The sequence below is a fragment of the Lepidochelys kempii genome, chromosome 9 (genome assembly GCF_965140265.1).
Source record: "Lepidochelys kempii isolate rLepKem1 chromosome 9, rLepKem1.hap2, whole genome shotgun sequence".
Lineage (NCBI taxonomy): Eukaryota > Metazoa > Chordata > Testudines > Cheloniidae > Lepidochelys > Lepidochelys kempii.
This window is the reverse complement of record NC_133264.1, coordinates 61,181,024-61,303,800: the sequence shown is the minus strand read 5'-3', so window position 1 is coordinate 61,303,800 and position 122,777 is coordinate 61,181,024. Positions and strand designations below refer to the sequence as shown.

Genomic DNA, 122,777 nt, shown 5'->3' with positions numbered 1-122,777 from the left:
GGTACTGAAGAAAAGAGACAAATCAGTACCCCATTCAGCAAGATCAATGGTACCAAGGCCATCTAGAAACACAGACTCTGGAAGAGACTGAAGGGAAGCATTCCTCATCTAGAAAGGGGGGATAGTAGACACTGGAACATGTGCTAGGTCTGTTGAGGCTGACCCCTGAAGTTCCTATGCAAGACATCAAACTCAAAACCCAATTCCAGTACTGACTATGGCAGAGGAGTATGTAGCTGCTAGAGAACTAATCAACCTTTCAGTACCAGTGTTTCTGGGCACTGGGGTGTGCCTCCCTGCTAGAACCTCTGCTCACCCATATCAGTTGACTTACTTGAGGGTGCACCGAGATCATCAGCTCTGCAGACAGCATTCTCCGATAACAAGGACCAGGACTGAGCAGCTGGAATTTACTGAGACAGCTCCTCCACCACAAGAGACAGACCAGTCATTGCCTCAGCATTGTGATGTGTCGTCTTCATCGCCAGATGAGGTTATGGAAATGGTGAGTGATTCACCACCACTGGAAGATTGCCCAGCTCACCAAGTACTGTTTAAAAGGGTGGCCTTGTTGTTAGACATTCACTCGGAAGAGGTCTGCAAGAAATCCCACAAACTAGTGGATGTATTAGCTTTGATGGGGCTCTCCAGAGCAGCACTCCCGATTAACGGAGCAATTCTGGCTCTGAAAGACCCCTTCTTCCCTCCGTCCTATGGCAAAATGGGCAGAGAGGAGATACTATGTCCCTTCTAAGGATTTCAAACACCTCTACTCTCATCCTCCCACAGGTTCTTTAGTGGTGGCGGCAGCTAATGAATTGGAGAGATGGGTATTGACAATCAACGTCAAAGGGGAAGGAGTTGAAGAGATTGGACCTGCTTGATGGTAAACTTTATTTAATGTGGGGCTGCAACTTAGAATTGCCAACCAGCAAGCTCTTCTACATCACTGTGATTTCACTCTGTGGGAGAACATCATGAAGTTTAAAGACAAGCTACTGGACGACCCCAGGCAGGAGTTCAGTGTGATGGTGGAGGAAGGCAAGCTGGTGGCCAGGACAGTTTGGATGCGATGGACTCAGCAGCTCGATCTATGGCATCTACCATACCTGTGAGTAGATGTTCATGGCTGCAGTCTTCCGGTTTCCCTCCTGAAGTACAGCAGACCATCCAATAACATCTGCCCTTTGAAGGTGAAGGACTACATAGCATAAAGGATTCCAGGGTAACTCTGAAATTTCTCGGAATCTGTACATGGGTGACAGAGGAAGCAGATCTGGCCCCAGCAATCTCATAGATATCAGTGCTTTATACCTTGGCCCCAAGACCTGCCAAGAAAAAGTGTTCAGGAATTACATGAGGCGATGACCTCCCCTCTCCTTGGCTACAGCAAGTTCCTCTCGACCACCGGCCCAGTTTGACAGTTTGTTTAGGGCAACAGACCAATCTGTTCCTACCCATATAGCTTTACCAACCATCTATTCTATTTCCTCCATACTTGGACTCCCATCAGATAGGAGTATAGCGGGTCCTAAGCATGGTGGATCTGAAATACTCCTTTCCTTTCTATCCCCCGTTCCCACCCTGTCCCTTGTGAGGGAGCACACTCCCGAGACCATTCTTCAGCAGGAGTCCAATCTCTCCTTCTAGCAGGGGCCATAGAGCAAGTTCCTCTGTTCCTCACAGGGGAGGGTTTTATTCCCACTATTTCCTTATTCCCAAAGCAAAAGACTGTCTTAGGCCTATCTTAGATCTAAGAGAGTTTAACAAGCATCTGAAGAGAATAAAGTTCTGCATGGTTACCCTAGCTTCCATCCTTCCTTCCTTGGAACACGGGGACTGGTATGCTGCCCTTGACTTAAGACATTTATTTGCATATAGTGATCTGTCCAGGCACCAGGAGTTTCTCAAGTTCCTAGTGAATAGAGCCCACTACCAATTCACACTGCTGCCATCCAGCCCCTCAGCAGCCTCTCATGTTTTCACAGAGAGCACGGTGGCAGTATCTGCGTACCTTTGGGATCTTGGGGAATCACGTATTCTCCTACCTGGACGACTGGTTCATGAGAGCCCAGTCTGAGTCTCAAGTAATTTGCAGCATGACCATCATCCAGTCCACCTGCAATTGCTCAGTCTGGACAAATACATTCTATTTTTTGCACAGGTTCCAGAATCGATCAGAGGTTCTACGAAAGCCAAAGCGTTTCTACCTCAGTCAAGGTTCCAAGCGCTCCATAGCCTGGGCATGGAACTGAAAGCACAGTCCATTACCACAGCGCACAGTCCTCAGACTCCTGGGGCAGCTGACAGCATGTACCTATGTAGTACAGCTTCCCAGACTACGCCTCAGGAGGCTTCAGGAATGGCTAGCATTGGTGTATGGTCCCAATCGACCTTATCTAGGCAGACATCATCCAGAGGTAACTCTGTCCCCTCTGGACTTGGACAGGTTGTATAGGAGTTCCCTTCCTTTCCTTGTAACCATGGGAACTCTGCAAACTCAAGGTTTGTGGTCTTCACAGGGTCTGAGGACTCATATAAACATCAGGAAGCTACATGCAATCCGTCTAGCGTGCTTGGCTTTCTGTCCACATATTGTGAGAGAGAAGCTGCTAGTATTAACAGACAACACAGCAACTATGTTCTACGTAAACGGACAAGGAGGGGCACGTTCATCGCAACTGTGCCAGGAGAGTTCTGCATCACCGCTCCCTTCACCTCAAAGCTGCTTACACCTCCCAGGAGAGCAGAACACATTGGCAGATCACCTGAGCAGGTCCTTCTCCACTCAGCTGGAATAGTCACTATGTCCAGATGTGGCCAGCCACTTCTAGCTGCGGGGGGACTCCCCAAATGGAGCTGTTTGCAACAAAGGAAAAAAGGAAATGCCATCAATTCTGCTGTCAGGGGGCGGCAGGGGTCACAGCCTGGGTCGTGGGCAGAAACTTTCCTACTACCATGGAAGAACTCCCTGCTGTATGCCTTCCCTCTGTTACCATCACTGTCCAGTCTTGTTCAAGACCAAACAGGACCATAATTATCTCATACTATTAGCACCAGGGTGGCCTTGGTAACCCTCCTAGTGTTGTTAGTGAGAGCTCCTCTGCCTCTCCTGTTGGCTCCAAATGTGATTCTCAGAACGATGGCCATCTGCTCCATCCCACCCTGCAAGCCCTTCACTTGACAGTGTGGATGCTTCATAGCTAACCCAATTGGAAAGGGATTGCTCGAAAGCTGTTAAGAAATGCTTCTGAGTAGCAGAAAGCTTTCAGCTAGGCATACTTACCTGGCCAAAGGGAAACATTTTTCTATCTGGTCTCTCCAGTGCAAGCTTCCATCACCCACATTTTGGGCTGTCTGTTGCACCTAAAACATCAAGGTCTGACTGTTCTATTAAAGTACAGTTAGCAGCTATTTCAGCTTTCCACCCTTCAGTAGGTAATAGACTGCTTTTTTCCAACCCCATAGCTATCAGATTTCTAAAAGGGTTAGACACGTTATACCTACAGGTGCAAGAACCTGTTCCCCCATGGGATCTCCACCTGGTGCTAGCAACATTAACGGGACCATCCTTGGAAACTCTCGCGTTTTGCTCCCTACTCCATTTCTCTGTGAAAGTACCATTTCTGGTTGCAATAACCTTAGCAAGGAGAGTGAGTGAGTTAAGACCCTTTCCTCAGAGCCTCTTTATACAGTTCTCCATAAGGATAAAGTTTACCTCTGCCCTCACCCAAAATTCCTGACAACAGTGGTTTCCTTTCCCACAATAACTGGGCAGCTTATTTGCAAACTTTCTTCCCGAAGCGCAACACCCCCCACCCTCCCCCAACACACACACACACACACACACACACACACACACACACACACACACACACACACACACACACAGATGAGGAGAAACTTTATTTGTTGGATGTGAGAAGAGCTTTAGCCTTCTACTTGGATTGCACCAGGTCCTTTAGTTCTCACCAGAGTTATTTGTTGCAGTTGTGAACAGAATGAAAGGCCAGCTGGTTTCCACTCGGAGGATTTCCTCCTGGATTTCTTCTTGCATTTGTCTGTGTTACTAATTAATGTTGCACCATCTGCTAAAGTGTTGGGTCACATGACTAGATTGGAAGCAGTTTTGGCAGGTTTCCTGGTGCACGTACCTATATGAGACCTTGGCAAAGCGGTGACTTGGTCATCAGTGTATCTCTTTGCTGCTCATTATGCCATTTCCCATCAGTCCAGCAATACCACCAGTTTCAGACAGCATTTCAGAGAGCAACAATTGCTGTTCAGGTAGACTCCAAGCCTGCCTCCATGTGTAGCTGCTCGTGTGTCACCTACAGTTTAATGGACATATGCAATTACTCAGACTAAAAATGGTTACCTTCCTTTCCATACTTCTTGTTGTCTGAGATGTGTTGCACGTGTCCATTCCACGACCCACCCTCCTTCCCCTCTCTATTGAATCTATCCTGTAAGGAACAGAGGGGCACTGGGGTGGCTCTGTCCCCTTATATCTGCACCAAGCCACCCTGACAGCTACCGCTGAGGGGAAAAGTTCTCTAATTCTGCATGAGGCACGTGTACACTTACAGTGGATTGGACATGGGTATCACATCTCAAAGAACAACAATCACAGAAAAGTAGGTAACAATTTTTTTCTTTGTTCCTGGATATATACATCTACATTTAGCCATATTAAAATGCATATTGTTTGTTTACCCAGATTACCAAGCGACCTATCCTCTTCATCATTTACAACTCCCCCACTCTTTGTGTTGTCTGCAAACTTCATCAGTTGTGATTTTGTGTTTTCTTCCAGGTCGTTGACACAAATGTTAAATAGCGTAGGACTAAGAACTGTCCCCTGTAAGACTGCACTAGAAACATGCCTACACAATGATGATTCCCCATTCACAATTACATTTTGAGACCTATCAGTTAGTCGGCTTTTAATCCATTTAATATATGCCTTGTTAACTTTATATTCTAATTTTTTAATCAAAATGTTGTGGTACCAAGTCAAATGCCTTACAGAAGTCCAAGTAAATGACATCAACCCTATTACCTTTTATCAACCAAATTTGTAATCTCATTAAATATATATATATATATATATATATATATATATATATATATATATATATATATAATATATAGGTTGACAGAATCTATTTTCAATAAACCCATGATGATGGGCAGTAATTATATTGCCCTACAATTCTTTATTAATCAAGCCCCATATCAGCCATGCCGTTATCTTGCCAGCTATTGATGTCAGACAAGACAAGACTATAATTACCCAGGTCATCCTGTTTACCCTTTTACTTAAAAATTCCCCACTTTATCGCTCTGAGGTTTGACACGTTCTTGGCCCAACATCAGGCCGAGTATTCTTGAAATCACTCTGCAGTGGGGAGCCTCGCTGTGCACAGCTGCAACACTCAGACTTTAGGAACCCCTCTATATTTACAGTAGTTTAATACATTTAGCAAAGTACCAAACTCTAACCCTGCAAGGTAAGTGGAGATAATACAGAATGTCCATCTGCACATCCACAGACTCACCCTTCCCGTCCAGAACACCCTGAAATGTTAGCCATTATCTTCCTCATCGCCATCACCTTCCTCATCATCAGTGGCCATCATCCTGGCACCTCCCATCTCTCTCTCACCCCTCACATAGGATGGGCTACAACTTGTATAATATATTATATGCTTATGCCACTCTATGTAATGCATATTCAGTAGGGGTTTCTCCCCTCTTCCTTGTTTGTGTTTCCTCACCTTTCTAATGTTGGGGTACCCCTCTCCTATAGGTTAGTATATTAATGATCTCATTATCATATATATCAGTTTGTTGCCATGGCAGTCTTGTGGTCAGACATCTGCAGATGTTCCCATCCTAAAACATCTAAAAGCTGGTGTTAGCTCATGTTCCTGTGGTTGGCTGGTGGTGTTATGGACAAATTTCCCCCTTACATACTCTGTTCCCAGTTCCCCAAAACTTAGGGGTGACCGTTAGGCCATTTACCTGTACCAAACTTCATAGGCCTCAAGCTTTATGCTAACTGTTGAAGTCAGTGTCTTACAGAGTACAGGCCTGTAAGTTCAAAATAAAATAAATACCTCAGCTAGCTCTGTGGGCTACTGTTTGCAACTCCAGTTTGCCTGTAAGGGAGCCTGGGGTTGAACAGAAGCTGCTACCCTAAGTGAAAAGCCACATTCTTCTTTGAGTAGTGTCCCTATGGGTGCTCCACTTTAGGTGTCTGTGTGCCCCTGCACCTCTAATCAGAGATTTTTGGTAGCAGTGTCCCCTTGAGCCCCCGCATGTGCTCTCCCTCCTTCATGGACTGCCTGGAGGCTATTTAGCACTGGGGGGGACGGGACCCCTCTCTTTCTTCTTAACCGCCCTTGGCCTCTGACAGAAGGAGCAGTTGTCCCTTCCTTATCTGTTTCAGAGTAACAGCCGTGTTCGTCTGTATTCGCAAAAAGAAAAGGAGTACTTGTGGCACCTTAGAGACTAACAAATTTATCTGAGCATAAGCTTTCGTGAGCTACAGCTCACTTCATTGGATGCATACTGTGGAAAGTGTAGAAAGCATGAAACAATACGTCCTCCCTCCCCACTCTCCTGCTGGTGATATATGCCATCATGTGCCAGCAATGCCCCTCTGCCATGTACATTGGTCAAACTGGACAGTCTCTACGTAAAAGAATAAATGGACACAAATCAGATGTCAAGAATTATAACATTCATAAACCAGTCGGAGAACACTTCAATCTCTCTGGTCACGCTATTACAGACATGAAAGTTGCTATATTACAACAAAAAAAACTTCAAATCCAGACTCCAACGAGAAACTGTTGAATTGGAATTCATTTGCAAATTGATACAATTAACTTAGGCTTGAATAGAGACTAGGAGTGGCTAAGTCATTATGCAAGGTAACCTATTTCCCCTTGTTTTTCCTCCTCCCCCTCCCCCCTCCAGATGTTCTTGTTAAACCCTGGATTTGTGCTGGAAATGGCCCACCTTGATTATCATACATATTGTAAGGAGAGTGGTCACTTTAGATAAGCTATTACCAGCAGGAGAGTGGGGTGGAAGGAGGTATTTTTTTATGCTTTGTGTGTATAAAAAGATCTTCTACACTTTCCACACTATGCATCTGATGAAGTGAGCTGTAGCTCACAAAAGCTTATGCTCAAATAAATTTGTTTAGTCTCTAAAGTGCTACAAGTACTCCTTTTCTTTTAGCATAAGTAGTGTTTGTTTTGTTACCTTTGTTCTCCCTAAAAGTACTCAGGCTAGTGTTTTATTTTTTTATTTTATTCCTTTGGTTTAAAAAGAAAAGAGAAAAAGGGAAAGAACTTCACTTTCCTTCCCTGTCTGGGGGCATTTCCTCCCCACCAAGACATCTAGTAGACTCATAATTATTTTCTTTTTCAGTTTAAAAAAAAAAAAAAAAAAAAGTAAAGAGGATGTTGTTCTACATATTCCTCCCTGCTAGAGGATGACACCCCCTGCCCAGGGGCTTGCTTGGCGCTCTCTGCTCCAAGCGGTGCCTCTCCTGCCAGGAGTCAGTTCCTGTAATGGCCAGACACTCACTGTGCCTGGGAGACCCTCACAGAGGTGCTTTACCTGCCACAGCTAAAACGGCTTGGCAGCCTCGCAGGAGCTGGGAGCTGAAGTTAAAACTCCTCCCTATGGAGAAAACACTTCAGTCTGCAGGGGATCATCGGGATCATCCCCGCAGCCTTCACTTCAAAAGGGGTCAAGTGGTGAAGATGAGGAGAGAGTGAGAGAGGGAAAAAAAAGCCACCAGCAGACTCCCCCTGGAAAGGCTCCTCCGAGCAACTGGCCGGCCAGAGGGGTGTTCCCCAGTGCGGCCATCTCAGCTCCGATCCCTGCAAGTAGCTGGCCAGCCAGTGGGACTCCTCAGAGCGGCCACCTGGGTAGGACAAAAGGAGCAGAGGAACCTCCTGCTGTGAGCTCAGCTGCCCGCACAGTTGGGCAGGGAAGCTCTGGAAGCTGAAACCTGAGAAGGGGCTTCCTGCTGTGAGCTCTGCCCTGCTCTGAGCTCTGCCCTCGGCACCGACAAGGGGCTTCTGTGAGCTCTGTGCTGCTCTGAGCTCTACTCTGGGCAACAACTGCACCGAGGAGAGGGCACAGTTACTGTACCATCTCTAAAAGAGCGGCACAGAGAAGCCCTGCTGTCAGCTCTGCTTCAGCACCCAGACACCAGAGGCTTCCACCCTCATGCTCTGAGGCAATGGTACCATCCCCTAAGGAGAGGGGACAATTACCATACCATCTCTAAAAGAAAAGGAGTACTTGTGGCACCTTAGAGACTAACCAATTTATTTGAGCATGAGCTTTCGTGAGCTACAGCTCACTTCATTGGATGCATACCGTGGAAACTGCAGCAGACTTTATATACACACAGAGAATATGAAACAATACCTCCTCCCACCCCACTGTCCTGCTGGTAATAGTTTATCTAAAGTGATCATCAGGTTGGGCCATTTCCAGCTGGAGGTATTGTTTCATATTCTCTGTGTGTATATAAAATCTGCTGCAGTTTCCACGGTATGCATCCGATGAAGTGAGCTGTAGCTCACGAAAGCTCATGCTCAAATAAATTGGTTAGTCTCTAAGGTGCCACAAGTACTCCTTTTCTTTTTGCGAATACAGACTAACACGGCTGTTACTCTGAAACCCATCTCTAAAAGAGCGGCACAGAGAAACCCTTTGGTACCCGGTGCAACAAAACTCCTATCTAGGAAGTGTTCTGCACCTTCCCAACCATTGATGCCGACTACAGACACTCTTTTGGGGTTCTGGATGAGCCCATGGTAACACAGGTGCTCTGACACTTTGGAGACCTGTGGCCTCAGTATCCAGGGAGAGACAATTACCATACCATCTCTAAAAAAAGTGGCACCAACAAATGTTTTGTACTGGGCAAAACTCTCATTTAGGGAGTGCTCTGCGCAACTATCGGTACTGACAACGTACCACGGACACTCCTGTGTGGTACCAAATGAACCCATGGTACTGCATGAGCTCTGGTACCCTGGAGACCTGATGATAGGGGAAGAACCACAATCCCCATTACTTGGTACCAGGACCCCTGTATCGAGCACATTCTGGCACCCAGAATCGCTCTTAGCACTGGGCTGTATGCTGCCAATACCCCAGTCAGCGGCACCCTTACCCACTGACGAATCTGACACAGGCCAGGAGGAGATCATTCCCTGGCCCCTCAAGGTGGCCCACCACCACACTACAAGGCTCATCCCCCAATTCCATCACGCCAACCGCCCGTGCCTGCCTTCCTGCCTCTCCCTCCCAAGGCCCTATTGTAACTCTTCAGGTATAAACACACACATGGCACAACTGTCTCCAGTGTCTCTCCGAGAGAGTCCACCAGATGGTTTGCTACAGCCTGGCACCTGAGCCAGGGCAGGAGAAAGCTTTTTCAGAACAGGAAAGAAGGGGGAAAAGAAAAAAAGAAAAAAAACACCTGAAGAGGAAGCTACCTCTTCAAAAACACTTCTCCTCATCGCTCCCAGATGAGACTGTGCTGCCCCACCCCTCATCACTAGGTGAAGATTTAAGAACTTTCTTCAAAGTAGCAGCCGTGTTAGTCTGTATTATCAAAAAGAAAAGGAGGACTTGTGGCACCTTAGAGACTAACCAATTTATTTGAGCATAAGCTTTCGTGAGCTACAGCTCACTTCATCGGATGCATACTGTGGAAAATACAGATGTTTACATACACACAAACCATGAAAAAATGGGTGTTTACCACTACAAAAGGTTTTCTCTCCCCCTACCCCACTCTCCTGCTGGTAATAGCTTATCTAAAGTGATCACTCTCCTTACAATGTATATGATAATCAAGGTGGGCCATTTCCAGCACAAATCCAGGGTTTAACAAGAACATCTGAGGAAGGGGGGTGGGGGGGTAGGAAAAAACAAGGGGAAATAGGTTACCTTGCAAGGGGCCACAGCAATGGTTCCCTCAACCCACCCAGCAATATTGTTAACCTATCCAACTGTACTCTTAGCCCAGCAGAAGCTGCTGTCCTATCTGGGGGCCTCTCCTTCTGCCCCTCCACCCCCACGAACATGATACAATTCTGTGGTGACCTAGAATCCTATTTTCGACATCTCCGACTCAAGGAATATTTCCAACATACCTCTGAACAACATACTAATCCACAGAGACCTTCCTACCAACACTACAAAAAGAAGGATTCTAGGTGGACTCCTCCTGAAGGTCGAGACAGCAGACTGGACTTTTACATAGAGTGCTTCCGCCAATGTGCACGGGCTGAAATTGTGGAAAAGCAGCATCACTTGCCCCACAACCTCAGCCGTGCAGAACACAATACCATCCACAGCCTCAGAAACAACTCTGACATCATAATCAAAAAGGCTGACAAAGGAGGTGCTATTGTCATCATGAATAGGTCGGAATATGAACAAGAGCTCGGCAGCTCTCCAACCCCACTTTCTACAAGCCATTACCCTCTGATCCCACTGAGAATTACCAAAAGAAACGACAGCATTTGCTCAAGAAACTCCCTGAAAAAGCACAAGATCAAATCCGCACAAACACACCCCTGGAAGCCCGACCTGGGATATTCAATCTACTACCCAAGATCCATAAACCTGGAAATCCTGGGCGCCCCATCATCTCAGGCATTGGCACCCTGACAGCAGGATTGTCTGGCTATGTAGACTCCCTCCTCAGGCCCTATGCTACCAGCACTCCCAGCTACCTTCGAGACACCACTGACTTCCTGAGGAAACTACAATCCATCGGTGACCTTCCTGATAACACCATCCTGGCCACTATGGATGTAGAAGCCCTCTACACCAACATTCCACACAAAGATGGACTACAAGCCATCAAGAACACTATCCCCGATAATGTCACGGCTAACCTGGTGGCTGAACTTTGTGACTTTGTCCTTACCCATAAATATTTTACATTTGGAGACAATGTATACCTTCAAATCAGCGGCACTACTCTGGGTACTCGCATGGCCCCACAGTATGCCAACATTTTTATGGCTGACTTAGAACAACGCTTCCTCAGCTCTTGTCCCCTAACGCCCCTACTCTACTTGCGCTATATTGATGACATCTTCATCATCTGGACCCATGGAAAAGAAGCCTTTGAGGAATTCCACCGTGATTTTAACAATTTCCATCCCACCATCAACCTCAGCCTGGTCCAGTCCACACAAGAGATCCACTTCCTGGACACTACAGTGCTAATAAACGATGGTCACATAAACACCACCCTATACCGGAAACCTACTGACCGCTATTCCTACCTACGTGCCTCCAGCTTTCACCCTGACCACACCATATGACCCATTGTCTACAGCCAAGCTCTGCGATACAACCGTATTTGCTCGAACCCTTCAGACAGAGACAAACACCTACAAGATCTCTATCAAGCATTCTTACAACTACAATACCCACCTGCGGAAGTGAAGAAACAGATTGATAGAGCCAGAAGAGTTCCCAGAAGTCACCTACTACAGGACAGACCTAACAAAGAAAATAACAGAACGCCATGAGCCGTCATCTTCAGCCCCCAACTAAAACCCCTCCAACGCATTATTAAGGATCTACAACCTATCCTGAAGGATGACCCAACACTCTCACAAATCTTGGGAGACAGGCCAGTCCTTGCCTACAGACAGCCCCCCAACCTGAAGCGAATACTCACCAGCAACCACATACCACGCAACAGAACCACTAACCCAGGAACCTATCCTTGCAACAAAGCCCGTTGCCAACTGTGCCCACATATCTATTCAGGAGACACCATCACAGGGCCTAATAACATCAGCCACACTATCAGAGGCTCATTCACCTGCACATCTACCAATGTGATGTATGCCATCATGTGCCAGCAGTGCCCCTCTGCCATGTACATTGATCAAACTGGACAGTCTCTACATAAAAGAATAAATGGACACAAATCAGATGTCAAGAATTATAACATTCATAAACCAGTCGGAGAACACTTCAGTCTCTCTGGTCACGCGATTACAGACATGAAAGTTGCAATATTACAACAGAAAAACTTCAAAACCAGACTCCAGCGAGAGACTGTTGAATTGGAATTCATTTGCAAATTGATACAATTAACTTAGGCTTGAATAGAGACTGGTAGTGGCTAAGTCATTATTCAAGGTAACCTATTTTCCCCTTGTTTTTTCCTCCCCCCCCCTCCCCCAAGACATTCTTGTTAAACCCTGGATTTGTGCTGGAAATGGCCCACTTGATTATCATACACATTGTAAGGAGAGTGATCACTTTAGATAAGCTATTAACAACAGGAGAGTGGGTTTGTGTGTGTGAAAAAGGGGGGCGGGGAGAACACCTGGATTTGTGCTGGAAATGGCCCACCTTGATTATCATACACATTGTAAGGGAGTGATCACTTTAGATAAGCTATTACCAGCAGGAGAGTGGGGTAGGGGGAGAGAAAACCGTTTGTAGTGGTAAAACACCCATTTTTTCATGGTTTGTATGAATATAAACATCTTCTGTATTTTCCACAGTATGCATCCGATGAAGTGAGCTGTAGCTCACGAAAGCTTATGCTCAAATAAATTGGTTAGTCTCTAAGGTGCCACAAGTACTCCTTTTCTTTTTAAGAACTTTCTAGATCTTACCAAGAGGGTGGCAGACAAACTGCAGATTCCCTTGCAGGAGGTGGCAGATACACATCACAATTTGGTGGAAATTCTGCACACTACCTTCTCATCTAGAACTGCCCTCCCAATTAATGAGCTGATTCTACCAAAGTCATCTGGCAGAGCCAGCCTCCATCACACCAACCAAGTGTAAAGAAAAACAACCCTACATCGCTACTCAAAGAGGCAGACTTTGTTTTCAGCATCCACAACCCAACTCCATCATAGTGGATGTGGTTAATGCATGAAGCAAGCAACATGATGCCTAGTCAGCTCCATATGATCAGGCTTCACAAGATAGCGTATTCATCGACAACAATACTGTTTAGAGTCATAAATGACCAAACTGTCATGGCCAAAACAATTTTGTTAATCTTGGAAAACCCAGGATGTTTCTGAAACATTACTGGAAACACAAAAAGAACAGATTCAGACCATTCTTAGAGAAGGTCAGTTAATAACCAGACTGGTCGTAGAAACACCACTGGATGTAGCTGTTACAGCTGCCCACCCAGTCTCCATGACAGTGGTACTGAGGTGGATTTTTTTTTTTTGTTCACTACACTTCTCTAGATTGCCCAAAGAGCTACAGACTTCCAATTTGAAGGGCCAAACTCTTTGCAGAGAAGACAGATTTTCCTCCACATTCTGAAGGATTCTTGGACCACACTACACTCCTTAGGAATCTACACTGTGGAACAGAAGAGAAGATATACCTCTCAGCCACACCACAGATCACAATCTTCGCAATACTCACGATCTCTGTGCTGTTATGAGCCACAGTGTAAGAGGCCCAGGACTCAAAAGTGAGAACAGTCTGCACCCCAGTCCATGACCTCTTAAACTGCCTCTTATAAGCACTTTGAGCTGATCAGGAGCCTGAACAATGATACCTTACAGCATTGGCTGCCATCTATACACCTGTCACGCCACTCAGAAGTCACCTTACCTTATTTCTCAGCAGTTAGGACCAGCTCTAAAGCAAAGACATTGATTTCTAGCCCTGAACCTACAGGGTGCCTACTTCCATATCTCAATACAACTATCATACAGGAGATTTCCTACTGCTTACCTTTGGGCAGGATCATTATAGGTATAGACTGCTCCACACAGGGTATTCTCCAAGGTTCACTTCATTGTAGTGGCATACTAACCCCTGTACAGTGACTGGACTTTATCAGCACCAACCTGATGCAGTACAAGCGAGAGCGCTCCTCTCACTACCCACATTCACCACCCTGGGACACGTCTCCCTAATATGCTGGGGAGCTCACCTACACAACAAGGTTCAGGACAAATGGCCTTCCACAGAAATGACCTTCCATATCATTCTTTTGGGGCTAAGGGCTGTCAGGAGTGCCTGTGCACAAACTCTCTGCCTTTCATCAAAAACAACACACAAAGGTTATGATGGACTTAATGTGACCTGTATGTTTTGTATAAACTACCAAGGAGCTGCCCAATCTCCCTCCCTCTGCAAGACAGCATTCAAACTTTGGAATTGATGCACCCATCACAATGTGCTCATCTTAGCTGTTTGCCTACAAGGGATACAGAACAGGATATCCAACAGTCTCAGTTGGAATTTTCTCATGACAATGAGTGTATACTGAATTCAGAGGTGCTTCAGGATATAGCCACCCTTTGGGGAACCCGGCCTATGGATCTCTTCGCTACTTATCGGAACAAGAAAGGTCCTTGTTACTGCTCCAGGGCCGGCTTGGGGAAACATTTACTGGCAGTTGCCCTCCACTTCCCAGTGGACAGGGCCCACTTGTATGTCTTTTCCCAGTTTCCTACCCTATCCAAGATTCTGTTGAAAATTCAACAAAACAAAGCGAGAGTTATTGTGATTTCCCCTCTTGACAATGACAAGTCTGGCTCCCTTACCTGACGCAGATGGCAATATGCCCTCCTGTTCCTCTGACATCAGCCTATTCCTCACCATCTCTCTCAGAACAATGAGCTGACCCTTCACCCTAACTCATGGGTCCTCCGCCTTCAGGCTTGGATCTTTCTTTGTTCCAAGGCTTAGAAGCAGAATGCTCTGACAAGCTGAAACACATGTTGCAACACAACCCCAGGTTGACCACTCCACATACCGATCTGCAAAATGGAAACGACTCCAAGTTTGTACCATTCCACATGGACAGACCCAACCTCATCTTTCCTCCCTCTGATTTTGCGCTACATTTTACACACTCGCTTAGCTCCCTTAAGGTACATCTCTTGGTGAAAATGGCTTCCCACTCAGAGCTTGCTCATCCACTAATGCGTAGACTCTTTAAGGGCATTAGGACTCTTTTCCCGCATGTGACACTACCCTGGGACTTTAACCTAGTTCTCAGGGCTTGGACTAGCCCTCCCTCTGAGTCCAGGGCAACTTGTTCTCTCTTACACCTGTCCATGACAACAGCATTTCTAATTGCCATCACCTCAGCTAGGCACATAGGAGAAATAGCGGCCCTGCTGGCACACCCATCATTCATGGCCTTTGTCTTTAAATAAAAAAAAAAAAAAAAACCTATAAGGCCATATCCCAAGTTTCTCCCTACTTTTTCTGCAGTTTCTATATGTTTCCAACAGATGTTTCCAGTTTCCAACAGATCTATCTCACTGTTTTTTCCCAAAACCACATTGTGATAACTGGAAGACAATTGTGCATTGTGACAAAGCGGGACTATTCTTAATATTTCCTCTGAATATTGTGGAGGTGCCTCAGTTTCCCCTATGCAGTTCTTAAGTATCTAGGGGGTGGGATATGGGTGTATGATTGTTGCAGAGCCCTAGAGGGCAGGTGTGTACAGGGGTCTAGACACAGAGAATGGCTGACACCCTGTTTCCTGGCAACTGATGGCCTGGCCCTTCCCCCCTGCAAGGTGAGAGCTAAAGGGTTGGAGAACAAAGGAATCCGGTGTCCTCCTGGCCCGGGAAAAGGACAAAGCCTAGAGGAGGAGGGGCTGGAGAGAGTTTCAGTTTGGGGCTGGTGGGGGACGAGGAGTAGAGTGCAGCCGTGGTTGTCTGGCTCATTGCCCCCCAAAATGGACCCCGCTGAGAGGTCCTATTCTCTGCACCTACAAGCTCTGTGTTAGACCATGTTCCTGTCGTCTAATAAACCTTCTGTTTTACTAGCCGGCTGAGAGTCACGTCTGACTGCAGAGTTGAGGTGCAGGACCCTCTGGCTTCCCCAGGAGCCCGTCTGGGCGGACTTGCTGTGGGAAGCGCACGGAGGGGCAGAGGATGCTGAATGCTCCAAGGTCAGACCCAGGAGGGTGGAAGCCATGTGAGCTGTGTGTCCTGCAGATAGTCTGCTCACACAAAGGAGACTTCCCCAGAGTCCTGCCTGGCTTCGTAGGGAGCAGTTCCAGAGCATTGCCCAGGGACTCCGTGACATGCATATGCTAGATATTAGAAGGACATGAGCATTCTACTTGGACAGGACTAAGGACTTCAGGAAATCCCCTAAACTCTTCCTTTTGTCCACAGAAAGATCCAAAAGCTCTGTGATATCTCCTCAAAGACTATCCAAATGGGTCTCTAGTTGCATTAACCACTTAGCAAGGGTGCAACTTGCTCCCGTCCATACGCACTCCATGAGATCAGTTCCTACCTCAGTCACATTCCATAGGGGTATCCCAACTCCCCAAGCTATAGAGCAGTGGTTGGGGTCTCTGTTCATACTTTCGCAGAACATTATGCGATCACTGAAGATTTGGCCACTGACACCATCTTCGACTCCACAGTATTCTCTGTAGTAAAAGACTCCGCTCCGAAGTCCTAGCCTCGAGTGGTGGGTACTGCTCTGGCGTCACCTAAAGTGGAGCACCCCTAGGGACACTACTCAAAGAAGAAGAGGAAGTTACTCACCTTGTGCAGTAACGATGGTTCTTTAAGATGTGTCCCCCTATGGGTGCTCTACAATCCGCCTTCCTCCCCTCTACTTTGAAGTTCTCTATAGGGCTCTGTGGTAGAGAAGGAAGCGAAGGGAGTTCGCCCATGCAGTGCTAAATAGCCTCGAGGGAGGGAGAGCACATGCGTGGGCTCAAGGGGACACTGCTACCAAAAACTTCCACTTAGAGGTGCAGGGGTACACAGACACCTAAAGTGGAGCACCCAGAGGGACACACATTTCGAAGAACCAGCGTTACTGCACAAGGTGAATAACTTCCTCTTACCAGGTTTTAACTGCTGTTTTAACCCCAGTGTTTGCAAGGTAGACACAGTTGGAGTGCTGGCTGCATGCTGCACAGCCCAGCAAGGAGGGGCTTTGCAGCCACAGGCTTGTCCAGTAGAGCTGCTCTGTGTGACTCAGCTGCTCTGTATGGGGTGTACCATCCCTAGTCAGAGCAAGAGGAGTGAGAGGTCCTAGAGTGATGCAGGAGTGCGGAGCTCAGCCATGCCTGCAGCAGCTTTGATGCATCTAAGGGGACTTCATTAGTCGAGTTCAGGACAGCACCATAGGGGGTGTTTAGTCAGGAAGCCACTTAGCCATATGGCCCTGGAGCTGGGGTCTGCTTCCAAAGCTGGTAGAGCCCAAGCTGCAGAAGAGCAAAGATGATGTTGGGTAAGCTTCCCCCTAGGGGGGGCAGAGCAAGCACTTACCACCCGCAAATTATTCTCAAGGGGCCCTGAACGCATAGGTGCTGGAGACAAGGGAGGAGGGGCCCTGCCCTCCCACTTTTGAAAACCTGCACTTCACACCCTGATTCCTTAACACGCCTGGGAGGGGGAGTGTACTGTGACCAGGTGCCAGGACCTGCTCTGTGACAGGCCATGTACCATGGCGGTGGTTGTTCCTCAGCACCAGGTACCAGCCGGGGAAGCTGGATAGACCCATCAACTGAGGGCCTTGGCTGGCCAGCAGGGAGCTTAAGGGGAGTGCCTAGGGTGGTGCGAGGGCCCCCAAAATGCCCATCTCCCCCCACTAATAGGACCCACAATGCTCCCTGCTCCACAGCCCAGGAAGCAGTGCAAGCGTAATGAGCCTGCATGCCCGGGAGCTGTGTGCTAGCAGCTCAGGGGAATGAACCAGCCTGGCCTGTGGCTGGAGCAGGGCCTCAGGCTGGGTTTCCCTGGGGCAGTGCTGTGACAAGAAGCGCCGTGTTTCCCCTCTAGGTGGGACACTTTGCTCTGAGTCGGCTCCCCATTGAGAGCCCCCCAGCTGCAGGTTCTGTCGCTGCAGCCCCAGCTCTCTAGCACATCAGCCAGCAGCACAAGAGGAAGCGAGGCCTTAGCCATAGGGGCAAAGCATTCTCTCCTGACGGAAGCTGGCTCTGGAGCCAACCTCCAGAGGGAAGCGGGTGACTCCAGTCTCGGCACCTTGGGGAATACCAAGGTCTCCATCTTCGATAGAGCCTTGGCAGCACTAACCAGAGGTTTCACCCCTCACCCAACACAGGCTGACCCCACCCACTCCAGCTCCAGCTTCCAGTAAGCCCACACAGGCCTTCCCTGTTGTCGCTCTATATTCCAGGAAGGTGCTCAGATCCTGTGGCCGGTGAGGCAGATCCTAAGGTAGATGGGCTTCTGCAGGGACCAGAGGGAGCAGCAGCAGCGGAAACTCTGAAAACAGCACTGGCTCGGCACAGTATTAGGCTCCCATAACCCAGCTCACCTGGGCAGTCCCCTCTTCCAGCCAGCCCACACCAGTAAACCCACTTCCCCTCATTGCAGCAGCTCCATGGGCTTGGACAGCCATGCACAGGGGCTGAGGGCTAAGTAGGAATGTGGACCTGTAAGGAGGGGGTGGAAGGGACAGGTGGGAGCCACACTCCAGAGTGTGGTTTGTTGGACCCTGACACTTCTTTCTGTGGTATGGCCAAGGTCGCATCCCCTCTGCCATGCACCCAAGGCCTGGCCCAGTGCAAACAGCATGGACAGAGCCTGCTGCCTTTCTGCCCTGGCTGGGACTGTCCCCTCTGTGGCCCCACAGAAAGCATCTCTCTGAGATGCCTGCACAGAATCTGTCAGCCACTCACGCCAGTGCCTGCTCCCCATGGGAGCCCAGACTGGATTTGCTCCAGCTCCCTTCTCCCATTAATGCTCTTGGTGACATTCATGCCCTTCTTACGGAGGTTACCTTCTCTGGCCCCCTTGCTGCCCTGGTCTGTTTCTGCTCCCCCCTCGCAATCGCCCCTGCTCCCAGAACACCCTTCCTTTTTCCTCCTTCCCCTATAGCCCCTCGCTCAACTCTCAAATCACCTCTGAGCCCCTGCCTCCCTCAAGGTGCTCTGGCTGCCTGTGTTGCTCACATGCTGCTACCCTTCGCAATAGCCTTTGCTGGACAGTGTGGGTGGGTGCAGGAGGGGGGAAGAGAGGCAAGTGGCTTAATGGCCCTGGCTCCCAGCAGCAAAGAGAGCAGGAGTGGGGCGGGCAGGAGTGGGGCTGACAGGATCCAGTGCTACTGCACTGAACAGAAAAATACTTGATGTGGGCTCTCCTGTGCTGGCAGTCAGGTATGAATGGGCATTCTGCCCCTGCAGCTGGCCAGGCGCTGCTACGGATACATCTCAGAGAGTTGGCAGCTGGGCACTAGGTTGCTTCAGATCCAGCATCCAAACAACCCCTGGAGATCAAGCTGGGCAGTAGCTGTAGAGTTCTCACTGGTAGAGTCCCACAGGGCTCTCTCATCTGCCCCAGCCACATTAGCATCTCCCTGCAACCTCAGTGGGGCCCATGAGATGTCATGGCCCCTACTACAGCAGCATAGACGCCTCCCAGAACTAGTCAGAGTCATCCTGGGATAGGTGGAGATATTAGTGATGGGAAGAGAGGATCTGCCCTCTAATCACACCCTAGGGGCACACCTGGGCACATTCCTGCTTCAAGAGGACAGGGTCCCTGCAGCATGTGCAGGGCGTAGCTCAGAGTTCTGGCCCCTGGCTCTGACTTGTTTCATGTGCTCACCGTACAGTGGCTGGAGCTCTGCTTTAGCCCTGGGTTTTGTGCTGCTGTGTGCAGAGATTCTCTGTGGTGAAGGGGCCTGGTGCATTGTGCACATTCTGCCCTCTCACTCACTGTGCATGCTGAGTCCCCCACCCCTCTGTTTTGCACACTCAGTCCCCCTCACTCAGTTTGCAGCTTAAGGGCACTAGATCTTAGGCATGATGACAGCTGCAGCTGGGTGACTAGAGCTTCTTCCCCATCGCACTCTCCTTCCCTCACTGTGGATCACAGTCATCCGGCTCACCTGGTATTTGCATGTCTGCAGCGCTTGCCATTGGCGAGGGGAGCCGGAGGCGGGCCCCGGGGACACGCCCGGCTCGCTGACTCACTTGCACAAGCCCAAGTTGTACTTCTCCTTTTTGAATGTCACCACTTCCCCATCCTGCTCAAACAGGATTACTCAGGGAAGCCCTCGCTTCCTGCACAGCTTCTGGGGCTCCAGGGACCGTGCACGGGAGCATGGCCGCGCGCCCTCAGGTACATGGCTGGGAGACAGAGCTAGGGGGGGCGGGATTTGCTCTGCTGAGACCTTGCTGGTTGTGAAGCGTGCTTTGGGGGCAGGTGCTGAGGTGGGGATGGGTTGGGAGTATGGGTAGCCAGCAGGGCTTTCTTGGGGCATTTGGCCATGTATAGCAAAGGTGGCTGGGATCCTTTGCTCATGTGCCCTGCCTGGGGCAGAGCCTTCTATTAACCAGGAAGTGACACAACCCGCCCTGCAGCCTCTGGCACTCAGAACATTAGCATGTGGGTCCTCGCCCATCTCCAGCCCTGAGAAAATCCACCTCGGAGCAGGCCACCTCCCCCCAGGACAGCCACACACCTGGGTTCATTGTCCTAGTCTCACTCCCTACACCCAGGGGTATGGGCATGCTCGCTCCTCACCCCCCAGGCACCTGCCAGCCTTGCTCCCCCACCCCTACGCTCACCTGCACTCCCCACCACGCATGCTGCAGCCTCACTCACTGGCCTGTATGTTCACAGGGACACGCCTTGGCTGGAGCACCCAGCCTGCCCCTCCTGTGGGTTAATGTTTGATAATACGTTGAGTCAGTCACTGTAATCAGCACCCCAGATGGGAGGGCCGTTCACCTTGGACTTCGGGGTTGGGGAGTGCCTTCCCCGTGCAGTGAGCCATCTCTGGAGCGGGGCAGAGGATGAACGAGTCTGGCCTCAGCCTGCCTCAGCCTCTCCTTGTGCAGTTTTATGGGAGCCGAGTGCCGTGTTGCTGCCCCTCTGAGCTCAGGAGGGGCTGTGTGCACTCCGTTGTTTGGACCCAGCAGGGCTTGGGCTGGGGCTGCCTGGGCAGGGCCCTGCTGTTGCTGTCTAAGGGAGTGGCTTGTTTGCAGCTGTTCTTGGCATTGCTAGGGTCACTTGTTTGTTCAAGGGGTTGCTGAGCACCTTCCCAGCGAACAGGGTCAGAGCCTTCACTGACCAAGGCACAGCAGCCCAGCTCACTAGCAGCTGTTCCGGTCCAGGGCACTGGACGCAACTGATTTCAGAGCTGAGTCTGGGGCTGCACCAGGCCTAGCTTTGAGCCCAGCCTGGAGCTCGTGAGCAGCTGGGAGGGTAGAAGCCGTCACTCAAGGGCAGAGTGGCTGTGGCTCCCAAGCCTTCTTAGTCTGGACGGGAGTACCAACAGCAGTTCTGCTGCACACCAGCCTTTTCCTCCATCTGTTAGCAAGAGGGGCTCCCTGCAGCCAGCCCCTGGAAAGGCCTGGACATAACAAAGGCAGGTACCTCCTAGTAATGGCCTCCAGGCAGTATCAGCATCCTGTAGCCAGCCCCCTACAGCAGCTAGCATAGAGTGGTCAGTTTGGATGAGCTATTACCAGCAGGAGAGTGAGTTTGTGTGTGTGGTTTTTGGGAGGGGGGTGAGGGGGTGAGAGAACCTGGATTTGTGCAGGAAATGGCCCAACTTTATTATCATGCACATTGTGTAAAGAGTTGTCACTTTGGATGGGCTATCACCAGCAGGAGAGTGAATTTGTGTGGGGGGGGTGGAGGGTGAGAAAACCTGGATTTGTGCTGGAAATGGCCCACCTGATGATCACTTTAGATAAGCTATTACCAGCTGGACAGTGGGGTGGGAGGAGGTATTTTTTCATTTTCTCTGTGTATATATAAAGTCTGCTGCAGTTTCCACAGCATGCATCCGATGAAGTGAGCTGTAGCTCACGAAAGCTCATGCTCAAATAAATTGGTTAGTCTCTAAGGTGCCACAAGTACTCCTTTTCTTTTTGCGAATACAGACTAACACGGCTGTTACTCTGAAAAAAATCACACATTGCTGTGGTTTGAGCAGTAAGCTACCCACCACTCCCGCATCTCCCCAGCCCTCCCTGTTATTTCAGCAGCACTTCCCAGTGCTTGGTCCAGCCTCTCTCGTAGGCCTTGTTCTTCCAATCTCCTCCCTGCTCCCCTAGTGCTGACCTTCTGCTCGCCTGGACTGGGGCAGGGCAAGAGCCTTTGCTGCAGCTCCTGTCATGCAGAGCATCCTTCCTCCCCCTGCTGGCCTCACCCACTCTCTATCCCTGCCCGCAACTTTGTCAGCACAGCCTGCCTCCCTCCTTCCACCTCACAGCTTCATAGAATCATAGAATATCAGGGTTGGAAGGGACCCCAGAAGGTCATCTAGTCCAACCCCCTGCTCGAAGCAGGACCAATTCCCAGTTAAATCATCCCAGCCAGGGCTTTGTCAAGCCTGACCTTAAAAACCTCTAAGGAAGGAGATTCTACCACCTCCCTAGGTAACGCATTCCAGTGTTTCACCACCCTCTTAGTGAAAAAGTTTTTCCTAATATCCAATCTAAACCTCCCCCACTGCAACTTGAGACCATTACTCCTCGTTCTGTCATCTGCTACCATTGAGAACAGTCTAGAGCCATCCTCTTTGGAACCCCCTTTCAGGTAGTTGAAAGCAGCTATCAAATCCCCCCTCATTCTTTTCTTCTGCAGGCTAAACAATCCCAGCTCCCTCAGCCTCTCCTCATAACTCATGTGTTCCAGTCCCCTAATCATTTTTGTTGCCCTTCGCTGGACTCTCTCCAATTTATCCACATCCTTCTTGAAGTGTGGGGCCCAAAACTGGACACAGTACTCCAGATGAGGCCTCACCAATGTCGAATAGAGGGGGACGATCACGTCCCTCGATCTGCTCGCTATGCCCCTACTTATACATCCCAAAATGCCATTGGCCTTCTTGGCAACAAGGGCACACTGCTGACTCATATCCAGCTTCTCGTCCACTGTCACCCCTAGGTCCTTTTCCGCAGAACTGCTGCCTAGCCATTCGGTCCCTAGTCTGTAGCTGTGCATTGGGTTCTTCCATCCTAAGTGCAGGACCCTGCACTTATCCTTATTGAACCTCATCAGATTTCTTTTGGCCCAATCCTCCAATTTGTCTAGGTCCTTCTGTATCCTATCCCTGCCCTCCAGCGTATCTACCACTCCTCCCAGTTTAGTATCATCCGCAAATTTGCTGAGAGTGCAATCCACACCATCCTCCAGATCATTTATGAAGATATTGAACAAAACCGGCCCCAGGACCGACCCTTGGGGCACTCCACTTGATACCGGCTGCCAACTAGACATGGAGCCATTGATCACTACCCGTTGAGCCCGACAATCTAGCCAGCTTTCTACCCACCTTATAGTGCATTCATCCAGCCCATACTTCCTCCTGCTAGCTTTGGGCCTGAGGCTGTTTCTGTGGGACACTTCCCCCACTGGGGTGTTCCCAAAGGCCAGGGACTGCGGGCATGAAAGGCTGGCTGCACCAAGGGGTTCCTGACAGCAGCCTACTGCTGCCAGCACTGATAGCAGCCCTAGCATAGATGGCTCCCCTCCACCGCCGTTAACGCTGTGTCCTGTGCAGCCTCCCATCCCCCCACCACGATTAACACTCTGCCCCGTTCAGCTCCCCACTCCCATGGCATTATATAGTGGCATTATGGTATTTTCTGTCTTATTATCTATCTCTTTCCTAATGATTCCCAACATTCTGTTTGCTTTTTTGAGTGCCGCTGTACAGTGGGCGGATGTTTTCAGAGAACTACTCACAATGACTCCAGGATCTCTTTCTTGAGTGGTAACAGCTAATTGAGACCCCATCATTTTAGATGTATAGTTGGGATTGTGTTTTCCAATGGGCATTACTTTGCATTTATCAACATTGAATTTCACCTGCCATTTGGTTGCCCAGTCACCCGGCTCTGTGAGATCCTTTTGTAGCTCTTCACAGTCTGCTTTAGACTGAACTATCCCAGTGCTGTCCTGCTGGGGGCGGCTGATTCCCAGCACCTGCCTGTTGGGCTCATTTCTAAACAGGGCTGGCTGTTCCCCAGCCCGCTCCTTCACTCTCACTCTGTGACCCTCTCTCCAGGGGCAGGCGCTGTCTGTGCGGTCTCCACATTCCCCGCAGAGCACAATGGGAACACCCTCCCAGCCAGGCCCAGCATGCTCTTCACGCTCCTCATCCTTGGGCGCAGTCTCAGCCACCAATGTCTGCTAACACACAGCAAATGCATGAGGTATCCCCATCACAGTCGCAGGGTCACCACTATCATGCTTCCTCCACTCCCCTAACGCTGGCTGTGGAGGGCAGAACACAGGGCCAGTCCCTGCCCACTCCTCGCCATCCGTCCAGGAGCTGGGCTCCGAACTCCTGGCTCTAGGATGGAGACATCGGCTTGGCTCTGCTGTTTGGAATCACTCCTTTTCCTGGGTGGTTGAGTCCAGCCCATGTGAGGCGGTGCTGAATGCGTGATCAATTCCTCCTTCGTTAGCACTGTCTGTCTGACATCCCACAGCTGTGACATGAGGCTCAAAAGGTCCTGCAGCAGCAAATTCCCAGCTAAACACTGCTCCAAGCCCCGATGCAGCAGCTAAGGGGAGGAGTGGGAGGAGCCCTCGCTTGTTCTGCTCCGCAAAGTAGCTGAGTGCTCATTGCCCTGGGTCTCAGAGCAGCCCCTGAAGGTATAGCAGTATGTTGTGTCCACAGTACCATATCGAGTGCACAGCTACTCCAAATCCTCCGCCAAACGTAGCCACCAGCATCAGTGTCTTGGCTGAGCTTGCTCACTTTGCCTGCATGGGGCAGGGTCTTTCTCACAGCCCAGCTCCGCGGTTTGCTGTGGCCCTTGGCACAGACCACAATATGCCGTTGCTCCCCTCTGTGCACGGAGCTTTGCGGCTGGTATGGCCTAAGCTGTCCATGAGCCACCCACATCAGCTGCCAGTCTAGGCACTCAGCTCTTATGGCAGGGGCCCAGTTCCCAGGTTCACTCCAGCAGCACAAAGCAGCTGGAACACCTGCAGGTCCAGCCCACTCAGGACTTCTCCTGTGTTGTACATGAGGTGGCTGCACCTGTCCACACACACTCACCCACCATCACTATAACTTGGCCTCAAGAGGAGCCAGTCTCTGCTGTTAGGTTGGCCTGCAGCTCCCTGGAGATCTGAGAGTCTGTTACTCTGAGAGCATCTCCATTCTAGGCTGTCTCAGAAGCCACTCTGTTGTGGGAACACAGTATCCCTTAGAATGAGGCTCCCAGGCCTAGCAGCCTTTCCATGGAGAGGGGTCCCAGCTCCTAGCCATGCACCTCTGCCCAAACCCAGCCCTCCTTCCTAGGGGGTCAGAGGTTGTCTTGGGAACAAGCACCGCCCTTAACAATAGCACCACCCTTTTATCTAACCCAGGCCAAGCCAGGAGTAGAGCCAGGCCAGGATCTCTAGAAAGGTTACACAGACTCTCTCGCCCCCTAGCTAGACACACATGGACTCTCTGCCCCTCCCCGCACCAATGCAAACGCCTCCCGTCCTGGGTCAGTCCAAGCTGGGTGCTTCTGGGTGGGCTGAGCTCAGGATGGTGGATCGGTTACCTGCCCTCAGCTCCAGGATGAGAGTTTATGAAAGTCCCCATTTGCCAGCCACTCCCTCCCTGCCCTTGCTCAGGGCGCCAGCCTCTTTCCCTCCTGTTCCTGTGTCTCCTCTTTCAACCCTTCCCCATCCCGCCCAGTCTGCTCCTCAGCGCCACCCCCAACAGGTCAGAGTTAATTCTGCGGGGTTGACTGGCACTGCCCTCACTGCCAATCAGGTTTGTGCAAAGTAGCAGGGAGGGGGGAAAGAGGGAGGGCAAGGAGCTCCACACAGCGCTGATGTTAAATGCCACCAGGAGGCGCTCTCTCACTCAAATGCACTGGGCAGCTGGAGCAGTGACAGGTCAGAAGCAATGGAAGGCAATGCCTCCTGCACGTCCCTGAAGTGAGCTGGGAATCTCCATGTGCAGCCCCATAGCCAGTCCTTCTTCCAGCTCCTTGGCTGCCCAAGCCACCTTTGGGCTGTCTGTGTTCTTGGGCAGCCAGGGCTTGCTCAGCCTCCGAGCAGCTCTACTTTGTGCTCAGTCTGGCCTGCAGTCCCTGGGGGTAGAAGGGGGGCAGTGTGGAGACCAGCTGCCAGTCACACGCTCACTGAGGAATCCCTTATGCCTGGGCTCTCCTGAGTGGGAGGACGAGACCTGCTACCTTTAAGGCTCTGCTACCTGTTACGGTGCCAGAGCAGGCAGGAGCTTTAGAATAGCGGGATATCAGTCTCACTGAATAGTCTCTTGTGAAACCCACCCCTTGTAATTCTTCTGGAACCCTAACTGAAATTCTGTTAATCAGTGGTGTCTAGGCCCTCTGCCCCCTGGATGTTCTCTGGGGTGTGTAAGAGAGTCACAGAGCACATGCCCAGACTGCTTGCATGCAGTGCATTTACTAACACCTTGACATGCCCCTGCCCCATACAGCCATGCACCAGCCTTCAGACACTCTCACACCTGCCACCGCGGCAGCCGCATGTACCCCTCCATCTGTCTGCTGTGAAACTTGCTGCCTCTGGGGGTACAGCCAGGAAGGCGAAGCCCCCAAGGTGAAGCCTGAGAGCAATAGAAATAGCTGAGCTAATGGTTTTCAGCAACAGCAGTGCACACAGCTCTGTGTTTAAGGGGAAATGCCTCCCTCTGTGGGGCTCACAGCCCAGATGTCGCAGCATTGTGCTAGGCCAGAAAGTCCCAAGGCAGAAGAGCTCAGCACCCGTGGGCAGCCAAGCTGAGCTCTTGTGAAAGTCTGGCTCCAAGTGACCATAAAGAGAAATGAAACTGACCGTGCTCCTCTTCTGCCACAAAATGCAAACCCGAAACCAGCCCCATTGGCGGGGAAGAACATGTAGCTGCCTGCCCTTCTGTAAATAGCATAGCTAGAACTGTGCTTAGAGCAAGGTCCTTCTGACAGCACTCCCCTGTCCCTTAGAGCCGGTCCTCCTCTACCCTTATGCTGTCATTCACATCTGGGCTAAGATAACCACATTTTCCAGATCAAAAACAGGGACACTTTTGTGGCAACCTTAAGAATCCCCACAACCTTCACCTCAGCATCTTTCCTGCCAAAGGTGAGCTGCTCTGCAGGGCCCCGGCATTGGGTAATATAAACACATAGCATGGGCAGGAACATGCAATGGTTTTCTTAAAGTCCCAGCTCCTGGGTTCAGGTGAAACTAAGAATCTCAGCTTGCATTAGAAAGTCAGTTTCTAGTCCTGGTGGTTGCAGAGAAAAGCTGGAAACTGGGACCCAAGAGTAGCCTGAAGGCTCACATACCAGAAGGCAAAGAGAAATACCCAACATTTGTTATTTTAAAGACAGGTTCATGAGTTTTTGGGGCCTGATTCTTGATGTTTGATCACTTGGGATTGGCGACACAGCACAGAGTACACAGGATATATTAACCTCTACCCCCAACTTCTCCTTGAAGAGAACCACACATGGCAGATGCCAGTCATGGGATGCAATGCATTCTTGGCTGGTGCTCAGAGGTATGGAGTGTCTGTACTGAATAGAACAGAGCAGAGCCCCTCAGTTCCCAAGGTTTGTCTACGCTAGCCTTTTCTACCTCTGGTTAAGCAATTGCCAGTTAAGTTGAGGCAGGTAAAGACTAGTTAAAGTTGTTAAAGACTAGTGTGGGCACTCTGCTGATGTCTGTGTGTTTCCCCAGGGCTCAGTCCTGGGACTGGAGACTTGATTCTTCCTTCTGAAATCTAAGAAATCAAGTGCAAAGAATTGTGTTAAGGCAATATATATATATATATATATATATATATATATATATATATATATATATATATACTTGAAGCTTTAAAAAGAGCCAGTTTTCCATTGCTGGAAGCAAAATTGAGTGTGAGAGGAAAAACATTTTCTATTAACTTTTTTATTCAATTTTTTAAAAATATATTATATATAAAAACAAACATAAACTATACATAAACGTCTCATAATATATTAACCATTCACTAACTAACCTTAACTATATTTGAAACAGTTAATTATATCAATTATTTGTATTGCACACGCACAAAATTTGTTTATAAAAATCCAGCTAATAAAGAAAAATGATTACATTAAGATAAAAAATAGAAGCAACATTCAGAGGCGGGAGATAGAGCTGAGGAAGTGGGCAGGGAGAAAGGTGAAGCAGGAGGGGTGGCAAGCATTTAATAGGGTCATTCAGATACTTCCAGGAAAGCATCCCATGTCTCTGAGAAATTTTCTTGGATATTTCTCTGACGGTATATGATGATTTCCATGGTGGCCCAGTTTAGGCCTATGATCGAGTCCTCAAGTTGGTTGCTTTTTGGATTTATATTTTTGTTGTACAAGTCCTATAGCAATTTTTAGCCAGAGTTTTTCAGATTTATTCAGTTTCCCATTAACATCCATCAGATTTAAAATGACAAGTTTAGCTTATAAAGCAATTTTATTTGATAGGAAAAAATTAACTGCAATTAATTTCTGCCCAAAACATATGGATGCAGGCGCATTCCCAGAACATATGGGTTACGTTAGCACCTGCTGAACCAGTGCCAATATTTGGTGGCTCAGAGGCACCTGTTTTGAACAGTCAGAGATGGATGCAATGCAGCCTCCATATGATTTTCCGCTGGATTAATCTTAAACAGAGATCCAAGAAATAGGTCAGAGCATTGACTAAAATTTGTTTCCATTGATTAGGAAAGAACAATTGGCCTCGTTTCTCCTCCCATTTCTTTTTTAGGGAATCTGTGTTTAATTCAGTTTTGCTGGCCAAGTGTATACATAGTGTTACCATAGGACTTGGCAATATGGACAATATTTGGAGAAATGAAAGCAGTTCAGGTGACTTAGGGGTAGCTTAGGGATGGGGGCCAAACAAATGGGAGATTGCATGGATGTATTGCCATTCCATTTTAGTCTCTAGATTGAACTTTCCATTAATATTGTCGAAGGGAGGGAGGTATCATTTTCTATAAATTGGCTGATGGTCAAAATCCCTTTCCTAATCCAAATTGGCCGAATGATGGGGTTGCCTTTTAGACAGAGTTCTGAGTTACCTCCGATAGAGGCCTTGGTGTGTAGAAGGGGGTGATCTTTAACTTCAGCAGACATTGTACGCCAGGTGTTTCTGGCTGCTGTAATCTGGTTGGTATTAGTTGCTCTTTAGGGAATCGGTCATAATCCTAGTGCAGTGCACTGGAAAGGGGTTAAGGTGTGATCAATTCTACTTCCAGCTGAAGCCAGTCGGGGGCTCCGCAGCATGAGGGAATGAGGTGCTGCGCTGCTTGGATAAGAATTATTGCCTGACGGTGAAGTGTAACATTGGGAAATCTGAACCCACCTGTACTGACAGGGAGCTATAATCTGTGTAAGGAAATTCTGGGCTTGTTGCCAGCACCCACAAAGAAGGGCATGGACCTGGTGTTCATTTTGGTAAATTAAAAGGGAGGAATATGGCTAGGGAGGGAGGTCAGAATCTCAATGATCCTGAGCAGGTTCAGGATGTTGGTTTGTCCCCAAAGGGGGAGAGGCAGTGCCTGCCACCTGCTGAAATCATTTGCTAACTGCATGATTAATGGGGCTAGATTAACCTGGAGTATGTTTTTAATTTCCTTAGGGAACAGATGCCAAGCTGCTGTTGCCACCTAAATGTCCCTATAGGAGACCCATTTCCAACTAAATCCAATGAGATCTTCATTGTTTTCAATTTATCTCAAGTGATCTGGTAGCCAGAGAATTTGCCAAAGTTATCTATCGTTTTTAGGATATTTGGAATAGATTGATCCAGATGTCGTCTGCATATAGAAGGATTTTTGTCTCCTGAGACCCTGATTTGATCCCTTGGCATTCCCTAATTAGTACTGCAAGTGATTCTAATGCTAAATTGAAAAGGAGGGGAAGAGGGGGAATCCATATCTGGTTCCCTGAAACAGATCAAAGGGCAGGGGGTGCTATTTGTTTGGGTACAAGAGTTGGGTTTATCCAGGAAAATAAAGAATTTCCCCAACCCAAATTTATCCAGGGTAAGCAACAGGTATTGCCACTTCACCCTGTCAAAGGCTTTCTGTCCATGGAGTGAAATGATTGGGTGGGAATTTCTAGAATGCCAGTGGAAAGCCATTAGGGTGACCAGACAGCAAATGTGAAAAATCGGGAGAGGGGCTGGGGGGTATAGGAGCCTATATAAGAAAAAGACCCAAAAATCAGGACTGTCCCTATAAAATCAGGACATCTGGTCACCCTAAATGCCATACGTTAATCAATTGACGTTTGTTACCTAAACCAGGCCTTTTAAAAATAAACCCCACTTGATTGGGGTGAACCACATCATTCATTACTTGTTCAAGTCTCTTGGCCAATATTTGTGAAAGCATTTTTGTATGGATACTGATTAGAGAGATGGATCTGTAGCTATTACACTTTCCCACATCCTTACTCGGTTTAAGTAGTGCTAATTAGGGCTTCCCGCACAGAAGGCAGCACCATATCTTTCTTTTTAGGCATCTTTGTCCATATATAATAGCTTAGGAGCCAGCATTTCTTTGAGACTTTGATAGAATTCTGTCAGTAGGCCACAAGGGCTGAGGGTCTTGCTCAGACTCATTTCCTCCATGGCCTTAATTATTTCCTCTGATTGCAAGGGAGAGTCTAGTCTGGCCTACTCCTCTTCTGAGGTTTGTGGGAGAATAACAGTTTTAACACAAGTATTCAGTTCTTCTGGGTCAGGTGGTGAATCATTATAGTAAATGGTAGAATTTCAAAAACTGATCACTGAGCTTTTTTTGATTAGTCGTAATCTGCCCTGGTGCTGATTTTGAGTCATACTATTCATGATCTTTGACCTCTCACTTGTAATCTGTATGTGAGAAAGCTCCCTGCTCTCGCCCCGGACTCCCACTAGGTTTGTGTGTGTCTAACAAGAGCAAAATCAGCCCGAAGTCGACCAATTGCCTTGCTGCCGAAGCTGAATTGTTTAAGATTCCCTTGGGTGGGGCAGTTTGCACATTCTAAATCCAGAGCTTGATTTGTTTGGTTAGCCTGGCTAGCCCTCTTCCTATCAGCTGAGTAGGCAGTGGTCCTGCCCCTAATAAAAGCTGTTAGTGGGTGTGACAATCCAAGCTAACGAGTGGGTGTGTCACCCCTGCCCTCTAACCTGGAGTGCCATTTACCATGCCTTGCTGTTGCAACCTCCAGCCTGGACTCCTCACAAACAGTATCCAGCAGTAAGTCACTCCCAGCCATGTCTCTGTGTGTGCGGCAGCCAGACAGCCACACCTTGGCTCTTATCAGCCAGGGTTATGCTGCAGGGTGACTCCAACACATCCCCAGTCCCAGATCTTCTCCCCATAAATGTATGTCCTGTACTGCCCAGTCCTCTCCTGGACAGTACAAATATGATAAGTCCATTATTCCTTTAAGGGAATAATATGCACACAACTTGTTACCCAAATGGAGTTACCCAGACACTTCAGCTTGAACACACTGGATTAGACAAAACAGTAAAACAAATTTATTAACGACAAAGAGAGAGATTTCAAGTGAGTACAAGTGATGAGACGTAAAAGCCAGAAATAAATCTATGATATGCCTATAAATCCACAGTACGCCCACATCTTGACTACTGTGTACAGTTGTGATCACCCCATCTCATAAACGATATATTGGAATTGGAAAAGGTTCAGAAAAAGGCAACAAAAATTATTAGGGGTCTGGAACGGCTTCCTTATGAGGAGAGATTAATAAAACTGGGACTTTTCAGCTTGGAAAAGAGACGACTAAGCGGGGATATGATTGAGGTCTATAAAATCATGACTGGTCTGGAGAAAGTAAATAAGGTCTGGAGAAAGTAAATAAGGAAGTGTTATTTACTCCTTCTCATAACACAAGAACTAGGGGTCACCAAATGAAATTAATAGGCAGCAGGTTTAAAACAAATAAAAGGAAGTATTTCTTCACACAACGCACAGTCAACCTGTGGAACTCTTTGCCAGAGGATGTTGTGAAAGCCAAGACTATAACAGGGTTCAAAAAAGAACTAGATAAATTCATGGAGAATAGGTCCATCAACGGCTATTAGCCAGGATGGGCAGGGATGGTGGAGGGATAAGCTGGGAATGAGCAACAGGGGATGGATCACTTGATGATTACCTGTTCTGTTCATTGCCTCTCGGACACCTGGCATTGGCCACTGTCGGAAGACAGGATACTGGGCTAGATGGACCTTTGGTCTGACCCAGTATGGCTGTCTTATGTACTTAAATGGTTACAAGAAAAATAAAGATAAAACACTTACTGGTGCCTAACTTAACAAACTACATGAGATTCAAAGCAAAGGTTTCTCACCACTTGCTTTCAGCAGTCTTACTGACCAAACTCTGTAGGTCAGGACCCTTCCCCCAGAGTCCAACAGCTGCTTCCTCTGTCTCTTCAGGTGCAGTGAATGCAATAGGTGGGGAGAGAAAGAGGGGTGCCTTGGGGTGTTTGTCCCTCCTTTCTATAGTTTCAGTCCCCCTCTTGAAAAAACATTTCCAGATGAGATCCAGGAGACAAAGTATCTATGTGGAAGGATGTTCCCTGCTGTTTCTCCTTCACCTGTTTGAGCTGCCTTTGTCTTCCCTTCTTGCTCGATGACTCTGCTTACTGCATAAATACAAATTAAGGCAAGCACACCTTCCTTTCTTTAGGGCAGACCTGTTTACCAACTTGTGTTTGGGCAGGGCTGTGGGGTTTGGAACGTGTGTTAATAACATCATGCAGGGGAATCTTATAACTTCGCCCACAATGTTGCCATACACGTTTTACCACGACAATACATCCAGCAAATTATGAGTTTTCAAATGATACCTTATAAAGCATACTTTGTACTAAGATTATTACAGTAGTGTGGAGAATGTGAATACAGGGATGTGTTCCATCACACACAAATGTTTATCTTTCAAAAGAAAGGAGTTCAGTCTCCATCTTTTACAAGGCCAATTTGTCTTGGGAGGGGAAAAATTTAGTATCACTGGTGCATGATCAGAGATTGTGATAGACTTGATTTCATTATTAAGTACTGAGTCCACCAGATTCATAGAAATCAGGAAGAAATCTATTAATGAATATGTAGAATGTAGGAAGGAAAACCAGTAAAAGCCTTTGTTGCAGGGTTCAGCAATTGTTATACATTTTTAAACCCTAATTCTTGCATAATGTATCTTGTATTTTTCTACAATGGGATTGTGTATGCTAGAGTCGGCCTCACTTGTCTAAAAAATGGTCCAACATCTCATTAAAGCTCCTGCTGTGATGAGTGATTCTAGAGGGATATTAATTAATTTGGCAAAAACTTGTTTAAAAAAATTTGGATCCTCTTTATTGGGTCCTTCTATATTAATCAGAGTATACACAGAGTCAGAGATCTTAGCTCTCATCAGCAAAAATCTGCCGCCTTCTTCTTTATTTACATGTAGAATTTGTACAGTGAGTCTTTTGTGAAACAATATTGCCACACCTTTGGCTGCAGAGGAGAAACTGTTACACACTGCTACCCACATCCACCCACTCCTAAATTTCTCTGCCTCCAAGTCATTAAAGTGAGTTTCTTGGAGGATGATAATATCTGCTTTCAGTGTCTTTAGGTGGGTGATAATTCTTTTTCTTTTTATTAGGTGATTCACCCCTTAGTTGGTCCAGGAAACACAATTTATAATATTAGCCATAAGGAGTGTTTAGGCCAAATATTTCTTTCTCAGGTGCCTGAATTGTGTCCTTGCTTGGGCCATTGTTAGCTCCATGTCTAGGCATGGTGCATCTGGGTTCCCTCTCTCCATTCCAGGGACATGAGGGAGAGGGGGAAAGGGTGAGGTAGGGAAGACCAGGAAAGGTAAAAGATTAGGTATGATGTGGGAAACAGATAGGAAAAAAAAACAAAGTGGTCAAAACTGACCAAGGATCACTTTAAAATACATGATTCATATAAAAATGTAAATAGGACCTAAGTCCAAGAGGTTTACCAAGGTTGGCCTTGTCACTCAAATGTGAGGAAAAAAATTAGACAAAACAATGTGAATTATAATTAGGAATTGTATAAAACAATTTTTTAGATGCCCAAAAAATCACAATTCTGCAATCCATATAAAGCCTCTTCCATTCAAAAAAGTGAGAAGAAAATAAGAAAGAAAGTGAAAGCAACAATAACAAAATACAAATAAAATACAACAATTGTATTTTAATTTGGAAAAATGAGGACTCTGATAGCAATGAGTACAAATCAGTAGTTAGGAAATGCAGACAATTGACAAAGAAAGCCAAAGGAATCAGTGAAAAATCTACAACCAGTGGGTTGAAGGACAATAAGAAAGAATCCATCAGGAACAAAAGAATCCTAAGAAATGCTATAGAGCTGTTACTGGACAAGGCCATTACAATTGTCACTAATGGTGCAGAAAAGGCAGAAGAGTTCAATAAATAGTTCTGTCTATAGAAAGAAGCAAGATGATGTACACCTTACAGTGACAATGAAATACTTTCCATTCCAATTGCAACTAGGCAGGATGTTAAACAGCAATTACTGAACTTAAAACAGTTTTAAATCTGCAGGATCCAACTGACGCTCAAGAGTTTTAAAAGAATTGGCAAAGGAGCATCTGGGACATCGATAGTGATATTTAATAATTCTTGGAATATTGGTAAGTGCCAGTGGACTGGAAAAAAGTTAATGTCATGCCTGTATGTAAACAGGGTAAATGGGATGACCTGGGTAACTACAGATGAGTTAGCCTGACATTGATCCTGATCCATAAGTATCTAAATATGGAGGAGATCTCTAAGTGCAGAGGACTCTTTAATGTAGCAGACAAAGGCAGAATAAGATCCAGTGGCGGGAAACTGAAGGTAGTCAGATTCAGACTAGAATGGGGCATAGCAAATGTTTAACAATAAGGGTAATCAACCACTGGATGTGGTAGATCTTCCATCACTTGAAGTCTTGTCATCAAGCCTGAGTGTCTCTTTCTGAAAGCTCTGCTCTAGTTCAACCCAAAGTGAGGGGCTGGTTGCAGGAATCCCTGGGTGTACTTAGAATCATAGAAGGTTAGGGTTGGAAGGGACCTCAGGAGGTCATCTAGTCCAATCCCCGGCTTGAAGCAGGACCAATCCCCAATTTTTGCCCCAGATCCCTAAATGGCCCCCTCAAGGATTGAACTCACAACCCTGGGTTTAGCAGGCCAATGCTCAAACCACTGAACTATCCCTCCCCCCTACTACTTCTCTAGCCTGTGATAGACAAGTCCAACTAGATGATCGTAATGGGCCCTTCTGGCCTTAAAATCTCTAGGTGAATTCCTGACCTTTTGGAAGTCCATGGGGGGTTTCCATTGACTTCAATGAGGCCAGGATCTCACACTATGAGATTTAAGGCTGTACAACTGGGTGCTCAGAAATCAGGAAATAGCAAAGTTAAGGTTGAACACACAACCTTACTCTGTGTACGCAGTATAGTACAGTCTGTAATTACAGGGGCACAGATTATTTTAGATGCATGCTTTTCCATTGCCTTAGATGCACATCTCATTTGTCTCAGGTATGGACGGCAGCAAAGTTAATTTGGGACTGGGCAATGTATGATCTGAGATGGGAGGTTTATCCCGGGCTGGGGAGGGGCTTTGACCCCCCCCCCCCCAGGCTGGAAGAGCTGTCCCCAATGCAGGGAGGATTCTTGGGGTGAGAAGGTGCCCCATGCAGAGGTATCACTGCTGTGTTAGCAGCAGCAAACATCCAGGACTCAGTGGATGGAAGAGCCACGTTTCTATGAGAAACAGCCATGTGTTGCCCCCCCGCTGCCCGCCCATCTACCGCTGATAATCTGTAAAGTTACCACAGCCCTGTGCATGCTGCATGTTCTGGGAGTGAGATCTGCTGGGAGTTCTCCTAGCTGAGAGACAGTCTGGCCCCCCCAAATGGAGATTTCATGTGCACAGGCCCTCCTCTCCCACACAAGAAGTGGAGCTCGCATGGCGTATGCTGTGCAGGAGGAAAGGGCTGTGGCTGAGCTTCTTTCTGAGCCTCTTCCTGCCGGGTTTGCACAGCCCTGTCTGAAGGCTCCCTGACAGGAACACAGCGTAAGGAGTTTGCTGTCGCATTTGTGGTCAGCCGGGCAGACGTCCCGCAGCTGAGGCGTAGCTGAGTGCTGTGAGCTGGAGGCCTGGCACAGAATTTCACACATGGTCATGCCCTCCGCAGCCAGAAGCAATGGTTTGGCTTGGTGCCTGGATGCCTTGGGACTGCACTCAAACAGCTGCACAGCCCCTGGGACCCCCTCTGCAGCAGCGATGTAAAGTCCTGTCAGGCACTTTGCATCCTGCCCCCCAAGGACGAGTTCAGTCCCACGGGTGGTCAGGGCAAACCCCCAGAATCACAGAAATTAGAGCTGGAAAAGCCCTTGTCTAGGGAGACATCCAGCACATTCTCCAGTGGCCATGGCAGCATTGCTCTTCACGATACATTTTCTGGTATCTCTTGTGCTCTTTTAAACCCAGCCATGGAGCTTCCAGCCCTTCCCTCCATTAATGCATGTTCCTGACATGAGAAATGGGCTGAGGCACTGATCTTCTGCATATCACAATGGTACATGTGGGGTTGTCTTGAAGGAGCTGCAGAGGACAATAGTCAGAGCATAAGCTTCACAGGATGGGAGAATAGCCCCCTGCACCAGCCTAGGTCCCTGAAGCAGGCCCCTGAATGGCTTACCTCAAGGTGAAAGGCTCTTACCCCATCTCTGAGCTGCCCCTGAGCCAGACTGAATTGAACTGGCCCTGTGGAGGTGAAAGGCCCAGCCCTCATCTCTTGTAGCACCCACTCCGCACAAAATATGTTTTAAATGCTTGATCCTAAACAAATGCAACTTGTTACCATCCACCTGGGAGAAAAGTAACCCGAGACCCAGCTATTCAGCAGGGCAGAAAAGGGGGGAACAGGGGTGGCAGGAGAGATGGACACAAATCCATGGTGTGAGTGTGGGCACCCAGGTAGATCACTGTGGTTCTAGGCTGCATGCTGAACACAGAGACCGCCTACCGTGGAGCAGGGTGGCCAGAGTCCCAGCTGGGGTGTCACTGCTCCTCTCAGAACCAGAACCGATCCAGGCAAATTAGTGGGAGTGCAAGGGTGACAAACTCCTAGTTTCGCTGATCTGTGCAGAGAGACTAACCGAATTCAGCCTGGCTATCCAAAGGCATCAATGCGGAGAAGGAAGCAATACAAGGCAGTAGTGTTTCTAATGGACCCATCACTGCAGTAAGTAGGTGCCAGAGTTAGGAGCAAGGAGTTGAAATCAAGAAAATGAACATGCCGCTGAATCTCAGGAGAGGCTTCCTGCTTGGGAGAGTGGGATGGAGGCCACACTGTTTTGGCTTTTTAAAACTGGAAACTATTCAGAGAGAAATACTGTCAGTTAGGCAGGACAATCTATTTCCCTCAGAAAAAAATGCAACGCAACCCAAAGAGTCTATCTAGGAAACCATTAGCTTGTTGAAGTTAAAGTTCCTATATCAACCTTAACTCTGCCCCTCATCCCAACCATCAAAGAGCTAGGTATTCTGATGACATGATGCTCATTCACACAAAAGAATTGTCATTCCTGTGGTGTGGCTTAGCCACATCTTTGTTACAGCAGTGTCCCAAAGCAGTGCTCACTGAGAATTTTTTCAGTTTGATTCTCTGATGGAAAAGACTCTTTGGAACACTTTGGCTAAAGACATGGCGGGGAACAGCTGCAATTCCCTCTCCTGGTCTCACGCCACTGTTCTGCCACCAAGGCTAGATTCACAAAAGGATTTAGGGGCCTAATTGCTATGTTAGGTACCTAAGTCCAAAATTTAGATCCTCACAACCCCTTCTCAGCTGCTGATTTGCTCTAAAGGTGTGTAAATTCCCATGGCACCTACATTTCTGCTGGTGGCATGCACAAAGCTACCTAAATTCTGCTGCCACTGAGCTGCCCAGTGTCTAAGCCCTGGTGGGATCCTCAAACTAGAGGTTTCTCCGCCTAGTTTGCTTGCAAGGCCCCAGCCAGTAGCATGCATAGAGGCTTCCTTGGAGCACACCCACAGAATCAGCCCCTGCACCAAGCCCCTCTGGTGGCCATGTTGGGATGTGAGAGACCCACATTCAAATTCCCAGTCTGCCTGAGTCAGAGTGGGGACAGGAACTTAGGTCACCTATCTCCCAGGTGAGCCCCCTGCCAATGGGGCATTCGGGGGCAGGTCTCTCCCTGTTGAAGCTGTTCCATGGGGTATAGGACAGAGCAAGTGTCACTCCTGTGTTTCTAACCCCACCCATGAGCTCTGATTAGCACAGCTCCCAAGGAGTGGGTCATGCAGAACTGCTGCCCCCTACTGGCGGCTTTCTAAAGAACATCAGGAAATGGCACTGAGCGGGCTGAGGAATGGCCCTGCTCTAGAAATGAGCTGCAGCCAAGTGCTGCACATGGGTTACGTGAGGTTTGGAAGAGGTGACAGTTTTCACATGGATGGAACCAGTGTCTCCAGAAGTGCTGAGCGAGGCCCCTGCAGGTTCAGTGCAGTTTGTACCCAGCCATTCTGGGTACAGCTGTTCCCAGAAAGAGATGCTGCCATTTTTTAAGCTCTAGAACTCAAAACCCAGTGAATGGCTGCTTTCCCAAGGGACCCCAGTAGCTGCAGGCCCTGAAGGGCCCCAGGAGACCCGGCGAGAGCGGGCTTAGCATGGAAGTGTGGTAGAACCTGACCTGTGCAGTCCCTGCTCCCTGCTCTGGGCCCAGAGAGCTTTGACTTCTATTAAATGGAGCCAAATGCTAAGCTTGGGCCCTACCAGCACTGCTGAGGCCTGGCTGGCTGGCCCTGCCGCTGTCTCTTGAGTCTGCTTGTTGGGTGCCCTGGCAATTTGTGCTGCACGGGGCAGTGCCAGGTTGCCCTAAACACTCCTACAGGACAGACTTGGGGACTGCACTTACATTTCCAAAAGGAGAGGAGCCCTGCAATGCCAACTTCCACTGCACAGTGTCAGCTCTCCTCCCAGGCTCCTCTCAGCCATAGTGGTGGAGCTGTGGGGCACAGATCTCGCAAGGAAAAGTGAGCAGGAAAATCAGAAATTTATTAAAAATAGAGAAGAGTACCAATGGGCAGTGGCATGTGCAGGGGGCTCAGGGCGTGTGCAGGAGGCTCAAAGTGCATGCACTACGAGGGCTGAGCAGGGGGCTCGGGGCACATGCACCATGAGGGCTGAGCAGGGGGCTCGGGTCGCGTGCACCACGAGGGCTCTGCAAGGAGCAGTAGTGGTGTTTTTGTGTAATGCTGATGTATAATGTGCAACAGGTGTGTGTGCAAGAGACTCCTAAGAGAAGCATGCGGGCGCCATAGGGGGTGAGTGCTCCAGACAGCTGGGCCTGGGGCTCTTTAAGCTTTGTGACTTTCCCAAGGGGACAAAGCTCAGCATGTCACAGCTGAAGGCCTCTGGAAGGAGTATGCTGTGAGTGCTGGCTTACCTGCTTTCACAGGTGTGCTTGGTGTCATGTATCAGATGTTTCAGAGTAACAGCCGTGTTAGTCTGTATTCGCAAAAAGAAAAGGAGGACTTGTGGCACCTGAGAGACTAACCAATTTATTTGAGCATAAGCTTTCGTGAGCTACACTTCCAATGAAGTGAGCTGTAGCTCACGAAAGCTTATGCTCAAATAAATTGGTTAGTCTCTCAGGTGCCACAAGTCCTCCTTTTCTTTTTGTATCAGATGTTGACTGATTACAGACATTCCACCCCAGAGAGAGAAATAAAGACGTGTTCTCTTTAAGAAACTTGAATGGACTGTTTACTCTGGCTGTTCTCTGCTCAGATAACGTGTATGACAGACAGCACCACAATTAAGCATTCCATTCCATCTCTCCCTTTAAGTTCTACATCCCCACCAAAATTTACACTCTCTCGCTGGCTTTGAAGTTCAGGAGGTATCAGTCTAAGTGTCTCTGAATTGTACGGGTTTTCTAATGACAAGACCTGAACGAATAACAACTTGGTCCCTTGTCTGTCCATTAGTTGTAATGACTGGCTCTGGTCGATTTGGAATCTTTGAGTCTTCTTTTTCTTGTTCTGTACCCGCCATCGGTAGCTTTCGCTCTGTTGATGGTTCTTTCTGAGGAACAAACTGTAGATGTCAATGGTTTCTGTTGAACTCTTCGCTGTTGGTCTCAATCACACATAATTTGAGTGATTAGTTTTCTTTATAACAGCTGTACTTGTCCATCCTTTTTCTCCTTCTAGTTTGACATGAACATGGTCACCAGGTTCTAGACTTGGCAGGTCTCTGAGTGACGTGTTGTAAAAGTGTTCAGAAACTCTTGTGCCCTTTTAGCTGATGTGGCTACTCTCTTCATGTCTGGGCACTTTGCAGATAGGTCTTTTTCCGAAGTCAGAGCAGTAGTTCTGAGTTGTCTCCTCATTAGGAGTTGTGCTGGACTATATCCAGTAGCTGGTATCAGAAGAGCAAGGAATGGATCATCCTGCAGTAGGATTTTCTTGGCTGTCTGTACAGCTCTCTCAGCCTCTCCATTCACTTGTGGGTAATGTGGGCTGCTAGTAATACAATCAAAATGACATTTCATTTGGAATGACAAATTCTGCTGCAGTGAATTGTACTCCACTGACTGTCACTAGTTGTTCTGGAATACTGAAGTGAGTAAAAGTGCACTTCAGTTTTTTGATACCATTGCAACATGTTTTGTATTTCATGTACATTATTTCTATCTGGAAAAATAGTCACTCTATTGTTCAGGATTGTCTCCTAAAGTTATTTGTACTGGATCTAATTTCAATATCATCTACTATTGAAGCACTCCGTTGAGTTCTTCATCCTGGTTGTCATGCTGTGGCTGAGAAGGTTGCTGGTCTTTGATCCTTTGATCACATGCACTCTGAATATAAAGCTTTTATCTTGTAAGTTGTTTCTGTGGTGAACTGGCCTGTGCAGTTCAGAATATCTCCAGGGCTAGTCAGAGCTGTGTCAGGTGACTTCAGCTTTGGGAGGGGTTGAAGGTGATTGGAAGTCCCTTCTGAGATGACTGTGACGTGCACTCCTGAGTCAATTTTAAAGTCAATAGTCTTGCCATGAATATTTAGTTTCACTCTCCAGGTAGACTGTGTGTCATCACACATGATAGAGCCCAGGAACAATATCTCCTTGATTGGCTGTAATATGAATCAACTCCCTGACTGCCTTAGTATGGGGAACACTGCAAAATGTCCATATTTTATGCATTTATGACATTTTGCACCTTTGGCTGGACATACATCTCTTGGGCTATGAATTTTCCCACACTTTGTATATTTAGTCTGAAAGGCTTTGTAGTTAGCCTGGAATTTCTCTCTCCTTGCCTCAGGGCTTTTATGATGATGACTTCTAGCACTCATGCTGCTCGTGTTTGCTGCTTCTAAGCTAGTTTCTAGTTTGTCTAGTTTGTTAAGTTTGTTTTGCTGCCACAATTTCATAGTTTGCTTTGCTATTTGAATAGCTGTGTGTAGGGTTATGTCTGGTTTTCATTATAGCTGCTGTGACCGACTATAATCTGTAAGGCCAATAACCAATCTATCTTTAATATTTTCATATTTTACAGGCCCCAAATAAGTTTTCAGCCAATGCATGTGAAGCTCTGATAAAAGATTCAACAGATTCCCCAGTTGTGGAATTCTGTGGTGAAAACGTGCCCTTTTATAACCCACATTTCTCTGAGGTGCAAGGTGTGCATCAAACATAGCCAGAACACTTTCCCAGTCATCTTTGTGACTGTCTTCGGTAAAGGTAAATGCTCTGCCATCTCTCCCATAACATACATTGCAGAAAAAAGGAGTACTTGTGGCACCTTAGAGACTAACAAAGTATACCTGGATGTCTCCAGTGTTCTTGTGGAGTTTGGTTGCAATGTGAAATCTTGCAAAATGCTGCTTCCAGTCTGTCCACTGTGAAGGTCTGTCAAAGGTGAAGTTCCCTGAAGTTGAAGTTCTCTGGCATGTTGGTGAGAGCGACCCTGCAACCTTTCTTGCTGCTTTTCTTCTGTTTCTGTTCTCTGGCACTGGCTAGACTGCCTTTACCTTTGTTGCATGTCATGTATCAGATAGTGACTGGTTACAGAGTTTCCACCCCAGAGGGATACTTGAAGATGTACCCTCTTTAAGAAACTTTAATGCACTGCCAGCTAGGGCGGTTCTGTGCTCAGATAAGGTATACGATACACTCTCAGGTGTCCAAGTAGTCTGGGGGACACTGATTTTATTTGGCTAATCAGGACTTCTGCTAATCAAGAGAGCAGGAGCCACGCAGCCATAGGGTGGCCTTTCCTGCAGTCCTGGCTAGGAGTCTCTGCTCTACCCTGCTCATTCACTCCTGTGACAGCAGGACTGCAGAGGACTCCCTCCGTGCAGGGCCAGTGGCACCCGATCCCTGCCAGTACAAGGTGAAAGGGGGAGGTTGTGCTTCTGGTGGGGCAGAGGAAAGACCCCCGGCCAGGACTCTGCTCTGCCCACCAGAACTGCAGCCTTCCCTGCACCTTGTGCTTGCAGTGATCGGGTGTCACCCATCCTGCAGCAGCTCAGGAAATCCCTTCAGCTCTGCTGTCACACAGCTGTGCTCACTCACTCCCATAACAGTGGGGCTGCAGAGGGCTCCTTGTGTTGCTGGAGGAGCCATTCAGCAGCAGGGTGGCCTCCCCCCGGCTGGGGGCTTGTCTTTCTCCTCCTCCTTGCAGTCCTGACTGGGGTCTCTGCTCTGTTACCTGAACCTCTGCATTAGCCAAATCCCTTCCTTGCTCCCTCCCACTCCCCATGAAATGCATGCTGCAGAGGGCATGTATAGTGTGTCTCCCTTCCTTGCCCCCCCATGAGATCCACACTTCAGATAGGGTTGCCAACTTTCTAATTGCACAAAACTGAACACCCTTGCCCTGTCCCCTGCCCTGCCCCTTCCCCAAGGCCCTGCCCCTTCTGAGGCCCTGCCACCACTAAACTCCAGCCCCCCTCCCTTCATCGCTCACTCTCTCCCACCCTTACTCACTTTCACTGGGCTGGGGCAGGGGATTGGAGTGCAGGAGGGGGTGAGGGCTCCAGCTGGGGCTGCGGGCTCTGGGGTGGGGCCAGAAATGAGGGGTTCAGGGTGCAGGAGCGGGTGAGGGCTCTGGGCTGGGGCTGGGTATGAAGGGTTGGGGGTGCAGGAGTGGGCTCTGGGCTGGGACAGGGGGTTGGAGTGCAGGAGGGGGTGTGGGGTGCAGGGTCCAGGAGGGACTTTGGGTGGAGGAGGGGGCTCAAGGATGGGGTAGGGGGTTGGGCTGCAGGGAGCGGTGCAGGGTGTGGGCTCTGGAAGGGAGTTAGGGTGTGGGAGGGGGTTCTGACCTGGGGCAGGGGGTTGGGGTGCGGACGGCGCTTACCTCAGGCAGCTCCCAGTTGGTGGTGCAGTGGGGCTAAGGCAGGATCCCTGCCTGCCCTGGCTCCGCACTGCTCCCAGAAGTGGCCAGCATGTCTTGCCCCTAAGTGGAGGAGCGGCTTCCCATTGGTGTGGGGCAGCACGTAGAGCTTCCCTATTTGCCCCTGCGCCTAGGGGCTGGACATGACAGCCATTTCTGGGAGCCGCACAGAGCCAGGGCATGCAGGGTGCCTGCTTCAGCCCCACTGCACCGTCAACCAGACTTTTAGCAGCTTGGTCAGCAGTGTTGACCGGAGCCGCTAGGGTCTCTTTTCGACCGGGCGTTCCAATTGAAAACCAGACACCTGGCAACCTTAGCTGCAGAGGGTACGCTTTGCATGTCTCCCTTCCTTGCACCTCCCCCTAGAGTTGCCAACTTTCTAATCACACAAAACCAAACACTCCTGCCCCGCCCCTGCCCCAAGGCCCTGACCTTGACCCGCCCCTTCTCTGAGTCCCTGCGCCCTATCACTCCATCCCCCTCCCTCCATCACTCACTCTCCCCCACCCTCGCTCACTTTCACCAGGCTGGGGCAGGGGGTTGGGGTGCGGGAGGGGGGTGAGGGCTCTGGCTAGGGGTGAAGGCTCTGAGGTGGGGCTGGGGATGAGGGAATTGGTGTGCAGGAGGGGGCTGGAGCAGGGGTTGGGGTGCGGGAGAGGATTCGGTGTGTGGGGTCCAAGTGGCACTTACTGCGTCTCCCGTGAAGCAGTCACCAGGTCCCTGCAGCCCCTAGAAGCATGGGTGGCCAGGGAGCCTCCATGCACTGCCCCTGCCCCAAGGCCTGAGTCCACAGCTCCCATTGGCTGGGAACCGGGACCAATGGGAGCTGCGACAGTGGTCAAGGAGGCTCCGTGCGCTGCCCTCGCACCTGCAGGCGCCGCCCCTGCAGCTCCCATTGGCCGACCATGTGTCTAGGGGCTACAGGGAACTAACTGGCAGCCGCCTCCGGGAGCCACGTGGAGCTAGGGCAGGCTTAGCCCCGGCCCCCTGCTGTGCTGCCAACTGGACTTTTAATGACCCAGTCAGCGGTGCCCACTAGAGCCACCAGGGTCCCTTTTTGACCGGGCATTCCAGTTGAAAACCGGACACCTGGCAACCCTCCCCTCGCCATGCTGCAAAGGGTGCGTATCGCTGTCTCGCATGTTGCCGGACAGAAGGGATTCCAGATAATGCAAAGGTCCTAATAAGAGGGGTTCAGATACACGGCACTGTACCATATCATGCACGGCGCTACCTAGTGGCTAACCATTCTAACAGTTCAACTTTCCATTCCACGCGAAGCTCAGTGCCCGGCCCTCAGATGCAGTGGCTGCTTTGTAGCTGGCATGGTTGTGCTGATGTGTGAAGCCTCAGCACTTGGCAGAGTTGCACAAAACTGCTTTTTTCTTCTCTATGGAGTCTGGACGTGTTTTGCCATTTGTCCTGCTGTGTTGCGTTTGTCAGGGATTCGTCCCAGAGCTGCAGCAGGGGGTAGGGTCTGCCCCCAGTCGCCTCCCTTTGCATGAGATGGTTGCTAGATCAGCTGTCCCCTCCAGCTTTGAGCTGTCTCGGCAGGAGGCTGCAGGGTGACATGTTTGCTGGATTTTGGTTTCAGTTTCCTATTGAATCTATTTTGAGGCTGACGTTTCTATTTGTGCCTGGGAGCAGAGAGTGCAAACATGCAAATGCAGAACACAAAGCACTGTGCTCAGCCACTGCAGTCTGGGCAGCCTTTCCTAGCACGACCCCCACTTGCTCACTGCAGGCCTGCCGGCAATGCAACAGCACACAACCTCAACTGCATGGAACTAGGGTGACCAGACAGCAAGTGTGAAAAATTGGGACGGGGGTGGAGGGCAATAGGAACTTATATAAGAAAAAGACCCAAAAATCGTACTGTCCCTATAAAATCAGGACATCTGGTCACCCTACATGGAACAGACATGGGAATAGCTGCACTTAGGAACAAGGCTCCCTGCTCTCATTGCCAAGAGATACTAATACCTTGCTCTGACAGCCCTTTTCAACTGCAGATCTCAAAACGATTTAGAAAGCAGGTCAGCATCCTTATCCCCATTTTACAGATGGGGAAACTGAGGCACAGAGGGGTGCAGGAACATGCCCAAGATCACCTAGCAGGCCAGTGGTAGAGCTGGGACTAGAACTCAGCTGTCCCGTGTACTCGTTCAGTGCCCTATCCACTAGGCCACACTGCCTCCCTTGTGTTATAGCATGGCACCAGCTGGGCTGTTACTAAGGCTGAGCATGGCTTCCTGTTTAAAGGTGGGCTCTACGTGCTCTAAAATCCACATGCTGATTTGGATTGGCTTGAAATTTGTTATGCCTCATGGTGGGGGCAGATTAAGATCCACCTTTGGGTTTATTTGAACAAGAGGTTCCTGTGTTATATTCCCCCCCAAAACCAGCATTTTACAAAATCATCTTGTTCTTCTACCATTTTTTGCGCACCCCCGGGGCTCAAAAAAGGGCTTGGCTCTTCCCCAAATTGAGCTCGGTCACAAGGATTTCTCTCTGCTTGGACATGACACCCACTGCCCGCTTGGGGAAGTGATAGAGAAAGGCAGTCAGTGTAAAGTTTGTACCCTGCATTGCCGAACTACTGCACCTACAAGTGAAAAGCACTTGTGCAGTGAGACGGGCTCTGCTGGAACCAGAACATTGGCAGGTGGTGTGTTGCCACAGTACTGGGTACCTCATGGCGACATGCTGTGGGCATTGAACTGAGCCCTGGCCTTGGCAGCTCTCAGGGAACGTGTGTGGGGCACCTTGCTCTATGCCTACACTCTGCAGGGAGCCTGTGGGGAGCCTGGCCCCGAGATGAAAATGTCTGGTTTAAGAATGCAGAATGCACTGCAATTCCTCTGCTGACTCTGCTTTAACTTCAGCAGAGTGACAAGGAAATTAGCATTGATTAATAGAGGGAAGACGAACGACTCTAGTAAGCAGTTAGGGTAAAGAAATCATGTTTCCTGAATATTGGGATTGGTTTGTGATGCACTGCCCCCTGCATGAGCTGCTCAGAACACGTTCCAATTCTTATCACCCTGTTTGGTGCAGAGCTGGGGAATATCGGGGGTCAGAGCAGTGAGGAGAATGTGGGAGGTTGGGAAAGAGGCCTGGAGACTGCGGGGAGGGGGAGGCCTGGGGAGTGCAGGGGCGGGGAGCATGCGGGGCTGTGGGGCCTGGGCAGTGCGGGGTCAGGGAGTGTGTCGGGGAGGTGGAGGCCTGGGGATGGTGGGGCGGGGGAGGCCTGGGAATTGCAGCGTGGGGGGAGGGAGGCCTGGGGAGGGGTGCCAACCCTCCAGACTTGGCCTGGAGTCTCCCGGAATCGGCCTCCATCTCCTGGTGACTACAGAAAGCAATCCAGGAGATTTTAGTAGGATATTTTAAGAAAATGACATTACATCATGTTCGGGGGAAAAATCTCCTGGAATAGCTTCAGTCAGAGTTGGCAATCCTAGGCGTGGGAATTGCAGGGTTGGGGAGCATGTGGGGCCTCAGGAGTGTGGGGGTACGGGGTGGGGGAGGCCTGGAGAATATAGGGGCAGGGAGCAAGCAGGGGAGTGGGGCCTGGGGACTGTGGCGTGGGGAGCCCTTGGGGGGCCGATGAGCTGCTCCCTCTGGCTGGCTCCCGCACAGTAGAGCAGTAACATCTCTTTCTCTCTCTGGCAGGCCCTGGCCTGTGGAGACATTGCTCAGCATGCAGCGGTAGCCGAGGGGATCCCTCATCCAGATCCCTGGGCTGGGCCAGTTGTGCGGAGCAGCCTTTCCCTGCCATCCCTATGAAGCTGCGGACAGCTGCAGTCCTGTCACACCGGCTCCCGCAGGGCAAAGGCACCACAGCTCCCTCCATCTCTCCTGCCAGTGCCTGTCTCTGATGCTGGGCCATGTCACTAGCTGCCCACCCCACTGATCTGGGATTTGAATTTGCCAGCAGCAGCTTGGAGGAGATACACCAGGTAGGGTCTAGGGACAGATGCACGCACTCCACTCCCATTCCTACCCTGTCTGCAGTGGGGACCAGCCTCACCGGTGTGTCTGTCTGGGGGCAGGAGGATACTATGAAATGTGCAGGGGGGGCAGTCCTAAATCCCTGCCAGGGGAGGTCGTGTGATCAAACCATAACCCCGCTGGTGCTGTTAGCAGGGGAAGGGCTGCAAATGGGGGCAAGGGTTCCCCCTTGAGAGTCCAGTGGGAATCAGCCAGCTGAGTTTGACTCTGAGCTTGATGCTTTGGTGCTCTGGGGCTGAGCCCTATGGCAGGATCTTGCCTTAGTACCAGGGGGCAGTGTTTGGCAGGGAATGGGCATTTGCACAATGACTTGTCCCCGCTGGAGTTCTAAGCATCCCAGAGCCCTTTCTGTTGGCTCAGGGGAGCATTTATTTTTCTCCCGACGAGCCTTGTGTGCAGGAGTGAGAAAATCTAAGACAGAAGAATGGCTCCAACTAAATACAGGGAGGCTTGAGGAAAGAATTAAAGAAGAGTTCAGTGTGAACAAGCTAGCAGTAAAAGAACTGTTCTACAGCAAGACTATGCAGCATGACAAAAACGAGGAAGTTGATAGATCAGCCAGAAGAGACAGGACACTGGATGGCTACCAAAGCGAGAGAAGATGAGGAATTGTATAAGAGAGGGGATTCCTAATACCCGAACAACTGTTCTCACAGTTCTCAAACTGTTGTCGTGTTGTGAAGCCCGAGATGATATGATTTTAACCACAGAGGAAGGACCGAGTGTTTCATGTCCAGGCTGTGCTCAGTCAGCCAGAACCACTAACACACATTGCGAGTTGTGAGGAAACAGTGGACTTACCCATCTCATTAGGAGTAATTGCTTTTGAGAAAACAAGTAAGACCATAAGTCAGCTGAAGAGAGTTAAAACCCCAAGCTGTGGTAAGATGCACAGTGAAATGTTAAGTGCTGGAAAGGAAGTCATGGTGAATTACGTGTGCAGGCTGTGTAGCATGGGCTGGGGAAAGGAGACCTGCCCTAAAGACTGGAGAAGAGGTGTCACCTGTAAAAATCCCTAAAACGGGGACCCAGCCTTTTTGTGTTACGTGGAGTGGGATGACACGTCTCCCTGTACCTGGGAAAGTGTTTTGCACACTCATTTTGAATAGGATGAAAATTGCCGTTTACAAAGTACCCAGGAATGAACAGGCTGGATTTTGATCCGAAAGGTTGTGTTCAGATCAGGTTTTCACCGCCAGGGAAGCTTAGAATACCAGCAGAAGAAGGTTTTTACTTCATTGATTTCACAAATCATTCGACAGTTTCCATAGAAAAGCCCTCTGGAAGATCCCAAGACACTATGGAATTCCAGCAAAAATTGCAAATGGATAAAAGCTTTGTATGACGAGTCTGCATGGTGGAGACAAGGAACAGTTTAAAATTGTTATTGATGTAAGGCAAGGCTGTGTACTTTCCCCACTTCTCTTCTGCATTGTCTTAGACTTTGTAATGAGATGAGTGACGGAGAGATGGGAGATAAACTGTGGGTCCTAGAGTTTGCAGATGACGTAGTCATATGGATACCAACGTGGATGGAATGCAAAGAGTCTTTATGAGCATAAATGTAAAAGCTGCCAATCAGTATTCGTGTCAGTATGCAGGAGACCAAGATTATGGGGATAGCAGAGAATGCTGTCAATATTGACACATGTATGACTGATGGAGAAGAGTATGAAAGAGTTGATGACTTTGGTTAACTTTTAAGTACAATGTCTGCTAATGGCCAGCCCATTAAAGGAGTGAAGGCAAGAACTGGCAAAGCCAGAGAATCATTTTCTCATTTTTTAAACATCTGGAAGAGTAGGAAGACACATTTACACAGTGATGGCAATGCTATTAGGGAGACAAGATGTGAGAGGTCATATCCTTTATTGGACCAACTTCTGTTGGTGAGAGAGCCAAGCTTGTCTCTCTGATATACTGACACAGCTAGGCAGGTGTAAGCCATACGGGCTAAGCAGGCAATCGGGTGTCGCCCTGTTACAGCAAAGACCCAGCTATGGTATATGGAGAGGAGACTGGGGAAGCAGGCCAGGCACTCCTGGGGGCTGACAGCTGCTGCAGGGCTGAAGCCAAGGGGCTGGGAGGTGCAGACCGACTCAGACTGAGCTAGGAGTAGCAGGAGGGAGCAGTGCACTCTCCATCAGTGGTTGGCTGCAACTCAGCAGCCCCTGTTCCAGGAGGCTTCTTTAGGAGACACAGTGCTGCCCTCCAGTGGCATGTACCTGCATCTCCCTTGCTCTGGCCACTTTCTGCTCTCATCTGTGGTGTAGCCAGCCAGCCTGCGAGGCCCTTACTCTGCATTCAGAGCAGCGCTACTGGGTGCCAGAGCGGGCCCTGTGCCTGCATCTCTGCAAAGGGTCAGGACTGCTCTCGCAGTGACCCGACAGCAGCGAGTCATGCAGCAGCCAATCCAACCACTGGCACTCTGGAATTTGTCCCCCTTGGGGCATTGCTAGGAGTGTGTGGGGCGCCTTACTGTGGGGTGGGGCAGCCACAATGGCTACACTGGCCAGCCATGCACGCAGAGGTGGGGGTGGGGGGTTCTGTGCAGCCAGGCAGCAGAGCCGCTGAGGGATGGGAGCTGTGCAGGGGCTTGGGATTCCTTGTCCCTCCTTCCAACCTAGAGAATGACTGTCTGTTGCATGGGGTGCAATGCATTTCAGGGAGAGAGCCTGCCCCTGGAGAGGTGTGTTTGGAATGTATGGGTGTCTACCTCAAAGCAAAACCCTGGAACCCCCATATTCACCACCGTCATGTAACTGTGATCTGTTTTGTACAAAGCATGCCATATAAAATATCCTAGGAAAGGTCATGCTCTGCTGAAACTCGTTGTTCTGTCCAAATATCTGTCATTAGTGTGTATGAAGCTATGAGATTTTGCTGTACGGTTGTTACTGAAATATGTTGTAAGTTTGCTAGTGACATACAAAGGACCCCTTTCCAGGAGGGTGCTCAACTACCATTAATCAGCAGGGGAGTGTAATCAAGGGATTTACAGTTCAAAGAGGGCTGCCTAAACACCACACAATGGGACTGCTCAACTCTATATCTCAGTTGCACAAGACCACACCCTGGGGAATTGCCCAGCCCAGTGACTCAGCAAAGCCCACCAGGACATGTCTGCGCAAGTGTCTTCTAGGCACACGGACTGAGGATATAAAATAGGGAACAGCAGCAGCATGCCTTGACCTTTCTCCTCCCCTACCTACGCTGGAAGCAACAGGAACGCTGAGAAGACAAAATCTTTAACTGAGGGGACTGGTCTAGGCTTAAGGGAGGCCTGTGTATTAAGAACTGTAACATCCAGTGGGATGAGAAAATTGCTTGATCCAAATACTGCCTAGTGTAATAAGGTTTAAGATTTAGATTGTGCACTTATCTTTTATTTTCATTGGTAACTATCTCTGACCCCTTATGCCTACCACTTATAATCACTTAAAATCTATCTTTCTGTAGTTAATAAATCTGGTTTATAGAATCATAGACTCATAGAATCATAGAATATCAGGGTTGGAAGGGACCTCAGGAGGTCATCTAGTCCAACTCCCTGCTCAAAGCAGGACCAATCCCCAACTAAATCATCCCAGCCAGGGCTTTGTCAAGCCTGACCTTAAAAACTTCTAAGGAAGGAGATTCCACCACCTCCCTAGGTAACGCATTCCAGTGTTTCACCACCCTCTTAGTGAAAAAGTTTTTCCTAATATCCAACCTAAACCTCCCCCACTTCAACTTGAGACCATTACTCCTTGTTCTGTCATCTGCTACCACTGAGAACAGTCTAGATTCATCCTCTTTGGAACCCCCTTTCAGGTAGTTGAAAGCAGCTATCAGATCCCCCCTCATTCTTCTCTTCCGCAGACTAAACAATCACAGTTCCCTCAACCTCTCCTCATAAGTCATGTGTTCCAGTCCCCTAATCATTTTTGTTGTCCTCCGCTGGACGCTTTCTAATTTTTTCACATCCTTGTAGTGTGGGGCCCAAAACTGGACACAGTACTCCAGATGAGGCCTCACCAATGTCGAATAGAGTGGAACGATCACATCCCTCGATCTGCTGGCAATGCCCCTACTTATACATCCCAAAATGCCATTGGCCTTCTTGGCAACAGGGGCACACTGTTGGCTCATATCCAGCTTCTCATCCACTGTAACCCCTAGGTCCTTTTCTGCAGAACTGCTGCCTAGCCATTTGGTCCCTAGTCTATAGCGGTGCATGGGATTCTTCCGTCCTAAGTGCAGGACTCTGCACTTGTCCTTGTTGAACCTCATCAGATTTCTTTTGGCCCAATCCTCTAATTTGTCTAGGTCCCTCTGTATCCTATCCCTACCCTCCAACGTATCTACCTCTCCTCCCAGTTTAGTGTCATCTGCAAAGTTTCTGAGGGTGCAATCCACACCATCCTCCACATCATTTATGAAGATATTGAACAAAACCGGCCCAAGGACCGACCCTTGGGGCACTCCACTTGATACTGGCTGCCAACTAGACATGGAGCCATTGATCACTACCCGTTGAGCCTGACAATCTAGCCAACTTTCTGTCCACCTTATAGTCCATTCATCCTTCCCATACTTCTTTAACTTGCTGGCAAGAATACTGTGGGAGACCGTGTCAAAAGTTTTGCTAAAGTCAAGGAACAACACGTCCACTGGTTTCCCCTCATCCACAGAGCCAGTTATGTCGTCATAGAAGGCAATTAGATTAGTCAGGCATGACTTGCCCTTGGTGAATCCATGCTGACTGTTCCTGATCACTTTCCTGTCCTCTAAGTGCTTCAGAATTGATTCCTTGAGGACCTGCTCCATGATTTTTCCAGGGACTGAGGTTAGGCTGACTGGCTTGTAGTTCCCAGGATCCTCCTCCTTCCCTTTTTTAAAGATGGGCACTACATTAGCCTTTTTCCAGTCGTCCGGGACGTCCCCCGATCGCCGAGTTTTCAAAGATAATGGCCAATGGCTCTGCAATCACATCCGCCAACTCCTTTAGCACTCTTGGATGCAGCACATCCGGCCCCATGGACTTGTGCTCATCCAGCTTTTCTAAATAGTCCCGAACCACTTCTTTCCCCACAGAAGGGTAGTCACCTCCTCCCCATGCTGTGCTGCCCAGTGCAGTAGTGTGGGAGCTGACCTTGTTCATGAAGACAAGAGGCAAAAAAAGCATTGAGTACATTAGCTTTTTCCACATCCTCTGTCACTAGATTTGCTCCCCTCATTCAGTAAGGGGCCCACACTTTCCTTGACTTTCTTCTTGTTGCTAACATACCTGAAGAAACCCTTCTTGTTACTCCTAACATCTCTTGCTAGCTGCAACTCTAGGTGTGATTTGGCCTTCCTGATTTCTCTCCTGCATGCCCGAGCAATATATTTATACTCTTCCCTGGTCATTTGTCCAATCTTCCACTTCTTATAAGCTTCTTTTTTGTGTTTAAGATCAGCAAGGATTTCACTGTTAAGCCAAGCTGGTCGCCTGCCATATTTACTATTCTTTCTACACATCGGGATGGTTTGTCCCTGTAACCTCAATAAGGTTCTTTAAAATACAGCCAGCTCTCCTGGACTCCTTTCTTCCCTGTGTCAGGATCCTGAAATTTTATCTAAAACAATTTGGTTTGGTTGAAGTGCTTGGGAAATCTCAGCTCAGGCTACAAAGGCTGGTGCATGACCTTTCCATGCTGAGGGAGGGGTAGACCGGGTAATAAATTTACACTGGTCAAGCTTCTGACCAGGGCAAGAAGGTACAGCTCTGGGGTGCAAGCATGGGAAGCTGGGGGAAATTGGCCAGTGCCTTTCTCTGTGTGATTCGTGAGTGGCTCAGGGAGCATTCATGCAATCCAGCTGGGTGTGGGGCTCCCCCTGCTGTTGTGCTGAGTGATAACAGCGTCTGGAGGGGTTTGCTGCTTGTCACTAGCAAAGCATTTGGAGAGACAGCCCAGGCCAGAGAGTTTAGGGGGCACAGCGGTCCCACAGTTCCAGGTTGCACCTGAGGCATCCCATCACAATGGCTGGGCCTGAGATCTCTGGGGGTGTGTGCTAAGCATGCTGGGGGATAGTCTCAAGCTGCACTGTGTATGATGTATGTCTGTTCCCCTGCAGCTTGATGACCCACTGGCCTTTCCTGCCCCACTGGAGGAGCAGCTTCCCTGCACAGACCTGCTGTGTGTGTATTCGGGGCTGGAACTGGATGAGGTGCCCAGTGGCATCATGGCAGATGGGCTGCTGGACAAGCCCGAGCCGCAGGTTGTTGGGGACAGTGTCACAGTGCCAGGTGGGTCATACGGGGGCAAAGGGGGAAGAGGGTGTTTCATCCATTGCAGATCCCCTAAGACTCCAAAAGCCAGGCCTTTGCTGAGACCCAGCAGAGCTGAGCTCAGGGCTCTCCCCTGGTGTGCAGAGCCAGTCTAGCTCCAGCCCTGCATATGATGATGCAGCTAGCAAGCCGCATGTTTATGCACCACCATCTCCACTGGCAGGGGCAGTGACATGGCTCCAGCCTTGATGGGGTCAAGGAAACCTTGTGCAGCACTGCCTGCCAGAGTCTGCATGGAGCCTGCACCGAGAGGGGGAACGGCCCCATCATCCCTACCGAAACAATAGGTGCTGCTGGGGGCTGGGCTCTTTGAAAAGCCTGGCAGAAGGTGGGTGCCCCAGGTTGGTTCCGTTCCCCCTGAAGTTGGGGGGGCTGGACTGACACAGGCTGTTACTCTGCAGGTGACGCTGAGCAGCCGTTACCCCCCATTGCAGCTGGCGAGGGCCTGCTCTGGGTGGAGTCACCCAACAACATCTTGGATGAGAAGCGCCTGCGTGAGTCGCCTTTCCTGGGCAGTGGCCCTCCCCTCTTAGGTTGTGGGAGGGACAGGGCTGGGAGCCTTCCCCTCTCACAGGGCAGGCAAGAGCCCTTCCCATCTCATGGGGAGGAGGAACTGGCCCCACCCCCTCACAGGCAGTACAAGGGCCCGTGCCCTCTCACAGAGTGGTGGCTGGGGGCCTTCCCCCACTCACGGGGGAGCATCAGGGCAAGGTGGCTCTCCCCTCCTGTGGGCGGGGTAGGAGGGTTGGAGGTGCTCACACCTAGATAGGGTCTATTTGCAGGTTAGAGGCCTTCTTTCAGGGTGGCTGCATCTTGGTGGGCGGGGGAGTCGCTGGCATGGCCCAGTCTAAGTGAGGGTCCTAGGGGCGTGATGCTGATCTGGTGCCCCATGTTTAGCCAGGCTTCCCTCCCATTGTATCCCTTGTAGTTGGTGGCACGGGGGCTTCCCTGGACAGAGGGGCCTGCCCCCTGGGTCTGGGGGAAGCCAGCGGCCTGCTCAGGTCTGAGGATGAGGAGAATCCCCTGCCTGGGTCCACCAGGAAGCAAACAGGGAAGCAGCCCAGGAGGAAAGGTAACCTGGGTCCCCTAAATCCTGTGCACGCCTCTCCCGGCAGGGCTCCTGGGGCCTGTGACATGTCCTGTTCTGTTGGCGGGGAGCGCCTGGCGCAGAGCCAGCCTCCTCGTTGGCACGCACATGCCGCATCCCCGTGAGTCCCAGCTACCAGCCCTAACCCTGCCCCAGGGCCCTGCCCAACCTGCCCGGGACATCCCACCTCCATCGCCATTCCCTGCACTGCAGCTCCCCACACACTGGCCAAACCAGCTGTCCTCCTGCCTCTCCGCCACTATGGACCAGAGACATCATTATCTTGTATCCTCCCCGCCCCTGCCCCATGACCAGTGCTGGCCCCGCCCCCAGCTCCTAGCCCACCTCCCCTGCCCAGTACCGTGCACCAGGGTGTGGAGACAACATCACCCCCACTAGCTGCTCTGGTCTGAGCCTGTCTCCATCACCATTGTGTGACTCTTGAGACCCAACCCTACAGTGTTGGCCGGTCACCCCCCTCTCACCCAGCACTGATACACTGGAGGCGAGTGTGGTGCTGTGCAGGACTGTGATGGGAAGACAGCAACCCCGCAGTAGTGATCGCATGCTGTCCTGATCTTGAACAGCGGCAGTCTTACCCCAGCGGACGATGGCTACGTTTCAGTGGGGAGGGCAGTGATTCTGGGCTGTGTACACAGCACCGTCCCAGTGTGTCCATGGAGAGACAGACAGACACTGTGTCCACAGCCTGACCTGTCAGAGGGAAGCTGCTCTCTGAAGTGAATCCAGGGGAGGTGCAGTGCCCAGGCCCCACTCAGAGGATGCTGCAGGAGTAGGAGGTCCAGCGCCTGCTGTGAGAATAGCTGGTGGCCTAGGGGAGGCCCATGGAGAGGCAGGTTGGGTGGTAGGAGGGTTGAGGCTGTGCTCTTCCTTTCTCCTGTCTTCCTCTTGCAGGTCGCAAGCCGAAGTCCCCCCGCTGCCTTTCCCCCATCACCACCCCAGGCTTTCCAATCTGCAGGAAGACCAAGGACGGCAAAGGTAGTGAGCAGCGTGGAGGGGGGACAGGCTGGGAGATGTCAGGTTGGACAGGGCCACAGCAAACGGCTCCTGTAGCTTGGCAGGGAGCAGACGAGTTTGGCTGAGCGCCTGATGGGGCAAATCATCAGCCAGCGGCTGCTGAGCGAATGGGAGACACTTCGTGCCTGGCTGAGCCCCCTGGCCAGTCTGACTCAGGGCAGGGAGCCCTGCCCACATGCCCATCCCACCACTAGCCTGGCAGCTGCAGCAGAGTGCCCTCCCTCATCCCCTAGGGATTCCTGTGGGGCAGCTCTCTGGCCTGTGGAGTGCAGGGGACAGACTAGCTGATCACAATGGGCCCTTCTCACCTTGGGCTCTGAATGTAGCCCAGGCAGCTCCCCCAGCCCCGGCAGAGTCCCCTTTCCCCTGACAGCAGGACAAAGGGATAGCTTTGGGGGGCAGACATAGCTCAGTGGTTTGAGCATTGGCCTGCTAAACCCAGGGTTGTGAGTTCAATCCTTGAGGGGGCCATTTAGGGATCTGGGGCAAAAATTGGGGATTGGCCCTGCTTTGAGCAGGGGGTTGGACTAGATGATCTCCTGAGGTCCCTTCCAACCCTGATATTCTATGATTCTATGACAAACTGCGCGCAGCAGGATGGCAGCCTGGGAAAGCTCTAGCCTCCAGCCCATGTGGGGAGGCCTAGTGGGACAGGAGCAGTCCAGTGTTGCTGTGGATAATGGTGACTCGCTCTCTGCCAGGGGCTGCTGGGTGAACTTTCTGGCTCCTGCTAATGTCCCTAGATCAGTCCAGGCTCCCTGGGCCAGGAGGCAGCATCCGTACTGCACAGAGTTGCAGGGTTCAGAGTGGAGAAAATGAGTGGTTGTACTTCCCCAGGCTCTGCCCTCTGCCCAGGCCGGGACGAGATGCCACCCGCAGGCGATGACGTTCTGTGCAGCTGTATCCAGGCCTCTCCTCCTCCTCTTTGGTGCTTGGACACCAACAGTGCTGATACTGAGAGGATTTCCCAGCAGTTCCCCTGCACTCGCCTACAGCTCTGAGCTGCTTAGCTGGTCTTGACAGATGCATCCCTCCTGTCTGTGCCTTACATGCGGTGACGGTTTCCTTGCAGCCAGGAGGGTTAGAGCCCATTGTGAAGGAGAGCTGAGACTCTGCAACACGTCAGCTGGGAGTGGCCCGCACCCGCAGTGCACTGATTAACAGCTCTCCACTCTGCCTGGGCTGTGGACCTAGGGCTTACATTCGCTACTGCTGCAGAGGGAGGGCACTCGGGCTAGCAATGGGGTGGCGCATGGGGCAATGGGCTGGCTCACGGGGGCTCAGTAGGGCCCTGACTCCTTGCCCTTAGAACAACAAGGGCTGCACTGGGCTCCTCAGCACAGGGGGCAGTTCAGAGGAGAGGAGGGTCTGGGATGCCCCTTCCCAGGGCTGTGCACTGCCTGCCCCTCACGCCCACCATTCCCTGCCCTCCCCCCCAGGTAACGCCCTCTACCTGTGGGAGTTCCTGCTGGCACTGCTCCAGGACAGGAACACCTGCCCCAAGTACATCAAATGGACCCAGCGAGACAGGGGCATCTTCAAGCTGGTGGACTCCAAGGCAGTGTCCAGGCTGTGGGGAAAGCAAAAGAACAAACCCAGCATGAACTATGAAACCATGGGCCGGGCACTGCGGTAGGGTCCTCCAGCTGGGGGGGTGGGGGTTGCAGGGATGGTGGCAGGAGCGGAGCGGTGTGGGGGGCTACAGTGGGGGGTGGAGAGCTGTGTCGGAGGGTGCAGCACTGATGGGGTAAGGGGGGTTCTGCAGGGGCCAGGGCGTGGAGCTGAGGTGGGGATGCAGGGGAGCGGTGGGGGGGGTTACAGTGCTGGGGTGAGCCCCATGGGAGGGTGCAGAGCTGATTGGATAAGGGGGGGCTGTGCAGGGGCCAGGGTGTGGAGCCGGAGTGGGGATGCAGGAGAGCAATGGGGGGTCGGTTTTGTCTCTGGAGGAGGCGGGGGGGGGGAGGTTGTGGCACTGGGGGATGGGGAGATCCCAGTCCCATGCTGCATTGGTGACATCCCCAGGTACTATTACCAGCGTGGCATTCTGGCCAAGGTGGAAGGGCAGCGGCTGGTATATCAGTTCAAGGAGATGCCCAAGGACCTGGTGGTGATTGAGGATGAGGGGGAAACAGTGGGCACTGTGAACCCCAGAGCCAGCCGCTCGGCCCCCAGGCCCTCTTCCAGGACTGCCCCCCTCCAGAGTGCCCTGTTCCCCACTCGCAGCAAGAGGGAGACTGCACCAGTGACCCAGCCTCGGGAGCCCACAGCTGCACCGTGTCCTGCCCCCAAGGTGCAGCGGGGGGCCAGCATGCCACCCGCCCATGCCGTGGGGTAAGTGCCTGGAGGAAGGGCACGTTCTGCAACATGCAGGGCTGAGGAATGCCAGCCATGCCCCAGCCCCTCTCCCCCAGCACAGGCTTGGGGGGGGGCTGCATGGACTCTGGCCACACAATGTCTCGCCCACCATTGCATTGACACTGCCTTGAGTGGAGTGGACCAACCTCCAGGCCAGGGCTGGGCCTGGCCCGGGGGGAGGAGGTGTTTGCCCCAGGGCAGCCCCTCACAGTGGCAGCTTGTCTTCAGCAGGGCAAAGGTGCCATGGCCACTGCAGGCAGGACCCTCCAACTCTCCTGAGAGCAGCGTTGGGCAAGGGGAGTTGGGATCCAGCCAGGGCCACAGGCTCTGCCCAGCCTCTGTGCCAAACCTGGGCACAGGACCATGGCTGCCATCATGCACCCAGGCAGCGGTACCCTCCATGGCCAAGCTACCAGCTCTCTGGAGAAGTTGGCTGGACCCAGAACAAGGGGTGCAGGGCAGGCAGGTTGTGGAAAGAGGGCCGGTGATGAGTCCAGATGATGGGGCTGGAGGAGGCCAATGGTGTTGAGGGGCTCAGCGGCTCGGGAACAGGGTGACAGGGAGCCCAGCTGGTGGGACATTGCAGGGGCATGGGAGCCAAAGGGGGGATCTGGCGAGGCATGGCAGGAGAGCTGTGCTGCAGGGCAGGAAGGGGAGGTGGTAGGAGGCCCGATGGGGCGGCACAGTGAGAGGCAGTTGCAGGGGACCCGAGGCTGAGTGAGCCACGGCAGGGCAGCGGGGTTATGGTGCATGGGTGACAATCAATGCCAACATTTCAGTGTCAGCAGAGGCAGGCAGCACAGAGCCTTGGGCACACAGGCTCCAGCTGGGGGGTCACAAGCACTGGGGCTCGTGCCCCAGCTGTCAGCGGAGGGGTGATATGGGGTGCGGTGGGGGCCTGGATGGGGAGGGAGGTGGATTTCCCATCCCCCACCTACAGTGGTTGGTGGGGCCCAGTCTGCACATTCACTCCAGCATGTGACCGTTTTCCTTTCTCCTTCCCCAGCTCCCCGCTCCTGCCCGGTCGCTTGGGGCTGGGGTCCCTGACTCTCCAGCCCATCCCACTCATCACAATGCTGGCCCTGGGAAATGCTGCCAGTTCTCCTTTTGCAAGCAGCACCCCTGCTCCGGACAGGATCCCGCTCCAGCCTGGGTTCCCCATGAATGGGTTCCCCCAGCCACTGCCAGGCCTGGGCAGCAATATCCCAGCAGCAGGCCCCCTCCTGCCTGCTGCCACCCAGCACTCCTTGTCTAGTCTGCTCCAGCCAATAGCTCTGACTGGCCAGCCAGGCACTGTTGTTGCCACCATCATTGGGACAATGGAGGCCAACGGCAGCTGCCTGGCGATGCTGGATCACCCACTCCCAAGCCTGCTTTCCAGTGATCCTACCACGCTCGCCGGTGTGCCGAAGACACAGGCATCCCAGCAGGAGAGCCTGCCCGACCATGCAAAGGTCCAGGAGCTCCAGGCACTAGCTCTAAGCAGCTCCCAGGATGGCAAAGCAACAGCAGCCCTGCCAGCAGGAGGCACTGACAGCTGCACCCAACTCAGCCACCCAAAGGTGGGCTTGACACCTGTGGTGGAACTGGAATTAGCCATCAGCTCGGAGGCGGCGTTCCCTGGTGAGCGGATGGCTCAGCTCCTGACAACGCCCAGCTCTGCGCCAGGCCCTGCAGCTCTGCTGTCTCTAGGCAGTGGTGACATCAAGGAGGAATGCTGGGATGTGGTGTGAAGTGCGCAGATGCACCCTCGGCTCCAAAGGATGCTGGGAAAGCCTAGTTCCCTGGACTGACAGGATCCAACTCAGAGCTGGGGACTGCTGGGGCCAGGAACGCTGGGAGAGGGGAGCCTCACAGGCTGCATGCCCTTTGCTTCTTGCCCTCACCCATTAAAGAGACATTTTACACCAGACTCTGGTGGTGGGCTGTGGCAGCACCTGGCTGTGCCACTCCTCATCTTATCCAGGAGTTGCCATCTGCAGAGACGCTAGGCCCCAATATGCAGTGTTCTGGCTTGAGCCAAGGGGCTGAGCTAGCGGCTGGGCCTGGCCCCGAGTACAGCTGCTGGAATGAGAGCTGCTCCCCATTATCCAGGAGGGAGGGAATTCAGCTGGGCCCCTGCACTAGGGCTGCTGCAGGGAGCCAGAGGTGCTGCTTGCACTGCTCTAAGTGCAGGGCTCCTGGGACCTCTTCTGGCCCTAACTTGTGTCCTGGGTGCCATGGCCTGTGGGCCTTGCCAGGGCGGGAGGCTGGCAAAAAGGGATGCCCTAGGCCACCTCTTATGCCCCAACACCCCCTAGCATACTGAGCTGGGGGGGGCCTCGCCTGCAATGGGGTGTCCCTGCAATGCTGGCTTTATGGGCCCTTTATGACAGTGGTCACAGAGCAGTGCTGAATAGCAGCAGCCCTTCAGGAGCCTGGTGGTGTCCACCAAGCCCAATGATCAGGGAACTGGAATAGAGCAGCCCCATGTGTAACCTGGGCCATGGAGCGAGAGCAGCAAGCCAGGGCCTGGCCTCTGTGCCAGTCAGGGGCCCATGCCTGGGCACCTACTGCCTCTGGCCCAGAAGGCATTGCAAGGGGCCCAGAGAGCCAGGGCAGAGCAGGTTCAGGCTCCCACGCACACTAGCTTCATGGTGTTTCACATTCACATGCCCTATTCCCCTGCCCTGAGACCTCCCCCCCACTCCCAGACTGCTAGTGCCCTCCCCCAGCCCTGAGCATCCCCACCACACTCCCAACCAAGGGGCATTTAACCCTTCCATTACCCATAGCATGTGGGCTGCAGGTCCACCGATCATGCGGCAGGGGTAGGCCTGCCTGCCTAGCATTGTTCAGAGCCCAGGTGCCATGCAACATGGCAAACTGGCTTTGGAAGAGCATCATCCACCCCCCTCCCCCCACACTGTACATGCACTGCCCCCCCACACAAACCACAGAGTGACACTTGCCCCCTCCATGGGAGTGGCTGTGCTGGTGTATTCTGCTCCCAGCAGCTCGGTCCATTGCACTAGGGCCTGGCATCCAGCCTGCACTCTGTCCACATAGCACCAGTGGTGCCCTCACGAACAGGCAGCCATAGAAGCTGGGCTTAGCTCAACTACGAGCACTTGTGCTTTCTCTGAGTGGTGCTTGCCATGGGGTGCTAAGGCCCCACCTGCCAGCTTCTTCATGGCCTCTTGAGGGGAGGGCATGGGCAGTATGCACATATCCCTTCCCTCTTCTGTGGGGAAGGACTGCCCCCCGACTCCTCCAGGGAACATACATCCCCCCAGCTGCCCCTGCTGCACTGGAAGTCTCAGGCTTGCTTTCCAAGCTTGCTGGGGGTGGGGCTGTAGCACGGCCCTATGGACCTTTCCTTCAAGGTGCAGCTAGGAGACTACATGCAATGCCCCAGCACCAGGCTCTCTGCTTACAGCATCTCAAGGAGCTGCTAGGAGTGGTACAGCAGCATGGCCTTATCTCCCTGACTCCCACACAACATCATCATCTACACCTGGGAAAAGGGTATGTTTGTGACACTCCCTGAGCAGCCTGCTCCACCCACTGAGCCCTCCCACATGAATACACAGGCTGGGGCAGGAGAAAAGGCCCATCACACCAGTTTCATTCCATTGCCCCTGCTCTCCACCACAGCCTAGGCTCAGTTCTTTCCCCTGCCACCACTGTTCATTAGGCCCTGGAGAGCAGACATGCCTGGGCCAAGGTCCTGGGGCTGGAGGTCTATACCTGGGCCTTCAAACCCTTGGTGGAAGTTCTTTCTTATGCTACTCACTACTGCTGCCCTGGCCTGTGAGCAGGTGCCCAGCAGCTTCTGTACACGTGTGCTGAGGTGGTTACAAAAATTGAGAGGCCAGGCCTAGGCTCCAAGGCCAGTACTACTCTCCTTGGGAATAACAGCTCCTCCATGGAACTGGGCTGAAGCACAGCTGAAGATTTAAAACGCTGAGTGAGCGAGAACCCAGCCTTGCCTTTTTGTGTCATCTTACTGTACACAGCTGCTGTAGCCATAAGCATAGGTGGCCCTCTGCTTGCACTAAAGCAGTTCAGGCTACAGGGCCAGAGTGGTAGAGAGAGCACCCTGCTTTCAGTTGCCTCAGCTGATCCCCAGCCTGGCAGATACAAGGCTCTAGGAGAGCACACTGGAGGAGGATGCTACCCTCAGGCAAGCAAGGGTGCAGGACTGGGTTCTCACTCAGCAGTAACAAGAGGCTGTAGCAGTGGATCTCACAGTGCAGACAGCAGAGAACTCCCAGAGCCCAAGGGGCAGGGTCATTTCTCTCTCTCCACCCCGCCAGCACAGGCGTTCTCATCCCAAGAACAGTGCTTTCCCCCGCCACTCCCCCCCACGGGTAACGGAACACTACACACACAGCGAGAGAAGAGGCAGGAGGCAGAGGGCCTGATGCAGGTTTTTCTGTACATAAGTGTTTTTTGACACCACAGCCGGTTGTTTATAATAAAACAGAAATCAGAAAGAGCAGCCAGAATACACACCCAAAGGCAATAACCCTCAGCTTAAAAAAGGAGCTGTCTGGTCCCAGGGAGGGGGAGGCAGACAAGTGGTGGTCGGGGGAGGCTACAACTGCCCCGGCTGGGACGAAACACAACACAAAGAAAAAACCACCCAACACTCCCACTGCAGGGCAGGACAGGGGAGAGCTAGGAAACAGATTGTCCAGTCCTCAGCATCCTTGTTAGCACCTGTACAATAAAACTGTACCATCTACACAGCGGTGCAGCCCTGCTCTCTGCTCCTGCCAGGGGCAGGCACTTGCCCCCTCAGGCCAGCGCTCTGCAGTAGAACTGCTCCTCTGAACAGAAGAAAGGGGCACAGGCAGCGGAGGAGAAAGGGGCCTGTCTGCATGCAGATGCTGCGTCAAGGAGGACGGCCCTCCAGCAGCAGCAGGAGCCCATGAGGATGGGAGGCAGCTGGAGTCTCTGCCTGCGGCTTTAGAGCGGCTCTTGGACTGCAGCTGCCTCTCCAAAGTGGCCCAGAAGAATCCAGAAACAAGCGATGTAAGTGAAATGCATGAGAGCCAGGCGAGCACCTGGGGGAGACTGAACCCTGAGCTGGAGAACACCTCTCAGCTGGCCTTGCTTTTGGAAAGGAAACAGCCCCAAGAGAAGCTGGTGAGGGAGGGGGCTGCCCACAGGCCCTAAAATTTAACCTGGGGACTGTTGTGAGAGCTGGTCCCTTGCTGCTAGGCCGCAGCAGTTCGGTCACTGGACAGCTAGCTACTCATGGGAGAGCAGTGTCCTCTGGGCGCATCCTGGGAGAGGGGCCAGAGGAAGCCCTCTTCACCACAGCCTGGGACTCAAATAATCACAGTGATACAGACTCAGCAGAAACAAAAGAAACATTACAAATTAAATACTAATTAAATAAATACTATGGAAGACATTGCGGGGAGGGCAGCTTTTGAGAGAGAGGCGCAGTTCTATGGGGCGGGGCGGGGCAGGGCAGAAGCACCCACTGTCCCTCACTTCAGAGCCCATGGTCCTACAGCCAGGAGGCCCAGCTAAGGTAGCCCAGTGGGGCAGGTCCAAGCTTTCCGGCTGAGCTAGAAGGGGACCTGCAGAGAGCTGCAGCTGCTGCTGCTCATTAGAAAGGGACCCTGGGAAGTCCTTGGAGACAAGTGGAGTCTCTCCCCAGTCGGAGTTCAGGGGCTGCAAGGAGAGAGCAAAACAGCCAAAGACTCCAGGCCCCGCTGCTGGCATTGAAAAGGCTGCTTCCCATCAGTCCATATTATTGCCTCATGACGCAGTCCGATGCGGGGAGAGCTCCAGCCCCCGTCAGCTGCTCCAGGCCTGGAACTCCACTGCTGAGCCCAGGAGCTGCAGTAGCTCTGGCTCGTAACACACCAGCTCCACAGTCTCTGCAAGGCCCTGGGGGCGTGGCTCGGGGCTCTCTGGCACCTCCTCCTGGGCCAGCAACTGGCTCGAGGACACCTGACGCTGGAACTCCGCCTTGGGCAGGGTAGCAATTTCAAAGTGCGGGAAGCGAGCCTGGAATATGCGGGAGGAAAGCTTCAGCCTCTTGAGAACGTCAGAGAAGAGAAACCAATTGCAGGGCCTGTGAGAGCAGTGAGAGAGGCACAGATTAGTGAGGAGGGACCGATTCTACATCCTCCCCCACCAGCACAACAGGAAACAGCCCAGCCACACAGATCCAGCACAAGGTGGGCTATTAGTTGGTGTCTGCTAATCACATGAAAACTGGCTCCTCTGCACCTATCTAGGACAGAAAGGGAAAAAAGCCGCATAACAAGGGATTTTAATTTGAACAACATATACTGGAGGTCTCATGCTGTCAGGACTAAAATGTCCTTGTAATTTCTAATGTTATAGACAACAATTTCCTACCTCAAAAAGCACTGCAGCTAACACTGGGGAATGCTATGACAGACCTAGACAGAGAGGACCTGATCACTGAACTAAAATGAATGGTAATTTAGGTACAAGTGATCAGGACTTGATCACATTTATAACATGCACGTAGAATAAAGTCCAAATCAGTGCTATATGTAGCTGGTGCTTCAAAAAGGGCCAAGCTCACAAAGCTGAAAACAATTATGAGCCAAATCTGCTGAGAGGAAGAATTTATTCAGAAAAATGTGATTGATCATTAGGAATTGTTTAAGAAAGCTCCTAAAAAAAAAAAAAAAAATCAACCATCAAGGAAGAAGGCAGTATTGGTTTAAAAAACAACTTAGAAGTGAAAGCAGCTATAAAATTTTTTAAAAAACATCTATAATAAATAGAAGACAGGGGAAGCTGATAGTAACAAATACAAATCAGAAGCTAGGAATTGCAGAAAATTGATAAGGGAAGCAAAGACACAAGGAGAAATCTACAGCCAGTAGAGTTAAGGAAATTGAGAAGGAGTTTTAAAAGTATAACAGGAACAAAAAGAATTCTAACAACGGTATGGGTCCATTAACTAGATGGAAATGGAATTATCAATAATAATGAAGAAAATGCAGAAGCGTTCAATAAATATGTCTGTTCTGTATTTGGCAAAAAACAGATGACAAACATATCATATGATTACACTCTTTCCATTCTGTTTAACATTCTCGCTGGAGGATGTTAAACAGCATCTACTTAAGTTAGACATTTGTAACTCAGTAGGTCTGGATAACTTGCATCCAAGAGTTTTAAAAGAGCTGACTGAGGAGCTCACTGGATTGTTAATGTTAATTTTCAATAAGTCTTGGAACACCAAGGAAGTTCCAGAAGACTGGAAGAAAACTAACATTGTGCCAATATTTTAAAAGGGTAAATGGGATGATTCGGCTAATTACAGGCTTGTCAGTCTGACACTAATCCCCATATGATGGAGTGGCTAATATGGGACTTGATTAATAAAGAATTAAAGGAGGATAATATAATTAATGCATTCAACATGGGTTTGTGGAAAATAGATCCTGTCAAACTAACTTTTTTTTTTCCTGACAAAATTACAAGTTTGGTAGATAAACGTAATACTGCTGATACTTAGATTTCTGTAAGGCATTTGACTTGCTACAGCATGACATTTTGATTAAAAACTAGAAAGATTAAAATTAACATGGCACACATTAAATGGATTAAAAACTGGCAGATACATGTCAAAATGTAATAGTGAACAGGGAATCATCAAGCGGGATGTGTTTCTAGTGGTGTCCTGCAGGGATCAGTTCTTTACCCCATGATATTTCACATTTTTATTAATGACCTGAAATAAACCAAAATCATCACTGATAAAGTTTGCAGATGACACAAAAATTGGGGGAGAGGTAAATTATTAACACAACAGAAAGAGAGATCTGGATCGCTTGGTAATCTGTGTGCAAGGAAACAACATGTATTTTAACATGTCTAAATGTAAATGCATACACCTACGAACAAGGAATGTAGGACATACTTCTAGGATAGGGTCTCCATCTTGCAGAGCAGTGACTCTGAAAAAGATTTGGGGGAGGTGGAGGATAATCTGCTGAACATGAGCTTCCAATGCGACTCTGTGGCCAAAAGAGCTAATGCGATTCTGGGATGCATAAACAGGGGAATCTCAAATAGGAGTACAGAGGTTATTCTACTTTGTATTTGCCACTGATGTGACTTCTACCAGAATCCTGCGACAAGTTCTAGTGACCACAATTCAAGAGAGATGTTGATAAATTGGAGAGGGTTCAGAGAAGAGCCATGAGAATGATTAAAGGATTAGAAAGCATGCCTCTGAGTGACAGACTCAAGGAGCTCAATCTATTTATCTTAACAAAAAGAAGGTTAAGGAGTGACTTGATTATAGTCTATAAATACCTACATGGGGAACAAATATTTAATAGTAAGCTCTTCAATCTAGCAGCGATAACACAATCCAATGGCTGGAAGTTGAAGCTCTATAAATTCAGACTGGAAATAAGGTGTACATTTTTAACAAAGAGGGTAATTAACCATTGGAACAACTTACCAAGAGCTGTTGTGGATTCTCCATGAAGGACCATTTTTAAATCCAGACTGGATGTTTTTCTAGAAGATCTGCTCTAGGAATTATTTGGGGGCAGTTCTACGGCCTATAGCATACAGTACATCAGACTAGATGATCACAATGGTCCTTTCTGGCCTTAGAATCGATGAGGCTAGGGCCTCCCCTCCAAAGCCACATTGAACAACCCATCCCCCACAATGCCAGGGATCAAGAATTCAGGCCTGCCCTTGACTCTGTCTTGTCCTGGGAGTTGGAGCCCATTACAGAAGGAAGAAGCCATTGGCCAGACTGGCTAGTGAAACTGACACCTTGCTGGGCAAGTGCACTTCATGGCCTAATCTCCACTGGAGCACTCACATGCTGGGCCCCTGTGCTCCCCTCAGGCTTGAACTGGTTGCCTCCTGTTCCAGCCCAACTCACGGAGTCAAGGAAGGGGAGGAGCAGTTACCGCCTCTCCCCCCCACCATGCACACCTTTTGAATGCCCCCAATTGTCCCCTGCTCATCCTCACACTCCCTCTTCCTGAGATAAATGCCCAAGACTTTCCCACTCTGGAAGTTCAGTCACTCCATGCCCTGCATGATCGCAGGGCTTGACATCCCTCCAGACCTCTCTCCCCACAAAGGAACAAGTCTTCCTGCACACCCCCAGGTCCTCAAGCCCCATGTGGAATGACCCTGAGTGACTGGCTTTCATGCACCTGGGACCTGCTGCTTTTGAGTTCTCCCTGCAAAGTAACAGCAGCAGCATGATACCTTAAACAGGCACCACGGCAGCTTCTCTCCCTGCACAGGCTCACCCAAGCCGATTGGCTAGTGTGGGCTGGACCAGGAAGATGCATCTCACAACAAGCTCTGCAAGTCAGCCACCTCAGATGCTCGTGACCAAGTTGCACAGCAGTGCTCCCTGCCCCCAGCTCCAAGGGCAGATCTAGGACTGTCAGCAAGAGTGTGATGCTGATCTCAGTAACTGATGTGGTCCCTACAGATGCCACATCCCAAACTAGGCAGTGCTTTCAGGATTAAAGCCAACAGCTGCTTTAAAGGGACAGCCCGCTAGGAAAGCGCAGCTCGGTTTGAGCATTTGGTCCCTGCAGAGTTACCTGCAATCTCCCAGATTCCTATAACACACAGGATTTCCAGTCAGTCTCTCTCTGCATTGGTTCCCTTTGTTTGTTTGTTCGTTCGTTCACTGAGGCTCCTTGGGAACCCATGAGTAGCCAGGGGCCCCATGGCTATGACAGTGAATCTCTCTGGCAAGGGATGGCTGTACCACAGTAGCAGTGGAGCAACCTTAAGCCTCATCAATTCCTCATGGTACTTTCCCCTTCTAACCACTCTGAGGGTGGCGAGCCAGCCAGGTCCCTCTGAAGCAGGCACTGCCTGAAGTGGATGAGGAGATATGGAGCAGTGTCATGGAAGCCTCAAATAGCTCACGAACCCCTGAAGGTAAATGCTGAGCTGAAAGGATCCCCCATGAGAAGGACCTCTGATGGATATTAAATTGCCCAACATGGCCCCTAAAACCTTGTAGAAGGGTGCAGAGCCTTTTACCAACTACCATCTCCTCCTGCTGGACCCTCAGGGGCAGATAAGTAGCAGAGCATGATCAATGAAAGACTGCCAACTGCAGCAGCCCGGACATGTGATGTGTCTGCACAGCCAGAAGATCACTGACCCTGACCCGGTCCTGTCTGTGAACTATTCCCAGGCCAGAAACTAGAATGATAGGGATCCAGGCCTGGAGGACTCCAGATTAATCCAGAGCTGTCTTGTCAAAGTCATAGAGTGTAAGGCCAGAAAGGATCACCTAGTCTGACTTCCTGTATATAACAAGCCACCAACACCACCCAGCACTCACACACTGAACCCAACAACTGAGATGAGACCAAAGTATCTCAGTCCACAGGAGACTAGACTGTTATGTGCTACAGGTAGAGAACAAGGCACACTGTATCTGAGGCCCCTGCTATGGCAGGGAGATGATTAAGTGAGAGATACCCAGATAATCCAGGCAAGTGACCCGCACCCACACACACTGCAGAGGAAGGCAAAACCCCCCAAAGTCACTGCCAATCTGACCTTGTGGAAAACTCCTTCTCAGCCACCTATGGCAATCAGCTAGACCAGGGGTAAGCAAACTTTTTGGCCTGAGGGCCACATCAGGGTGCAAAATGGTACAGAGGGCCAGGTAGGGAAGGCTGTGCCCCCGCAAACAGCCTAGCCTCGGCCCCCTATCTGCTCCCCATCCAACCCCCACTGCTCCTTGTCCCCTGACCACTCCCTCCCAGGGTCCCCTGCCCCAAACTGCCCCCCGGGACCCACCCCCATCCAACGCCCCCTGCTCCCTGTCCCCTGACTGACCGCCAGCCCCTATTCACCCCCCTGCCGACAGGCCCCCCAGGACTCCCACGCCCTATCTAACCCCCCCGACCGCCCCAGAACCTCCGCCCCATCCAACCGTCCTCTACTCCCTGTCCCCTGACTGCCCCCCAGTATCCCCCACCCCTAACCGCTCCCTGTCCCCTGACTGACCCCTGAGACTCCGTACCAAACCCCCGCACTGCCGCTCGTGTGTCGCCGCCACCCCCTTACCATGCCACTCAAAGTGGCAGGAGCATGCAGTTCTGCTGCCCACACGGCAGCGTGGCTGGGGGGGAGGGGGGGATAGAAGGGGAGGGGCTGGGGACTAGCTTCCCCGGCTAGGAGCTCAGGGCCAGGCAGGAGGGTCTCGCGAGCCAGATGTCGCCCGCAGGCCATAGTTTGCCCACCTCTGAGCTAGACCCTGAGCATGTGAGCAAGAACCATCCAGCCAAGCACCTGGGAGAGAGAGAATGCTCAGTGCCACCTCAGAGCACTGGCCCACCCCATCCTATGTCCCATCTCCAGCCGAGGCCATCCCTGATGTTTTAGAGGAAAGAGATTTTAAAAAAAGATAGAATACATGGGCGGGGAAGAGGGAGAATCCCTTCCTGACCCTTGCAGATGGCGGTCTGAAGCCCTGAAGCATGAACTTTTAGAAACATAAAATAATCTAGAAGAGACCCTCCGCCCCCGGGGCTACCAAGCCCATCCCCCACTATCAAAAGCAACCCCATCATACAATCAGACTCAGAAATTTTGTCCCACTCTCTCTCAAAACTGATTAAGTTGTTTGCCTTCACAACTTGTACTAGAAGGCTGTTCCTGAACCTCACTACTCGGATGGTTAGAAACCTACTTCTAACTTCCAGCCCAAAATTTGTTCATGGCCAGTTTATACTCATTTGTTCTTGTGCCAACAGCATCCTTTATCTCAAAGAGCTCTTCTCCATCCCTGGTATTTACCTTCCTGATGTATTTACAGAGAGCAAACAGATCCCCTTTCAGTCTTCTCAGGGCTAAGCTAAATAAGCCAAGCTCTTCCCATCTCCTCTTGTAAGATAGGCCCTCCATTCTCCTGGTCTTTTCTGCACCTGTTCCAGTCATGGGTGACTGGAATTGTACACAGAATTTCAATGGCATTAATACTTCCCAGCCTCCACTAGAAATGCCTTGCCTGATACATCCTAGGATCACATTTACCTTTTTTACAGCTGCATCACATTGGTGGCTCATAGTCATCCTGACGACCCAGTCATCCAAGTCTCTCTCCATCTCTGCCCTTTCCAACTGATGAACCCCAGCTTGTAGCAGAAATTCTTATTATTAGACCCTAAGTGCATTGAACTTCATCCCATTTCTGTCACTCCAGTCTTCAAGTTTATTCAGATCTTCTTGTATAATGTTCTGATCGTCCTCTGTACTGATGATGCCTCCCACCTTTGTATCATTGGCAAACTACATTAGCACACTCCTGCTTTTTGTGCCAAGCTCGTTAATAAAAACATTGACTAAGACGGTCCCAAGGCCAATCCATGAGGCACTCCACTAGTAACCTCCATCCTGTCCGATAATTCACCTTTCACAACAACCTGTTGCCTTCTTCCATTTAGTCAGTTCCTTATCCACCTTACAATGCTTGTACTGATCCCCATTCTCCATAATTTATTTAATAATTTCCCATGTGGTACTGTGCCAAATGATTTACTGAAGCACAAGTATATTAGATCTGCTGCACTTCCCTTCTCTAAAAGAATCAGTTATTGTCTCAAAGAAGGAAGTCAGGTTACCCTGGCATGATCTACCTTTGGTAAACCTATGTTGCATCACATCCAACTCTACCATTTAACTCCATGAATGTAATTATCCTTTCCTTCACAATTTGTTCTAAAGCCTTGCAAGACTAACGAGTATGTTATTGCCCAGTTCACTTTCCCCTGTTTCTTAAATAGAGGTACATTGTGAGCTATTCTCCAGTCATATGGTACTACCCCTGAATAGACTAGTGAGGTCATTAATGTCTAGTGATGGCTTCTTGAGTGAGGGCCTGGTCTCATTACCATCAAACTCACTTTAATTGCAAGAAGGCGCTAGCAGCTGGTCTAACAAAGTGTTCCAGCTAGGTATTAGCAGTTGGTGCTATTTGGAAACTGTCTGCCAGTTGCTTTGAGAGAAGACAGTTACAGCACTGCTTTGTGATAGTGGTCTCTAACACTGCATTGGAACTCAAACAGGACAAAAGCAAGCCTGCAATCAGCATATGAGTGAAGATCTGGTGGTCTCATGGCCTGCCAGATGTAGCAATAAATGTACACATGCTTGGGATGCTGGAAAATCCAGCTATCAGCAGTAGTCCAGCTCTGGTGATGGCAAGAGAACACTTGGCACTTCTGTCATTCCCAGGCACAGGCTTCAGTAACTTACACTTATGGGGAGTACACAAAAATCCTGAGAAATTCCATCAACTGCACTGTGTTGGGTGAAGGTCCAAGTTGCACTCAAACACTCTGAAGTCAGGGAAGGCCAAAGTTCGCACTGAGCCCACCTCAGTCACTGCTCAGCTTTCAAGGCTGTCAGAACAGCTGTATGATGTACTATTTTTTCAATAATGCAGTATGTGCATGTCTTTAAGCCTCTATCATAATGCCTTATTACATGAGGGCTGGCATCCTCTGACTTCTGGCTGCTAACTGTCTAGCCTTAATGAGCCCTGTGTTTTCTGATGGAATTTCCTAGGTCTATAAAAAGGAAGAAAGGATGCTCCCATGAACCTTGCGAAATCCACTGTGGGAGCTCATTCTCCTGCAGCCCTTAAGAACTATCCTTACAAGATAGGCCGGGACCGAGGAGGCCCAGTTCTCCTCTTGTTCCAAAGAGGAAAGTCAGTCTGGAATTCACTGGGTTCCTCCTCAGTAAACCTACTCCAGGTGGTATTTTGAAGCTGCACAGGGACATATCCAGGAAGGTCTCAGGCCCAGTCTTTGGTACAAGTTGCTGGCCTAACACACAGACTTGATTTGAGGTGGGGAAATCAGTGGCAGCTAGAAGGAAGGCCAAACCAGGCACCATTCAGCTTCTATCTTATTTTGAAATAAAGCATCCAATGCAGAAGTCTTCCTGAACTGTGGTCTCTGTCAGATATAGGGTTATGTGCATAAAAACTGTGTGTCAAATTATTTGCAGCACATAATGACCTATGTGCATACCACAACATGTGGTGAAAAGACTTCAATGTAAGCTCTTTGGGACTTGTCATGTTGTGTTCTTGTGTAACAGCTAGCACATAAGGGCAGTCTCTGGGCAAGAGCAAACAATGTTGATGCCAAAAACTTCACCAGCTGAATTGTACTGGTTGCTCCTTCACAGCTGCCAGAGACCTCCCTCCTCCAAATGTAGTGTGATGTCCAAGTGCCACATTCACAACAGCTGCGGTCCTCCACAGCGAAGTATAGTCATACATTGCATATACAAACAATACATGTACTGGGCTGTACTGTGTCCATGTGGATCTGAGAAACTCTGCCTGGACTGGACAAGCAGGGTGGGAATGCGGACCAGGTACCAAAGGAAAGCTGGGGTGGTGCCCCTCCCAGTTTTTGTTATGATGCATCAAGAAAAGCTGAAGTGTCCATTGCCGCCCACCGGAGTTTTTATTTCTACTTCATTTTAAGCATGAGAAATTCAGATCCTGTCTAGACTGATGGGCTGAAGAACTAGTGCAATGGTGAAATCACAAGAGTCAAGAGAGTAAAAGCTGAGCAATTAAGGGAAAGGAGTTTTTACATCTTGTAACAAGGATTGTACTATAACTAAATCAGTTTAGAAACTGGTTTAGTTTAACTGGTGCCAAGCCCCTCATGTGGGCACTAAGCTAAAGTCACTTTCAGGCCTCTCAAATCTATTTCAGAGCATCTATACTTGGGGGCTGCACCACTCAACTATGTCAGGGCCTAACTAATTTAATTAAACAGTACAATGTGTGTGTGTAAAGAAGGCTTAAGGCAAAAAACTAGTGAAAAAACCTTCACGTTCCAGCCCTTCCTTTATAAGTCAAAGAAACAAAAACAATGCAGCAGGATAAACCCAATTTTTTAAACACTCTTTTGCATGGTCACTGCCAGTTAAAGCATGCAAGAAAAACGAGGGGCGATTGTTATGAAGATCTGCATTGTTTTATTTTGGCATCACGACTGGGTGAAGCTCAGAATATGGCAGTCTGAGGAAATACCACCACTTATTTCCACCTCCACTCTGTCCTCTGCAAACTGGCACTGGACACATTTCCCTGTCAAAATTACTTACACTGGAGCCTTTCAGTTTTTGCAATTGAAAGTTAAACACTAAACACTGCCACTTGAAATGTCTGTCTGCTATAACAGTAACCCACTTAGTGATGAGCAATGCTAAGGGCTTTTGAGTTTCTGGCTATCAATCCTATCCATGAGCACATGTCCATTTAGACAGTAGGAATATGTAAATGGGGAAACATTCACATTTTTCCAGTAAGCAGGGACCGAAAGAGGAGTGATCATTTTTATGTTGCCTTTTTGTTTGTTTGTTTTTTTGCAGTTTAAGCAAAATATTATAGTCCTATCAATAGCAGTCATGAAGAGTTTGAAAGAAAAGTCCTTTTCACATCAAAAGCTAAGGTTTGCAAGTCAAGGTGCATGCCATGAACTCAGTCAGGAAAATCCACCTATTGACACATCACCGTACTCCAGAATCTCAGCTGAAGAATATTTCTAAGAGTGCATTTATGCTAGAACATAAAAACGGCCATACTTGGTCTGACCAATGCTCCATAGAACCAAATATCCTATCCCTGACAGTGGCTAATGCCAGATGCTTCAGAGGAAATGAACAGAACAGGACAACTGAGTGATCCACCACCTGTTGTCCAGTCCCACCTTCTAGCAGTTGGAGGTTTAGAGACACCCGGAGCATGGGGTTGGGTTCGTAACTATCCGGCTAATAGGCATTGATGGACCTATCCTCTATGAACTCATCTAATTCTTTTTGAAACCAGTTATAGGTTTGGCCTTCACAACATCCCATGGCAATGAGTTCCACAGGTTAACTATGCATTACATTTTAATCCTGCTGCTTATTCATTTCATTGGGTGAGCCCTAGATTCTTGTGTGATGTGAAGAGGTAAATAAACACTCTTATTCACTTTCTCCATAGCATTCATGATTGTATAGACCTTTATCAAATCCCCCTCACCCCAGTCATCTCTTTTCCAAGCTGAACAATTCCAGTCTTTTTATTCTCTCCACCTATGGAAGCTGTTCCATACCCCAATCATTTTTGTTGCCTTCTCTATATCTTTTCCAATTCTAATGTGTCTTTTTTGAGATGGGGCAACCACATCTGCATGCAATATTCAAGATGTGGGTGTACGATAGCCTTATATAGTGGCATTATGATATTTTCTGTTTTATTATCTAAACCTTTCCTAATAGTTCCTGACCCCGTTAGCTTTTCTGACTGCCGCTGCACATTGAGCAGATGTTTTCAGAGAACTACCCACAGTGACTCTTTCTTGAGTGGTAACAGCTAATTTGGACCCCATCATTTTATATGTATAGTTGGGATTGTGTTTTCCAATATGCATTACTTTGCACTTATCAACATTGAACTTCATCTGCCATTTTGTTTCCCAGTCACCCAGTTTTCTGAGACTCCCATGTAACTCTTCACTCTCAACTTTGGTCTTAACTATCTTGAGTAATTTTGTATTGTCTGCAAATTTTGACACCTCACTGTTCACCTCCTTTGTACAGATCATTTCTGAATACATTGAGCAGCACAGGTCCCAGTACAGATCCTTGAGGGAGCCTGCTACTTCCATTTCTCCATTGTGAAAACTGACCATTTATTCCTACCCTTTGTTTCCTATCTTTTAAGCAGTTACTGATCCAGGAGAAAGAAAAGGAGTACTTGTGACACCTTAGAGACTACCAAATTTATTAGAGCATAAGCTTTTGTGAGCTACAGCTCACTTCTAGTCTCTAAGGTGCCACAGGTACTCCTTTTCTTTTTGCGGATACAGACTAACACGGCTGCTACTCTGAAACCTGATCCAGGAGAGAATCTTCCCTTTTATTCCATGATTGCTTAGTTTGTTTAAGAGCCTTTGGTGAGGGACCTTGTCAAAGACTTTCTGAAAGTCCAAGGGCACTGTATCCATTGGATCATACTTGTCCACATGCTTGTTGACTTCCTCAAAGAATTTTAATAGATTAGTGAGGCGTGACTTCCCTTTCCAAAAGCCTTGTTGACTCTTCCCCAGCATCTCGTGTTCATCTATGGGTTTGATCATTCTGTTCCTTACTATAGTTTCAACCACTTTTACAGGCTAGTAAGACTACCTTTAGTACCAGGCATTGCCAGGATTGCCTCTGGCTCCTTTTTTAAAAAATCAGCATTGCATTAGTTACCCTCCTGTCATCTGGCACAAAGGCTGATTTAAGCCATAAATTACATACCATAGCTAGTAGTTCTGCGATTTCGTATTTGAGTTCTTTCACAACTCTTGGATGAATACCATCTGGTCCTGGTGACTTATTTCTGTTTATCAGTTTGTTCCAAAACCTCCTCTACTGACACCTCAATCTGGGACAGTTCCTTAGATTTATCACCTAAAAAGAATGTTTCATGCGTAGGGGTCTCCCGCATATCCTCTTCAGTGAAGACCGATGCAAAGAATTCATTTAGCTTCTGAACAACAACCTTGTCTTCCTTGAGTGCTCTTTTAGCACCCCGACCATCCAGCGGCCCCACTGTTTGGCAGGTTTCCTCCTTTTGATGTACTTAATTTATTTATTGCTATGAGTTTGTGTGTCCTTAGCTGGTTGCTCTTTGAAGTCTTTCTTGGCCTGCTTTATTATACTTTTACACTTGATTGCAAGAGTTTATGCTCCTTTCCATTTTCTTCAGTTGGATCTGACTTCCAGTTTTTAAAGGATGTCTTTTTGCCTCTAACTGCCTCTTTTACTCTGCTGTTTAGCCATGGAAGCTGGAGGTGCAATACCCAGCTTGTGTAGATGAATATGCACTAGCTCTTATTGGGGTAGTGAGTTAAAAACAGCAGAGTAGCCACGGTGGCAGGGGCAGCTGCTCAGGCTAGCACCCCAGAGTACAATCCCATACATCCTACGTACGTATTCAGGTGGTTAGCCTAAGCTGCTAGAGCTATACTGTTAGCACGTTTATCTACCCAAGCTGGGAACTACACTTCCAGCTGTAGCATGGATGTACACTTAGCAGTTGGAATGGTTCGTTCATCTGAAGGGGAAATTAGCACTGAAGCCCAACATAATGGTAGTGTTCATATTAACTCACTTACTACTGATCGTTTTAACTGCAAAAAACAGTTACTTACTTTCTCGTAACTGTTGTTCTTCGAGATGTGTTGTTCACATCCATTCCACATTAGGTGTGCGTGCGCTGCGTGCACGAGCATCAGAAACTTTTTCCCTTAGCGGCTCCCGTTGGGCTGGCGGGGTCCCCCGAGTGGCACCACTGTCCCGTGCATATATACCCCTGCCGGCCCGACCCCCTCCAGTTCCTTCTTGCTGGCGACTCCGACAGAGGGGTAGGAGGGTGGGTGGTGGAATGGAAGTGAACAACACATCTCGAAGAACAACAGTTATGAGAAAGTGCTTGTTCACATCCATTCCACATTAGGTGAATTACAAGCTTATTTCTGGAGGAGGGTAGGAGTCACGGAACAACTGCTTGGAGGACCGCTCTGCCAACTGCTGCATCCTCTCTGGCCTGCTGGTTGACTGCATAGTGGGTCATGAAGGTGTGCACCGAGGACCAGGTGGCTGGTCTACAGATCTCCTGGATTGGGACCTGTGACAGGAACGCCATGGAAGTCGCCTGCGCCCTGGTCGAGTGGGCTGTGATCATCGGGGCCAGAACACCTGCGAGCTCATAGCATGCCCGGATGCAGCAAGATGAAATCCGCTGCGCCGACACTAGGAGGCCTTTTATTAGGGGACGTGATCGTTCCCCTCTATTCGACATTGGTGAGGCCTCATCTGGAGTACTGTGTCCAGTTTTGGGCCCCACACTTCAAGAAGGATGTGGATAAATTGGAGAGAGTCCAGCGAAGGGCAACAAAAATGATTAGGGGTCTGGAACACATGAGTTATGAGGAGAGGCTGAGGGAGCTGGGATTGTTTAGCCTGCAGAAGAGAAGAATGAGGGGGGATTTGATAGCTGCTTTCAACTACCTGAAAGGGGGTTCCAAAGAGGATGGCTCTAGACTGTTCTCAATGGTAGCAGATGACAGAACGAGGAGTAATGGTCTCAAGTTGAAGTGGGGGAGGTTTAGATTGGATATTAGGAAAAACTTTTTCACTAAGAGGGTGGTGGAACACTGGAATGCGTTACCTAGGGAGGTGGTAGAATCTCCTTCCTTAGAAGTTTTTAAGGTCAGGCTTGACAAAGCCCTGGCTGGGATGATTTAACTGGGAATTGGTCCTGCTTCGAGCAGGGGGTTGGACTAGATGACCTTCTGGGGTCCCTTCCAACCCTGATATTCTATGATTCTATGATTCTATCCTCTTGGCTACAGCCACAAATAGCTACGTGGATTTGCGAAAGGGCTTGGAGAGCTCCAAATAGAACGCCAGCGCTCAACGCACATCCAGGGCTCCAGGCCCGGCAGCTGCAATGCGGCCTCCATCAACAGTTGCTTTAGGCAAAAGTCTCTTTCTTTCCTTGTCCTTGACTTAAACGCCTTGCAAATCTTACACCTTTCAGTTTGATGTCCGTCTCCCAGGCTACGTAGACACGAGTCGTGGAATGTCACTAACTGGCATAGGTTTGTGGCACGTGGTGCAAGCCTTGAAGCCGTGGGCCCGGGGCAGGTGCTGGAGGCCTTCAAGCACCTAATGATTTAAGTGTCCACAGTCTGTATGTGGACTAACTGATAACAGCTACTCTAAAGGCTAAGGGACTGCTCTTCTATGGGGTGGGGGGGAGGTTGTTCCAACGCCGCCATGGACGGTAAGAAGGAACTGGAGGGGGTCAGGCCGGCACGGGAATACATGCACGATGCAGTGGCGCCACTCGGGGGGCCCGCCGGGAGCCGCTAAAGGAAAAAGTTTCCAACGCTCGTGCATGCAGCGCGCGCACACCTAATGTGGAATGGATGTGAACAAGCACTCGAAGAAGAACTGTACTTATCCTACAGTTTGAAGCAATCTCCCGGGTGCCAAGTGGCCCAACTGTCCTCTCCTCAGCTGCCCCTGCATACGTATAGGGTGCAGCTACATGGTGTCAACACAAAAAATCCGTGGCATATTGAAAAGAATCCATGGCCCACGCAGGAGAATTCAGGTTCAGTTTGCCATGACAGATGCCTTGATTCTAAGAGAAGCATAGTTTCAGCCATAACTAGGGAGCCTTGACTGAGCCCTGTGTTAACACTTTTTGTGTTCAGAGTGCTTTACATACATCAGCTAAGCCTCAACCCCTCACCCACACAGTGAAGTGGGCACTGGCCCCATTTCACAGATGGAGAAAACAAAGATGAATACTCAAAATTACAGCTGCGCAAAATTTTTCAGAGAAATAGATTTGCCAAAAGCCTCAGTTTTGGTAGTCTCAAAACTCTCCCTGAATTTGACACAAATTCATTAAATAGTTTTGGCCAGAAATACTTTTCAGGTTAGATTCACAAACCGGTAAGTGTGGGTCTGTCCTCACCATGACCTGACATTTGTTTTTGATTTTTCAGGGTTGCCAACGAACTGAAACCCCCCACTTAATTGCCCCACTCAACTCAAGGCTCTGTTTACGCTAGGATGCTTCCCCCCATTGCTACAACTGGCACAGCTCAACTTGTGGGGGTGCTAGTGTAGACAGGGCATGGGGGTGTTTAAGTACTGTGTCGCTTAGACTTGAGCAGAGTCAGATGACATACATGATGATTAAAAAACCCAGCAGCAGAGGCGAGTCTACACAAGCTGCTGCTGTTACTGCCACTCTTGGAGCTGAACAGAAGCAAGTGCAGCTATGGAGGGAAAAACGAAGACAGGTTTCCTAGTGTATGAAGAGCTCAGGTTCCTGAGTATGGCAAGCCAAGAGTAACTAATTCCTAGCAGAATGCATCTACCACTGCCATACTGTCCCACAGGGATATCCCTGCAGGTCTTCAACTGGCAATGTGCTTATGCCAGAAAGATTAAAGATTGATAGGCCTTGTGATTTTATCCTAGCTAATGTAACTGTAGATGTCACTCATATACATGCATTTACTCTAGCTATGAAATGTATCCATCTGTTTGCCTCAATGTCCTGCAGCAAAGAGTTCATCAGGGAACTCATATTGCATCCTAAGTAGTTCTTAAAAGCACTTCACTTCGAAAAAGATTATTTCTTAAGTATTTTGAAATGACATGTCTTTTAATCCAGTGACTCCTGTGCTTGTTTTATGGAAAAGGGTAAATAAGAATAACTTTAAATTTGTAAATGTATCCCAAAAGATCTCCACCCAATTCTTTACAACACTGAAACACACCCACCTCTGGGGCAGGAAGTCAGAGCTGTAAAAGTGTTCAGCAATACTAAACAAGAGTTTAGGACAGGAAGTTCACAAACAAATGAACTACTGAAACTGTTGCTCTCATCTGCATTTTTCATTCTTTTATAGGCCTCTGTCTGAGCTCCTTCCTAAACCACATAGCCTGGGGCGTTTTATTCTCTTCTTGAATGGAATTCCCCCCATGTCTCACAACTCTGCTCTTGTCTGGACCTTTCACACCTCTGTGCTATTCTCCACCCAAAAGTTCAGGATTACTGACCTCTTATTTTTGTCTTTTTATTTGGGGTTTGTAAGGCTTGCGTCCTCCCTTCCATTCCTGAATGGAACAATGGTCCATATTCTATGTTTTTATGAGACAACTCTGTGCAGTGGGTAGTGCACCAAAATGGGAACCAAGAGACTTGAGTACTATTCCTGACTCTGTTACTGACTTGTTGTGTAACCTTGGGGAACTTGCAACCTCTCCATGCCGCCACCGCCCAACTATCACATAATGATAATGTTTGCAGTGGTGCTAAAGCTGTGTTGGTCCCAGGATATGAGCGACAAGGTGGGTGAGGTAATATCCGTTAATGGACCAACTTCTGTTGGAGAGAGAGAGAGAGAGAGAGAGAGAGAGAGAGAGAAGCTTTTGAGCTACACAAAGCTCTTCTTCTTCTGACCTGAGGAAGAGCTTTGTGTAAGTTCAAAAGCTTGTCTCTCTCACCAACAGAAGTTGGTCAGATCAGGATAATGACATTTCGCCCATCTTGGCAAAGTGCTTTGAGACCTACCAATAGAATATGCAAGGTACGTGCAAAGCATTAACATTCTCTATTGGGATGCTACAGAGCCTGTTACCTTGGTGAGCAACCGCCGAAGGCTCTCGAAAGCGCTCAAGCAGGCATCATCTGTTGCTCAGTATAGAGACAGCCCATGTACTCTGCATATTGCTCTTCCCCCTTCTGAGGGCAGCCTGGGGCCTACTTCCACTCTCAGCTAACCCTGAGGACTCATGTTCTCTGTTCCTGCTTCCACTTCTCAATACGTTCACTGGTTGCCCAAATTGGTCCCAAATTTGCTCTGCCCAGGATTTGCTATGCAAAGAGGAAGTAACACTCACCCACGTGAGACCGACACCTGGAGGTTATAGCAAGGAAGCAGGGGCTTGTCTGAGAACTCAAACATGAAGCTGTCTGATTCTTGCTCCTCTTCCTCCTGATCAGAGCTTCCTGGAGGGTTGAGCAGAAGGTCGCACCCAATCCCATCCTTCCCCTCTGAAACAAGCAAAATTAGGTGTTGGCATCTCCCATACTTTCACTCTTGCGGTGCACAGTGTTTCCCTAGGAACTGGGGAGGAGATGGAGGGAAGGACAGAAACTGTTCTTGCACCAAGAGTGAAGCTCAGAGTCCCTGGGCAGGAATCTGGGCTTGGTATCTTACTGCATATTTCTGCTCCCAGCCCACTCGGGACACTATAGGTGGTGTTCCAGGTCTCCAAAGAAGGGGTTTCACCTGCTAGATTGTGATCTGTGTCACAAAGGTACCATCAGAGAAATGAAACCTGCACTGCTGGCTGCAAACGCTGCTGGAGGAATCCCCGTACACAGCTGCCCACTGCCCTGAACAGCCACTGCTAGAAGCCAGGCTTCAATCGGACATATTTTTACTTTAGTGCCCATGTATGTGCATCACAAGCCACCAGATCAATCTGACATGACTGAGAAGCCAGTCTAGGTGAAGTACAGGGTACATGTGGCTCACAACTGCAGGTCAGGATTGAGGGTTACTAGCAAAGGGGCATGTGGAGGAAATTGGCACGTCTGCCCAAACTGCCCAGCTCTACCCAGTGCCACTAACGTCTCACCTGCACGAGTACAAAATACCACAACAAATTCAGAAACAAAACCCAGTCGAGGCTCACACTTCCCATCCACCCCAGCAACTCCCACTGGAAGGGCTCAGCCCCAGGGATTGTCCAGCAATTCCCTGCCCTGCTCTGAATCAAATGGCAGACTTGGGAGTACCAGCTGAGTCCCTCCTAGGGCTCCTGCTCTCGTCCCTCCCTGCAATGCTGACTCAGGACTGTTCAATCGATAACATCTTTCCTGAGCCCATGCCCTCCAGCCGCTAATAGACCAGTGCCACCAGATTCTGCCTAAGCCTCTGGCCCAATCCCATGGCTCAAGCTGGAGCACTGCAGTGGGCTGTGTGCACCAGACAGCTAGTTACTCAGCAGGTCAAGTTGTGGTGGTGACTCTGTCCTGTGGCTCATGAAAAGCTGGGAAAAGTTACTGTCCTTACAGTAACTGTGACTCTTTGGGACGTTTTACCTCCACAGATCCCATTCTGGGCCCTATGCACATGAGATATAGCTCTTTTTGCCAGCAGTATTTGTTGGGGCCACTCATGCCCCTGCATGTCCTCAAGCCCCTCACCTGAGGACATAAAGGGCTCAGTGGCCCCAACCTCCACTCTGTTCTTTCACCAATACAGAAATCCCAAGGCAAAGAGACTCCACAGTCAGGGGAAGGGAGCGTGGATGGTGGGATCTGTGTAGACAAAGGATCCCAAAGAAATCCAGTTACTGTAAGGTAAGTAACCATTCTTTCTTCTTTGAGTATTTGCCCACACTGATCCCACTTTAGGTGTCTGGCAGATGGGTGCCAGGAGTCCTATTTGAATAAGATCTGTAAGAATGCCCTGCCAAACTGTGTATCAGATCTAAAGGCTGACACTAAAGAATAGCCGCTTATAAAGGAACGTATGGAGATCCAAGGAGCTGCTCTACAGATTTTGAGTACAGAGATGTCTCTTAAAGGGGCTGAGGAGGTTGCCTGAACTCTTTATTCAGTTCACTAGAAATTCTAATACAGTTTGACATCCATTTTGAGAGTGTGTGTGTGTCAGAACAGCCAGTCCTCTGGACTTAATCACCAGAAGACAAATTGCCTGGGTGTTCTGTGCAATGGTTTTGTCTTCTTGAGGTAATATAAGATAGCACTTAAAACTCTGAAGCATCTGCAGGGGATGAGTGAGGTCTTGGAAAGAACACTCGTAAGAGAATAAACTGATTAAAGTGAAAGACCGAGAACATTTGAGGCAGAAATTTAGACTGAGAATGGGGAGTAACTGTCCGTATGGAAGGTGGTCCTACCATCAGAGCTTGGATTGTCTCGGTTTGCAAGTAGAGCACCAATCTAAGAATGCTGTCGTAATAGACAAAACACAAAGAACAGAACGATGTAGGTTGAAACGGAGGCTCTGAGATAGGGGGACTGCATGTATGTTTAAGGGGGAAGGGGGGAATCCTTAACAGACAGAACAGCCCCTACCAAAATTTGGTTACTGGAGAACCAGGGGGAGGGGGAGCGGGGGAAATGCATCCCTGTAGTATTGGAGATATTGCTGCTAAGTGAACTTAACAGAACTTCTGGAGAATCCTGAAAGCTTCAATGACAGACAGGTAATCTAGGAGGAGAGGAACAGACACACCCACAGGAGAAAAGTTAGGGTGGAAAGCCCATACTGAAAACGTTTCCATTTGGCCCCATAAGCCTTGAAGGATTTTGGCTCTGAATGAGAATGTTCTGTACCTCTGCTGAGCAACATCTATCTTCAGGACATTGGATCTGGGTTTAGAATCAGATCTCAGTTCTGGGATATGATGTTTAGAGTGACTGGTAGCTTGAATTGCGGTTGAATCAATAGATGTACCATATTTGAGTACAAAAATTGTCATGCCCATGCCAGGGCTATTAAGATGGCTTGAGCCCTGTCTAGTTTTATTTCCGTAAGAACACTGTGGATCAGAGGGATCGCGGGAAAAACCCTTAGAGCAGATTCCTGTCCCAATGAATCAGAAATGCATCTGAGAGGGAGCCCGGACTTCTTCCTCCCCTGGAGCAAAGCATGGGACATTTGTTGTTTAGACTGGTTGGAAACAGATCTATGGTGGGAAGGGCCCACTTCTGAAAAGTTCTCAATAAAACTGAGTTTTTGAGGGAACATTCATAGGAAAAGAGCATTTTCTACTGAGAACATCCATTGCATTATTTTAGAATTCAGATAAGAGTAAGGCTATGAGATGGACATGAATCAGAGATAGAAATGCTCTGCAAACTGGACAAGCTGCCTCAAGTTCTAGTATGTTTATGTGTAGTTAGGATTCTGTAGGTGGACCATAAATCTTGGGTTAGCAGATGAGTTAGCTGTGCTCTCCCCAGTCCTGTTTGGGGACATCTGTCACCAGACTGTCTGTGGGACTTCGAGATGCAAACATCAATCCCTAACAGCCATTCTGGGGAATTCTACGAGATTAGTGATGAAAACATGCTCTCACAAGAGGGGTCCCTGAAAAAGGATGGTTTGGAGGGCGGGGAGTAGGCACAGATTGGAATTGTATATCATAGCCCTTCTGGATGACTCTGAGACCCAGCAGTCTAGTAATTGCAGCCAATGCATCAGAGAGGCAAATGTCAAATGGAGGGAAGAAATGCTCGATTTGGTTCAGGCATTCAACTGTGGCATCAAACTTGCTGCCTCGGGCCTGATGTGTTGTGAGATACTACAGCAGAACCCCTTTGCTTCTGATAATAAGGCCTCTTCTTAAAGGTTTCTGATGGTCCCCGCTGTTAAAAATAAGAGGAAGGAGGCATCTATCTCACTTGGTGCTGTGGTTTGAATGGTTTCCTCCTTTGGGCTGGGGTGTAAAGGTCTAGGGAATGAAGCATCAGTTTGGTATCTTTCAATGCGTGCAATGCTTCATGTGCTTTAGAATTAAAGAGGCCATGAGCATCAAAGGGTAAATCCTTTATTGGGCTGTCTGGAGCCCAGACACTGTACACATGGTGTCTGCAGCTACCATTGAACTTGTGGCAGTGTTGGAGGCATCAAATGCAGCTTGAAGAACCACTGTTGCAAGGACCCACTAAATACAGGAACTTAAATTCAACCCTAGAATCCTGTGGAACTTTACACAAGAACTGGCAGACGCTCCCTCTGGAGACAATCATACTTGGGGTAGCAAAACCTGGCATTTTGCAATACTGGCTTGAAGGCTAAGCAAGGAATAGACCTTCCTCTCAAATAGGTCCAACTTCTTTGGTTCTTTGTCTCTAAGAGTAAATCTTGGCTGACTGTGCATAGGCAGCAGCCAATGAACCTGAAACCAGGTGAGTATAAAGTTCTCAGAGCCTTTACTTGGAAAATGAAAGCAACAGCCTGCTCTTTTGGAGGTAGCTGAGATGGAGGCCAGGGTCTGCCATTCTTTGATCGAGAATGCCTCCATTAATGGGTATCGCCAAACAGCCCTCATAAACAGTGTGCAATAGAATCAAACATTCTATGTGACTGTTCTTGCACCACCTGCTAGGAATTTTTAAGGTGTCAGCGATCCTCTTCAGAAGGTTCTGCAAGGCCTTTAAGTCCTTGACAGTGGAAGGCACCTAAGGATTAATAACTTCATAAGGAAATGAAGAAATAGCTAATGGAACCAAAGTGTCATCATAGCAATCCATGTTGTCATCCTCTTGGATGCCTTGGGAATTCTCAGGAATTCTTGAACCAGGTGTTGAGAAGCACTTTGTGGGGTGGATGAGATGGTTGTGATACAGATAAATATCCTAAGGTGGATCTAACTAGAGGAGCTTTAGAAGAATATGGAGTGAACGGAGCTGTGGGCTCCAAGGAGGACATATGGCCAGGATTGCATCCCATATGGATATGGCATGTGGGTCCAAGAGGGAGGGATCCAACAATTCTGAGATCTTCCTGAACTGTCTTGTATGATGAGAAGAAGAACAACATCTTGAAACCCTTTTCTCAGGGACCCCTTCACAAGTTGACTGAGGAGAAAAGGAGGCAGTGCTAGGCAATGGACTTCTGTTATAGATTGAAAATGATGATGAGGCAGAAGAATACACTCTTCTGAAAGAGGTGCTGATCTTTGTGGAGTTGAGGAAAATTGTGGAGAACCTGATACTATGTGATGCCATATTGAAACTGAAACCGAAGATATTGGGTGCAGTGAAATCTTCATTATTGGGACTCTTGGCTCCAGTATCAATGAGAGATTTACTGACAAGGGAGAAACATCAAGTAGAGGATATACCAGCTCAGGTCTCCAGATATGCCTAAAACAGCTGACTTCAAGATCTGCGATACTGATTGCATAGATACTGGAGCAGAAATGGTCACCAATGCTGGTCTTTCGTCACTGCACAGTGCTGGAACAACTTGAGTGACACAGAAGATGACACCCAAGATAGACGAAGTGGTGGTAGCTGATGTGGAATGGTGCTGAATTGGTACCATAGTTGTTGTAGCCAGCAGATCAGGATTTAGAAGACCGAGCCTGCACTGAGTCAGATGAGGGCTATGTTTTCACTCCGTTTTTAAACTAGTATTGGGGATGGTGATAAGTGCCAGGACAGTTTCAGAGAAGCTTTTTTTCCCTGTCATGGGCAGCAGGAGCCAGACTCACCTGAAGGGATCTGTGCTGGAGTATCAGCAGCCTTTGACAAATACCCGGTCTTTTTGAACACAAAGAGACTTGAGATCTGGGAGCAACCTCACAAATAGCTGAAGCACTGATTTAATGCGGTCATGGAGTGGTAGGGGCTCCTTTCTGCCAAAGGATCTCTGAATCAGACCCTCCCTTCATGGAGTAATCTAACAAAAATAATTTTAAATGTGCATCTCTAGCCTTTGGAATTTGTGCCAAAAAAGATACAAAAATTGAACACTAGACATTTAAAATACCCATCATTTAAAAGAATGACTGCCTTGCAGGCTGGGCATGACTTAAAGCCTAGAGACTTAGCCTCTGCAATACCTTGGAAGACTCTCTGAAGGAATAAAAAGGTTTTCTCTTCTTTATTTTGCCAATGGACTACCAAGACATTAACTATAAAAACATCATCTGCACTTAGAGTAACAAAGAAGTTATAGCTACAGGGTAGTGAAACACACTGAGGCAGTTCTACCTTGCTGCCACGGGCAGCAGGAAGGGAGTGAGTGGTGGCTGGAGCCCCTTGTCCTTTATGCCTTTGGAGGAGGAGCTCAAGAGCATGCGGGGTACCTGCATAGCTCCAACTAACACTGGGCAAAAGAAGCTAACCTCATGCTCGTACGGTACGTGTGACCCTCGATTGGGATCCGTATGGACAAATATTTGAAGAAAAAGTCCCTTTCAGGAACTAGTAAATTCTTGAGCCAGTGAATGGTGTGAAACTATAGCAGATCACATGCCAGTGAGGGCTCCCTGATGATTTTCTCCTTCTATACATGGGTTGGGAGGGAGGCCCACAGGTTAAGCAAGTCCCAGCCTGTGTGACCCTTGTCCAGTCCGCATCCAGCGGCCACACCATGCTCTGTCCTGCAGGGGGAGATAGAATCAGCTGAACTCACCCAGTACAGAGCTGCTGTAGAAATCCCATGCTGTTCGGGGGTCCCCATCAGCACGCCCTTGCAGATCCGAGAGGTAATCTGCAAGAGGAAAGCAAGGCAGGGAGGCACCCATAGAGCAGCTATACAACATTCTCATCAACATTCTCTTGGGGGAAGCTGCAGAGAGCTGAAGTGACTCACTCCCCCCCGCAGCCCAAGGCAATGGTAGACAAGGGACCACACTCCATGAGGAACATGCCCCCCAACCTCCAAAAGGGTGACCAGGGACTGCAAACAGGAGAAAAAGTGTGTGTGGGGGGAGAACAAATCTAGAACCCACTAGAGTTCAGGTTATAGCTATTTGAAAGGGGTGGTTCCCAACACACACACTTAAGAATTTATTTAAGTCTAGAAGAGTACAGGGGCACAACTTTCCAAAACTACAGGAATACAAAAGGTACCTATCAACTTGAATCTAGTGAGGAATAAAAAGGAGCTAAATACAGTTTCAGGCAACACCTGTGTCAACCCGTCACAGTTACTTTTTTTAACTGTTTCTCTCTGCTTTGCTTCTGTGCAAGACCCACAACAACAAGAAAATAGCAACACTAATTCCACACAAACGGCACAGGAAGCAAACAGACATTTTACTCTAAGCGTGCAGTCACAGTGACCTGAAGCATTACTGCTAACAATGGCAGGTAAACATGCTTCAAAGGGAGTAATTTTAGAATTGAGAACATCACTTCTCAGCTGCAAAAGTGCGTGTTAATGGAGCGCTGAGGTTGCATAGTAAAGGCAGGAATTGCCAGTTAGGTTTGAACACATATCAGCCCTGCCCTGAATTAGGATACTACCTTTAGTTACATGATCACAGGTTCTTGCAGATGGTTGTGCATCTATGATTGGAGAAGCATTCATGTCCTATATTGTAGTATTTGAGAAACAGTATAGACTGGACTGGGGAGCAATGTGCACCGGGGCAGACGTACGTTTATTCAATCTGCCTTCACTCTGGCATCTACTGATGACTGAGTGTCTAACTATGGCCCCTTAAATACAAAACTGCACGGCAGTATTCAACACTACAGCTTGTAAAGCATTTGGGTTCTTTTGGGGTGGAAGGTACTCCGTATAAACATCAGTAATTACCATGCCCCACTTACCACTCAGGAAGTGCTTCATCACTTCACTGCTGGCCAGTTTCATGGCTGTCTGCCCTGAGTAAGTGGCGAGTGTGGGGTCAGCCCCATACGAGAGCAGAAGCCACATGGTCTCCAGGTTGTCATTCACCACTGCATCATGGACAGGCCTGGCAAGGGACAAGAGCGTTACCAGAGAAAAAGGAGGTCTGTGCAGTCCACAGAGCAAACAAACAATCTGCTTCTTGCTAGGTGGCTATACTGCCAAAGGATGGCTAATGATGCTGCCTGAAAGACTCCCAGACCCACAGCCCTGCTGTCTCACTAGCTTCCACCCCAAATTCTCTGGGCTAGTAGTACTGGGAGCTGGCTTGCCTCGTGCCATCCTGTGCACTGCAGTTCACATTGGCACCGTGCTCTAGCAGAATGTGCAGGATGTCAATCCAGCCTCGTGCGCAGGCTTCGTGCAGAGCTGTGTAGCCGGCATTGTCACGGTGGTTCACCTCACTGCTCTTTTTCTGCAGGCAGTAGAGTACGACGTCCTGGAGGAATGACACCACCAGAGGCCCAGTTACACAAACCACAAGAGAGGGGCATGGCTCCCGAGGTACTCAGCAGCAAACCCCAGCAGAAGGATGTGGGGTAAAAGCTGTTCTTGGCCCAGCACTCACCTTGTAGCCAAGCCTTGCCGCTCGCTGAAGGAGAGTCTCCCCAGCGTTCTTGTTCACAATCAGCCGCCGAGCCTCAGGAGGGATATGTTGGGTCACGGGCAATTCAGGGGAGTTTCCTGGGCTGGCCCGCCGTGACTTGCAGAGCGGCCACAGCTCCTGGGGCTTCTTCACAGAGCGTGGCTTGGGCTGATTCCAGTGCCCTTTCACCTGGAAAATACAGATGGAGGAAGCTTCTCAGCGTAGCTGGACGAGGCTGGGTCCACATATCCCCTCCCCTCTACACATGCTGGGTTGATGATCCCCCTTCCCTAGGCCTGAATCATACCTTCCCCTCTTCACAGATCCCTGCCAGATGTTTTGTTTTACATTTGCGTTTTCCTGATGGTTTCTCCAGTGCTTCCTGGATGGAGGAGTTGTCCGGGTGATCCAGGAGAAAACCATTTCGGAAGTCTGGGCGCCCTTGGGACTTCCGGGGCGATGGGGAAAGCCTGCTCCTCAATCGCAGCTCTGAGCCTTTGCCTTGGGTACATTCCTTCTGCTTCCGGTACCTGAAATCTAAGGAGAGACAGGGTCCACAGGATGCAGAGACAAAGACTATGGGGCCCAGACTTCCCTCTGTGGGTCAAGAGCAGTCAGCCCCTGCAGCACTTCGTTGGCCACACCTGACAGCTTGGGCCCAGGTCCAACTTAACTCTAGTGGGTTCTAGAGTTGTTCTCCACCAAAGCCACGGTTACTCTGCCTAGAAGCAGAGTACAGAAGAATACCGGTATATGGAGATGAACACAGCACACTGAAAATGAAAGTGCATCAGTGGGATGCATGATGACAGAAGGCCTTACTGGTCTGACCCTATGCAGGTCTCTAAGCTGAGCATGTGTGGAGCTGGTTATACACTCACTTGGATATGCCTTCTCTCCAGACAACGCGTGCCTGTTATTCTGCACTGTGACTGTACCCAGGAGAACAGAGTCTGATTTTTCATCTTGTTGGCATGTTCTCCAGTGGTTTAATAAAGGCATTAACAAAACCAGTATCCTTTAGCCTTATTGCCACGGGTGTGATCTATTAGGATCTTGAAAGCTAAGTAGTGCTGGTGAGAGACAACTAAGGGGAAAAATAGGGAATCTTCCTACCCTCGGATGGCAACTGCTATTCCACTTCCTGCCAAACCATGCCCTGCACTGCTGTCTGTGCTGCCTTTTCAGTGATTTTTCTTATTTCTTCCTCTTAAGAGCAATATTAAGGCTCTGATTTTACATGCACAGAAGTAGGAACATTCTGAGCTAAGGTTCTCAATGGAAATATGGACTGTTCCCTCCTACTATGTAATACAGGGTTGCTTGTTACAGTGAGGGCACAATTATAAGTGGAAGATATTAAAGTACGTGATGAGGAAATAAAGCCCTTGTGTGAAAAGAAGGTGAGAATAAAACCCCTGTGCACAGAGCAATGCACAGGCATTTGCAGTGCTGGCCCTTTTCCAGTGGGTAGAGATTAGCAATTGCTTTAAAGTGGGCTGCAGGGGAACATAGTTCTCTGCAGGCAACATAGGAACACTGCCTGAGAAGACCACTATCTGCTTGACTGGGTTAAAGGCTAAGCCTGAGGAGAGTGAGTGCAGGGCAAGAGAGTCACTCTGGATAAGTCACTTTGCTTCTCCACCTCTGCTCCATGGAGACAAGGCCACCTGCCTCCCAGGGAAATGCATGCACATGACAGTTATGTAAGGGCAACATGGGTGCAGTTCATAACTATAACTCCATAGGTAACACTTTGTCCTCCTACTTTGCAAAGAGATGATGGCTCCTTCACAGTGAAGGTTGCAACCAGCTTCCCCCACCAGCCTTATGTGAGTGGCCCCCAGCCCTTCCATCAATAACTTTGCTTGGAAACATTGGTTTGGCCCAAGTTGCCAAGCAAAGGAGAAGTTTTCTGAAGAAAACTGGTCAAACTGCTCTCGAGTTAGCACTCATCCATTCAGAAGGTGGTCTGGCTGTAGGCTACATGACTTTCCCAGGCAGCTCCACAGGGCTCCCTCCATCACAAGTCATTAGTAGCTCCTGCAGTCCCTCAAGGGCCATGGTAGTTCTTTTTCCCCTGCCCCAACCCCAGGTTTACACCCCTGGATATTCCAGCTGTGTCTTCGCACTGTGCCTCATTCCCAGGAGAAGGTGGCTGGCTCACTCTCAAATTCACCATGCAGCTGCTGATAAAGAAGAGGGTCAAGAGTGGGAGCACTCCAAAGAGGCACTCCCCTCTGGTACAATCACAGCAGCATTCTCCTGCCTGATACTAGCAGCCCCACAACGGGCACATATAAGCAAAGCCAGAAGGTTACCAGCAGAGCAATGTACAAACAAGCCAGGCTGTTCCGCAGCTCCAGAAGCTGACAAAATTCACTGATTTCCAAAAGCTTCACAAACACCTCCACAGCACGGAAAGGAGGAGCTGGCCTGCAAAGCAGCAGATATCTCAAAATGCCCAGAAAAGAATCAGGGGAGGAGGGGCAAGCAGCTACCTAGACTCAGGAGGATCTGGGTCACTGGTTGAGCCACAGGTAGGAAGCTCAGAAGATGGTGAATGGAGACCTGGGGCCTGGAACAGGAGGAGATGGGAGGGGAACAACTGCAGCTTTCTATTATAGCTCTGTATGTGCACTGTGGGAAAGGATTCACACCACAGATCCAGGCACTTTGCCTGGCTCTGTCACACCCCTGGCTTCCAAGTCACCCTCTCTCCTAGGCTCCTGCTGGACAAAGCTTCCCCTGCATAAGACTTAGAGCTTACTTGTGTATAAAGCATTAGCTGTATGTGTAAAAGCCAGTCTGAATTGTAGTGGCCTCAGTTCCCCCTATACCTGTCAGGCAGGCACTACCCTTGGATGCCTCTCCCTAGGGTCCACACTTACCCAGCACAATTATACTGGGCCTCCTCCTTCCCTGCGCCCAGCCCAGCTTATGACTGTGGCGTGAGGTCAGCACCCAATTAACACTGCCACATAATTTGGGGTTCCCTGCCCCATCATTTACAGTAATTATCCTGTAAAGGACAGGTGGCCCATTGCAGTGGCAGCACAATGGAGGGAATGGTCCCTGAACAGCAGTACATGCAGCACTTGGCCCATAGGACTTGGAGCTGATGGTCTGGTTCTATGCCAGAACTCTAAGAGCAGTTCTGGAACAAGAGGCTGGCCTGGAGGAGATCTTGCAGAATAGCCAGCTGGACCAAAGACCCCTCCCCTCTGCTAGTGCCGGTACCTGCTTTCGATTTCCGCCTCCTATGGGAGTAGCAGCTCATATGTTCCTCCTCTTCCCGCTCAGTCAAGTACTCCCCAGTCTGGTATTTCCGGCTCTTCTGCCGTCTCCTCTTCTTCCTCTTGACATGGCTGTCATTGTCCTCCTCATTTGGGTCCCAAAGCTGCCTTGGTGCCTCCACTCTCCAGGGCAGCTCCCGGGCCCTCCTCAGGTGGCAGCTGCCCTTTTCTGACTGAGACCTGTCTCTGGCCCTGCGGCTGTGATAGTGGGACATTCTGTGGGATTTCCTCAGCCTGCGGCGTTTCAAGGTCGTCTCCTCCTCCTGCTCCTCCTCCAGCAGCGGTAAGATCTCCTGGCCAGTCACTTCGCACTCTCCTCTCACACTAGCAGAGGAGCCGCCAACACTTCCTGCAGAGAGGACCACACAAGGTGTGTCCAGTGACTAGAGACCTCTAGACACAAGCAGAGCCAAAAGTGCCCACAAGAACACTCCCAGTTAGGAAACTGGGGACAGGACAGCCCCTCCTTAGCACCCCACAAGACCTTCCTGCCCCCAAAACTGATTGGGTTATGTGGGCAGGGACATGATCCCGCTCTCCCCACCCCCAACTCCCTACTGAGCCTGTCACGAGACCAAGTGCTCTGCTCCCATCTGCCAGGCACAGGGCCTGTAGTGCCTAGTGGACAGGACATCTCAGACTCAGCCATACGGGCTAGCTGAATCTCCCCGGCAAAGGCTGGCCTCCAGGGTCTGCTGAGATCACCAACCTGACTGACTGCGTGTCCGGCTGCTCAGCACCACTGGGATGAAGTCACGGAAATTGTTCTTGGGTTTCTTCTCAAGGTAACCTGGGAAGAGAGGAGAACCCTGAGGACTAACGCCACCGAAAAGCTAATGGGGAATCCAGGAGCTGACAGAAGACTGCTGGCCTGGGAATGACAACACACTACATTATACCGGACCCCTACATGGGATTCTAACCTGCTGTATGTAGTGTCCAGCTCCACAGCCTACAGGAACTCAGCTCCAGGAAAACTGGTAGCCAGATCTTCTGGCAGGCAAGGGAGCAGAGTGCCAAGACAATGCTACAGTTTGGGTTTGCAAGGGAAGAACACTATTCAGAATTTGTAACAGTACCTTCCTCATGGCTGTCCCCACGATGCCCTGGAGATTGGAGCTCTGTCTTTGCTGGCCTCCTGCGCTTGCGCTTTACCCTGAGGCTATTGTGCTCATTCATGGATCCTGGGCTCACCCGGCTTTCTCGTTTGCTGATCTCATGCAGGTCCCCATGATGCTTTCGCCACTGCAAACACAGGACAGATACAGATTTCAGTCCAAGCTTTAATACAAGCATCATGCTGGGACAGCGGGAAGGGAAGGACCCCAGAATAGTGTCCCCCACTGCCAGCTGTATCAATACCGGTCAGTCCTGACCCACAGCCCTCCCAGCTACTCAGCTCCGCCAATGCCCCTCAATCCCAACCCGCAGACTCTGATATTCCAGTCATAAATCCAATGCCAGGCAATACTGAGATGCCTGGAATGAAAAAGCCCCTAGTGAGGTTCCCCAAACTGATCTCTGCACCCAGCTGCCATTCCCTTTTGCTGCCCAAATGACAGATTCCTCTTCTTCCCTACACTGCTGTCCCCTCCCCCCTTACTTTGGTTTTGACCCCCAATATTATTCTAGGAAGTACAGAGTCCCAGCACTAGAACTATCTGTGCCTGCCTCCCTCTGTGGGGCTGGTGACCCTCTTCAGTGGCTCCTCACCCACCTTCCATCCATGCAAGCTCCGGCTGCCCGACTTGCTTGGGGCCTCCTCTCCAGCTCTGGCTCTGCACTTCAGCCTCTTGTGGGCCTGTTTGGCCCGCCCATCGTGTTGCCGTTTGGATTTGCAGCATAAACTGCCCTCTTGTTTGATTTGGGCTGCTCCCTTGAGTTTGGTCTCAGGAAAGCCGTTGGGGGCTACCCCAGCTTGCAGACAAGCCCCAGAGGCAAATGGCACATCACATTCCACTCGCTCCTTCTTGACTCTGCACAGGTCCACCTGGTGCATACACTGGGGGGCCTCTGAGGCCGGCTGCTCCTGGGCCGCCTCATATCCCAGCTCCTTGCGTTGACTCTCCACAGGTGCAGCTGGTAGCTCAGAGGCTGTTTGTAGGCTTTGCTGACTGACTACAGGCAGGTCATGTGACAGATAGGCAGCTAACACTTGGTTTTTAGGTTTTGAGTCCCCTAACAGCTTGAGGCTACAGCTCCCCTGGGGAGCCTCAGTCTGTACAACACTGTCTCTAGCAGAGTCAGCCCCTGGCTCATCACACCCTTGGCTCCTGGAAGGGCTTTCTGCCTTCCCCTTTCCGCCCCTTGCATCCACAGTATTGGCCTGAAGAGATGGAGCTACAACCATGGGGACTGGATTGATGGGCTCCTCACAGAACTTGGGCAAGACCCTGCAGTTTTTGGCTTTGGACATGGCTTCCCATTCCAGAGACGGAAGCCTTGGCAGTCCCTCTGGGGCCTTGGGGGCTGCCATGCCAGACTCTACAGGCTGCATGCTGGGAAACACAGGGAACTCACCTGCACCAGATGGCTTGGAGGAGCCACTCTGATTCAGGGGCAGCTGTCCGGTTGTGGAGATACCAATTGAAAGCAGAGGGGTCTGGTGATAGGGAGACCACCCAACGGGCAGAAGCTGGGGACTGGATGGTTTCCCATTAACTGGGCATCGGGGGTAAATGCTTCCCTGACCAGGATTCCAGAGAGAGAGTTCTTTGGATTGGCACAAAGGCGCCCCTGGGGCAACTCTGCCATAGAGGAACCGCTTAGCTGGGTCCTGCTGACCCTCCACACTAGCCTGGCTGCCTTTTTTCCCAGAGGGTGGCCCAACATTTCGGGGATCTCCCTGATCAATGATGGAAATGGGCTCCTGTTTGGGGAGGTGCTGTGGGTCCCTGGTGAAGCTAATGCTGGAGTCTTTGCTAAGCAGTAGTGAGGCAGGCACTGGGTTGGCCACGCCCACATAGGTGCCTGGAATGGTGCTAATCAGTGCAGTTGAGTTTTTCATCCAGGAGCCCTGCTCACCATTGCGCAGGAAGTCAGGAAAAATTACTAAGGGGGGAGTGGTGCCCAGGCATGAGGTGACGCTGCTGCCTGCACTCTGGGCTGCACGCTGGGACTTGGACAGGACCGTAGTGAGTGCTGCCTTGCCACTGGTGTGCACTGGTGTTAGGATGGGCATGGGGGGTGTCTTGCGTTGGCTTGGTGGAGGCAGCTTCTGGCGGTTGGATTTAGAGGACAGATCAAGAGGCATCTCGCTACATTCTGGGAAGGAGACCATCTCACGCTCCAGCTGTGGGGGAGACTTCAGGGGAGAAAGCGAAGTGGTGGCCCCTTGAGCAACCTGCTCCTGAGCACCAGAGGCCCTGGTGTGTAGGCCAGTACCTGGTGGGGGAGCTTCACTCCCACATGACGCTGTCAGGGAAGGCTGGCTGGGTGAAAGTGAAGAGCCCTCCATGGGTGGGGAAGGGCCATCAACAGCTGCAGCAGCTTGTGTGCTGTTCCCACCTGAAGGTGAAGGGCAACTCAGCTGGTTCACCTCCACAGACACCACTTTGGAATCCGAAGGCAAGGGCCTGGCTACGGAGAAGGTACAGGGAAACGAGCGCAGCTCAGGGGGCGCAATAATGCCTGGCGGGCCATGCTCCTGCAGGTAGGAGGGATGAACTGGGAGAGCAAGGGAGGAGGGGACCCCAATGGGGCTCGGAAGAGCAGCCACACTGAGTGGCTGCCCACAGCTGGAGGGTGGGATGTACACAAGGGGCTGGCTTGGGGCCAGAACTGCCCCGGACTGAAAGGAGAGGGGCATTTTTTGCATAGCTGGGGCTTGAGATGTGGAAAAACACACTCTATTCAAGGTGAAGGTGGCTGGGGTTGATGCAAGGGTGTTGCAGCTGGAAGCAACCACAGGCAGAGTTTCCTCCACCGGCACTCCTGCCTCTTGTGTTTCAGCATTCAGGGTGCCCTTCTCTTTCCCAGCATGTTCACTGTCTGGAGCGTTGGGGCAGGCAGGAGAAGCATCAGCCTGTTTGTCACTGTGAAGCTCTGCAGGCATCCAGGCACTGTCAGTGCTGCTGGTCTCAGGCTCCACAGCTCCTGGGACTGTGGGCTCCAGCTCTCTGCCATCTCCTTGGTTTGCCAGAGCGCCCAGCACATTATCTTCTATCACTGCTTTCCCAGCACACTCTGGTTTCGGGTAGGGTTTGGGTAGCTGCTCTTCCAGCTTGGGCCCAAGTTTTTCCTCCACGCTGTTATTTGCGTCCAGCCCCTGGGCATTGCTGCCACCACTGACTGCTGTGAGCTCCACCTGCAATGAGAAAGGGAGAAGGGACTCCCTGGAAGCTAAGCCAGCATTTCCCAATGGGAAGGGCTGTTCCCTCTCTCTGCTAGGTCTTTATGGGACAGAAAGAAGCCCACAGGAAAGGGGAGCAGTGCTGCTTCCAGGCCCTGCACTCTTGCTTTCGACAGTCTCTGGCCCTGCACACCATGCTGTCATAGAGCACTCATCACTTGGGCCCAGGTCAGGGTCAGACTCCCATGCATGGCCCCTTCCATTGCAGTCCTTGGCTCCTCAGCCCAGCCACTCTGTACAAGGAGCTCACCTTGGAAAGGCTGCTGCTGACGCAAAATTCCTGGGACCCCAAGTGCTGGGAGCTGCTCTTGTTAGACTCCTCATCAGATAGCGGGGCTCTCCTATGACAGAGATGAGACAAGACAATGGAGGCACAATGAACCCCAGAGGCACTCTCCTAGCCCACCGTTAGCTCCGTGCTGCACACAGGGAGTCAGAAGGGGCTTGCTGGCCATAGGGGAGTGGGGACTCCTCCCCTAGAGTCCAAATCCCTGCCTCTCCAGGCTCGCCCCTGTGCTGCTTTCCAAGCTCCCAAATTCAGCACAGCAGGCACACTTTGGGGAGCCAGCCAGCGCCTCAGGTGCACAGGCAGTGGGGGCCCAGGGATCCCTCTAAAGCCAGGTCCCGGGAAACAGCCACCAGGTAATTTTTAGGCTTCTGCCCCTTTAAGAAGGAGATGGAAAGCACTGGCCTAAAAGTTCCACGGCAGTTGGGAAGTGACAGTTGGCAAATAAAGTGGCAGAGTGGGGGATGGGGAGACCCACAAAATGACCATCACCCAAAGGGCAGGGAGCTGCCCCACCCCCCCATACCAACCCCTCTAGTGTTCCCGACAAACTCCTGCCTGCCAGTCCTGCCTCCCACCACCCCACAGGTGCTCCATCCCCCCCACAAACTGGCAGTCCCACCTTCCCCCAATGCCCCCCTAGAACTCCCCTCCCCACTTGCAGTCCCATCATCCCTCAACTCCCCCTCCTGACCGCAGTCCCTCCCTCCCCCAGCCCTGCCCCATACAATCCCCCCAGGCCCAGTCCTGCCTGCCCCATACTCATTCGGAGTTCTCACCCTCCCACAGCCTCCTCATGTTCTTGTCCTGTCTTCCCCCATTTGCACATTCTAGGTCTGCCCACCCCACAACCCCCCCCCAATCTGCAACCCCCACCTTCCAATCCTGCCCTCCCCACCAGACTCACATTCCTATCCCACCCACCCTCCCAGTCTCTCTCACACACCCACACATTACATCTGTTGTTCATTCCCCACCCACCAGGCATACTACTCCCTGATTCCTCTCCCGCCCCCCCACCCCCACATCTTCCAGCCACACACTAACCAGTAACCCTGGTTTTGGTCCAAAACCAAGTCCTCCCCACCCCAGGTAATTTTAATTCCACACCTACCCAGTATTCCAGTCTTATCTCCCCTACACTCCTCCGAGAACCATCTATACTTCTCACCTATCATTTCTCTTCCCATCCCTAGGGCACTAGTGTCATTCATGTCTCCACCTCATAGACCCTTCAGATAGCTGCGGAGTCCTGTCACTGCTCCAGGAGCCTGAGCACATTCAGCTCTATCACTCCCCTCCAGCCTCAAAGCAGGTGGGACCTGGAGTGTGTGATTGGAGCTTTAACCCCTTATCCTCCGCAAGACAGAAAGAGGGCAGTTCACTGCTTCAAACAAAGGAGTTCCCCAGGTGAAAAGTGAATTCAGAGTAAGGACCGTGACCAGCTCCAAGGAAAGGAGATGGGGGGAGGCCAATGACAACAACTGTGCACATGATATGGTCACACTGGAGAGATGGAAACAAACAATACTTCTGCCTAAGTCAACATCTGAACCAGGAGCTATACCCATGGGAGACAGCATTGTGCCCAGGACAGGGTTCAATATCCTAGGAGGGTTTGAGGCCCCACCCTAATGTTTTCTGTCTGCTGACACAACAGCCTGTGAGAGTTAAGTACAGGGGAAGCTAGTGGGGGCAGAACAAACACTGTGATGCTGGGGGTCTTTTCTTTTCTCCCCTTGTCTGCTACTACAGGGATTAAGCAATGCAAACCTCCAACCCCATCACTCCAGTATCCAGTACTGGTACTCCACTCTCTTGGCCACCCAAAGGTTGCCCTCGAAGGGACACATCTGCTGCAGCTGTACCCTGAATAATGACCTTCAGGTTTAAACATCTTGGTGTTGGCCCATTACACCTTTTCAGATGCCCTCAGTATCATGACCCCACACCAGCTTCCCCACCTCATGGTACAGCTATGTTACAAATGCAATGCTGGTTTTCCCCACAGCTGCACTACTTCCTTTGTGTTATGGCAAAAGCACAGCACCTCGCATAGCCCCCTGCACCCTTTCCACCAGACATCATCTTTGCTGTTATTCTTTACAAACATAATTTGACATGGATTTCTTAAACCTGGATTTCCCGAGTTACTCAGGCCGCAAAAGGCTTAAGAGGATTGTTATTAATAAGGGGAGATCAGGTTTCTGCAATAGGCAGCAGCAAGATCCAACGGCAGCTGAGAGGTGATGGGATGGGGGGCGGCTGGAATCGCAAGAGAACGGCCCTTAGAACTAACACCTGAGATAGGCTTTTAGTAGTTTGTAACCCAGGAAAACATAGCTCAGATGCAGAATCAGGTTCCTGCTTCTTGCCCAGTTTGCTAGCCAGGGCGATGGAGACAGGAGGGTGGAACATGCCCAAGGTCAGTCAGGTAGGATTTGTAGCCAGGCCACATATTCTACCCAGCAAGCATGTGTGTTCTGTTACTGCCACAGAGCTGGGCACGGATGGAACTCCCCAGGACCTCAGGTCTAAGCTGGCCCCGCCAGTGTCCTCCTGTGAGACATCTAAATTGCATTAACTGTGAGGCTGGGGACTTTTGAAAACGTGCAAGAGAGGTATCGACAGTGTCTATGTATCGACCCTTGTGCCTCCCCCTCCTCTGAAGGCCATGAAGCTGGAGCCTTGGTATGACAGGAAAGGCAGAGTTAAGGGGACTTTTTCGACCCTGCCCCCACTGAAATGCTGAGAGGAGCCAAAAACCTCATGGCCTTTACCCCGTCCGCAACTATTGTCCCGTGGGATCTCTGCCAAAAAGCAGCACATGCCTTGAGCCACGGTAGGCTCTAGAGGAGTTGGATGGGATCAGTGAAAGAGCAGGGGTGTTAGGGAGCTGAGACCTTGGCCAGGCAGGCATCTCCGTGACAACAAGCTGGATAACTGGCACAGAGAGCTGCCTATGCACTGTGCAGCAGAGCTGGGAGCCCCGCTCTGGCTCCACCTCCTGCTCCTACGCCAATCCTGGTCCCCTCGGAGACAGAGGCAGGGACGTGGCAAGGGCAGCAGGTGGAGCTAGAGTGCAGTTCCTGGCCCTGCAACAGCCCAGGAAGCTTCAACAGTCAGGCCCAGGCGAGGGACTGAGCTAGTCAGTGAAGCCAAGCAGCTCCGGCATCCTAGGGCTCCAACAGGTGAGGGCAGCCTGCCTGCCAGAGGGGCATGTCCTACATACCCCCTTGTTCTACATAACCCCTCTCCCCCTAGGGGAGACCACCATCCCATTCAAGCTCCCCCAACGCCATTCCCTCTGCCTTGGAGGAGAAGCGATTCCCTTCCCCCAGGGCAGCACCTGTCTCAGAAGGCTCAGCAGATCAGCACACCCAGGCTGGTGATGCACAGGTTAATGGCTGGCTGGGAGCCCAGGCAAGGAGCTGAGCTGGCCACTCAGCTTCTGAGACAGCCTCAGGGCAAGCACCCCCTCTTGTTCCTGCCACTGTCTCAAAAGCCAAACTAGCAGCTTGCTCTTCCAAAAGCTAATGGAGATACAAACTACATTGTTTGTCACACTGCTGGGGAGGGGAGGTGGAAGTACAATGACTCTGGTGCAGGCAAAGGGGGCCACAGAGTCAGCCCCAGAGACTGAACTCTTCTCCTTAGCCCCAGAGCACATACAACCTGGGCACTGGAGTAACAAGCTGCACCCACACTGCTCACTGCCAGCATTCCTCAGCCTGGCCTTAGGGAAGCCACTTCTTGGTACAGAGAGAGCTTAGGTTCCATGGGCCCTTAGCCTCTGCGCTGAGAGACAGCCAGGAAGGGAGCCAGCTGGGACAATGTGATGTGAAACCTCCGTGATGTGAAACCTGGTCCAGGAAGGAAATGGAATGAGCGTTCCCCCAAATGATTATCCCCACCCACACCCTTTACGTAGGGGCCAACAACTGGTTAAAAAAAAACAAAAAAACTGAATGGTGGGTTGTTGGTTATGATCAACCTGGTTTGTCTGTCTTGATTTAATCTTGTATTTGGGCTGTTTGGTATTTCTGTTAAGGTACTAGACCCCTCAGTGCTCAGGTGCCTGAAACACTGAAATTTATTAGGATCAAGTAGTAGGCCTGCATAGCCTTTATGAAGGGGTAACTAAGCTGAGAGGCCGTACATTACATGCCAAAATCTCCCTTACCCCACTGTTCTCCTGCTTGTCTGTTACAGCAGTTATCAGCATCCCTAATGCCTGAGACCCTACCATCCCAAATGAAGGACAGTGTGCACCAAACATGGCTCATTTTAGTCAATATAACATGACTTTTCAGACCCTCCTAGAGCATTTCCCACAGCTGAAAAAGCTCCACTGCATCCTGACACCAGGGAGGCCAACAGCTGGCCAGTTCTGAGGACAACACCTGAGAACTGCAGGATTAGATAGGCGCTAATGCTGTGGGTTTGGAGGAGACTGCCAGGGCAAGGAAATGGGACAGATCAGGACTCCTGCAAGGAGCAGGTCCTGCCCTAGACTGTGGTGTTCATGCAATTCACCTATCTAATTATCTAATCCAGTGGCTCTCAACCTTTCCAGACTACTGTACCCCTTTCAGGATTCCGATTTGTCTTGTGTACCCCAAGTTTCACCTCACAAACAACTTGCTTACAAAATTAGACATAAAAATACAAGTGTCACAACACACTATTAATGAAAAATTGCTGACTTTCGCATTTTGTCTGTTTGAAATTTTAGTTTGTACTGACTTAGCTAGTGCTTTTTATGTAGCCTGTTGTTAAACTAGGCAAATATCTATATGAGTTGATGTACCCCTTTAAAACTTCTGCCTACCCCTAGGGATACACATACCCCTGGCTGAGTACCACTGATCTAATCTGCACTGCCCAAGCAAACGTACTGGAAACACTTCTCAGTTCCATAGCCTGTACTGTCCATGTAGCCCTCTTCCCAGGTCCCAACCTGTCAGGCTGAATGGCAGTCAGTTGAGAGCACAAATCTAACAAAGTCAAAGAGCAAAGGTACAGTGTGTAGCAACAACGCCATGAGCAGCCTTAACACTGGGGTAGCAAGGCCACAAGCAGCACCCTGGCTCCATACAGCTGGTGGCTCTTGCCCAGAAAGCAGAGAGCCTCCAATATCATTCCCCTGCAAGCATCAGACCCTTTATTTTCCTTGGGCATGGAACACAAGGACCATAAAGGAGGCTTGACTGCTTAATGCATCCTTGTCCTACCCCTGTGCTCCTTATGAGCTCAGCTCTGTAACAGATAATAGGCTTGCACTGGCCCCAAAGAGAGCCACTAAACAGGATTGAGTATGCTTTCTGCTTCTAGCCTCTCCGATTCCCTGACCCAAGCTCCCTGCTTAAAGTCTTTCCCCTAACAAGCTACCCACGCACCTCACCTCTCCTCGTTGAGGCCACACATGCAAATCCGCTCTGCACTGGTCCAGTTATGCACCCCACTGTAGAGAGGTGCTGTAGAGATCATGACAGCTGCTCACCACCAACCAGGACCTGCTGGGGCTCACGGGGCCACTCCGCCTGCAAAGACAAAACACAAAGACAAAAGCCTGCATTAAGTTCCATTCCTTGGAGTTCTCCAACAAAGTTGTGAGTCTGTGGTACAGTTCAGAGAGGTCATCTGCAAGCCAGACCACTGAGAAAAGGAGCGGGCAACACCTCCTCCTTACTTGCCAACTGCAGGTTCCTTTCCAAGCAACTGGGGTACATAGTTTGAGCAGCTACAAGTATGTTTGCAAAAAGCCCTCAGGAGAGGGGTACACTCAGGGCAGGGACAATACACAAGGCTTACACTCATGCTAGGATTTTTCACCAAACCCATTCAATCTGTAGTAGGACTTGGCCTCCCCCAAAAGCACTCTGTGCAGACACCTCTACATCCCCCTGTACCCTTTTGTACTTCCTCAAGAAGGTCTCCCAGACACAGCAGGCAGGCAGAAGGCAGCTTTACCCAAGACAACGGACTTATAAAACCACAGAATTGTCCAATCTTTTATATTTCTTTATCAGTCAACACTAACCAGCTCAGGAGACAATTGTACAGAGAGGAAGATGACTGTTCAGGCAATCAAGTGCCTAGGGTACACCTGCATGGAACGAACTCTGAGTATGTGTGGGGCACTGCTTGACAAACTTTGCAGGGCTTTCACTGCTAGAATTCCCCTTTACTATTGTTAGGAAGTGACAGGCATTCTAAAGGGTTAGAGACAGAAAGTAGAGCAGAACCCTGAGATTTGAGAGTCATAGAATCATAGAATATCAGGGTTGGAAGGGACCTCAGGAGATCATCTAGTCCAACACCCTGCTCAAAGCAGGACCAATCCCCAATTTTTGCCCCAGGTCCCTGAATGGCCCCCTCAAGGATTGAACTCACAATCCTGGGTTTAGCAGGCCGATGCTCAAATCACTCTCAAGATACCTGCCTCTGTGATGGAATTTTTCGGGGGAAGACATGCCTGCCATTGCAGTAGTGTTGTCTCATTGAGCACTTTAAGAGCAGGGCTGCTACTTGAGTCCCATCGCTCAGGAGAATGAATTGAGCTAAAAACTAGTAGAGCAATGAGGGAAGGGAAGGATCTGAAGTGCATGGCCAGCAGGAGCAGGCTAGGTTAGACTGGGCAAGAGAGATTAAGGAGGCAAATTGTCAGACAGGTTCCTGTATCAGAGATGTTACATACATGAAGCAAAAGAGGTACAAATGGGCAGCATCCTTGGGGGAGCAGAAAGGAAATCTAAAGACAGCATGTGATCCAAAGTCTTATATAGTTTTTTCTTTCATGACATTAGGGTGACCAGATGTCCCGATTTTATAGGGACAGCCCCAATATTTGGGGCTTTGTCTTATATAGGTGCCTATTACCCCCCACCTTCTGTCCCGATTTTTCATACTTGCTGTCTGGTCAGCCTACATGACATATCAGAAGAACATACGCTCTTGGTAGGACAAGGAATAGTCTGTAGTATCAGTCCACACTGGAATCAGTTGTATAGGGATAAGAAGACTGAAGGTTTGAGGAATCAGACAGAAAGCTAAAAAGCTGAAGGTGCTCATTCAGTGTCAGGTATGAACACACCTGGTACACAGAGGCACAGTCTAGGTCAGTGGGGTGTTTCTGGGACTCTTTTGAGAAGAGACAAGGGACATAGAAGCAGGAGGAACCAGAGAAATACCAGTGTACTGGCTGAGAGGACAGAGTGAGCCACAGATGAGGGAAAGAGTTTAGCTGAGCAGGCAGAGACTGCAGAGAAGAGAAGCTACCCAGAAGTCAGAAAATGAGAAGAGAAACTAGCAGCCAAAATAAACACACCTGGAAAGGGAAGAAATACTAAGTAATGAAATGGGTACCTGGGCAGAGTGAGAGACCCCCGAAAACTGGGTTGTACCCGGAAAGAATGAAAGGTGGCTTGGGGTGGGAAGAGATGGAGTCTTGCAATGGTTGGAGAGAAATGAAAGAACCCAAAGGAAATAGGGGAACAATCAATCTGCGGGGTGTCACCATCCTGGGCTGAACTGAAAAAAGGGAAAGGGAAAGCATATGACAGTGAGGGTACAATGGCAGCATAGACTTTTTAGGAGCGCTCCAAGAGAATCTTGTATGGGAGTGGGGAGAGAGAGACATGTACCACTGTGCTAAACAGAATGGAAACTTGTGGAGAGACTGAACTAGGAAACCTCTAGGAAAGCACTGATGGGGCAGAACCATTGTGGCTTGCAATTAAAGAGAGAAGGTTGATAGCAAGATTTCACAAGCAGTTACAACAAACATTTTTGAGTGCATGAGGAAGAAGAGATCAATGATGAAACCTGCAGGGCCTCTAGGAGAAAGTTAGGAAGATGTAGTGACAGAATAGACATTGTTAAATGAATTCTTGATTTCTGTTATCCAAGGAGGATGCAAGATAAATGCCAAAGGCAGACATTTCCCAGGGAATGAAGAAGAAATAGGGAGGGAAATTAGAATCCCAACCAAGAGAAGGGATCAAGGCATTCAAATGTAGAGACAAAATAAAACACCTGACTCAGGTGGTTTCAAACCCCAATTCCAGAGGAAGCAACAAAAGAATCAGAGGACCCTCAAGAAGGTGGACTGGAAGCAGGAGGTGCCAGGTGCAGAGATAAATCTATCTGAGAAACGTAGGGCGGAGCCACCAGCCCCTTCGACACTACTGAGCTATTCTGGAATAACTCTGTAGACATACTCTAACTTAGGTTTATATCCTAGAGAAGACCAGGCAGTTGTATTTTTAACATGAGTTATCAGTTCAAGTTTATGACTGTACAGGGGCCTAGGGTTTAACTCAACCTGTTAACTCCTGTTAAACCAACTGCCTTGTCTTATTAGGATTGCAACTCAAGTCAGCCAACTTGAGTTAAGAACACACTTTTTTTTTTTTAATAGGGAAAACAAGCCCTTAGTGAACTCCCCCTTCTTCCAACCACTTGCCTATGAGAGGACACAGCTGCACTAAGGCCTGGTCCACATACAGTTTTTGTACCAATTTAACTCTGTTGGTTGGGGGCATGATTTTCTACCAAAGCAGCTACATTGGTACAGCCCCCAGTGTGGATGCAATTTTACCAGTATAAAGTTGCCTTCTACTAGTATAGCATATTCCCATTCCCTTATGGAAATAAGCTATGCCAGTATAAGCACCCACATTAGGAATCTGTACTGCTTTAATTATACTAGTATAGTTTTTACACACTTTACTGGTTCTACTTATACTGGTATACACACATCCATGTATCAACAAGGTCTGAGATTTTTAGGGAATTCTCTGACCACTGCTATTGTACCAATCTGAACACTAATGTAAAGCAGCTGCCAGCAGTTTACCAGAGTTTCATCCAAGCCTTGTTCAGAGCAAGTACCAGATGGCAGGGTGGTAAAAACACTGACAGACAGTCTACACTAGCTTTCCCACCATTTCTATCACCAGGGGATCTGCACAAAGGATTGTCTCCACTGGGGATTTGCCCAGTGGCCAGCCAGTAGTACAGGTGCACTAGTGCCATGCCTAATGCAGACAGGCAAAGCCCCTGGGAGCCAAGATTTGCACCATTACAGCACATCCTGGTTACGTAAGGGTAAGCTCCACCAGTGCCAATAGTGGCTCTGCTCGTCTGCACTAGGATGCATCTACACCAGTGATTGTGCCTGGTGCAAATGTTAGAAAAGCAGAGGGCAATGATGTTCACTTCAGTGCCTAACTTGGACCATTTCAATGCTAACACTATTTAACAGAGCAGCCTGAGAAAAACACACAGCTGGAGTTCAGGCACTTGAAGAACACTGTAAACCCTGCCTGCCTGCCTGCCGTCCCTCCTTTTCCCCCTCTGATGGGCTCTCAGCCACTGCTTTCTCTAAAGTGAGACACTCTAGAAGTCTGCCTTGACTGGAAGGAGACTGGGAATCATCAACCTTGAAATTTTCCTTTTTGATTTCCCAGCCTGTAGCAAGAATTTCTGAGGATGAGCACATGGATACTTTCTTTTTTTAAGGTGTTCTGCAACTCATTTGGCCAGGGGGCACTGTGGAATGCTAAGAAGGGTTGCACTTTGACCCTGGAAACACAAGATAGCTGAGACTGGATATTGCAAATAAAATTTATGACCAAAATGTACAATACATTAAAAAGGGGTTACAAAACCTAAGCCCAATATGATATTTCTATTATATTTTTAAACTCCAGTGGAAACCACTGTTTTGAACAAATCAATGATCATCTATATTGGATGCAACCCAGATGCTTCTCCTGAGAACCTGAGTGGGCGTGACTATAAAAAAAAAAGTTAAACTGACTGATTTTTAGCGAAGCTTACAGAAATGCCAAAGGGAAACAAATTGCATCACCAGTAATAATCACATTTACTTTTTAAAAATTTCAGTTTAACTATCTTTGATACCATTAGTAACACAGGCAAAGAATTATGTTTGTTTACCATATGTGATCTTTGAGGTGACAGAGTGCCTTTGAAGTCCAAAATAAGCACAAATTGAAAGAGTTTCCAGAATTGTCCGAACACATGGCTTCAGCTCCACCCACATTTCATACAAACCATTTAAACTAAACTGTTTGCAACAGAACTATAAAAACCCCTCGCAGGGGTCATACATGGGTCTTGAATCCAACTGGAAAAAAGGTTTTAAAAATGTAATACTGAATGCAAACCATATCATGTTACTTACCTTAAAGAGTTTGGAAACCATAGCAGTGATAAAGTCATACCAATCTCTAGCCAAATTCAGTCCTGGATAAGCCAGGCTACATCTACCCTAGTCTTCAGTAGTAACTGTTCATGTTGCATTTGGCCTGCAGAGCAGATGATAATCTGGATCTAAACTTGGGTCTTCCATTCTGTTGCATAGTATGACCACTGGCTACAGCTGTGCTGAGCTTGTGTGCATGAATCTACCTGTGCCAGTTTAAAGACACACTAACCCTGATTTAAGTCACTGCAGTGACCAGCATAATACACAGAAACGTTAAATTAAGAAAAAAAAATACATCCCTATTTGAACTAGGAAAGTTTCCTGAAAATTTAGCAGTGTTTAAAAAGTACATCCTCCCTACTGGCTAAAGCTATAGCTAGTACCTAAGTCACTGACTGCAGCCTAACAAAAAAGCCTGTCCCTGTGGAAGGCTATCACAGCAGATTCTTAAGGTGGTTTAAAAAAGGGGGGAGGGAGGGGAATCCACCAAAAGGTGGAAAATCTTTGCAAAATCTCTGACATCGGAAGAAAATCACACATTGTACACAATCTTACAATCTTTTTAGTTTTCCTTGCCCAGGACATATGATACTATCCCAAAGCATGCTTCCCCACCCCCAGTTCCGTCCTACCCCCTCAAAGTCCTCCATTAATTTATTCCTTTAAGGCTTTGTCTACACTAGATTCAGTTTTCTCAAATTTCTCAGAGCTGCTCTTTGCAGAGATAGTTGACATGTTGGTAAAAGTACTGGCAAAGGATCTATACTGATGGCAGCAATAGTGGGAAATATTAGGGCAAAAAAGCGAATGTAGATACAACCTAAGGCCTCAAATCTGCAGAGGGATTCACATGGGCAAATCCTCCCCCCACCGACGTACAGAGCCACAAGTATAGATTCCCTTGCAAGATCAGGACCCAAAAGACTATCCCAATACTTCCCATCTTGGTACGACCCCATAAAAGTCTATCTTGGTGCTCTCTCAAATCCACCATAAAAAATCAAAGTTAAATGAAAGGAATCAATGTCTTCCCCAATGAGCCTAGCTGTACAAAAGGCAGCTCTTCCCCTGAATTTGATTATGTCACAATTTTCATCTTGAATGCAGTGTACAAGAATGGGCCATAACATCTGGGAGCCCTCTCCAGCAATTCCTCACTCCAAAACATTATTAATCACACCAGGAGCAAAGTGAAAGTAATGTTGAGTGGCAACGTGGACTAGGACACTGCAGTAGGAATCAGGACTCCTGAGTTCTGTTCCTAATCCTACCACTGACCTGCTGTGTGACCTTGGGCAAGTCCCCTTCCCTCTCTGTGCCTACTTCCCCTTTACCTTTTGTCTGTCTAGTCTACTTAGATTGTAAGCTCTTTGGGGCAGAAACTGACGCTGAGGCCTGGACTACACACAAGAGTTTTACTGGCATAGATATGTTGGCTGGTAGTGTGCGGGGCAGGGGGAAATCACATCCCTAACCAATGTATCTATGCCAGCAAAAGCTCCAGTTGCAGATAGTTACACTGGCAAAAAGTCCTTTTACAAGTATAGCTTATTTAGACTGGGGAACTGGTATAAGCGATATCACCTAAAGAACTCCAATGCAGACAAGGTCTTACTATACATTTGTACAGTGCCTAGCACAATCCTGATTAGGATCTTTATACACTACTGTAATACCAATAAATATATGCACTTAGTGTTACTCTCCCTTGCCCAGGCCCCTCTTTGGGGTCTTGCCTGGAATGGTCCTCAATTCTGATATTGAGGCTCCTAGATGAATGGGTACTGTCCTCTTTCAACAGCTGGCTCCTGAAGCTAGGTCAGGGAGAACGGATGATACCTGGGCACTGTTGTTCTCCCCACGTAGATGGCCACTAATCTGATGCTACTTCCTACAGCACCAACCTCCACAGAAGGAAACCCTAAAAAAAAAAAAAAAATCACAAAGTGCTAGCAGGAGACCAAACTCTGCCAACTAAGGGCCACCAGAGCAACATGCCAGGACCCCAAGGGCAACACCTAATTGGCAAAATATGGAGCTGACTCCTCTCTTTTATCTTTACTAGTGAGGTTCTGCCAACCTAGAGGGATTACAGAATCCACTGGGGAGCAAGATGAAGCACTACAGGCTGGGACCTCGAGTCTCTGCTGGGCACCCCCTATGCTAGAGATTAGGTCGCTAGGGGCCATGCTGCGAAACTCCAGGAGCCACGCTATCCAGTCCCGTTGTCTAAGGAGCGAGGGGCCAGGTCCGGGTCTCAGCTGTGTAGCCCGTAGAACAACGTGCACATGCACAGAAGAGTCGGGAGCAAAGCACGGAAGATTCCCTCCCCCCCCCCCGCCACAAGAAGGGGCCCCTCAGGTCGAGGGGATGCACTCCGGGAGTTGGGGGTCCGTCCTCCGGCTAGATCTGGGAGCGGCAGGTGATGGGGCGCGAAGCGAGGAAGGAGCGGCGGCTACACGCGGAGCCCGTCCCAGGTACGTGCAGAGGAGGCAGCAGCAGCTCCCCGCCGGGATCCCTCCGTGCCCAGCGACGCTGGCTCCAGGCTCGCTGCGCCTCCGCTGTCACAGCCTTCGCGATCCCCGTCCCCACCCTCCCCCGCTCCGGGATTCGCTGCCCTCCTCCCCGTCCCACTCCGGACGCTGCTCCCCCTCCCTGCCAGCCCGAGCCCCAGCCGCCAGCAGCGCCCGCTGCCCGGAGGGGGTCCCGGGGCCGGTCTCCATGGAGACCCAGCCGGAGGCGATGGGTCGGGCCGCCCGCTCGGCCGCCCGCTCGGTCCGGCTCCCCGGTGGTGGGTGCGGGGCGAACGGGCCCGGGGTGCCCGGGCAGCAGGGGCCGGGTGTCCGGAGCGGGGCGGCGGGGACGGGGACGGGAGGGGCACGCACCTGTTCCCGAGCTGGGCGGGCCGCGGCGCTGCGGGCCGAGCCGGGCCCCTGCCCGAGGCTGCGGGTCGGACACTGGGCGCTGCGAGCGAGGGTTCGGCGGCGGAGACACTGGCAGCGGCAGCCGGAGTGTGAGGGCGAGAGGGAGCTGCCGCAGGGCCTGACGGGAAGTGTAGTCCAGCCGCCCGCCGCCCCCGCGCCCTCTCGGAATGGGCCAAGCCCTGGGGACTACAACTCCCAGGGTGCGCCGCGCCTAGCCCTGCCCGCACGGCTGGGGTGGGGGGGGTCGGGTGTGCAGAGCCAGCCGAGTCCGGAGAGGGAGCGAGTGGGAGGGGGCTCCGCACCCAGCAGCGCAGCGCCGCGCAGCCAGGGGAGGGGGCTCCACGCCCGGGGAGGGGCCGGGCCTCCGAGCGCTGCATCCCGGGTCGGGGGGCCGGGCTCCACACCCGGGGCCGGGTCGGGGGGCTCCACACCCGGGGCGGGGAACCGCGCTTCACACTCGAGGGGGGCGGGTAGGCGCCCCACGCCCGGGGAGCGGGCTTTACCCGGCGGGGCGGGCTAGACTGGACGGGCGCTGCCCAAGGGAGGGGGCGGGGTGCACAGCCACGGGGGCGCCGCACACCGGGCTCGGGGGCCACGGCCGGCCGGGCTGACAGGAACTTCTCCTCGCGCTGCCCGGAGCCAGGCGCCCACAGTCGGAGGCGGAGCCTGCGCCCCGGGAGGGCAGGCACGGTCCCTCCGGCCCGGGAACGCAGGAGAAGTCTCCGGCCCCCCGGGCAGCTCGCCGCCTCGCCTGTGTGGCGGGGATGCGCGGCCAGGCGCCCCCAGCCGGCCGGGCTTGACCCGAGCGCCCCGCCCGGAGACGGGGTAGCGGCGTGTGGGCGGCTCACTTGCCTGGGGAGACGCGGCACCGACCCGCCTGCCCCGCCGTGCCGCGAACCGGCCGGTGCCGCCTGACCCGCCGGGTTCGGCCCGGCGCACCCTGGCTGCGGAGCGCAAGTTCCTCAGCAGCCGACGCCGCGCCCCCGCCCCGGGGCACCGAGCTCGCAGGCCGAGCCGAGGGCAACGCCCGGCCCTTCTCAGCACCCTGGGCAGCCCGGCCCCCGCGCCGCGCCACGCCAGCGCCTCCCCCGCCGCCTCCCTCCACCAGGGAAGTGGGGACCTCGCTCCCGGTCCCCCGCAGGGCCCTGTCCTCCGCACCTAGGGCTCTGCACCGAACAGCCCCGTTCTCTCTGCCCCACCACCGCAGGGCCTTGTCCCCTCTGCTCCCTCCACCCAGCGCTCTGCGTCCCCTCAGCACAGCCCTGTCCTCTCTGCACCCGCATCTGCACAGGGCCCTGCTCCTTCTGTCTTCCAGCCCACCCTCAGGCTCTTCCCCGTCCCCTCTGCCCCATACCCTTGCGTAGCCTTATCCCTTCCGCTCCCCCCCCCCCCGCCACTGCAGGCCTTCTACCCCAAGGCTTTGCCCCTTCACTGCACAGCCCTGTCCCCTCTGCCCCCTGCACCCAGGGCTCTGCCTCTGCATGGCAAAGCCCCATTTCCTGTGTCCCCCACCAGTGCAGGGCCCTGTCCCCTCTGCCCCCCACCACTGGGCCTTGTCCCCTCTGCTCCCCCACAGGGCTCTGCCCTGCATCGCGCAGCCCTGCTCCTCTGACCCCCACCAATACAGCGCTCTGTCCCCTCACTCACACACACCTGGGCTCCGCCCGTGCACTGCACAGCCCTGTTTCCTCTGCCCTCCCACCCCAGGGCTTTGCTCCCCCCACTGCTCAGCCCTGTCCCTCTGACACCCACTGCACAGGGCCCCATTCCCTCTGCCCTCTCCCACCTCAGGGCTCTGCCCCTGCTCCACAGGGCCTTGTTCCCTCTGCCCCCACTATCACAATACAGCTCTTCCCTTCTGTTCCCCACTCCAGGGCTCTGCTCTCACTACTGCTTAGCCCTCCACTGCCATGGTAGGGCCCTGTACCCTTTGGCCCTGTACCGCACAGCCCTGTTCCCCACCACCACACAGCCCCATCCCCTCTCCAGGGCTCTGCCCCTGCGCTGCACAGCCCCGTCCCCTCTGCCCCCACCACCACACAGCCCTGTCCCCTCTGCCCCCCCCCACTGCACAGCCCTGTCCCCTCTGCCTCTCCATCCACCACACAACCCTGTCCCTTCTGTCCCCCCACTGCCACCATAGGGCTCTGCCCCCTACCACTAGCACAGGGTTGTGGCCCCTCTGCCCCCCCCCAAGGCTCTGCCCTTGCACTGCACAGGCACAGCCCTATTCCCTCTGCCCCCCACCACCACAGGACTCTGTTCATCCCACAGTATGGCTCTGCTCTGCACAACCTTGTCCTGTCTGCCGTCCCCCCCACCACAGAGCCCTGTCCCCTCTGTCACCCCCCACTCTCTGCAGGGCCCTTTTCCCTTCCACCCTTCTTGTAGACCCTGTCCCCTCTGCCCTGGGCCTTCACACCCCTCCAGTGCCCTGTGCCTTCTCCCTCCCTCTAGCACCCTGTCTCCTCTGCCCTTCCCCCTAGTGCCCTTCCTCCTTCTCACAGCGCCCTGTTCCTTGTACTCTGAGCTACCTCCCCCACCTACTTCCACCAGAGACCTGTCCCTTCTCCCCCATGAGCTGGACCCTGGGCCCTTTCACCCCACCATGCAGTACATTGTCCCTTCTGCCCAGATCCCCCAACCTCTTTTCCTCTTTCTGCTCTGGAACCTTCTCTTCCCCATGTTGTTCTGAGTATACTGTCCCTCCTGCCTTGGGCCCTTTTCCCCTCCAGTGCCCTAGGGCCATGTCCCTTCATTTCTCCCCACACTCTGTCCCCTTTTTTGCCCTGGACTGGAACCCTCCCTTGTCTCTTCTGCCCTGGCCCCTCCCCTGATGCTAGGAGCTGCGCCCCCTAGCATACTATTCCCTATACCCTAAGGCCATGTGCCCTTTCCCCCTCCCCCCATGTTCTGTCTCCTCTGCCTCAGGGCCACGAGTCTCTCCTCAAACCAATCTACCTCATCTCAGCAGCTATGGGTCCTTGGCACCCCCCTCTGCACCACAGCAGGGCTATTATCTCTTCCCCAGCAGCTGTTGTCCTCCATCATAGAGCCCTCTAGCCCAGGGCCCTAAGCCCCTCTCCTTGTGCCCTGTCTCTCCTGCTGCAGTGACATGAGACTCCCCCCCACCTTGCGCAGATCCACTCCACTTGGGAGCTATGAGCCAGTGGGCTCATAGCCATCTGCCCTCTGCTTTGGAGCTGCGGTGCTGCACGAACCCCTCTCTGACCCCAAGCCATAGGCCTTCCCCTCCACTCAGGCTGTGGACCTTTCTCTGGGTATCCCTCTCACTTTTCCTTACTCTTCTCTGTGGCCGTAAGTGCTACCCTAGTGTCCCATCGCCTCTGCTCTGAGGCCATAAGTCTCTCTGTGACAGGCCCTGACATGCTCTTCCCCCAGGTGCCCCATCTCCTTTGCCCTGGCAGCTGTAGGCTCCGTCTGTATCTGTGTAGTGCCCCATCCCTTCCACCCCAGGACTATGGGCCTTTCCTCTGTGATGCCCAGTCCCCTACATCTTGGGGATTCAGGTCCTTCCTCTGCTCTGGAAAGTCTGCTCCTCTCTCTAACATCCCCTTTTGCAGAGTTCTCTGCCCCTTGACTGTTTTTTCTCCAGAATGACTACATCTGTTGTCTTCACTGATCTGCATCATACAGCCGGGGTGAGGTAAGGGGCTGTTTCATTGAAGAGCTCCTGTAGCCTGGATAGTAACTTCCTTCTCTGCAGCTGCATGGTGGTAGAGGACCAAAGAAGCTGCAGAGAGCAGCCCATTTCCTATTGCACAGAGGAACTGGGGGAGACATCCACCAAAGGAGAACTGTGGGGAGGGGGCAGGCAGAGACTGCCTTGCTCCAGAGAGCAGTGGGATGAGGAGGGGGAGAGACAAGAGTCCTGTGTTCTTCTGATGGGATCCCCATATTATCTCTAAGGGGAAATGAATTTTGCCAGTTAGTTGCTGCCCTCAGGTTCCTGGCATGTTGCCAGGTGACCCTTAAAGTTGGTAGAGTTTGGTCTTTTGCTAGTAATTTCTGTGATTTCTAGGGCTTCCTTCTCGGCAGTCGAGCATCTTAACCACTCAGCTACCACACTGAAAGGCCGCCTCCCATTCACCCAGCAATAAAATGGGTGCCTAACCCATCTGACTGGGGCAGTCAAAGGCAGTTGGACATGATGCTGGCCATATCCCTCCGTTGTGTACCACTGGCTACAAACATGTCTTTACCATGTCAGCCCGATGAGCTATTGGCTTGGAAGAACTTTGAACTTTTGACTTCTGTGGAGGTAGGTGCTGTAGGAAGTAGAGTCAGATTAGTGGTCATCTGCCTGGGGAGAACAGCAACGCCCGAATCACCTCAGTTCCAACCAATGTTGCTGCAGGAGCCAACTGTTGAAAGAGGCTGGTGCCCATTCATCTAGGAGCCTTCCCATAAGAACTGAGGACAGTTCCAGGCCAGGCTTCCTGGAGTCCACACCTTTGGGGAAAATTATTTTTCATACTCATTGGTGTTACAGTGCTGTCTAAAGATCACAGTCCAGACTGAGATAGGCACTATACAAATGTGCAGTGACTGTGCCCCAAAGAGCTTACAATCTAAATAGCCCAGACAGACAAAGGGTGAGGAGGAAGCAGGCCCAGAGAGGGGAAGGGACTTGTCCAGTCTCACAGCCATTCAGTGGCAGAAATGGGTGTCTTGACTTCGGGAGTCTTGACTCCTAGTCCATTGTTATCTGGACCATGCTGTCCTCAGTGAAGGCAGGCCTCTTCTCCTAGGTCAAAATGACCAAAGATTCAGCACTAAGGTCCCTGGGCCTGTGACAGGGAGAGGGGGCTGAACTACTATGTAGAATAATAAAATGTACATAGGGTGCCTTGAGAAAGCAATGTTGGTTCTGTGGGGAGCCTGTTACTTTGCTTCTGATTTGATTAATAGTATTTTGGGGTGAGAGCCCCCAGATGTTGTGTTCAGTCATGTCACATGCTTCTGATTCAAGGCATAAAACACTGCCTAACACAGGGGATTAATAGGAAGTTTCCTCGATGGGCAATTTATTCTATAATTGTCCATTTCTGGGTTTTCTTATCCCTTCCTCTGAAGCAGCTGCTGGGGAGACAAAATTGAGCTCGATAGAGCCATGGTCTGACAATTCCTGGGTTCTTATGAATGCAACGTCTGGTTCTGGGACTCTGTCCTGGGTTTCAAACCCCTCCATGGGGCTGGCCTTTCCTACCTGGGAGATTGACTCTCCTTCTGAACTGTGATCCCCAAGATAGCCTTTGGGGCTGGGGAATTGAGTGTAGGAGACAGAACTTTCAGGAGCTGGGCCTATACTATCATGTGGTCTGCTCAACTGCTTTCTCTTTCCCTAGCCTGCCCCACTGCTTTTGCTGTCTCATGGCCTGTCTCACCCCTCTAGTGTCCCTTGGATTGCCCCAATCCCTCTGCCAGTCTGCAGCCCACCACCTCCCCTATGTTATCTTTGTATCACATCAATCAGAGTGTGGATTTAACAATTATATGCTTTTTATTCAAACATTACATAACACAGAAACCAGAAGATGCAGACTGCCTCTCTCTGATCTGCCCCTTGCAGTCAAGAGCCCCATCTTCTAAAATGGAGGAGGATCTTTGGTTTCACCCCACGTCATTGCACGAAAGCTGTTCTACACATCCTCCCCTTCTCCAAAATTAAAATGTTTGTGAAGCTCTGGATGTGTGAGCTACAGGTCTCCCATCACAGCCTTCCCTTTGAAGTAGTACTGTGTCTAGTCCATCTTTTGCAGTCTCTGTAGACTTTTTTGTAGGGCAGGAAATGTCAAATATTGCAGTGTGGCCATGTTCTTGTTCATGTTCAGCTGCCCTTTTCCATTCCAACCCGGGAGCAGTTCTTTCATATCTTTAGTTTTAGCAGACAAATTTTCTATGAATTTTCCCAAGAAAGTCATACCTAAGATCCTCCATAAATCCTTTCTTTCTGAAACTGTATTTCACTGTAGGCTGGGCCATGTGTGTTCAAAGATGTTTGCTGCAAGTCTGGCTCTCTGACTGCTTTGGAGAATTCTTTACTGGTCACTATTGCTCCTCTGGAAGCAACTTCTGCAAGGCTCGATCGAACCTGTTCCCAGCTGTCTGGTGGAGGAGTTTTAGTTCCTCAGGGTCCAGGTGCCTCTGGAGCCATAGGCGCCAACTCCATGGGTACTCCGGGGCTGGAGCACCCACGGGGAAAAATTGCACCCCCCGCCCCACCCCAGCTCGCCTCCATCTCCTCCCCTGAGCACGCCACTGGGTCCTGCTTCTCCCCCCTCCCTCCCAGTGCTTGTGCCACAAAACAGCTGTTTTGCGTGGCAAGCCTGGGAGGGAGGGGGTAGGAGGAGGGGCTGGGGTGGGGATTTGGGGAGGGATCCAATAGGGGCAGAGTTGGGGCGGAGCACGAGCACCCACTGGCACTGACAAAAGTTGGCGCCTGTGTCTGGAGCAGCGGGACTGCATTCCGGATGTTGCTCCTGCTTTCTGTCTCCCTGGGTGAGAAGGGGGGAAGTGTATTTCTTGGAAAAGGCTTCGTGCCAAGAAGCTGCTTCCGACTTCTGTGTGTCTCCTTTCGGTTGAAATTCAGACATTCACTTGGTCTCATTTGTGGATTCAGTGGCACTTAGCTCACTGGACTCTGGGCAGCCACTCTCCCAGTTCTGTTTAGTTTGCAGTGGCATGCACTTCCCTGTTTACCAGCACCTGTGACCGTTAGTGTAGGGAATCATCACTGGCACTATCACTGGACGCCTTAGCTGCATTGCCTGGCAAAATGGTTGTATTTGTGGCAATTCTGCACCTTTTCCTTAATGCCAATGTTTATGCCTATTCACTTCCACATCTCCCAGAGGAGCCCCAAGCCCACGAGAGCCCCAAGACCCCCCCCCAGCCATGCAGCCGGAGGGGCCCTGAGCCAACTGAAGCCCCGAGACACCCCCCCCTCGGCCAGAGGAGCCCCGAAACCTCCACCCCTCAGCCAGAGGAGCCCCGAGCTGGCCTAATCCTGAGACACCTCCGCCACCTGCCCGGAGGAGCCCCCAACCAGCCGAAGCCCCGAGCTTCCCTGCCCAGGCCAGCTGCAGCCTCCCCTCCCCAAAAGCGTGTCTCTCTCTTCTCCAAAAGAAGCTTTTGCTATGCCCCATGCAGGTTCCTGGGTGGCTGAGGAGGTGGTAGCACATACTGCCTCCTCAGCTGCCCCAGAACCTGCATGGGACATAATAAATTGAAAACTTCCCCACCAAAAACCCTGCAACTGAGGGTCTGGTGGCCACAGCAGCACCAGGGAAGGCTGAGCCTCCCCTGGCCTATACCAGCTGCCCATGGTTGCTAGGCAACTGAGCCAGGAGGCAGCTTAGTTCTAACATCCCTCCACTGAAGGACTCTGTTTTCAGTTGCTTATAACTTTGCCAAACTTTAGTTTTACATGCTGGGCGTCTGCCTCAAGGTGAATTGTTTTGGAAAGTTTCAACCAGAATGGTTCAGCCATTTCCAAGAATGAAGTTAAGGAAATGGAGCCAGAGAATGGTTCTGGCTATTGTCACCACATTCGGAAGCCACCTGGACTCTGGCCAGAGGAAGTGGGTGGATTGCTTGGCTAGAGAGCATGGGGCAGCCCACCCTGTGTGTTCTGTGCTCCAGGAGGTGAAGGCCTCCTTGCTTCCTGCTTCTCTCAAGTGGGCTCTGTGGGAGGGTGCTCCCTGGCCCTCTGGAACTCATCATTGGGCCCCTGCCCTATAAGCCTCCCCAACCACACCCCGCCCCATAAGCCTCCCCAACCACACCCCGCCCCATGCTATCTGAGCAGATGGAACTACTTCCAGCCAATCTGCCTCCAAACCATACCTAGGGAACGTCTGGACACAGTTGTGCTTCACACCTTCCATTGCCTCACTCATGTCCCATGTGCTCTAAGGGGGAGGGCCTTTAATTATGGAGGGAGGGGCATGTCCCCAGGATGTCAAATACCCATACCTGTTGGCACCTGTGGAGGGTGGGGAAGCCTGGTGGGTCAGTCTGTGCTCCACTCTAGTTCCACAGCCTGCCAGAGATATTAGTTGGCAGCTCCACGGAGCCAGGAACACAGGCATGTGGGTGGAGATGGAACTGCTGGTTGTAGTGGAGCCCTCGGAGATAGCAGAGGAAGGCATGCAGCATGCTCCATGCCCAGGCTATGTGCATAGAAGGCATGTATTATTTGAAGTAGTGGGGTCAGGGATGTGCCAAATGAACAAACAGCAGCAGGAATGGGTCAAAGGTTGAAAGTCAGGGATGCAGTGGGGGATATTGAGTGAAGAACCCTGACAGCACCCACTGTTCCTCAGAGGGGTCTAGAGGCTCAGTGGATGAAGCCTGGAGGAATCCTGTCTGGAGGCGTGATCATAGGAGGGAATGGAAATAGGCCCCACAGTTACAGAGCACCTACCCACACAGCTTCCTTCTCCTGGAATGGTGGATGGCCATCTTGACCAGCCCCAGGAGGAAGTTGATGAGGCAGTCTCACAGCTTTGTAGGGGCATGGATGGGGTTCTCATTGATCAGGAGGTGCAGGGAAAAGTGCAGCCAGAATATCAGTAAGAGAGAACCTTACTGGGGCTGCAACCTGATGCCCCCTACATAGATGTGTGCAAGGATCTCCCTCTCTCCGCTAAAGGGACAAGTGCCAGGGAAATCATGAACTGCATCAGGTGACATGCCCATGCTTACGGTCCCATGGAGCAATCACCAACTAATGCCCCTTGTGGGCCAATTGAACCAGAGTTCTTTGCCCTCCTTTGGTGGCAACCCCACTTGCTGTTGGGGTCAGCCATGGGGATGAGGAAGTGGATGGTGTGAAGCATGAGTACAGATGGATGTTCTTTAGGTGCAATTTGGAGGTGGCTTGGCTGGATGTCATGCAGCCAGCTCAGGTGGCATGTTGGGTGGGCAGCTGGAGAGGCTTGCAGGGCAAGGTTCCGATGGCAAATTCTGGAGGGCAAAGGATGCAGATGGGTGGGAAGCTTCCTGCCTCAGGATCCAATCAAGAGGCAAAGCTGCCCCCACCTCCTGGAGCACATAACGGGACACGCAGGATGGACAACCCTATATGTTGGCCAAGCACCATGGGGTTCACCCAGGCCCTCTGGCCATAGTCCAGGAGGTTTCAGATTCTGGTGGCACCAGCCAGGACCATCCTCCAGTGCACCAAGGGAGACTCCAGCACCTGCACACAGAGATGGCAGTTGTGTAGCAGTGGTTCCATTAGGAGGTCTTCCGCCTTGGTGGCCAATATGGACCTAGTCACAGGATCTAGCTTCCAGGTCCTGAGGGCATCCTGATAAATGACCAGCAGCTCAGAGAGCTCTCAGGGTGTTACACATGAGACATCTCCCCTACCAAATTCGTGGTCCATTTTGGTCAATTTAACAGCCATAGGATTTTAAAAATTGTAAATGTAATTACTTCAGCTATTTACTTCTGAAATTTCACGGTGTTGTAATTATAGAAGTCCTGACCCAAACAGGAGTTGTGGGGGGTCATGCGGTTATTGTAGGGGGAGTCACAGTACTGTTACCCTTACTTCTGCACTGCTGCTGATGGTGATGCTGCCTCCAGAGCTGGGCAGCTGGAGGGCAATAGCTGCGGGCTGGGAGCCCAGCTCTGAAGGCAGAGTCACCACCTACGGCAGCACAGAAGTAAGGTGGCATGGTATGGTATTGCCACCCATACTTCTGCATTGCTGCTGGCGGTGCTGCCTTCAGAGCTGGGCACCTGGCCACTAGCTGCAGCTTTCCGGTCACCCAACTCTGAAGGCAGCGCAGAAATAAGGGTGGCAATACCACAACTTCCTTTTGGGTCAGGACCTCCAATTTGAGAAATACTGGTCTCCCCCCTGAAATCTATATAGTATAGAGTAAAAGCACACAAAAGACCAGATTTCATGGTCTGTGATGCGTTTTTCATGGCCGCGAATTTGGTAGGGCCCTACTCGTGGAAAAAGAAGAGCTGACAGCTGTATTGGAGAACGTGGAGGAAGGTGTGCCAGCACACTCCATGCTGGACTACATGCATGGAAGGCGCATACCTATTGTGGTTACCTGGAGATGGTGGGCTTAAGCCTGCCCAATACTAAAGGCCCTCCGCCTCAACTGAGGGGGAGGAACCATTGAATCCAAGCCCCAAGTAAATACCGTGGACAACAAATGGGAAAAAAAAAGGGTGGGGGGGTGGTAGGAGTGAAGATAAAAGGGGGGAAAAAAGATCAGGGAACTAGAAAGGGACACTGAGCTGAAAACCCCCAACTCCTCAAAAGGTGTCTAAGGAATCACTGGACACTGCCAAGAAGAACTCTTCCCAGAGGCATGACTTCACGAGGGAACAGAAATAGGCCCCACAGTTGCAAAGCACCCACCCATCCAACTTCCTCCTCCTGGAGTGATGGATGGCCAAAACTTGGTCAGCGCCAGGAGGAGGTTGATGAGGAAGTCTTGCAATTTTGTGGGGTCATAGATGGCGTGTCCATAAATCAGGGTATGCAGGGAGAATTGCAGCCAGAACTTCACTAAGACCTCCTAAAGGAGCCAGAAAAGGGGCTGCTACGTGATGCATCCCACATAGATATGTGTAAGGGTCTCCCTCTCGCTGCAAAAAGGACAGCTGTCAGGGGAGTTCCTGAACTGTGCTGGGTACACACCAATGATCATATTAAAAATGTACTGTTTGTTGTCTCTATTTACTGAACCTAAGAATAGAGACAACAGAAACACAAATAAGGTGCTTTGCACATTCTTGTCTTTTTTCTTTTGGTTTTTTGCCTTTTTTTTTAAAAAAAGAGTTGCTAGAGAGTAAGTCTGTTGTGAAAAGTGTATTAACAAACATATAAATATCACTTTTCACAGCAGACTTACTCAGTCCGGCAAACCTGGGGACAAATTAAGCCCTGGATGGGGAGATGGGTATGGAGGCAGTGGGGGCCAGTGGCAGCGGGGCACTGGGGGAAGCACCCGGGCCCAAACCCACTACCACACGGCCAGGGAATGGAACCTGAAGCCCCACAGCTGGAGCCTGCCACCCACAACCCAAGGTCTGAAGGTGACCCCACTGACCCCAGGAAGGTGAGGAACTCACTGGCTGCCTGCTCTTCCAGCTTGTGTCTCTCCAGAGGGGGGCAGGGTCCAACCACTACTGATTGCCTCAGAGGAGGGGCCAATGCTTTGCAACATCCCCACCCTCCTAAATCTTCGCCCAGAGGCTGTGGCCACAAGAAAAAACCCCTGGTGGCCGCATTTGAGAAACACTGGATTAAACTGTAATAAGTCACCAGGACCAAATGGGAACTGCATTCCCATAAGGAACTCAAATATGAAATTGCAGAACTATTAACTGTCATATGTAACCTAGCACTTAAATCAGCTTCTGTACCAGACGACTGGAGGATAGCTAATGTGACACCAATTTTTTAAAAAGACTCCAGAGGAAATCACAGCAATTACAGGACAGTAAGCTTAGCTTCAGTAACAGGCAAATTGACTGAAACTATAGTAAAGGACAGAATTATCAGATACATAGATGAACATGATTGGGGGGTCGGGGGGAAGTCAATATGGCTTTTGTAAAAGGAAATCATGCTTCACTACTCTATTAGAATTCTTTGAGGGGGGGTCAACCAACAGGTGGACAAGGGTGATCCAGTGGCTATAGTGTACTTGGACTTTCAGAAAGCCTTGATAAGGTCCCTCACCCAAGGCTCTTAAGCAAAGTAAGCAGTCATGGGATAAGAGAGATGGGCCTCTCCTGGATCAGTAACTAATTAAAATATATGAATTAAAGTGTGGGAATGAATGGTCAGTTTTCACAATGGAGAGAAGGAAATAGTGGTATCACCAGGGATCTGTACTGGGACCTGGACTGTTCAGCATACTCAAATGATCTGAAAAAGGGGTAAACAATGAGGTGGCAAAGTTTGCAGATGATGTAAATTTAACTGTCTGGAGTAATTCTGCAGCAGACTGAAGAGTTTACAAAGCGTTCTCACAAAACTGGGTGACTGGGCAACAAAATGGTAAATGAAATATGGTGTTAATAAATGGAAAGTAATGCACATGAAAAAACATAATCCCAACTAAAACAAAATGATGGGGCTCTAAATTAGCTGTTACCACTCAAGAAAGATCTTGGAGTCATTGTGGGTAGTTCACTGAAAACATCCACTCAATGTGCAGTGGCAGTCAAAAAAAGCTAACAATGGTAAGAACTAAGGCTGCCAAGAGATTAAAAAAAATTAATCACAATTAATTGCACTGTTATTCTATTATTGTTTACTATATAGTGTGCCAAAGTTCCTTCTCTACCTTGGTGGGTCTTGCGCTTATTGGCAGATTTGCTTGCCTTGGAGCTTCACAGCAGCCCTCAGTTTGGCCATTTTCATGAACCCACAGTCCAGGTCAACTCCTGTGTCTGACAAGGAGTTGGGAGGTTTGGGGGGAACCCAGGCCCGCCCTCTACTCTGGGTTCCAGCCCAGGGCCCTGTGGAATGCAGCTGTTTAGAGTGCCTCCTGGAACAGGTGTGCAACAGCTACAACTCCCTGGGCTACTTCCAACACCTTCTTTATCCTCACCATAGGACCTTCCTCCTGGTGTCTGATGCTTGTACTCCTCAGTTCTCCAACAGTCTGCATTCTCACGCTTGGCTCCTAGCGCTTCTTGCTCCCAGCTCCTTACCTGCACACCACAAACTGAAGTGAGCTCCTTTTTAAACACAGGTGCCGTGATTCGCCTGCCTTAATTGATTCTAGCATCTTCTTGATT

General features: G+C 50.4%; 2 protein-coding genes across 8 annotated transcripts; one reads left to right on the top strand and one right to left on the bottom strand.

Annotated features, from left to right (window-relative positions):
- Window positions 1–20,043: 20,043 nt before the first annotated feature.
- On the top strand, window positions 20,044–60,188 carry ELF4 (E74 like ETS transcription factor 4). Of its 6 annotated transcripts, none has more exons than XM_073360641.1 (10): window positions 20,044–20,147; window positions 34,595–34,683; window positions 47,145–47,431; window positions 53,583–53,754; window positions 54,198–54,290; window positions 54,725–54,868; window positions 55,799–55,882; window positions 57,361–57,553; window positions 57,944–58,252; window positions 59,283–60,188. In XM_073360641.1, exons 3-10 carry the CDS (start codon window positions 47,360–47,362, stop codon window positions 60,007–60,009), a joined length of 1,794 nt encoding a protein of 597 aa, XP_073216742.1. In that variant the 5' UTR covers window positions 20,044–20,147; window positions 34,595–34,683; window positions 47,145–47,359; the 3' UTR covers window positions 60,010–60,188. The 6 variants fall into 6 exon arrangements, with proteins under 6 accessions (XP_073216742.1, XP_073216743.1, XP_073216744.1 ...); XM_073360642.1 differs by having other exon boundaries at window positions 34,581–34,683; XM_073360643.1 differs by lacking the exon at window positions 34,595–34,683.
- A 2,462-nt stretch (window positions 60,189–62,650) lies between these two features.
- On the bottom strand, window positions 62,651–110,094 carry BCORL1 (BCL6 corepressor like 1). Of its 2 annotated transcripts, XM_073360640.1 has the most exons (15): window positions 109,929–110,094; window positions 108,883–108,964; window positions 102,211–102,349; window positions 96,771–96,861; window positions 93,887–96,475; window positions 93,249–93,414; window positions 92,879–92,959; window positions 92,114–92,518; window positions 89,181–89,410; window positions 88,856–89,062; window positions 88,560–88,726; window positions 88,209–88,354; window positions 87,064–87,141; window positions 80,777–80,930; window positions 62,651–64,352 (listed from the first exon to the last, which is right to left on the bottom strand). In XM_073360640.1, the coding sequence occupies exons 3-15, from the start codon at window positions 102,294–102,296 to the stop codon at window positions 64,073–64,075; spliced, it is 4,680 nt and encodes a 1,559-aa protein (XP_073216741.1). In that variant the 5' UTR covers window positions 102,297–102,349; window positions 108,883–108,964; window positions 109,929–110,094; the 3' UTR covers window positions 62,651–64,072. The 2 variants fall into 2 exon arrangements, with proteins under 2 accessions (XP_073216741.1, XP_073216740.1); XM_073360639.1 differs by lacking the exon at window positions 108,883–108,964.
- Between the last annotated feature and the right edge of the window lie 12,683 nt (window positions 110,095–122,777).

Coding starts and splice junctions, on each gene's coding strand:
- ELF4 (XM_073360643.1), top strand. CDS start 47,360: ATGTCACTAGCTGCCCACCCCACTGATCTGGGATTTGAATTTGCCAGC. Junction 47,432..53,582: donor GCTTGGAGGAGATACACCAG/GTAGGGTCTAGG, acceptor GTTCCCCTGCAG/CTTGATGACCCACTGGCCTT. Junction 58,253..59,282: donor CCACCCGCCCATGCCGTGGG/GTAAGTGCCTGG, acceptor CTCCTTCCCCAG/CTCCCCGCTCCTGCCCGGTC.
- BCORL1 (XM_073360640.1), bottom strand. CDS start 102,296: ATGATCTCTACAGCACCTCTCTACAGTGGGGTGCATAACTGGACCAGT. Junction 88,355..88,559: donor AGTGCACAGGATGGCACGAG/GCAAGCCAGCTC, acceptor GTCCCTTGCCAG/GCCTGTCCATGATGCAGTGG. Junction 80,931..87,063: donor CTACAGCAGCTCTGTACTGG/GTGAGTTCAGCT, acceptor TGCTTGTTTCAG/AGGGGAAGGATGGGATTGGG.